This window comes from Punica granatum, chromosome 5 (assembly GCF_007655135.1).
Source record: "Punica granatum isolate Tunisia-2019 chromosome 5, ASM765513v2, whole genome shotgun sequence".
NCBI lineage: Eukaryota > Viridiplantae > Streptophyta > Magnoliopsida > Myrtales > Lythraceae > Punica > Punica granatum.
In genome coordinates this window covers 5,870,017-5,999,715 of record NC_045131.1, presented here as the reverse complement: position 1 = coordinate 5,999,715, position 129,699 = coordinate 5,870,017, and the positions used below count along the sequence as shown (strand labels likewise).

The following is a 129,699-nucleotide window of genomic DNA, read 5'->3' as shown; positions in this document are numbered from 1 at the left end:
CTAAAGAAATAAATATTCAGCAAAAAAAAATGAAATGAATATTAAATAAGACATACAATTTGATGCATGTGTATGAATCATTTCATGTATCTAATTATGCTATTGAATTTTAAGCATACAAAAATGGTTTCGAAAATAAGGACCAGAAAAAATTGGAAACATTTATAAAAGGAGCCTTCCATGTGTAAATTTGAGGCATGTGAATTGATCAATCTACGTATCTACTTGATAAATCTCGATATAAATAATTGTTTACTAGGCTTCAAAAGTTATTAGATTTGACGAACACTTTCGTTTTGTTTGTTAGTGATATTTTAAAATCAGATTTTGATTTTGAAAAAGTCACAATCAATTGACCGTTTGAAGTCACTGGTGGACTCCACACCCTCTCTCCTCGATTGACTGTTTGACTATTAGAAAACTCTACCCCCTTTTTCCCTACTTCCTTTAGAGCAGTATTCCTCTGCAACTTTCAAAAGTCGGCCCCCCTCCCTCCCCCGTCCCTTTTCCTTCTCTACTCGACATCGTTGTACGATTTTCTTGCAAATCAAGTTGTTGTTCGTCCGATTTGCCCAATCGTGAGCTACGCGTGTAGCACCCCCTACATCTCCTCCTCTGTCAGTTCGAGCACAGCTAAGGCAGGCGTCCGAATCCGGGCCCCTACCACTTCCTTATCTTCTTAAGATGCGAAGATTGCGCTTTCACTCTTCCATACCCAAGTCGAATGTAATTTCTCCGACTCATTTGACGTTACTCCTTTGAATTGTGTCTGCTTTTCGGTGAAAGGGTTAGTGTTGCATGTCAGTTCTGTGCATACAAGAGCTGCCCCTGTGTTGGTCGATTTGTTGAAGGATGATTTTTGTGTAGCATCCTCCTCCTTTTGCCTGTGAAATTGTTGGTACCCATGTCTGTTGGTTGCTGCTTTTCGATTGCAGCAACGTTACGCTGCACTTCTGTTGCTGTCTCTCTTTTACAGTCTGTTGTTGCTGTGATTGTTGAAGAATCTGTTTACTGTCCTTCCGAAAGACCCTATATATACAAAACGTTTTTGTGTGGCTGGCTAATCATACATGCCAGAGAAGAAATGAAGGATGATTTATGCTATGATAACGTTTAGCATCTTATCCTGTAACATGTTTGATGGAATGTCTATGAGAACATAGTATAATTCCTTGACTTAGTTGTGTGTGCGAAAGGAACATGAAATCGGATATTATCGTCGCAAAAAAGGTCCTGGGCTGTTACTATGGGTAGTTAGGCCTCAAGCTTGAATGTATGGCAATATTACGATAAATTTCGCAATTCGCCTCAACAAAATGGAATCCGAAATGATGTTGACATGAGCAGTAGCGAGATCGATGCAGTACAAAACCGTATTGCAAATCAAATATGGCACGCTAAAAGAGGAGAAACCTCTTAGCATGGAAATGAAGGCATGGTGTTGATAATTTATTATAATGGAGTTGTATTATAATGAAGTTGTATAAATGTTTATGTATGTGGCTCACCTTTTTGACTTTGAATGTGCTATTTTGTTTTGTTGTGGGTAGAATTAAGTTAAAGTTATGATTTTAAAATTTTACTACAAACCGAACGCATAGTTAATATTCGATCAAATTCCAAGAGACGTACACGTTAATCACTGTCCCAAAGACTTCCGAATCATTAGTACCTTAATTAGCATTAAATTTTTTTAGACAGGATGGTCGAAAAGATGGATGGAATCTAAACCTTAATTAGGAGGATGATTAGCTCCTATTAGACTGTTTACAACCTATTAGAAACTGTTATTATCAGTTTCCCTTTAATGTGATAGAATCATTATCTATACTAATTCCTACCCGAATGAGTTAAAGGTAGAAAAGTGCTATAAATTTACGGTCGGGAAAGGCATTTTTACTCTTAAATTAGTTTGGTTTGAAACCGCTTAGGATTCCCAATCTTGATATACATTTTGAGATGGAGAAATTTGCATTCATAACAGATAACCCTGAATTTGTACATTAAAATATTGAGTCAAGTTTCATGTAATGTTTGGATCAATGGAATGGAAACGCAACCGAATGACATCGTTAGATAAAGTTGGGTCGTTCTTTCATTTGGCAATTCGAGTGTACATCATTCTCGTTCTATCGCACAAAATTGGTCTACGTCGATCGTTCTTCAATTAATTCCTAGTACAATGTCTTGTCTCCTTTGAATTTTTGCCGAGGAGAGGCGAAGACCACGGACAGTCGATATTAAAAACTCCACGCACTGGTTGGCATGAGGCCTTACAATTTGACAGCCTGCCTCGATCGTGTTACACGATCCCCCAATGGCATATGTTCCTTGCTCTTTCAAAACCATTGGATCAGCATAGAATTCACCACTAGATATTGATTCAAAGGTTTAGAGGAGAACAAAATGGTCCGAATAATTTCAAGTGCCACGCTATTGGTTGAAGTCCCACATTGTACTTTGAAATGACCGGTACTTGACATTATAGGGCCCAACAACCTTTTCTATATTATTTTTCTTTTTCCAATAAATCCTCGATCCATAATTAAGTCGAGCTCAAAATTGAGGACTGATCGGGATTTGCCTTTGCCCCTTGACAGCAATACAATCATGGGGTGCATCCTGAAGTTGATGCGATATGACATTATATGCAATAAATTTTACCTAATAGAAGTTAATGAAAGCAATTGTTATGTTCCCATCGAAGCCATGCCTCCCCTCACGTTCCTTCCCCATCAGTCAACAATTCCGAAAGGGTCCACTTATTCAGATGTGTGGTAGATTTCGAGCTAGTCGATGCATGTGTATATAATACGCATACATTGCACATTGTAAAACGTAAATTTAATTAGCCTTAATAAGTCACAAAATTGAACGATAATTCAAATAGCTATTCGGACAAATAGAATACTATCAAATTAACTTAATTTCATTAGTATAGGAACTTGGAAATTCAAACCGAAACAAAGGCGAAACCGAAAGATACGAGAGAGAGCCGAGTCCTGTGTTAGACACAAACCCCTTGAAACAGAATTGTCCCCTCCTGGGTGCTTGAGGTTACGTGGACAATCGTTTCCCAGGATAAAACGGCAACAAGCGAAGCAGCAGCACAAACAGCAACGCTTCAGCGAACTCGAAGAGAAGCGTGAACACTTTTGAGGTCGAATTTTCTTCTTGTTTTTCAATCGGCTATAGGAAGCAATGGAAGGCAGGAGACTTTTTCTCTTGTCCTCTTTCCTTTTTGCCGTGTGCCCCCTTTTATAGACTATGGGTTCCATCCGTTATATGACTCTTCCTATTCTCCATTTATGGGGAATAATTCACATATATTCAATATACATGTTAATGACATTTGATTATTCATGAATGCAATCCATTCATTTCTTGTAACCGCCAAGAAAATCAAGAGTCATTAGCTCGTGAGCAATTTCCTCATTCACCCATTAGCCATAATTTCCAACAATCCCCCACATGAATGGAAATTATTTTGTTTCGACTCGTAAATAGTGTTCACCAGTTGAACCTGTATAGGATAGGTAGGTGTCACCACCCTTGAACCTTCCCTTGTGAAAATGCATGTACTTTACTAGCAGTCCAATAGACACGATGTCCTTGAATTGTTCTGCTGTTTTGTGTAAAGATATTACACACCTCACACAAGATTCAACTGACTTCCTTCGGTTCTCATAGTTGTGTCCTTTTTTTGCCATGGAACACCGTTCTGGTTCTGCGAGAGTTTCTGAAGAATTAAGTCCATAAAAATTCTCCTCTAAAGCGGCCTCACTTTTCTCTCACATAGGTGATTTCACATATCATTAAAGCAATTTAGATTGCTAGCCTTATCCGTTTATCACTGTTTCATCAAGGAATGGTCCAGGGATTTTCTCCCCTACAGTGATTTGATTCGGTTCTATAACTTGGTTGTCCCATTGAACCTAGATCTTGGGATCTCCAGTCAGCTAGGTTGGGTGTCCGCTATAAAACCTTTCCTCTAATGGACTTTAGACCCATTCCCTTTGACAACTTCTCAAACTGCTCTTTACTTAACCCTTTGGTTAGCGGATCCGATATATTATCCTTTGACCGCACGTAGTCAATAGATATAATTCCAGTTGAGATCAGTTGTCTAATGGTGTTGTGTCTACGACGTATATGTCTAGACTTACCATTATACATATTACTTTGTGCCCTTCCAATTGCTGTTTGACTGTCACAGTGGATACAAATTGGTGGCACAGGTTTTTCCCATTGAGGAATGCCCTCTAGAAAATGGCGTAGCCATTCAGCTTCTTCTCCACATTTATCCAGAGCAATAAACTCAGATTCCATTGTGGACCTAGCGATAATAGTTTGTTTCGAGGACTTCCATGAAACTGCTGCACCTGCTAGTGTGAACACATATCCACTAGTGGATTTTGAATCCGTTATATCAGATATCCAATTCGCATCACTGTATCCCTCTAGGACAGCTGGATATCTAGTATAGTGCAGCCCGTAATCTCGAGTGTATCTAAGGTATTTGAGTACCCTGACAATTGCCTTCCAATGGTCTCCACTCGGATTACTCGTATATCTACTGAGTCTACTAACCGAGTATGCAATATCAGGCCTAGTACAACTCATCAGATACATCAGACTTCCAATGACCTGCGAGTATTCTAACTGAGAAATACTCTCTTTTCTATTCTTTGATAGATGAAGATTATTGTCTATTGGAGTCTTTGAAATTCCAGAATCATTTTTGGTAAATTTTTCCAGAATTTTATCTATGTAGTGTGACTGACTCAAAATTAGTCCATCTGATGTTCTCATGATTTTAATTCCTAAAATCACATCAGCGAGTCCCATATCTTTCATATCAAATCTTGAATTCAACATATTCTTCGTAGATTTGATCATTCTGTCATCACTACCAACAATGAGTATGTCATCCACGTAGAGACATAAAATGACGTAACCATTTTCTGTTTCTTTAATGTATACACATTTATCACACTCATTGATTTTAAATCCTTTGGAAATCATTGCATTATCGAATTTTTCGTGCCACTGTTTTGGCGCTTGTTTTAACCCATACAATGATTTGACCAATTTACAGACTTTCCTTTCTTTTCCTGGAGCCACGAACCCCTCGGGTTGTTCCATATAGATTTCTTCATCTAAATCTCCATTTAGGAAAGCTGTTTTCACATCCATTTGATGAACTTCCAAATTACGCAATGCCGCAACTGCAAGTATCATCCTAATGGAATTTATTCTTGTCACAGGAGAATAAGTATCAAAATAGTCCAAGCCTTCCTTTTGCTTGTATCCCTTAATTACAAGCCTGGCCTTGTACTTATCAATGGATCCATCTGCTTTCATTTTCCTTTTAAAGATCCATTTGGATCCTAAGGGTTTACAACTAGTAGGGAGATCCACTAATTCCCAAGTGTGACTTCGCAGAATCGAATCAATTTCACTTTTGATTGCCTCCTTCCAAAGAGGTCCCTCAGAGGAATTTACTGCTTCAGCATAGCTTTGTGGTTCTTTCTGTAACAAATATGTCAGAAAATCATTCCCGAATGATTTTTCAATTCTAGCTCTTTTGCTGCGTCTAGGTTCAATCTCTTCATCCGAACCCTGCCTTTCATGATCTACGTCATGAAGTCCATCATTCATAGTGCACGAGGTTCGTTTTGATGAACTCGATACCTCATTCAATTTACATGGAAATACATCTTCAAAGAACGATGCATTCCTTGATTCCATTATCGTGTTCTTGTGTATATCGGGAATCTTAGATTCATGCACAAGAAATCGATAAGCACTACTGTTATGTGCATAGCCAATAAAGATGCAGTCCACCGTCTTAGGACCGATCTTTACTTTCTTTGGTGCCGGAACGACTACTTTTGCCAAACACCCCCACACTCGCAAGTGGTCGTAGGATGATCTCCTACCTCTGAATAATTCATAAGGTGTCTTTTCCCTTTTCTTTCGAGGCACCTTATTTAATAGGTAATTGCTTGACAATATTGCTTCACCCCACATATTTTGAGGTAATCCTGAACTTAATATCATCGCATTCATCATGTCTTTCAATGTGCGATTTTTGCGTTCAGCAACACCATTCGATTGAGGTGAATAGGGTGCAGTCACTTCGTGTATAATTCCGTATTGTGCACAGAATTCCCCGAAAGGCGTTACATATTCGCCTCCTCTGTCACTCCTCAATCTCTTGATTTTCTTGTTGAGTTGATTCTCAACTTCATTTTTATAGAGAACAAATTTCTCTATGGCCTCATCTTTGCTTTTCAACAAATATACGTAACAGTATTTTGTACTATCATCGATAAAGGTAATAAAATAATTATTACCACCTCTTGTTGTTGCGAACTTTAAATCGCATACATCACTATGAATTAGATCTAGTGGCTCGGTGTTCCTTTCAATCGTTTGAAAGGGTGATCTTGTCAATTTTGCCTCAACACAAATTTCACATTTGTGCCGTGAATCAATTTGGAATGTAGGTATGTGATTCAAGTTATTTAATCTACGCAAAGTATTATAATTAACATGACCTAGTCTTCCATGCCACAAATCAGGAGACTCAATCAAATACGCAGAAGAACCAGAATTCTTATTGATTATGGTCATTACATTGAGCTTAAAAAGCCCGTCACATACATATCCCTTTCCTACGTACATTCCAGACTTGGACAGAATAACTTTGTCCGACTCAAAAACCATCCTGAACCCATGTTTGTTCAACAATGACCCGGAGACTAAATTCTTCTGAATCTCAGGTACGTACAATACATTGTTCAGAGTCAACTCCTTTCCTGAAGTCATCTTTAAGACTACCTTTCCTTGACCTTCAACAGCAGAATGGGCAGAGTTTCCCATATAGATCCTTTCCCCAGTGACCGGTTCGAGCATAGAGAACAGGTCTCTATTTGAGCACACATGTCTGGTGGCACCGGTATCAAGCCACCATTCCTTTGGGTTGGACCCAATGAGGTTCACCTCTGAAACCACAGCAGATAGGTTGATGTCTGCCACATCTCGAGCCATTTCATTGACCACGTTTGCTTCATGATCCTTTTTCCTTTTTGGGAGCCTGCAGTCAGCAGATCTGTGACCTTTCTTGTCACAGTTGAAGCATTTCCCCTGAAACTTGGGCTTGAAGACTCCTCCATTCGTACCCAGCTTCTTCTTGCCTTTTTTGTTCTTAGAGCTTTGCCCTTGCTCCATGACATTTACCTTAGCAGCAGGGAGGATGAGATCCTTTCCAGAGTTTTTATTGTCTTCTTCAATTCGAAGCTTGACAACAAGATCTTCCATTGTCATCTCCTTTCGCTTATGCTTCAGATAATTCTTGAAATCCTTCCAACCAGAAGGCAGTTTCTCAATGACAACAGCCACTTGGAAGGATTCACTTAGAGCCATTCCCTCAGCCTGAATCTCATGTAAGAGCACTTGCAATTCCTGCACTTGACTCATTACGGTCCTTGAATCCACCATTTTAAAATCGAGGAATCGTCCGACGAGAAATTTCTTCGCACCGGCATCCTCTGATTTATATTTACGGTCCAAGGATTCCCATAGTTCCTTTGCCGTCTTAAACCCCTGATAGACACTATACAGGGAATCATGAAGACTATTCATGATATAATTCCGGCAGAGATAGTCGGAGTGCTTCCAAGCGTCAACCGCACTGAGAGCCTGCACATCTGACTCCCCCACAGATAGGGTTGGAGCATTTTCAGTCAAAAATCTTGCAAGGTTCAGAGTTGTGAGGTAGAATAGCATCTTTTGCTGCCACCTCTTGAAGTTCAACCCATTGAACTTCTCGGGCTTCTCGACATGGTTCACAGGGACCATCGAGGGAGCAGCCACGTTTTGGCTAACCAAATGGTTAGGCAAGATAGGAGCAGGGCCGGAGCCAGTAGTCTGGCTTCCGTTGGTCGTATCTCCATCGTTCCCCGACGCCATTCGAATCGTTCAAATAACAAAATTCTGTTTCAAGATTGTAAAACGTAAATTTAATTAGCCTTAATAAGTCACAAAATTGAACGATAATTCAAAATAGCTATTCGGACAAATAGAATACTATCAAATTAACTTAATTTCATTAGTATAGGAACTTGGAAATTCAAACCGAAACAAAGGCGAAACCGAAAGATACGAGAGAGAGCCGAGTCCTGTGTTAGACACAAACCCCTTGAAACAGAATTGTCCCCTCCTGGGTGCTTGAGGTTACGTGGACAATCGTTTCCCAGGATAAAACGGCAACAAGCGAAGCAGCAGCACAAACAGCAACGCTTCAGCGAACTCGAAGAGAAGCGTGAACACTTTTGAGGTCGAATTTTCTTCTTGTTTTTCAATCGGCTATAGGAAGCAATGGAAGGCAGGAGACTTTTTCTCTTGTCCTCTTTCCTTTTTGCCGTGTGCCCCCTTTTATAGACTATGGGTTCCATCCGTTATATGACTCTTCCTATTCTCCATTTATGGGGAATAATTCACATATATTCAATATACATGTTAATGACATTTGATTATTCATGAATGCAATCCATTCATTTCTTGTAACCGCCAAGAAAATCAAGAGTCATTAGCTCGTGAGCAATTTCCTCATTCACCCATTAGCCATAATTTCCAACACACATAACATCTATGCTCACCAAACAACTGCGCTATGAAAATCTCGGGGCCATGTTTGAAACTTTGCCTCCACAAGTTTTTGCGAGAAGTAGGACAGTTTATTATCAATGAAATGAATTAACTGTGAGGTTAATGACGTTCGTATGCAGACCGAGACTTCTTTTAGAATTGTGCAATAGTTTGAAAGTAGACTGTAGATTGTAAGCTTTATATATATGAATATATGTAAATGATATGTCTGCTAGTGGTTTGATATCTTCGACCCTATTTCCTGCTCATTGTTAGGTGACCTTCTTTTTCTCCATCGGGGTACGATTGCTGCTTGTTGGTCGCAGATTTTAGTACGACCAATTCAATTTGTGATTGGTTATAAGACACAAAATATCTTGTATGTAAGTATGGTTATCTCAGTGGATTCGATCTGCTAAAACTCATAATGCATACCTAAGTGCATCTGTGCACGTATGTCCCATATACAAGGACTCTCCACCATTGTACCTTCAATTTTTAGGACACATTTGGTTCGCTGAAATGAAATTCATACATAATAGAATGGACATGGATTAGAATGAACAGAAAAATAAAATAAAAAAATTTATCAAATTTTATTTTGTTTGGTTGGACAGAATAGATAAATGATGAAAATGGGGAATACACCGTAAACAAGATATAAAGACATAAATACCCATCATAACATATTAAATTATTATATTAAACATAATTAGAAAAAGAAAATGGTACTGTTCATATTCTTCAAGAGCAAGGTTGTCAGAATCGCGATTCTCCCTAGAATCAATCGAGGGTCGTGAAATCGTGAATCGTAGAATCGAATCGTGAATCGTAATATTTTACCTATAATTAAAAAAACAACATATATATATACACACACACACACCAAATCTCATGTCAGAAATAGTAGAAGTAAATATCAAATGATAAATCTTGTTACTTCTTACTTCGTTCGTCAAAATCAGATGGTGCTTAGTTTTCACAAAAGAGCGCTTACACTATAACAACCTCAAATGAAAATTTATATAGCACCGTGGTCACGGATCCTATAGGCGAAGTTACTTTTTCTCCCTAATTTCTTATTGGTATATCCTTTATTGGAATCATCTTTGCACCTAAAAAAGTCGAAAAAATTTCAGTCTAAATCATCTCAAACCATACGGCAATTAGGAATCGGTCGGAACCCAATTCGAAGCAGTTCCAAAAACTTTCTAAGTCCCTATCACTTACAGTCAGGAGACAAGTTTCAAACTTTTCATAAAATAAGAGAACCGATGAGCAATACTGTTACACAATGAGAGAGATGAGGGGGGGAGAGAGAGGGGGCATATGACTTTGGGTTGAAACTAGAATCGTAGAATCGGTCCGATTCTACGATTCTGCAATTCGAATCTTGATTCAGTCACGATTCTACCTTCCCGATCATGCCATGGAATCGAAATCGGTAGCTACTCCTTGAATCGTAGAATCGTAAGATTTTATGATTCGAATCGCGATTCTAACAACCATGTTCAAAAGGATGAACAGTACAGCTCCCCGTGCCAAACGCACAGCTCCACCTCCCCGCGACCCCCATGGCTAGTTTCGTGTAATCAACCCAATGGTCGGGAGCCCAGGTCTCGATGATCCCAGGCTCAAGAAGCGTGGGGTCAAGGTCGACCTCCTGCGTGGCTCAGGAGCTCGAATTTGACCTATTGACCCACCCTAGATCCAACCTCCTCAATTGATTCGACTGGAGGAGCTCACGACGTCGTCGGCCCTCGACGAGCCTCGCCGTGGAATCAGCAACCTCGCCTCGTCGTCTCCCCGGGCTCCCAAGCCCAGGGTTCGTGGTTGAACCATCCCACCCTGATCTCGCTTCTTCGAGGTCGGGTTGGTTGGGAATGATGCAAGCCACAGCCGAAGGTGGGGAGGCAGCAGAGACAGTGGCGATGGAGGACCAGAGGACAGAGCGGCGATGGCAGTGGGGAATGATTGTGGTGTATTCCTGATGGGAATACACATGGAGGAGTGGGGAGTGGGGAATGATTATTCCCCCTCTATGGAGCATGAGAGGCAGAATCCGGAATCATCATTCCTATTCCGGATGCAAACAAACGAAAGAAATATTATTCCTTGCGGAATAGATCCAGAAAGGAATGACATTTCCAGTCAACCAAACATAGCCTTAAGGTTTGTGGCTTCAATCAAATGCTCCAAAAGCCTTTGATTTCATGTACTATTCTGTGAGACTAAGGTGCCTAGACAACCTCATCTATATATGAGCAATTGTGGGAATTGACATCTTTACCGTATTTTTCTTTTTTTACATATTGCCGCATAAGTCCAAAGAACTGTGTCCTCCTTGTTGATTTTCGACAAGCATGTGCATTTGTTTCCTTGTGTTACGAGGAAAATCGTTATCCTAATTATGAAATAGATAAAGAAAAAAAAAGTCTTACTAATGAGAATTTAGAAGTGAGCCTTGAACTTTTATATTCACCTTAATAATAAAAACTTTAAGAAGTTTTTTTTATTCGGTTATAAGTGTGGTCAATGAGTCTTATACAATAGAATAGAATCACATCACAAAAATCGAATATAGATCATGTTGATTATCAAGCGAGAGCATGCACTAGTGCGCGCTACACCCTATTTCTCGAAACTTAAAAGGACTTTTATGATTTAGGTGAAGTGTGTACTAGACATCCTCTCCTCTTCCTCTTCATTGTTCACTACTTTTCTTCCCAATAAATGTCACCCGTTAATTAGGATCAGATTATATTATACAGCGAGGGAAAAAAAAAATCAATTGCTCATGCTATACGTGGCCAACAGTAATTTTCAACACCTCCATAGTCATGAGATAATTAACAAGACATAAATCACTGAGCTAATAATTCGAATTTTGAATGATAAGATAACGGAGCCTAATATTGTCTGTGCCCCAAGCCTGATTGATAAGATGGAGAGCTAGCTTGGGTTGTTGGGGGGTCAGGGTGGGGGGAGGGGGCGTGGCGTGGGGTGGGGTACGGACACCCGAGAAAGAAAGAAAAAGAGCAGACAGATGAGCAAAAGGATTGCTACAATTACAATTATTGGTATGAATCGTGAAGGATCAATCAGTCATGTCCAGAATTATAAGCTACAACAATATGCATTCAATTTCTAAATTAATAGGTAATCAGACTCGAAGCATAATTCACTTGTAGCATTGTTATATGAGTGAGAAGATTTAAAACGAAGTATGGGAACGTATATATACTCGGATTCTTCCATCCAAATCATTGTCTGTTAGTAGTGATTTTTACCATTTTGTGGTGACATTCTCCAAACTAAAAGCGATCAAGAATGCGCTAGAACTTTCATCAAAGTCATGAAATTTGGGCACTTTACACGTTCAAAATGTAAATTTAAACGATATATGCATATATTAATTCACTAGTTCTAGCAGTTGGATACAACTTCTGGTCACGTCCAAAATATAGTCAGGGAGGATAAGAAAACTTTTCTAGAAGATAAGACAGAGACCAACCTCATGCTAGCTTGAATAATTTGAATGGATAGTGGTTAGAGATGGTTCCCTATATGGGGCACTGGTGTGGGTGCATATATAGAACAAAGACATCTTACCACACACCCTAGGAGCATATAACATAATGAATTACCCATGACGAATCACACGAATCTAGAAAGTGGACGGGTGAATCGCTTAAATGTAGACTATAATGATGGCCAAAGGTTGGAATCAGATGAGTTTTTTCAGCAAGGAAAGTGGTTGGGCTTTAAAGCCTATGCCGGAATCTTATAAACTCTCATCTCGAAAATTAGTATTAGGAAGCTGCATTGACTGCGATATCCCAATTGAACCCTTTTAATGGTTAAGTTGGGAAATAAAAGATGATGAAAGTAAATGAAAAAAAAAGATCATATACTTGCGGACAGACACATATATGCTATAACTAAAACTATTTTTCATGATCAATCACTAAAAGTTTTTTCATTGCCTATAATTGGTCAGATCCTTTAATTGATTGACTAAACTATTATATTACTGCTCCGTATTTGGAGCAACCATCAATTTATATAGTTAGACTATCCATGTATATCGTGACAGATATCCAATTTGAGGGGAAAAAAAAAAGAGAAGAATGACCTAAAAATAATTTTGTTTCCTAGTGCCGGCTCACTTCCCTGAAGTAAGTGACCAACCGAGGGGCCCTATTGCAGGACAACCCCTCTCTCTCTTTGAAAAAAAGAGAATAACGGGTGGTTTGTGATTTGATCGACTCGATATTTGTCTCGGCTCCTCTTTCGTGATTGTTTCAACATATCTGGATGTGCTAGGGTTAGGGTTCACCTCAGCTCTCGACCATCGTTTCTCTTGGAGGTGATGTGCTTTGGAGGATTGGCTTTGTTTCTATTATGATGCATTTGGTGTCAGAGTTAAAGTAACTTTGAATTTAATTGTGAAAAATGACAAATGATTGTGTAGTGTGTCGAGTTAAAGTTAAAATTAAAATTTTTTATTTGAGAAATGTGTATTTTTATTGTATAGTGTATTGAGTTAAAATTAAAGTTAAAATTTTTGTGATTTTAACTGCGAAACCAAACAAAATTTTGATTTTTTTTTATTATGTCATCTATGGAGCTTCAGTTTTGGGATTTGTTGATGATTTAACGGCCAAAGGATTTTCACCTCGGAATTGGGATAAATGTAATGATGTTGGAATGGAAATTAGTTTGTCTGTTGACATTAAGAGAGAGGGCGGCTCAGTGGCGGGAGCTCCCACGCCGGCCACCGTGGATCTCCCCCATCCCAATTTTTTTTTTCTCATTTCTCATTTTTTTTAGTTAAACCTCTTTTTGAAATCCGTTAACAGAGTAGGCAGTTGGATTAATTTTATAGACGGAATTATCTTCAAGGCTGAATTCGATGGTTTTGAAATTTTAGAGATGAAGTTGAAGGCTGATCTATTAGGAACGAAAATTATAGTTTCATTATTATTATTTTTTGTGTCTACGCGAGTCGAGCCAAATAAAAGAGGAAAAAGAATAAAGGAACTTGTTTCTATTCTCTTATGCCAAATGGTATGGTCCAAAACCAAGTGAGTCCATAAGTTGCTTCTCAATAATGCTTTCCATATAGATAAAATATTCAGAAGAGCAAGCATGAGGATTCTCCAAATTCGGGGGTCCAAGAGATTTATAAAACGTTCTTGGTGGAAAAAAAATGTGAATGTATAAAGAACCTTCACAACATCTGCACTCAACTTTACCACTAAATTCATCCATCCAATGTTTTACTAAATTTGACGTGGCTAAAGTTTCCATTTGAAATTTCACTAAAAATGGTATATTGTGGCAATTTCTTATTTTAGATGCGATCATTTAATTTTGCATAAGTTAACAACATTCTTTCAGTCCAATAAATCTATAACATGGGATCTCAAAAGTTGGATCGAGGTCGAGCGCTCTCCGATTAAACTATTAAGCCATCTAACAACAACCAAAAACATCATAGAATATGCTACCTTGTCTATTTTTCCTTCTAGCTAATCAAACCTAGGATGTAAACATTTGGGAATGCTCTTGTAGTCTGATCGAATCTAAAACGCATCATGATATGGAATATGACAAATGTCATTATCAAACATGCACGTGAGAAAAAGGCAATAAAGCTAACATCAGTCGAGCACGGAAGAAATGGAAACAGCTAAGAATGACTTGCGAAGACAATCCTCAATGCTCATTAAGAATACATTTTTCAGTATTATTGTTTTTGGCAGAAAAGAGTTGTTTCGCTCCAAATGCTGAAAGAATAATTTGTTTTCTAAATTCCGATGAAGTAAACTAAAAAAGTTGTCGGCAATATCAACGCCAAATATATGAAAACCACTAAATCAGCACTGTGCAAGAAAATGCAGCTCGATTTATTTGGGCCACATATCTTCTTCAAGTATACAACGGACCTTGTTGATGAGCTTGGGCTTGGATTCTTTTTCTTTTTCTTTGGGTATAAATTCTAAGCCCAAACTGCTTGCATTTCATAAGTGACATCTTTTTTTTTTCCCTTTATTTATGTTTTGCTGGTTACTTAAAAGCCGATTATTGGAAGTCCATATCCTCGATTTTTCTTTTCCCTTAGAATTGTGATTTTAAGTACATTTATTCATGTCATTGGTTGTTTTTTTTTTCCTTAAATTACTCTGTATGAAAATTGATGTAAAACTGAAGTCTAAGATGTTCAGTTGACGACCACGAATGGTCGAGATCAACATAACAGTGTCACATATATCAGTTAAGATGAAGGCTGAAGCCATTCTAGAACAAGGCAAAGAAAACTTTGCATGGAAGCTTCGGAATTCATCAACTGTATCTTGTCGTCAAAGTCAAATTGACACATTAATAAGAGAATTAGTCTCAATTAATAAACTGTCATTTCTCGTATTTCACTCTGAAAAAAATAGTCCAATTTCCTGCGTAGAAGTCCAAATAAAAACGATCCGTTTCTTAAATTAAATTGTATGTGCTTAAATTAAATTGTGCAAGGAAACACCAAGATATGATGAAATATCTCTACTTTCTAGTGCCACGCTCCTTTCCCCTTATCCACCACTCCACAGCTCGGAAATGCTCCCTAAACCCCTGCAGCTCATCAATGGCGGCAAAACCCACTTCTCGGCGTTGAGTCCCATTCCTTCTTAGTGTATCACTCCACTGGAAATCCCGACCAATGGAGCTCTATTCTTCCTTCTTGCACCACCACGCATCCCCGCCTTCCGATTTGTCGTTCTCATCCTCGTTTTCGCCATTCCCGCTCCACGCCCACCTCCAGAGCCTCAAATTGAACCGACCCTTCTCGCCGAAATTCAATCTTTGCGCCGTCGCCGTCGACCCCCAGAAGGAGCTCCCCCGGAACAGCCCCCAGAGGCTGCTCAAGGAGCTCGCGGAGCGCAAGAGGGCGACCTCCCCAAAGAAGAAGGTTCCTCCTAAGAAGTTCATCCTCAAACCTCCCCTTGACGACAAGAGATTAGCCGAGAGGTTCCTCAACAGCCCTCAGCTGTCCCTCAAGTCATTCCCTCTGCTGAGCTCTTGCCTGCCGTCTTCGAGGCTGAACGCAGCCGACAGGGCTTGGATCGATGAGTACCTACTGGAGGCGAAGCAGGCTCTCGGGTACCCCATGGAGCCTTCGGAGAGTTACGGGGACGATAACCCGGCGAAGCAGTTTGATACGCTTCTGTATTTGGCGTTTCAGCACCCGTCCTGTGAGAGGACCAAAGCTAGGCACGTGAGGAATGGGCATTCGAGGCTCATGTTCCTAGGGCAATACGTGCTCGAGTTGGCGCTCGCAGAGTTCTTCTTGCAGAGGTATAGTTGGAATGCCGAGTTCGATATACCGTCAGTTATGGTGCTTCATTAGTGTGGTGATTTATTTCTCACTCACTGCTGCCTAGGATATGGTTGTGATCGATACTAGGATATAGCACTATGGTACGACATTGCTGATCCATCTATAAGGCTTCTTAAATAAGCTGGCACTCGAATCGAGAATGTCATTGCAGACAGCACTTTCAATTCATTCTGTCAGTCATTTTTGATTTACTGGTGATATTGTTGTATTGTTTTGTTATGATATGGTCAGCTGTTCTGAAACTGCTTAAATGTGTGTGGTTTTGGTGCTTATAGATACTATCAACCTTCTTGTTGACCGGTTATGAAAGTAAGTTACTCAATTGAGTCTGCAGGCCTTCCCTTTGTTTCCCTTTGCGGTCTATATTTCAGAGGATTTGGAAATTATAGGACAATAGCCATTCTTGTATTTGCTAGCTTAAGCTTTTGGATGCAACGGTAGTGCCCGAGAATATCAACTCATTGACTTGGTTTCTTTTATAGTTTTGTCTTTCCTATGTAGATGGTCCACCTTCTTACATGATTCATGTTAAAACTTTCGTCTGTTTCTCTTTCTCCTTTTGTAACCTTTACAGGTATCCGAGGGAGTCTCCGGCTCCAATGAGGGAGAGGGTGTTTGCCTTGATTGGGAAGAGGAATTTACCCAAGTGGATCAAGGCTGCTAGCTTACAGAATCTAGTGTTTCCTAATGATGACATGGATAAGCTGATGAGGAAGGACCGGGAACCTCCTGTTAAGTAAGTTTTTTCTTGCCCCTCAGGAATGCCTTTGATCTCAGTCAAGGGAATGCAAAATGTATGAACTCATGTAATCCGTGAAATTTCAAAAAGATGATGTTTGACTGTGTGTGATAACAAGAATTCTATACTGTCTATTGCAAATCAAGCTAAGATGTCTCTACTCAGCTTGCATTCCCAACTTATCACCTTCTTCTATTTTACCCTATCATGTTGTTTTCGTATTCTCTATTCATGTCAGTTCATCCAATGCTAATTTATCTTAAGTTTTCGCCTGCATAAATTAGAGTTGTGTTATTCAGGAACAAATTTAATTTTGTTATTGCTGAGTTAGCAGATTTATATTGTGTCATTTGTGGGGTTCTCACTTTCATTCTAAACTTTCACGTTCTCTCTTGTTTGCTTTTTGGAGTGGATTGATCCAGTTCTTGGCCCTATGGAAATATTGTGGAGTCTGTTGTCCTATGCAGCATATCTATGGTGCAGGTGTTGGACAAGTTCTTAGGTTTCCAAGTTTATGCAAGGACTTAAAATTCTTTGAATTCTCTAATTCGGTTGAAGTGCTTTCTCTGAAATGCATCTTATCAGTTGCTGCAATTACTGTCAAAGATTCAATTGGCCTAACATTTTGTCATGGGCAGGTCTGTCTTTTGGGCATTGTTTGGAGCAATATACTTGTGTTTCGGTATGCCTGAAGTGTATCGCGTCCTTTTCGAAGTTTTTGGGATGGACCCTGATGCGGAGGATTGCCAACCAAAAATCAGGAGACAACTCGAGGACGTGGATTATGTTTCCGTGGAATTTGAGAGCAGGAAGCTAAGCTGGCAAGACATTGCTACTTATAAGGCAAGTCTGATTTCCTCATCTATTTGTTCTTTAATCCCCAAAAATTCAGTATGCATTGCCTCAAATTTCTCTACTATGTGATTCCTTTATCTTCTTGTAGAAAATTTAATTCAGATGCTTGTAGTGATAACTTTTACTTCCATGTCTTTGCATATTGTTCACCTTCTTGTGAAGGACATTTTATGGCTGTACAAGCCTAAGGACTAGCATATTGCATGGAAGAAATATTTAATTTATTTTCTTCTCTCCATGGCAGCCTCCTGAAGATGCCTTGTTTGCACACTCGAGGCTTTTCAGGGCATGTGTTCCCCCAGGAATTCACAGATTCCGAGGAAACATTTGGGATTATGACAGTAGACCCAAAGTCATGCAAGCTCTTGGGTATCCCTTAAATATGCCTGATGGAATTCCCGAGATAACTGAAGCTAGGAACATTGAACTTGGACTTGGGTTACAGGTACCCTTCTTATGCACCTCAATCTGTCTAATATATTATGTCCTGTGCTGATGATTGATGCTTCACACTATCTTGATTTACTCGTACGGCATTCCTCCATGCTGAGATTTATTGGGCCTCATGATTGGTCTAGGTGAAAAAGCTACCAACAGTGAGAACCTTCACTGCATCATGTTATTTTTAGTTAATTTTGAGGGTCTTTTTCCCTTTCTCTATTCAGTACAAAATTTGTGAAAAGCATGCTTGTGCTGTTCATTTGAATGTTTGCCTATGTGCTATTGAATTTTCTTATGGAGATGAGTTCATCTGTAATTTACCTCAACCAGGGTTTTTCTTGTCCCTTTGTTGCAGCTATGTTTCTTGCATCCATCAAAATACAAGTTCGATCATCCTCGATTCTGCTATGAGCGGTTAGAATATGTCGGCCAAAAGATTCAGGTTAGTCTTCCTTGCATTGAACATGATTGAGATCTTGTTATTGCAAGCTCCTCATTTTTGTTTTCTTCGAATGATGTCTCTCTTTGCTATATCTTATTTAGCGAAAAGTATGCTCTTTGTGAATTAAATAGGTTACATACTCTCTTTGCTTCTGAAGAACTGTTAATTCTCCATCTTTTATTTTTCAATTTAGAAAATGCAGAATGATAGGAGAAACCACCCATTTCTGCCCTTAAAAATTGTTGGGAGGACAGAAAAGATGCGTCGCGATATGCTTTCTGACCTGCAGTAAAATCAAGTGCTTTTCGACTTGTCTTATAGGACTTGGTGATGGCCGAGAGGTTGTTAATGAAGCATCTCGATGCACCTGGAAAGTGGATCCAGGAGAGGCACCGGCGGCTCCTCATGAACAAATTCTGTGGTAGATACCTGAGGGAGAAGTACCTCCAGCACTACGTCATCTACTCCGAGCAGGTCCAGGACTCTTACGAGACCAACCGGAGGCTGAGGAACCCTGCTACCACAGCTGTTCAGCAAGCCATCCACGGCCTTGCTTACATGGTCTATGGGAAGCCTGACGTGAGGAGGCTGATGTTCGAGGTTTTCGATTTTGAGCAAATACAACCCAAAGCTGTCTGATGGAAACATTTCGTCAGATTTCAGATCATTTGATAAAGTATGTCGAATATAATCTCTCTTCAGCTTCCTTTCCATTTGTTTTTCCTCTTCTTTTCCTTTTTTTATACATTAGAGCTCAGTAATGTCGATTTTTTTGAGATAGTAAGTAACAAAAAGAAATTTACAATTTGAAGATAATATATAATCACCAAGGAAAAAAAATTAAGATGTCGAGTTTAAATGTAAAAGTTTTTTCAGCTTTGGTCCGTCTTCCACCAGTAAACAAAAAAAAAAACCGGAAAATCGGATTTTGTTGGATAAGACTGCAGATTTTGACAAAGGTTTTGAGAAATAGATATTTTAACAACATGAAGGTTTTGGAGAAAACTCTGCAAGAGTCTTTAGTTGGTGCCAACATAAGATTAATTAAACTCTGATTACTATAAATTAGTTGAGGATAAGTATGAGCTAATTGGGTCATGTCTCCTTGACTTGACGATCAAGCAATCAATTACCAAATGTATAAAGAAGGCAAAGGAAAGATGTGTCAATTCTATTCTTGACCAAGGCCGGCGTGAATTTTTGCAATGATACGTGAGGATGGCTTCATCAAGATCTACACGTTCTACCGGAGATTCAAATGTAGAGTCTCGTCAATGTTTTCTCAAGGAGTACACAAATGACAAGCCAAAAGGGCATTTTATGCACCAAGATTTCATGAAATTTTCAATATTGGACCATATCTATTCGATTGAGTGTCGATAGAAACCACATCTACGCTAAATTTTCCCCGCGTCGTCACGAGTGGGTCTCGAAGGTTTGGTTCATTGTAGCCGATTGCTCAACTGTTAGGCCCTCAAATCTCTCTCTCGCCCTTCAAAAAATATATCCCGATTAGCCGCAGGGTCCCTTTCAATAGCAACAGCTCTACTTCCCTTTACATGTATTCTCCTGCTCGCGTTCAAAAGCGGGACCCACCTCTTCTTCAATCATCACTGCCACTCCATCGCCTGAAGGGAAAGAGGGAAGAATATACTTTGCTCTGTTCCTCTAAGATCCTCCTCCCACAGTGTCTCTCTTTCACCAATCCCAAAATCTCGCAAGATGGTTCTTCAGTTGCAATTGGCCTACTTCGTACTCGTTGCCGCTCTGGTTGTGTTGTGCGTGATAGTCTCGAAACTCCGGGAATTGGCTGAGAAGGGGCGCTCCGTTGATCAAGTTTTGATCTTGATGAGGCGGTTGGAGGATGAAGCAGAGGTCGTTGCACCGTGCAGTCCGGATCATAGCATGTGCACAAGAAGAGTCGGGTTCGGTGCCGGATCGGGTAAAGTAACATTAAACAGAAAGTCTAATTTTTCCCTTGCCAATTTGCAATGCACTTTGATTGAAAATGAAGTCTAACTTAACAGAGATGACACTAGGGAGGTAGTTAAATGTCCAGTTTCGTAATGCATTTTTCCCATCGTCCTGCTCATAACTTTGGACAGGTTTATCGGGAGAATGTGCCCGAGAAAGTGCCGGAAGCAGGAAGGAAGGCCGCGAGATCGAGACTGAAATGCAGAGGAAAGAAACTCAACCAAGCAGTCGGACTGAGGAATCAAGAAGAAGCAGTGGACCAATCGATGAAAAGGAAGAACATGACAACGACGATGATTGGGAGGGAATAGAGAAAACAGAGCTCCAGAGGACCTTCGATCGGGCGGTTAGATTTGTTGGTTCCTTGAAGAGCTCCGGCTTAGTAGGTTCTAGGATTGGTAGGGATGAGAAGATGAAGCTATACGGACTCCACAAGATTGCCACCGAGGGTCCCTGCCTTCAATCCCTACTGTTGCCCTTCAAAGTCTCGTTTCGATGGTAAATGCGATCATTCTCTTCTCTTTTGTTCAGCGAACATGACCCTTCTTTGGTTTGAGAAAGTCTCCCAGTATGTTGGAATTTAGAAAGATTCTTTCTTGGCCGAGCTGATCATCCTCAAGCCCGAGCTAACCAATGGTTGATACCGAATAGAAAGTAATATCATCAGTTCAGTCTTGACTGGGAATGTAGCTGAACCTGAAGTTTGGGAGCCAAACCTGAACAAGCAGGAAAGAGAGGTGCATTTTTTATCTTATGGCGGGTGGGTTGCCTCTCTTGACTTAGATTCGGTTCGATCCGTTGGAATTCGTGTTGATACATGGGACTGAAAATCCAATAAACTGATCCGGTATCAGTCCAAGACTTTTTGCAGGACCAACTATGGACCGGCAATCTAAAGCTTTGTTATGAGAAAACTTTCGTCGTTGGGATAGTTGTTGATGCTAATGGACTGTTTAGTGTTATACTGGCATAGAAAATAGAATGAAATTTACAACATTGTAACTTTTTCTATCTGATCCTTGACTGTAACTTTTTGTAGGTTTTTTATGAATCCAAAGGCCTTTCAACAACTTGGGAACATGTCCCCTGAGGATGCAATGGAACAGTACATCGACTTTGTTTCTATCATCTGTCCTGATTGGATGCAGAATGATCTTGACTGCAAGCACCCGACTTTGAAACTACCCGTGAGTAACACTAGAGATGATCCTTGTTTTTATGCTTTATGAAAAGGGAAAAGTTTTGTTGTGTTTTGGATCCCGATTTAATCTGGAATGCCGATTGAATAATCAGTATTGCTGCCAATATGCAGAGAGGATCCACAGGCTCCATTAGCGACTTATTGCTTGTTCTGTAATTGCAGGATCAGTAGGCACAAGCTTCGGAGACTCAGTGCATTTTTTTCCCATCATCTGATGGTGAAGATATCTGCCGAGGTGGACATTACTTTTGCTGATAGATAGAATAGCTGTAGAAGCATATTTTAGCCTGTGCGAGGGCGAAGAATTTCCTCGAGGAAACTTGTTGTTGATGTTTCCCGGTCTAGTCAGTTGCTTACGTAGTTGGATCTTCCGATGGAATAGGTAGAAAAACGACACCTGATCAATAAAAAATTGCCTCAAAATCATCCGAACCAGCTCAGTTTAACTTTCTCTGATTTTTCATACCTGTGCTTAAACGCTTGATTTATTTTATTTAGCTATATAGATGCAAATATCTATCATAACTTCCATATTCAGCAATATATATATATATATATATATATATATATATATCATACCTTCCAGTTGGTAGAGGTGATAGAGAAATAGGAACCAACCCAGTCTCTCTATTCATGAGTTTGCAACTGCAATTCATTTTGATCGAGTTTGAGGGTCATCTGCTAAAGCTCATACAACAACATTTGTAGGGATTTATCTGATAACCGCGATATCTAGAGGAGATGGTCGTGCAAAATTGCCAGCCAGTGCTTAGCGATCTTATCGGAACGTGTGTGGATGGACATACCTTCTTCAAAACAAGCAAGTATCGATCCTTCATCTTGCGGACATAGCAAAATCTAGCTACTCTCAACAATCAAAACCGCCCCTAGCCTGAACCGACATTAAACCAGCTCAACTGAGACCGGTATCGAGACCTTTTTTGGCATCGGGCATTTACGCATAGGCTAGGGATGAGGCCTTCCAATGCCGGAGTCTATGGATGATGGGCCCACGAACATGCCCCCAATGGCTAGGTATATTAAGTATAGCAATGAAGAATGGATTTTTCGATAGAAGTAGTTCAGAAATTTAATTCAAATTTGGATTCTATATCGTAGGCTACCCAAGAACTTATCCCATACAAATTATCCACGAGGAGTACGGAATCTACCGATTTCCCCAAGAACCTGGTGGCCGGTGCAACAGGGAATCAAACTGGTAAAAGTGAAATACAGACTTTACTTTTGGGGTGCAAATTTGAAAGAATCTAACATTTAGGGCCATATATTGAACATACATAAAGCTCAGGGTGCCAAGTGGGGGAGTATATGAGGTGAAGTTTCCCGGTGCGCTAGACAATTGCGCCATTTCTCGCTCAGTTTTTGCTCTGTCCCTCAGCTCAGTGCTCCTCTCTCAGTCGAATGAACCGCAAAATCGGCGACTCCATGAACTTCGATTTGATTCCCGAACTTCTCAGATCTGCAGCGATTTCCTCCGATCAATAACCCTAAGCATTTCGCCGTTGGAACCTCCATTGGAACTTCGAAGCAGCTTCATCTTCATCTTTCGGCTCCACCTCCAGAACAATGGGAGTGGTGATCGAGAGCTCCGTCTGGGAGCCGAATGCTTCTCTGTTCGTCTTCATCTTCTTCTCATGCCTGCTCTCGGTATTCCTCCTCCCTTACGCCACCAAAAGCTCATCTCCTTCTCCGTTCCAGCTCGGAGTCTCGCCATCCTTTCTCCGTTTCAAGCGCAACTTCCTGCTGATCTATTCGCTCGCATCAGGTCAGCTCTCATATCTGTGTAGCTGAAAGTACGCGTAGACATGCACGGTTTGCAGTAGTTTCATTTGCAGTCTGTTGATCTGTGCCAGCACATTTTGGATTTACGTAGTGTGGTTTTGGTTGTGCATTTTGTTGGAATATCAAGCATAATTTGGCGTCCTTCCATGATGATCGGAAACATGTGTATGATTCACCATTTCGCTATGTTCTAACGGAATTCTATAGATGTTAGATGATCTGCTGCCGTTTGTTAATGTTTGGTGTAGATCTGTTTAGACGAACATATTCAGTATGAACATCTTCATGTGGAATGAGATACGAGATCCTCGATAGCTTCCACTTGGTTGCTGAGGAAATTTTGGCTCCTAAATTTTATTTTTAACTGCAATTGTTGACCGGACATTCAAAATTTGTGCGGAGGTGGTTACAGATTCTTATTACCTACCTCGATCAAGTTGGGACGAGAAATGATAATTACCTTAAACTTAACTTCACTATCTGGACAGCAAAATGATAGTGATGTAAATCAAGATGTTTGGAATGGGGAGCCATAGTGTCATTCGTCTCAACTTATAGCTACTATGTTAATTTTTTTATGGAAGAAACTTAAATTTATTGTGTCATGTGAATTAAGTGCATTATCTCTATTATTAGATGTGAAATGTTGGATTGTTTTGTCACTTATCATTTGCTCGGACAGTACTGGGAGGAATTTGGTCAGTGTTTGGAGAATTTGAGTGGAGCAACTATGGTGTGAGTAGAGAGCAAATGGTGTTAATCCTTGTTGTTGGATTTGGAGCTTCCCTTCTCGTGGGAACTTCTTTGGGAGTGCTTTCTGACATAGTGTACGTTTATTCTCTCCCACTTTCTGTTTGCTGGAAGTACTTATACTCATCAATTAATTCAATTGTATATTCTTCCTTGTTCCATACCTATGTATGGCAATAGAAACTGAAAATTGTTGATGGTGAATGTCAAGATATTGTCGTATGTAGTGACAAAACTGCAGATGCTGCATTACCCATCTACACAAGTAATTTTCGTATAAGGTGGATCCTATACATCTGAAATGGCATTTCCTGAATTTAGGAATTTACAGATTTAGCGATGCTTTTTACTTATATCAGGAATATGAAGGTCCTTGAAAGTCATATTTTCGGAAATTTTTAATTAGGTAGCAGGGATTTACTAATTTTCAGTAAGACGAATGATGGTATGTAGCTTAGGAGGAAAAAAGACAGAAAAAGAAACAGCTGTTGAATATGTAACATGCAGTATTCTTTAATCAATAAAATAATTTCCTGTTGCTAAAGCTCGCATTTGTTTGGATCTGAGTAAATTTGATAAACAGAGGGTTGACGTTGAGAAATCTGACTTGGCATTCTTTTCTGTAGAGGTCAGAGGAAAATGACTCTAATATTTTGCCTTTTGCACCTTTTTGTTGGTGTCTGGAAGAGGCTCACAGCACATCCAAGTGTATGGCTAGCTAGCATATGTCTATCCGTGGCTTCTTCAATATTTTCATATAGCTTTGAGACATGGATGGTTCTTGAACATGAAAAGGTTCGTTCTAGAGACTCCACTTTCCTTTTTTTTTTTTTTAACCCCCCCGGCAATTAAAGCTTAGAAGTATTGTGTTTGTGCCAATTGTAACTGGATTGCTGATGCATAGAATGCTTAAAAATTTTGTGCTGTTTTTTGTTTTAAATTTTTTTTTTTGGTGGGGTCTCAGAGAGGGTGAATAACATTGTCATCTTATGTTCTATCAGACATATGTTGGAGTTGATGCTGTTGTTAACTGGTACACTTCTGATAATTCTTTTGCAGCAAGGCCACAGACAAGATTTACTGAGTGACACATTTTGGCTAATGACTTTTTTTGAGTCTGCATCTTTAATTGGAAGCCAGGCGCTTGCAAATCGGTTGGTTCGTACTGGAGGAAAAACACACTTAGCATCTGCCTTTAGCGCTACCATCTTGTTGGCACTAATCAGCATTATTTGTATATCATGGTTAAGCAAGGAATCTTATCAAGCTGCAGAGGTTGAGAATCGTAAAATGTCATATGCATCTGTTCTTCCCGGTGAGAGACTGCCCATGTGAATCCATCCTTTTATTAGGTTGGAGTATCAGTATATGAGTCTATACTAATTTGGTGCAGGACTATTTTCATGGGTAAACATATTTGTTTTTCCAAAAGTGTTGAGTCGATACATTTGGAAGGATATATTTAATCTAATTTTCTTTGACAACTGGAGGTTATCTACTGCCCTGCTGTGCTATGACTTTTTTCTCGATACTCCCGTCATGATTATGGTCGTTCCCTTTCTACTATTTTCCTCCCCATTTCCTTATTTGTTAATAACTTCACGTAATGTTAAATTAGGAGAGCTCTTTTGTTCAGTTGAGATTTGCCTGCTGAAATGACACTTTTGAGATTTCTATCATTATTATATGATGATTCTTTTAACTGTTGATAAACCGTACTCACAGATAAGAGGATATGGCTGTTGGCATATGCGCAAGCTTCAGTTCACTTCTCTGTATCCATAGTTTGGATTCTTTGGGCCCCCACTTTGGTGGTATGATCTGATTAACATTGATTACTTTGCAATTAGTTTCTGGTCATTCACTTTCTCCTCTTTTATGAGGTTTTCCCTTGAAACCATTTGATATCCTACCTTGGTGTCTCGGACAACTTGAATATCAGTGAAGGGATACAATTTTTGTGCTTTTTGCTAACAGAACTAATTGGTAATTTCTAGCAGTCTTGGTAAAGACAATCTAATGCATATTCGGCATTGCAACTTTTGATTTAGGCTGATGGTCGGGAAGTGCATCTTGGATTAATATATCCATGCCTTTTGGGTGCAAGGATGCTTGGAACTGCTATATTTCCATGGGTCATCAGCGGATCATCTCTTCGAACAGAGGAATGTTTAGTTTATACTTTCATTATATCGGGGCTTGCAGTTTTTATCATAGCATATGATTATCAGGTACTTAATTTACTTCTGTTTGTACTTGCAATTGCAGATATTAAAATGTCTAGTGTGAACCACATAATACTTGCTTTGTCTGTGACATGCAGGAAATTGGGGTTCTAGTATCATTATTTTGCTTGTTTCATGCCTGTATTGGCATAATCTTACCTTCTCTTGCCAGATTGAGGACCATGTGAGTCACATACTTGTACTTCCGTTGATTATCATAGTGAAGATTCATAGTTCTGATACTTGGAACTGAAGCTGGTACTTATGCAAATTATATTTGCTAGGTATGTGCCGAATGAGTTACGTGGAGGGATGATAAGTCTCTCTCTTGCCCCTGCAAATGCTGCAGTTCTGCTATTTCTGTTACAAGTAAGAATTCAGAGTCTGCATTTTTCTATCTGAAGGCATTTTTTATTAAACCAGTGGATAGAGCAAAAGATAATTGGAAAGTTAAACTTGAGAACTGAAGTTTCCATCTAAGTTCAGTTTTGTATCCTACTAATGGGGGTGAGAAAGACAGATGATGGTTTCTCAGGACCCCGTTTCTCATTTCACAGCAAGAATTTTAGTAGAAATAGGGAGATACCGGTGTTTTCAAGTTTTAACATCAACCATTCAAGAAGTCATGAGATTTTGGAAAGAGTAAATATAGTTAACCTAATGAAGTGAGGACTGATCCATCTAGTTCTTATTTAGTCTTGGAACCATGACTATAGCGAAATTTTTTCTGTTTCTCATCAGCTAGCACAGCATTTACAGAACCTATTGGTTCAGGTTGATTAAATTCTGCATATGAAATCAATGCATTTAGTTTGGCTCACTACTGATGCATTAGATAAGGAACGATAATCAATACTGATTTACTATGTTTATGGTTTCCACTATGTATGATATTACTCGAACTTTCAGACTGTGACTTGACACTGTAAAAATTTGATGCAGGGAGGCTATTACAGGAATGTTGGTAATTCAGCAATAATGGGACTTAGTGCCATCGGCCTTTTTTCATCAGCTGCTTGCATGCATTTCTTGAAGAGGTTGGGAAAGCAACCATACTCGAACTGGCATAAGTTGTGATTTCACGTGAAGTCCTGAATTCCATTAAAGGCGACTGGTATTGGGAGAGAAATTATTGGAGAAAAGCCTTGCTCTCTATGAAGCAAAGCGACAAATGGGAAAGGTACGGAAATTCAAATCCCTCATCAATTGAGACTTGAGATTACAGGAAGGAGGTATTTGTTGATGCTGGAACTTTCAATTGCTTAATTCCATTCGAAACCTACAAAATGTGAAGCTAGGGAGGACCAAACCAGTGCCTGGACTTCCACGAGCAAAAGATAGTATGGCAGAATCGGCGACTCTTCAGGTACCCATCTTCGTAGTTTCTGATACACTGCTGAGAATTTCGTTGAACAGCTAGGCTGTACATTCTTAACAATTTTGTTCGCTTTTCCCTCGCTCTGAGTAAACATGTCATTACCGTATAGAATTTTGGCTTTATGTATTTAACTAATTTGAGGTTGAATCTGCTATTTGCATTGCATTTTTGGAGTTCTTGGGAGGTCACGCAGTTTGGTTTCTTACTCTATTTCAGAAAAATACGATGGGGCTCGAAAGACCTTCACTTTTAGCTATTATTCTTTTTAAGTTTCAGTAAGATCGGTTTTAAATGTGAAATAGTTCGTAGAGAACAATTGAACTAACATGTTGAAAATGACCCTTTCTTCAAGTGAACATGTAATTTGCTTATTGGTGAAAAGAAAGTTAAATACAATCTTACAAAAAATACTTCTATAAGATCCGGCGGGGAGTTACAGGTGGATGTGACTAAAGAGGCTAAGGACTTTTGATAGAACAAAACTTCTTGACGTTGAAAATGTCGAGAATTAGTCTTTTAACGTGACAAATCTTATTCATCTTCTTGCTCCTGGTCCCTAAGCCACTTCGTTGCCACCCACTTTTCCCCTCTGATTACGGGGCAGCTACCATGAAGTGATGTCTGCACATGAAAATAATCCAACTAAATAATGACAAAAACTACGTTTATTCATTTTTATACTAAAATCGAATTGCATTTTCCTTTATTATTATTATTATTTAGACTATGATTTCATAGTAATATTTTCTGGTGTTGGATGGGCTCGGTTTAGCCCTTTTGACCATCAGGCAGAGCCTGGATAGGGCCCTAAAAAATAAGTAAGGCCCAACCGTTTCATATTAAATGGACTTGCTCACGATCCGGCTGAGCATTAGTGGCTTGGTTAAACCTGACTAGATGTCGAATTTGAACTAGCCAAACTTCAAATTCATGATGTCTGAGATTCGACCCTGAATGTAAATGACCACCTTTTCAAAAATAAGGTGAAAATCATTTTTTATCAGCAGAAGTAAAAGGGGCCGGCTGTGAAGTCAGAGCTGAACTGTTCCGTGCTAGTCTCTCATTCACGTAATTGGTTCGCTTGAAAATCCGGTTGTCTTGGCCCAAAAAAAAAACAGTTTTGTCAACTTTAATATGGCCAGGTTGAACAGGCACTTTTAAAGCTACTTTAAACAGGTTCTATCCATCATCCAATTCATTGACTCTTGTAAACGTTTCCACATACACCGCAACAGCATCAGCGATAAAGAATGGAAGGCACTTACAGGATCTATTGTACCATTCGGTAACAAAGAGTAGAAGAGGAGTCCATCCCCTCGGCGTGGTTTAACTTTCAATCCGGTACACTTTCGGAAATCATAGCTCCCGTCCATGTTTTCCCCATCCTGCACAAGCTAAGAGACATTAAGAATCAGATGAACGCAGAGAGAGTGAGACCCTGAGAATAAAGCGAAAGCTCTTACCGCAAAGGGGAACATTGTTTCTCCACCTTCCTCGACATCGGATAAATACAACAAAAAAGAGGCTACCTGGAAGAAAATCAAGAGAGATCAAAGTTAATAATATAATGCATCTCACCGACCCACAAAAGGGGGAAAATTCTAAGTAATAGAACCTTCCAAACGTTAATGATAGGTAGGCATTTGTCAGTTGATCTAGTAAGGATCTTCTACAATATTCCTAATGAATGGCAGTTCAATAATGAAAAAATGAATGGCAGAAATCGAGAATCTTGAAGAAGAAAGTTACTGCTCCAACTCATTCTTAATTTGAGTAATATTTTTGTAAATGCACATGATCAGTGAATTCCACAACATAGTCGGGCCCTGGATTTGTATGCCCAAAGAAAGCTTGTGACAAATATGCTTTCAGACCGAATGTAAAGTGATCACATTCTTGAAACAAGTGGAATGTCTTAAGGTTCGTCTCAGCTTCGAAATTAGAAGGGGAGTGGAAAAGAGATCTTATTATTGCATGGCTTGAATGAAATCAGATGATAAGGATTTCAAATGGTTAAAAAACATAAAATGAATGATATGATTCAAGCAAGCACTTTTCAGTTATTTTATGGACACAAAGTTTATCTCTATGTAGAGCGAGATATCAGCAACGAATATATGAAAACATATGTTCTGCGTGAGTTATACCCTTTGGCTCTTTTGCGGGCCATATTCAGCAGGATGGAACGCATCATAGTGAGAATTATACCTCTGCCCCACCTCATAGCGCAACACATTGAATGCCTGAAACACGGTGATATCCTCAAACAATTTTAAAATTGCCCTGAAAATAGAAAGTTCACTAATTCAACTGAAACGACTAGAAAAATAAATGCAATCTAGGAAAGTAAACGAATCATTCTTATGGATGAACAAATGATGGCTAAACTTTAATGCAGAAGGATCATTATGAGCAAAACGAACTGATATTTACACACAGAATAATGAGGGCCATATTTCAACATGATTCAACAGCTTTATCATTCAACACGGGCCTCTTTTTTTTTTCCATAGATTTTCATTCATCATACAAGAAGAAATCTACAAAATACTTTGTAAGTCTATCTTTATCAGATCACGTTGTGTTGCAGATGGTTATTAGGAGCAGCATCCTTTGTAACTATAAGGGGGAACTAGATCATGAGTAGGAAAAACAAAAAGGATATCAAAACATTTACAAGATGCAGTGAAAAACTACACGGCAAGTTAAATGATCAAAGTTGTCCTCCAACTTCTACAAATTAAGGAGAAACAATACAGGAAGTTAAATAATCCAAGTTTGTCCTTCATCAGCACAGTGCAGCAGACAGCAAGGCTACAAAGGATGTCTGATCAACAATTTGTGTTTTTGACACAAATCCAGGGCTTGATTGAAGAAAGTACTAAAGTAGCTACAGTGGTGTAATAGATGATGCAAAGAACGGGGCAGACTTACTCATATTAGTATTATGAAGTCAATGCAACAATAATTAGACAAGGGCATAGTGTACCTCCCCATGGGTCCTCGGAAGCATAGTAGCTCTCGCAATTTTTTCCTCAATTATATCCAAGATCCCAGTTTTGTCTTCGGAAGCACTTATGAACATGCCAGAACTGCTTGAAAGGAAAATCTCCATTAAAACATTTCTGAGCACCGACTAGATAAATTGCATCTTACTCATATAATTTTTTTAATATCTTTAGCCAATACCGACTGCTGGATAATGCCTCTATCAAAAAGCCAACGCACTTGCTAAATAAAAGATTGCAGTTTTATTTGACTTTCCTACCCTACTGGAAACCGCAGGTAAGAGGTTGGAATTCACTATTCTAGATTCTACATTACAAAACATTTGATCTCATTAAGAGAAATTTGACATTGTAATTGATAAAGGCTCAAAATGGTTTAGGGAGGTTCTTGAGTAAAAGCATCTATAAGACGTTAGAAGAGATGGCTGAAGGAAGAGAAACAAAAATAACATCCATAGAGAAGTCCAAGAATAAATTGTTCTCATTCTTTTTAAAATGAGACCAAAATGGACAGAAGAATGTTTCCATCTTGAGTAGAAATATATTCATTTACAAATTTACGGAACCTCAGACTGTACAATCGAAATTTAGGCTCTACAACCATATCTACGAATATCGCTGCACCAGAGAGCAGAAAGGAAGTGTACCTTGTTCTGATACCCTTCGTGTTGTCCGCTGTCTCTCCTTTTCTCAAAGCAAGGGTTGACGGCTTAAGACCAATCTTAGCCATTTCAATTACGCTTTGGCAGTGCTCCGCTGGTGCAAAATTAGGAAAGTAGAGAGCACGTGGTACCCAGCTCAAAACCTGCCCAAGGTAAAAAGATGCTATGATGCTAAACAATAATCACCAAATCTAACTCTCGAAAATGAAAGAAAAGGGAAAGCAGAAGATGTTATAACTGGTAAGTGAGACACCGGAGATACCAACTAAGACTAAAAAAATACACCATTAAGCAGATCTCGGCAAAGTTCGCTAAATAGTATGTTCAACTGTTGACATTTTCTCTAAGTTTATTTTAAGTTTAATTTACTTCATGAATCGTCCAGATTAATCTGCCGTTTTTAACTTTAACTTACTTCATGGATGTGTATGGACTAAACCAAATACTGAAAACAAGAAGTATGAGAGGAGCTAACAATTAAATTTCTGCAAATAATTACAAATTATGTATCAGATCTCCCCTAGTCTGCTCCCAGGCATGTTCCGTTCGTATTATTTTTCCAAGTTACGCTAGATTCAATGTTCTTCAGGAATGCATACGCTTAGTTCACATATTAATAAGCAGACCATCCGGAGAACATGCAGCTAAATATCTGCAAACAACAAGAAAATATCAAGCGGATATCCAGCGAGCCTGCTCCCAATCCACTCGATCACTATTTTCCTCCAGATGCGAGGAGCTACTTTTCTTTTCAGTTGAGAAGGAAATACAGATATATATTATCAAGCATGGCTTTACTCGTATGCTGCCAAACAATTGCAATCCAATCCAAATCGTGGACAAAAAGTACAAAACAAAAACTGATCTCACCAAAAAAAAAGAAAGAAAGAAGGAAAAAGCAGATCGCTCAAACAATGAACGGCGCCACTTTTTCAAGATATTCAGTCAACTCCTCCATATTCTATAGGAGCAACGACATTTTGATATGTACATATATGAAACAGATACGGCTTAATTTACGCAAACAATCGAAAGCTGAATCAGAAGAGAATATGACTTATCGAACCTGAAAAGAAATTGTGGTGAAGGAATCATCTCCGGTCTCTCCGCGAGGCATAACAGCTCTCTCCTCGTTGACCGACTCGAGCATACGCGGTCCCTGCCGTAGACCGGACGCATCCTATAAATCAACGGCAGCAGAATCATCAAAAACCGATCTCGGCGCACGAAACCAGCGAAACCAGAGGAAGGATAAAGGATCGGACGGAGCGGAGGCCTAATTGCGAGGAGGAATAGCAGGTGGAACCTGAGAGAGGAAGGAGGAGAAGAAGAAGCCGGCGACGAAGAAGAAGGAGCAGGCGAAGAGGACCGCCGGCAGACCTAGCTTGGACTTGAGCGAGGAGCTGTGCTTGCTCGCTTTGAGCTTCATTCGTCTTCGTCTTCTCCGATTCTCTCCTCCTGAATATGACGATGAAGTCGCGGAGTCAGTCACTGAAGAGAGAGTGAAGTAAATGGGAGAGGAGATAGATTCAGCTGAAACTGGTGGGAGCGAGCGGTTTTATATATGAGCTGGCGAAAGCGCATTGCTGTCAACTGTACGAGCCGGCGGGAGTTTCTCTTCACTTGGATTTGGTAATCGCTAATTATGAATTTTTATTTTTGAACTTTTTTATTAATATTGATTTTTATTGAAAAATCTACTAATAATGAATTTACCGTGGTTGGTTCAATTGTTATAACGAATCAAATTTTTTTCTTTTTTTTTTTCCGGTAATGTAGTAAAATAATGTAATATTTTTAAAACTTCCTAGTCATGATATGATTCTCCTACTTTATGCATAAATATTCAAACGAAATATGTTGTTCTTTTAAGTAATAAATTTTATTATTTTGTATCGCAAGACATGAAATAGACGACCCATTGTTGCACGTATAGGATTTTATTTTTTTACGCGTACAATTCCAATGCGGCTCTGATTGCAACTCAAAAATCAAATGCGGTTCCACTTACAACTGAAACTCTTGAAGAGTAAATTTTATAACAAGTAGATATGATTCGGTAAAAGATAAAAACGTGTCAAGATCTTTTTGTCGACGTACAAAATAGTTGATACGATCGGCTGCGATCATATTCAAGGGGGACTCAGCTACTAAACTCCAATGAAAAGTCGTAGAGATCTTGTGTGGACGTTTTTTTTTTTTTTTTTAATAATTCTGAGAAGATAATTTTATGGGGACGCTTCATTGTATAAGGAACTTTTATAATGTTCGCGGGTTAAACGATAGGCTGGCATTGTCAGAGGCAACGCAGCGAAGCAGTCACTCCGGGTGCATGATTCCTATCCCACAGAGGTAAGGAGAAATAAGTAAATCTTATCTCATTTCGGAAAAAAAAAATACGAGACTTAAACTTAACCGTTTGAATAATTGTTATAATAATTCTCGATTACCTCATTGATTTTTTTTTCTCAATATATCATTATAGGACAATCATTTAAAATTTTCACCCGGATCTGCAGTCTTTGTGATAGCGAGAACCATACACCGGGATTATCGAATAAGGCAAGCGGAGCATGCATAAATAAATTTATAAATTTGTAGGCAGACAGACAAAGTCCCAGGTTTGGTCGGGTGACTGAGTAAGTGCCCTGACTGCGAGGGCACCTTCTCTTCATTTCTTTGGTTGGATAGGTGAGTGCGCCTGGCATCAGAAAGGAGAGGTGAAAAATATTGGAATTCAATGCTTTGCTCCCTGTATTTATGGTACTGTACCCAGCTGACACTCATACTTATTTTCTGTAACAATCAGATCAACCTTTTTTTTCATGTTGCGAGCATCTTTTTTAAAACAATATAGGTCGGGAAAATTAATACAATATCATTTTATACTGTACCACACGCACATAAGGGGAAAACGACAATGTCAATCGACAACAAGATTCAAAAAGGTCTTTGAATTATGTTCAATGCAACCCCTTTTTTCTAACAAGTGCGTACAAAAGTCATTATTAAGAGAGGAAAAGGAAAACGAGAGAAGTGGAGAACAAAGCATTCAAATAAAGACCTGAAACAAAATACCTTTTACCATTTTTATTTTCCTTTTGAGCTTTCAATAATGCCTCTTCCCACATGGAACTGCTGAGTTCTGTTGCTCAACAACGCACAACAGCAATCAGATCTTGGGTGGTACATTATTCCCTCAGATATTGTCTCCCAAACTCCACTCATTTCTCTTGTTCAAGATTCGAGAAATCCTCCGAAAGCTGCCCGGAATAAGTAGCAAATGACTTTCTCAACAGCAAAATCCGCATTTACATTTTGGTTGTTTACTAGATGTTCACCGGCCTAATAACATGGGCCTCACATGAAATGAAAGCGATTGATTAACATATGACCCCAGACACAGCAAAATATGAATTGCTCGGAAAAGTAATTAACATAGCTTCATAGACCAATGAATAGAAAAGGATCCCGGAGAAGAAAAAGACATGAAACAATGCCGACGCGCACTTCTTTTAATCCATGGTAAGGACGAGAAATGGGTGGCTAGTTTTAAAGCCTCTAAGTTACCAATATGACCAAAGTTCTGCTCGATTACCATTGGCCTTTTTAGTCGAGAAGCAATCTAAATTCACAAGCAACCTAACCAAAGATATTAATTAAAAGAAAGAAAAAGAAAGCTCGGTTGCATTTCACAAGCACTGCATGATACAGTCATGAACTTCGCATGTTTCCAGATGTGCACAATTACAGACTGTTTCCTTATTTTTTTTCCCCTCATTTAAAATTCGATACAAAATCAATTCTTAAGGAAAAACAGAATACTAGTAAAACCTTTTAGTAGCTTCCTCATTTTACCTTTTTCCCTTTTTCATATTAAGAAAACTTATTAAATGGGTCTTGCTTCTTTTAATTCAGAATACGGTTCACAAGAAAAGCTCTCAAGGTGTGAATGTTAAATAATTAACATATCAATATCCTTTCATACAATTTACTGCAACTGGCAACATTTTTTTCATAACTTAATACTGCCGGTTGACATAGTAATCGTTTTTATAACTTCTTTCAGTTGGTGGAAGTATGAGAAGCAGATACTATAGGTAGAAGCAAGATACTATAGGTGGCACTAAACCACATTATTTCCTATGAACCCAAATTTCCAGTGAAAGACATCTAAAACGAGAGAAACCTCAGAAGTTGCGAGAAGGGAAAAGCAAGACCTGAACCTTTCTCAGCATAATAAATAAAAGGGGTTAAAAAAACACAATTCAATTAAAAAACTGAAATGGAATTGTCAAGAAATATACAAATCAAATTACTTCCATTATTTAAAAATCGAAATAAATAGATGAGAAAAGAAGAGCTCACCAGCGGCGTATGCATCTCGAGTATAGCAATTCCACCAGCACCAAGATGAGAATGGGAACTCAAAATAGATCATCTGTTGGGATAAGCTTCATCTCCATTTTGCTCCGGACGAAAGGATCATGGCTCCTGATAAAAGCAAATTCACCACTTGCAATTCAAAGCTAGATATCCTTCTTCCTCACTCCTTGTTCTCTTGATGAGTAAACTACTCCAATAAAGTCAAAACACTCCTGCAACAGTTATGGGATTGCTCAGCATCACACAGAAAATCTCCCAATGGATATTCATTATAAGGGACTTATAAGATGATATTGCCTGGGCCATACCAGGGTATTTGAGGGTCTGTTAGTATGTCTCCCAACTTCTCTTAGAGGAAGTTCCTTGGGATAAGGAGCCGAGTTTGCAATGCCAACTGCATCCCTTAGACAGTAATTTCGCGGATTCTTTTTCTCCCATTGAAGAAGGTGAATCTGAAGACAAAGTGAAGAAAGTCCGAAGGTGTCCTTTCAAACAACTCTCTTGCACCAACTGAGGACTCTCAGGAGTCTTCCTTCCACAACATCCCTTAAAGTTGCTTTCTTTCTTCTGGCAGCTTCAATATCAAGAGTTCTATAAGCCAGAGCAAGCAGATATATAGCTGGATGGAGCCTCCTGCACATGATACAATTATAGAACTTAAATGGTTGCAATCAAGAGCTCAGAATTCGTCAGGGTGGCAATCGCAGCCACTAACGATCCAGAAGTTTACACCAGAAGTTTTTGTTCAATTTCGGTGAACACGGGAAAAATTAGAGAATGACAGGTACATTGCACACTTACTGGTCAAATTGCTCACTTTCATCAGATCCATCCCAAAACCTCCGGGATGGCACTGTCCTGTTCTTTTCATCTCTTCCAAATGTTTCAACGTACCAACCACCTATATCATGCATGCCACATCGAGGTTCAAACAACCAAAACCTGGTAAAAGTGGGTTCACATGAATTTCAAAGACCAAGTGAAGAAACTGAATAGATTCATATGAAGAAGGATGAACGGAGAAGATTAGAAGTAGAATATAGTAGTCATGCAAATGATAATTGGTTGTCCACTGACATGTGAAATCATATGCTTGTAACGGAATGACTCAATAGTGCAAAAATATGTGCAAAGAATATCCTAGGCAACGAATGCAGCTCGATTCATGTTAGAGGACGGTTTATTCCAACTCAAAACTCATTGCAGACAAAATTTATCCTCCATTGTCTTTTCTACCAAATTTATGCTGCCGATAAAAGGGCACCTTCTAAAGGTATCAGATATTTACCCTCAAAACCAGCATTTCCCAGTAACCAACTGGACTTTGACTTAGGAGGTGCCAGGTGCACAGATGCAGATGCAGATGCTACTGAAATTGCTCTTAAATAGTTTACAAAGTATTTGGGGGGGGGGGGGGGGGGGGGGGGGGGGGGTGGGGTGAAGAACGATACACAACACAAAGAAAAAGAGGATTCCACAGAAGTTTCTCGCGTATAATGGTTGCCAGGTAGTAGACGGGAATTTTTAATAGAAATTGCCATTTACATAAAAACGTGCCTCTGCTCTTGCTCCTTTTTTTTCCCATGTGTTATTCAATGCAATAAAGTAAATAAACTGAAACAAGTTTACATGGGCTATTTTGATTGTGGTGAGGGAGAACTCTTACAAATTCATGCACCTTAATTCGGGAAGATTCTGAAAGGGCGTCTTTTCAGCTCACATTAGAGCTTGAGCATAGCTTGTCTATTATAAGTATTCAAGAGTAATGTACTTACTTGCTAGGAGGTAGCCGGGCTCTAGTACTTCTACACTCACAAATAGAAACCTCACCCCCTAAGCGGTACCAATGCAGATGCTTTACCTGAAAAATATAGAAGGGACTACCATATGAAAGACTAATCGTTGATATATTTCAGTACCATATATAATCAATTTGAATAAAACAAATCGGTGATTGATTAGGCAGAGTGGAATATTAAGATGACCATGAAACATAGTAAACTTTGAAGAATATTCTGAAGAGTATTGGGATATGGCCCTCAAATTAAGTATCTAGGATGGAGGTCACAGTATGCCAGAAAATATCAAACTAATCAAGATTGGTTTCCAGTTATGATTATGAAAACTGTTGGAATCTTATGTAAAGATTATACTGGAGACATGGTTTTCATCAATCTACAATGCCAAATCGGACTTCCTCTGTAACAACTGTCTTTAATTCATTAGTGCATCTTTCAAATTGTGCAGAATTCACAATGGAGATGCAAACTCGATCACTGAGAACTAGATATCATGCTGAGTTCTCCTATGTAGAGATGAAAGCACAAAAAGTTAAACATATGCAACAACAAGCAGACATCAAAGCAAAACATGCGATTAGAGAATTAAATAATTGGTACAAACCAGAAAGGTGCGGTGCTTCATAACCACGTGAGTTTTTGCACCAGTTCTATCATACACAAAACAGGAACCTTCTTCTTGGCTGGTCCCTAGTCCACTTATAGTTCCCAGGAGAGTTCTTGACCCATTTGTGCTGCAAATGGAGGAAGACCACTCTCGGCCAACATGTGTGCAATCTTCAGATGAATTAAGAAAAACGTGGATCTGATCATCAGTGCTGTCATTCCGTATCCCATTACAACTGCTCTCTGGAGGCAGTCTGGTTGCTGTGGCCACTAATAATCCAGATATGTGCAACTCCAAATCTCTATATGCATCAGATGTGTAATCTGTGATGCTAGATCTCGGGAGAGTTGCAGTATTATCATTAGCTGATACATCGCAGCTCATGCAAATACTGGCATTTTCCCTGTGTTGACGCACCTTGAGACCATGTGAACGAGGAGCGGTCAATTTGTGATGGCATGTGAAGGACAGTTCAGGAATATCATTGACAAGACAGACCATCCCGAAAAGATCTCGACCAGAAACCAAGTGTAACACCTCCGTGTTATCATATACAGATCTCTCCTCAGCTTCAAAGCAGTCAGGAAGTAAGTCCATGGACTCGATTTCAGGACCATAGTATGCTGCATGTATTGCAGAATAAAAATCCCCCTCCAGCACGTCGAAATAGCCAGTTCCAGTGACCACCTTCTTCTCCGACACAATATCGTTTATAGAACATCTGTACCACTTTAGCCATTCCACAACTTCCATGGCTGTTGTAAATGATCTATAAGAGTACAAAACCGAACCCTCTCTCGAGATTTTCTGCACGAGCTTCTTTTGAGATAAGAGATACCTATCATAATGAGCCCTTCTGTTCACATCGGAGAGAATCTGCAATAGCGATTTTCCTTTGGCATTACAATATGTCTGAATCAAAGACGTACAGGACATCCAAACATTGCCAGAAAACCTTCGCGAAGTTTTACTACAATTGACAACTGAGCTTAGTGCTAAGACAATATGCTAGGGAATCGCAGCTGATCAGAGTTATGGCAGTTGACAGCATGTTATCATGTGTGGAGATTGAGGATCTCAATACCTCGTAAGCTGCGAGAATCTGAATAAACCGCTGAGAAGCGCCGGAATCTTTAGGCTCAGCGAGATCGGGGTGAGTCTCCTTGGCCAATTTACGGAACGAGGCCTTGATCTCCGCGAACGAGCTGGTCTGGGAGACTCCGAGGAGCTCGTACGCGCTGCCTCCGCCGAAATGGGCCCGGGACGCCTCAGTGCTGAAGCCGAGCCACTGAGCTCCAGAGCAGCTCGGGCGAAGAGAGAGGAGGCACGGGTGACTGAGAATCCTCGACTGATGATGGATTGACTGGACCAATCGGCGGGCGAAGAGAGCCGCGAGAGGAGCCATTACCGAAAGGTATCCCGGGAGAATCCGGCAGGCGAAGCCACTGACCAGCGATGGAGGAGTCAGAGCAGGGCGGGGCAGCGCACTGGCGGTTACATGCAATCAGAACGTGAGACTTGGGAGGTGCCGGTGATGTCAGAGCGCCCATCACACGTGTCCTCTCGCTTACCCCTCGGTGTCGGATCTCTAGTGTCGGGTCCTGAACCGGAATAGTCTGGATTCTATTCCGACCCGAAACGCAAGTTTTGAGAGGTGTATATATGCCTGAGGAGGAATTAGGAAAGTCTATTATGCTAATTGCTATCATTTTACTTATAAAAAATAATTGCTATCATTTTTTTTAGCGATTGGATGATCAATCCTTTATTTACTTTTCATTAATATTATATCCAAATTTATAACAAAGTTATTGCACCAAAAATGTTGTTTGAGCCAAAATTACACCATATATCAAGGTTTCTAAAATAATTTAACCACATATTGTATTTTCAAAAAATTTCACGACACATCACGAAATTTTTTTAAATTTTCACCATACGTCATATCCTTACTTTTTCCATCCAAAATTGGATTGAATGGTAACATTATGACATTTTTCTGGAACAATCAAAAGAAAAACTTGAAAGATTTAAACGGAATTAAATGAAAAATATAAAAAAGGAAAGGAAGGGACTGATTGGGAGGGAAGGTTGGGGGGACCCTGCCGACAGTCGACCCCTCAGTTGGGGTCACCGGGTGACTCAAACCAGGCCGGCGACCCCAATTGAGGGGTCGAATGCCGGCGGGGCATCCATTCCCATTTGGGGGATCCTACTACTGGGCCCCCACTAGCTCCCCAACCCCCGATTGGGGTTGCCAGCCAGCTATGAGTCTACCGGTAACCCCAATTGGGGGGTTGGGCAGCCGGAGGGGCCCCCCGACTCCCTCCTGATCATCCTCTTCCTCTTTTTTCTTTAAAGTTTAGATTTTTCATTTTATTCCGTTTTAAATCTATCAATTTTTTTTTGTGTAAAATTATCTCTAAAAATATCATAATGTTACCATTCAATCTAATTTTAGACGGGAAAGTAACGATATGATGTGCTGCGAAAATTTAAAAAAAAATTGTGATGTGCCGTGAATATTTTTGAAAATATGATGTGTGATTAAATTATTTCAAAAACTATGATATATGGTGTAATTTATCCTTTATCTTTTTTATCCGTCAATGGATGAACTAATTACGTTGTGCAGTAATACCGTAAAAGTATGTGGGTATTGGTTATTTGTCAACACCTAATTTCGGTCCATCGGCTCCGAGGGGGGCAAAATTATCATTTCCTAATTTATCACCTTTTCTTTTAAAAAAATTATTTTTAATTAAATTAGATTATGTATGTATAAAAAAAAAAAAAGATTCGGGCAGGCCGGGCAGCGTTGACCGGCTGCCCATGACCGCCGGCATTTTTTTTTAAAAAAAAAATGAAAAGGATTCGGGCAGGGCCAGGCAGCGCTCGTCGGTTGCCCGCGACCCCGTCGGCCCCGGAGATCCCCAAAATCGCGATTTCCACGATTTCTTCAAGATCGGCCGAAATCTCAACGGAAAAAGGGAAGGAATTGCAATTAAATGGAGAGAATACGATTCGGCTCGGGAGGAACAGGACCCAGGGAAAGAGATCGGAAAATTGACTCTTGTTTCGGGGAATTTGGAGATCAGATAACTCGGGGAACCGTCGCCGGAAAATCGCAAAAAACTCCCCGATTCCGACCGCTTAAACTCCGGTGAGGCCCAGATCGACCACGGCGGAGTGCTGGCGGTGTCCAGAGCCATCTCCCGCGCCCATTCCGGCCTTCATCGCGGCGTCTAGGGGCGAGAACCGCCACCCGCAGCGCCGTCGCCGCCGCTGCCCCCCGATCCCGGCCGCTCTTTGGCTAACGGGCCTCGGCCCAATTCGTTTTTTTTCGCAGGCCCAACCCAAGCCCAGCCAGGCCCAACTTCCCCAGTCCGGCCCAGCGCTCTTCCGGGCGGTTTCTCCTTCAGGCGGTCCGGTCCGATCCGATCCGGCCCGATTCATCTGGTGATTTTTTTATTTTTACAGAGAAGCCCCTCAACTTTCCGAACCAGGTAAATTCTCGATTTAGTGGCATGATTAGGGTTCCTTTCCTGAATATTATTGCTTGCTTGATTGATATAATGTGAAATGAGTGTTCTTGGGTCGCGTGGGTGATCGAATTTGTCCCGAACTCGATTTTACGAACTTTATGTTTTGTCACATTTCAGTCCAGATGACGTATTTTATTTTTTTAAGATCTGCCGCGAATTTAAAAATTATTTTCAATCAAGTCCCGGTCATTTCACTATTTTCCAATCAGTCCTTAGATTTTCCAGAATTTTTCCAAGAATCCCAAAGAACTTTTCAAATTGTTTCAGTTTAGTCCTGGGACCATTTTTCACCCTTTTTAGATCTGCCCCAAATTTCAAAAATTCTTTTCAATAAAGTCCCAGTCATTTTACTATTTTCCAATCCGCCCTGGAATTTCCAGAGTTTTTCAAGAGTCCCTAGGAACTTTTCAAGTTGTTTTCAGATCAGTCCCGATTTTCAAATTCATTTCAAATAAGTCCTAAGACATTTTCAGTAATTTTTTTACACAGTCCCCATTTTTTTAGAATTTTTAGATCAGTCCCCAATTTTTTAGAATTTTCAAATCAGTCCCCAATTTTTTTTCAAAATTTTCAAATCAGTCCCTGCTCTTTTAAAATCGTTCAATTCAGTCCCCTGGACATTTTCTAAAAATATCCGGCCCTTTTCTACTTGGATCACCCACCGACAATGTATGTGCCCCATTTAAATATTTCATTTTTGTAATTATATACAATGTGACCATGTCGGAAATTAGAGTTTATCGGGCGGTCAACTAATGGCTATCTCGACGGCTCGAAATCCATATACTAAAGCATTCAGCAAGTTTTTAATTAACCTAAACTTTTACATACGGGATAATCAGGACGTTAAATTTGAATAAATTAAATCACTTGATTTTCTTTAAATGGATTGCACGAATTGATTAATAATTTGTAATCGCGTCGACAATTCAAGAACTATTAGTCATGCCCTTTTCAAAATTCACAATTTCAAAAGCGCCGAGATACGTACAACGTAATCTTGATTTTCATGCACACACACATTTACCGATTCAAGGGCATGATTACCGGTTCTTGCCCTGCCGTAATCTTAGCGTAGGTTTGTGCATAGAATTGATCGAAACATGGGAAAACAAATTAATCACAAACTTGGCTTAAATCAAACATGGGCAATAGTCAATTAGAGGGTTAGGTTTTTGGGTTTTAGGTGAAAATACTTTTAATCTGTAAAAGCCATATTTGTCACGATACAGAATAATCTAAAAACAACCCACACATTCGAGACTTGACTATGGACATCACGTTTGTCGGGTCCATTAAAATGATGCCGAATGCTACATACCCTATCTATCACCCCCTTTGTTTGTTTTAAGGTAGGATTTGTATGTCAAGATAAATCGGTTAATAATCAGTTAATTCACATAAATTATGCGATAACAAAACCCCATTGACTGCTTATTTGAGCTTGCTTGTTACATCTTTTGCACTTGATTGTTATGCGGATCGAGCCCGATCTTTTAGAACTCAATTCACACTGGGTCCAATGCCCATAACCGTCGATCACGGGGTCCAATACCCCCATACACCGAGTGCGCATTTAATTTGATTTTCGGTCTTTTCCAAAACTGTACGGTGAGCATGAGTGAAATCATGGCCAAATGCGAACCGACCAGGATTTAGTCATTATAGCTTGTCTTTTATTTATTTGAGAGAACAATGTAAGGTTTTATATTATACATATATTCATGTAAAATCCCGGTCGGAGAGTAGATGGTCAGAGTGTTTCTTCGAATTTACGGTGTCAAAACGCATAAGATGAGCGGAACTTAATTAAGCGGTAATTAAATTAAAATGGCAAGCCTAGACAAGTTAGAGTACCGAAAGGGCGCGTGGGATATAGGCCCACACGTAATAGAACTCCCGAAATCGGAATTTTTGGTTCCGTACAGACCATTGTCTTAGCATTTTAGGTGTACCCTGTACCCCTAGACCCAGGTAACTTACCGGCCCTCGAACTTCGGGTCGTAAAATGGCAAGTGGCGACTCCTTCTCACGTGCGTCCGTCACGCGTCCCCTGGAAAAAGGACACTCTCAAGCCGCGTTGCATAGGCGCTCGCACGCGTGCCCCGACGAGACGAAATTCGGGTGCGCACATTATTTTTCGGTAATCCTGACTATGGATTTGTTTTTTATTGTATCCATTTTTTCAATTGTCATACAGAACTTCATGTCCTTGACATTGAAGGTTAAAACTCAAACGATCATATAATTTGTCAACCAGTATTAGAGTTAGATATAGTACTTGATAAATTAAGAGCTTGACGAAACTTAATTAGTTAAGGAATGAAATGTATAGAAAGATGGGAGGAATCATAATGACGAGTAGATATTTTGTGAATGATCAATAGCACCAATAATTGAAAAATGATTTATTTTATTAAATTAAAATTTTCCATTTATTCATTACATGATTTTTTATTTAATGATTATGTTGTTTAGACCATTATTTCTCATCTCTTCCTCCTTCTTGCATTCATTTTTCCTTACGTCTTATTTTTAACTAACTTTTTAGCATTTAGTTAATTAAGTCAAAATAAAAACATTGTTAGTAGTCCGTAAGAGGGATCCCTACAGCATTCTCAACTCCTATCGTTCACGACGATAAATGTTATACTATAAATTAGGCAAAAAATTTGATGCGAGCGGGTGTTATCAACTTTCACGAGACCGATAACATTAAATGATGCCTGATCTTTCTATATTCCCCCCAACATTATAGTTGCCATGCAGTGTACATCATTCCACAAATGATGACACGATAGCACAAAACCCCTTTTAATTAAGAATTGCATGCAAAGTTACCAACTCCATTCATTGCATTCACGACTTCACGCCGCCAGCAAGAAAGATCATCATCTTCAGTCTTTTTTGTCGAGTGCATCCAACTAGAGCCATCAATTCCTTACCTAGCTGATGAGCAAAGAAATACCATTCCTTTTTCTTCCTTTAATAAATTCTTTCTTTTTTCTCCCATTTTTTCCTCGTGGAAGAAAGTAAAAGAGACACACACACTTTATAAAGAAGCCGTCTAAAGATTCCAATTAACGTCAGATCCAATGACAAACCACCCATAAAATCTCTTTGGCTGTACATTAGAAAGGAGCAAATGGGCGAACTAACATCCACTGTCCAGCTTAATCTGGCTGTGATATTTACCGCGTGGAGCAAATCAAATCCTTGAGTTTTAAGTTTTGAAGAAGGAAGGAAACAATCAAAATAGCAGCTTCTCTCGCACTCAACTACGGCTGGTCGAAGATTTGGTTCGAATCAGATGCCTTAGTCCTAGTTAATGCTATTTTAAGTCCCAGATGCCTTAGTCGAAGAATGTTGTTTTAGACATCTTTCTCTCGTATTTTGCGGAATGGCGTTATACTTGGGTTCGTCGTTCATCTAATTCTCAGGCTCATGACCCATGTCAACTTGGCATTAGGTCAAATTTTTACTACCCTTTGTATGTTTGAGGGTAACCCTTGTATTGATGCTCGGCTATAATAATACATTATGTTTATTCAGCCAAAAATATATATATAGGACGTAGTGTAGTGGGGCACGCTCTCATATGGTGATTAAGAGGTTTCATGTTCAATTCCTAATGGGACTACTCTGACCATTTATTAGTTATTAGGATTTCTATTTTATTGTATTAAGTCTACATGCCTCCTTTATAACCGAGAAAAAAAAAGAGAAAGGAAACAAAAGGTTGGGACGGAAAAGGGCGATGCGGCTCAAAATGGATTAATCGAAATCCACTGGTCTTTCGAATATCAGGATACACCACCCAAAATGTGAGGGGGGAGGAAAGAGTTGCCTATTGAGATGCTCATATGTAACTTGTAGCAAAAAATGCATCCCATGGACAAAATTAAGTAGTTGAAATGAGCCGGTAGGCCTACACGGTTATTCACTGCCGCTAATAACATAACAAATACTCAAACGATTTGTAAGACCCGTGATAGTATATGCTGGAGTAGTTCCGTTGAATTACAGAAGAAATTGATATTAAACATACGTACTTACATTCTTTTGTTCTGTTCTTGTTCTCCAGGGACTAGATATATCTTGCGAATTTTTCGTTTCACGTCACTTTTATCAGGCCACAATATACGAGCATAAAGAGTTATAACTTAGGATTGACCTGCAGAGTTATCGGGCCACAGCCGACTAAGCAGAATCACATGAAAGCCGCGACAGAATGAATCTCCACATTATGTTCTGTAATATATGCAACCAAAAATGCTCACTCTCAGTGCTTTATGTACACACCTATATATGTAAATGTTATGTAAGTGCTTTGAGCACCATGGTTCTTGTTTTTCCTAGCAAAAATATCTGAAAGTAGGAAAGACCATATACTAGTTTTTCTTTTCTTTTCTTTTTCCGATGTGAATCATCAGATATCCAAAAATTCAGTGAATCTCGACTAATCAAATCTAGTTCACTAAATGACGAAACTCTCATGCATATTTATGTCCTAAATAAGTCAGCATTTGCCATTGCCGCCTCGGAAGCTGCCATTTGCCTTTTTTGACAGCACAAAACGGGAAGAGGGAGGGAGGGGACAATGTTTGTTTGGATCGCCTGCAACTGCAACTGACCTCTCACTCTCTATTCTATTTCTATTCCCCAACTTTCTTTATTGTTCCTCTGCTTTTTCTTGGCCTTTATGCTCTTCCACTTGTCTCAACCCAATTCAAATATCTCCCTCTTCCCTATATATATTCCACCCCCTCTCTATCTTCTCTTCTTCCAATTAACAACCCTATAAGAGAATCCAAGGCAAGCTAATTGCTCAGAGTAATGGCAAAGTATTGGAGTGGAAGAAACCAAGAAGAAGAGGAGGAGGAGGAAGAGGCATTGTCACTCTGTGATTTACCAATCAATCTGGTCAAGACGGAGGAGACTCATCAGTTAATAAGAGAATCGTCAGAAGATGGAGGAGGAGGGGAAGAGAAGGAAGGTTCGAGTAATAAGACATGCGAGAGAGAGGAGCCGGAATTTGACTTTGGGTGGTGGGGAAACAACAGGGCGAGTGTTTCATCCGAGTCGCACATGTGCGCGGCGGATGAGCTCTTCTTCAAGGGCCAACTCCTCCCTCTTCGCCTCTCCCTCAGCTCGGAAAATGGCTTGGTCTACCGGTAATTTGCTTGCCCCGACTCAGTTGGTTGAACTCGATATGAATTCTTGTTCCCTACGGAATTTTGCTGTATATAGTTTCGTCATGATCAGGGAGTTCAAATTTTTTGTTCTTGTGACATGTTAGGTCTATGTCGAGGTCGGAGTCAATGGACCACGGCTCGGTGAGCAGATTCATCGGGAGCAGGAGCAGTAGCATCGGAAGCTACCATTCCTCCTCATCATCATCGACTAATTCGAGCTTCGCCACCAATAGAGGAGATCATCAAAAGCCACCTTTTAGAAATCATAACTCACACACGCACCCGAGCCCTAAACCTCAGTCCCTTAACGCTCCTTTCGCGCCATACCGCCAGGCGAGCCTCCGATCTACCCAGAGCCACAACAATAGATTTTCCCTGTGGGACTTTTTCAGGACTGGCCTAGTTCGCACGCCTGCTACCGATATCGAACTGCGGGATCTCAAGTTTCGCAGAAAGCATTCCGTAATCAGTCGTAACAATAGCAACAGTAGCACTAACAGTAACAGTAACAGCAATGCCCAGAGCAACTCCCCATCCAAGAGGACGGGACAATCCAGATCACTATTCAATAGGAATGTTGGGGGGTTGCTGGGAGTGAATTGCAAGTGCTCAGTCGAGACAGTTCCCTTGAACGCTGCCACGACGAAGGCTGACCTCGTATTCCAAAAGAGGAGGACTAGCAGTAGCGTCGAAGAGAAACTACTGCATAACGATTCGAAGAAGACGAAGACGAATACGATGAAAAAGAAGAAGAAGAAGATGAAGCAAAAGCAGGCAATGTCACGGCAGAGGACGAGTGAGTGGTTGAAGGAGCTATCGCTTTCACATGCAACAAGCTAATGCTTTGATTGATTTGCCAGCACCCAAAGTGCTCTAAACGCCTCGCGTGCCTTGGTTAAATTATTGTCAATCTCTCCCTTTAGTGGGACCTTTTTCGTAGTGTTCAAATTAAAGGTAGCCCAAAAAGGAAAATTATAATATGGGCGTGAGAGGCTCACGGCATGGCCAATATTCATCAACTTCGAGATTTCGATCGTCTACCTCTTGTACTGTGTGTCGCAATTAATTGTAAAAAAGATGGTTGTGGGTCGATTTCCTCAAACGACATTGATTCTACTAGAGAATTGATCAATAATCTCTGATTAGGAAGAATGTGTATGGGTCCCTCTTTCGAGCTTATATTGGATTCAATGAATGTAGGTTGATCATAACGTTTGCTAGTCATGTCAATTGTCATTAGAAAGGACAACCACATGGATGAAAACTTAAGGATGTGATGATACTAATCAGCGTGTACTGAAGAATCATACAAAATTCCAGATGGATGAATAATCAAACAGGATTGTCCCTTTAAGCAGAAATTATGCGGCATCGGAACTAATTATAGTCTCGAAAAGGCTTCCATAATTATGCAATTATCCCATTCAAAAACCCGAACCTCACATTAATCGTAAGTGGATCAAATTCCTTGGAGCTCTATATGTTGTTGGAAAGATTAGCTTAAGATGGCATGATCATAAATAGAACATAAGAATATAATGTCTTATCTATGATTTCTAATTTTAGGAATTTCAATTAATTGATTGATATAGCCAATAACATGGTCCTGATAAAGTGCAAAGTGATTCCACCTGACACCATCATATGTCGCAGTGCAATTGATGTTATTTTGGGACCACAATTGCTCATGTCGAAATGTCCTGGTAGTCATGCGCAGAAACAAGAAAATGGATTGTCTGGTCCAAAGAAAGGAGCATAGTTTATTCTTTTGGAGCTGATCTATATGCTTATTAGCGATGAGAAACTGTGTAATCCATTACTTAATTATGGGACCTCGAAGTTTGGAGGGACATTTTACATTTTGTTCTATAAAAAATAATCACTTCCTTTAATCAAAAGATGGTGTAAGTGCAGTGGCGCACGCTCTTACTTATTAGTCGAATGTTCTATATTTATTAGGACTATCCGTGCTCTTTTATTAGTTATTTAAGATTTATCTTTCATTGTATCATTTAAAAACCAATTCTTGAAAAATTATGAATTTTTTTAAGAAACTTATATATATTACCTTCATTTATCTGTGTATCTTTTTAATCCAACCTTACAGGATTATAATTCCATGTGTTCATTTGCCAAATTCAGGTCGTCCCTGCTCTAGTCTCAAAACTCGAGATTAAATGGCTAGTCATAACTTAAACGATCAATTCAGTTCAAATTTGACACAATCAAACAATCTTTAATAATCATCTATGTGTGTTGTACCCCTTCTTTAATCAATCACCAGGTACGAGAAAGTACGTACTCCGGTCTATGAATTGATCCAAAGACCCCGAGGAGTTCATGAGCCAAGTAATTAGTGGATAATAGAATCTCTCTCAAATATAATCATCTCTCGGAAGCTGGAGGCTCTCTTATCCACAAGCCTATCAATCTAGAGGGAATCTAAAGGCTGCCACAACAATTACGTTACAGATCATTATGTGTTTTTTTTTTCTTTTAATGTTGGGAAGTATATATAAACTAATGATTGAAGGTTGCAGGCTGAGAGGCACAAACCACACGGTGGAAGGCTCTTTTAAGAGTGGGACGGTGTGTTTTGGAGGCTTTTTGATATGAAGGATCGACGTGATTGACGATTAAAGTGAGAGTTTTTCATGCTTTGTTTTTTTTTCCAGTGTAGTCAGGATAATTATATTGGCGTTTCCCGACAGGACATTCCATGCCTGTCACTACATAAAAGGAGCACGCGAGATGAGCCGAAAGGACGTTATATTATATATGCATGACGTGTGATTGATCATTTGGAAAAGAAGTATACTGCAAAAAGCTTGCGGCCATATTTAAAAATAAAATAAAATAAAAGCAAGATACCTGAGGCTTCATAAAGTGCATTCACATTTTACTTGTTTGATGAGTAAATTAATGAGTAATTCTATGTTCTATGAAGTATATAGGAAGTTAGGAACGACCAGTGATCCGTCGAGGGATTGACCTGCCATACCGCGTTATACTTGATAGCATTGTGTCATAAATCATTTTATGGCATTCTCAGTTGTAAGTATTACCAATGGGGCAAAATATGACAATTGATGTAAAAAATTTAGCAAACTCATGAGGAGATATATAAAAATTTCGTAGTTTTTCCCGAGTCCAAGGGGGGCAATTGTCCCTGACGCCCACCTTAGATTCGTCCCCGCTGTCGTCCAAATATAGAAGATAGTGGAGACTGACGGGAACGAGGAATATTAATGTCCGAATGATCCGGTCATGCAATTATAAATCGCTCCAAATGAACTCGCATACTTGGTGAGAGTTATATGGAGTAATCACCATATAATAGTTGACCACGTTGTGCCATAATTCATTTTATTCTTCCCGGCTAGTTTCTACCTGTGATGGCATAAAAGCGATTAAACATGCGATATAGCTAAATTTTCAGTTTGTAGTAGGATAATATATATTAACCTTGTGCAAGAAAAGAATAAATAGTGGCTTCATGATTCATGAATTGAGCATAAATGTCTTCTTGATCGGAGTTTAAGATCTCATGCATATATATGCTTCAATTCTTTGATTTGGAAGGGACACTTTGGATTCTGGCTCAGAATTCCTGAAGGACAAGACATTGTGTCATCGTCAATCGTAGATCGGTTCTGTCAACAAAATCCCTCCCCCCCCCCCCGGGGCAAAGCAGTCTGCACCATGAAGACCGAAACTTGAGACATTTTCTGCAACTCACCGTTTAAGGAAAAGACTAAGAGGCATTTTCTGCATGAATTTAATTTCCTTTTTTTTCTGTGTCATTTCTTGTTAATTATTATTTTTATTTGATAAGCTAAATTGTCTGTTATAAACATTAGCGGTTGTTTTTTTTCTAGTGAGCTTAGCAAGAGAATTTTTTGATTTATTTGTTTAATATTTTCGGATATATATATTTATTTATTTCACATCAGAAACACACTTTGATTTTATAGATTAAAAAGAAGTGTTTCAACGCTCATGAGTTTAAATCTAAGTTAATCACTTTACCCGTCGTCTTGCTTTTAAATTGCTAGGATGTGTATGCTTTTTATTTATTTTTCAGAACTGAGGGAAAATGTTCCTTTTTACTAATAACAACAAGAGACCAGGGAGACGGGGCAGTAGCAAGAGGGAGGGGAAGAGAGTTAATATAGGGGAAGAGATAGAACTGTGGAAAGAATGGAAAATTGGATTATAATATTTAAAGGTCACTGATATATCAAACAAAACTTATTTCAACCAGGTGAAAGCCCGAGCTTTGAGCAAATCATATATGACAGAATTTTTTTTAAAATTTTTCCAAGGAATTCTTTTGAGATTTACTCCCGATTTTCGATAGGAATTAAATTTTACTATCAGTCATAGAAAACGATTAATCACAAGTTGAGAATTTCAAAAAAAGTGATTTTCCGTGGATTCTCGTCTCGTTCCCTAAGTTTTATATAATGTAACTGATTTTGAGCCGTTGGTGGAAGCCATACCCAATCTCTTAAAAGAAAAATTTTACAATTTTCTCATACCAAAAATTAGTTTATAAAGTTTAGTTCTCACACACTAGAGGTCCCCGTTTCAAACCCGGGCTCAGACACGTCTTTAAATTTTGCACTTTTTTTTTCAATTTTATAAAGGGAAATGGGTTAAGATCATTTAAATCGTCGGTTCATGTGTTATTTTTACCAAAAAAAGAAAAAATAGTAGTCCTGACTCATGATCCCTCTAATGTATTATATTAATTTCCATCGATATGTTTAAAATTACATGTTCGGTAATCATGTCTACACTATGTATATACATACCCAATAGTATAGGTAGAGAGTTGGCCCCTGCATATTCGAGTCATATTTTTATCCTTATTTCACTAATTTACTAATAAAATAATTTTATTACAATGTTCATTCTAAAAGAATACTTGTTACTATTATAAAAATGTGTTTACTCCTTTATATCTTCGTCTTTTGCTATAGGATGTGATAGAGGAAAACTAATATTAAGAAAAGAAAATACGATGTTGATTGATAATATTAGTTGTAAAAGAAAATTTATGTTAAGATTGAAAAATAATACATATAAAGAATAATGATTATGATCTCATTGAATTGACTAAAGAGGAAAGAAATATATTCATCGGTTTTATGTGTTTATGTACTTTGAGAGGAAGGTAGCAAGACAGATCGTTTTGACGAGGAGATTACTGAGGGATTCTACCACAGAAAGAAAAAATTAATTGGACAAATCACTTCTTTCTATTTTTAAGGAATTAAATAATTTATCTTTTATAATTTTATATTACCTAATAATAAATCGTATGTGAACATAATTAAATTATTAAGATAATATATATATATATATATAAAGTGAGACGTGAGTGTCTGAAAAACTTTCGTACTGTTGTTCACAATGCTCAAAATGATAGATGTTTATATAGTCTATATAGATAGATAGATAGATATTAGTGTAAACTAGCAATTTGGTCCCTCAGATACTCAAATTGCATCAATCGGGTTCATTCGATGAAATCCGCATCAAGTTAGTTCCTAGTAATATTAAATTGGTTCCCTATAAGATCAAATTAGTCCCTGAGCATCAATTTGGTCCTTTCGCAACATCAATTCGGTCTTTTATAACATCAATTGGATCCCCTATTTTTTTTTCACTTTGGTCCCTCTGTTAGGCGTTGTTAGAGTTACGAGGGATTAGTCCCTGAGCATCAATTTGGTCCTTTCGCAACATCAATTCAGTCTTTTATAATATCAATTGGATCTCCTTCTTTTTTTTTTTCACTTTGGTCCCTTTGTTAGGCGTTGCTAGAGTTACGATGGACCATATTGATGTTATAAGGGACTAATTTGATTAAAATATATGATATAATAAATTATATTATTGAGACAACATAAAATTCATACCAAAAAAACATCAGGGTATGAAAAACTTCCATAATTTTGCTCGAAAAGATAGATGTTTATATAGTTAACATGGATTACATTACATATATAATAATGGATAATATACGTGATTGAATAAAGACTCTGAAAAAAATTTTGGCCTCTTATCGCCACCTTCTTTTGGTTCGATCCCAGTCTTGGATAAGAAGATAAGGTCTGGTGGGGTCCAATTTGAAGGGTTCCAAGGATATTGATACACGAAACACTGCCATATCAGACGCTCTTTCGTGTTTGATGGCTGCCGGTTTTTATGTTGAAGTTTTGGCTCTATCCGAGAATAAATTCAATGGAGCCTCGATCGTACAAAACCATATATACATGGTAACCAAAAAATAAAAATAAAAATACATACACGGGACTTGTTTCTCGGATTCATTTGCTAAAATAATTTTGAGGAATGACTGGCTTAACTATAATCTATAATCTTGAGTTGTTTGACGCGTATTATGTGATTTATTAGTTTGATAAATGCGGTGATATTGCTTCCTCATCGTTAATTCTCTATATGAGAATCTGATATTAGCTAGAGCAGATATATCAGCGGATTAGCAGAAGCGTCATCGCGCTAGCTTTAATTCATGCTTTTGTCTTCTTCTTCTTCTTTTTTTTGTTTTTTTAGGTGTGCACTATGGTATTTAAAAGAGTCTCAACTAATTCAGTTCGAATCGAATCAACTCATTAAAACTCTCATAGCGTGAATTTTTTCTATTCACAATATTCAAATATGAGATCTTACATTAGATTTATATCGACTATTATTTTATTTTTTTCTTTATATATATTTATTATTTATTATTTATTTCTGGTCTTCTACCATTAACTTTGACATAATAATTCCGAATCACTTGCTAGTTTAGGATATTGCATGCCTAGGTCCGTGTAGTAATCGCGGAGACACCAGAGGTTCCTAGGGAGACATATGCATGAAGATTAATATCTTCTCGTCTTTCCCTTTTTATAGGAACAAAGACCCTTTTAGCCGCTTATTTCATTTTGTAGTAACATTATTTGCTTCTGTTGGGGACTCGAAGACTTGAGAAACCTATTTACGAAGAGCATAATAGATTCCGCACCTCGCACAACAGTTAAAGTCCGCTAATAAAGGATATAGTTCGCGAACTTACCATCCTATATTGTAGTTTTTAAACGCATTTTACGTCTTAAAATAATCGATTTCTGACCAATCACAGAATAAATCAGGAATTTTTCTGTTTCCAAAACAGTCTCAACTAACAGTGGTTAACGTCTTATTGCATTGCATTATGTTCCTATTATACCCGATTAATTATTACAATCCTTCTACATAATGCATGACGTCGTACACGTATAATCTTAATTATTCTATATACATATATGTCATGTGAAAAAAGTTAGCTCAATCTAATGCATTTGGAACAAGCAGAGAGAGTGAAGACAAGGCGAGAATCTCTTGTGTTTTAGGCTCAAAGCTTTGGAGAATCTACTTGAACTTGCAATGCTTGATCGATGTTTCGACTGGTCGGACCCACCAATGGTGGTTTTGCATTGACTTTCACAAATAAAATGATCATTTTTTTTTTATTTCTTACATTTTTCTTTCTCGTATAAAAATAGAATACAAAACAAGTTCATCGTCATCAAGAAAAGGAAAGAAAATCAAAACAAATGCAATTAATATTGGGGCGGTGGAAGTTATCAGATTATAACCAACCGAGTCATCATCAAAGAAAGGAACCCCACGTATCTCACACAACTGGTATGATAGCCGGTGCTACCACTTTGAATTCCTATCCACCCGATGTGATGGAACCTCCTGAGAGCAACGAATTACCACTTTATGTTCATAAATTTTCCGTATGAATGAAGAAGATATAAATATCAATTAATACACGCATGTCATGATACAGTACTGTAATTGACGTTAACCAATGTAGATTGACAATGTAGATTGACAATAATTAAAAAAAAACCTAAAAAATAATATTGTTGAGACAAAAACATAAAAGATATATATATATATATATATATATATCAAGGAATAATTAGAAGCATACATTTAGAATAACGTCGTGTATATTATATATATATATATATGTGTGTGTGTGTTATCAACATAATATAACTACTCGATCTCTTGTAAGTGAACCGATATGTACGTGATTACGTGGTTATAGTATAAGAAAGCCATTGGTTTCGAAAGGAATGTATAAATTTCGCCCCGATTGTTAATCGTATCATCAATATGTCACTTGTGCGCAAGAAAAGTCGGCGATCCAGCATTTTTGAAATTTTGATAGAGTGGACATCAATTAATACGTGTGATGTAGGGCATTCTATCTATATGATCGAAGCCTTTTCATTGAAACCCAAAAGGGAATACACATACTGCCGTTTCATCACTTTTTAACTCTCCCCAGCCACCACGCAAACACTGATAGAGACATACAAACCAGAGTCAAGCCATCTTAATTGTCACCCCCTTCTCATATATCTTACTATAAATTAATACGACAAGAATTCGGTTGCTCATCTACTTCAGGTTTGTCGTTCGAATTAAATAATTAAGAAACCGGTAAATAGTGATTACCGTTAATATACGTTAAAAACGATATAAATGATCTACTTTAACTGGTCCACAAGAGATAAGACTATTTTCAAATATATGACGAAAAAATATAGACACGTTCTACCAATATATATTTGTCATTGATATGGAGAGGGGTGGCGAAGAGGAGACCAAACTATTCAAGTGAGAATCATAAGGAAGCTCCTCCTGGAGAAGAGGAGACCTATAATATATCAATGGGTATAGTTGAGGAAGCTCACAACGTGAAGGTCCTGGGCTCGACCCGTGAAGGCGCTCAGACCATAGTGCTTGCACACGGGTTCGGGACTGACCAGTCGGTGTGGAAGCACTTGGTGCCCCACCTCATCGACTCATACCGGGTCATCCTCTACGACAACATGGGCGCTGGAACCACCAACCCTGACTATTTTGACTTCGACCGGTAATTTATCGCATCAGATATTCAGATGCAGCTCCCTATAAAAACATAAGATTCTTTGATGAAGTAGCCATGAGATATTTATATACCCACATGGCTTAACTAGTAATAACCTAAGGCTCCGGCTGCTAGTTCATTTCAATCTGAGAGTTAATTCATGCTCGATTTCAGGTACTCGTCATTGGAAGGGTTCGGGTGGGATCTGCTGGCGATACTGGAGGAGCTCCGGATCGAGTCATGCATCTTCGTCGGCCACTCGCTATCCGCCATGATCGGAGTGATAGCTTCCATTTCCAGGCCTGAGCTCTTCGCCAAGATTGTCATGCTTGCTGGCTCTCCCAGGTAGAAGAAAATAATGTTCTGATTCCTTTTTCTTTTTTCCGCTTTTTTGCCGCTACTAGTCAATCCTGCGAAGTCCCTTCCCCACTTTCGTTTACATTAATTTCCAAACGACAATTAGGCTCTGAATACCTTGTGATCTTGCACAACTCGGCAAGTATAAAGTCTAACTACTCTCTCTCTCTCTATATATATATATATTCTCGATTGATAACACGCTATGTCAGACGACATGTGATTTACAGTTAATTTTGCCTGGAAAAAAGTTTTCGCCTTAGCTCGTAGTTTAAACCAAAAGAAGGATATAGGCTCATCTGGCTGGATGACTAACTATTGATGACCAGGTACATTAACGATCCCAACTACTATGGAGGCTTCGAGCAAGAGGATCTGGAGCAGTTGTTCGAGGCAATTAGAGAGAACTATAAAGCCTGGGTCGCGGGCTTCGCTCCTCTGGCAGTTGGTGGAGACATGGACTCGGTGGCTGTCCAGGAGTTTTGCCGGACGCTGTTCAACATGCGGCCCGACATAGCCCTGTGTATAGCGCAGACAATATTCCAGAGCGACATGAGGCCGTACTTGGGGCTGGTCACTGTCCCCTGCCACATAATCCAGAGCATGAAGGATCTGGCAGTCCCAGTGGGTGTCTCGGAGTACCTGCACGAGCACCTGGGAGGAGAGTCAATTGTCGAGGTCATGCCCTCGGATGGCCATCTCCCGCAACTGAGCTCCCCGGAGATTGTCATCCCAGTGCTGCTCCGACATATCCGGTTCAACATCGCAGCATGATCAACCAATGTGTGTATATGTAATGTATTAGTATCGTATCAACATACTCGTATGATTTTGTTTTCCATCTTCCGAAACCCGATGTGTGTTTGAAACTCTCGAGCTACAACTATGAGTAGCGACAAGTAACGCGCGGGATGTACTCCCGACAAATCTTTCGATTCCGAAGTTTGTTTGATCTCCTTGTATATAGTCTTGCATGGTCTTGGATGGAACTCTTGTTCAATTCCAATTCCTAATCCTGAAGAGGAAGTTCACAGAAGGTAACGAGCTGATGGAGAACTTTTATAACCAAGGTTCAGTGAACATCAAGAAGGACAAAATATATATGCTTGCCCATGTATTCGGGTCAAGGCGATGCCTAAATTAAATTAATATCAATCAATCCTTACACAAAAAAAAAAAATAATAATAATAATAATAATATCAATCAATAGGTTAAGATATGCTCAGTGATTTCGCCAATAAATTTATGCTCAGATAATTACAAAATTAATGTGGTCCTGAATTTGATCACAATAAATCTTAACAAATGATTTATTTGGAGGGTTTTTTTTATTTAATGCTTGAAAATTTAATTAAGTTCATATAGAAAAAAAAAAGAGTGATCAACGTGGATTGGTTTAAGCTGTTCAATGTTTGTTCTCCTTAAATAAGGTATCAAGTTCAAGTCTTATGAATGGATAAAATTCACGCCGAGAGAGCTTTACCCCTTAGTGAGCCGACCCAGCTCGACTGGATTAATCATGACCCAAATGGGTTTCCGGGTATTATGAATCGCACAAAAAAAAAAGAAAAAGAAAAAAAGAGTGAAATAGAGGAAGAAATTATTGATACATAGTGACCAAACAAGTAAAAGAATATTTTTTGCTGAATAAATAAGTAAAATAGTGCCGTAATTCGTTTTATATATTTTTGTATTCTTCATAACAAATATAGCATAAATCTTAAATATTCGTGAAATGTGAAAATTTTATTAGGAAAATGTTGAGGCTCATTTTTTTCAGCAATTAAATTGTGTTTTCTGATTTTTTTAGTTGGAAATAATATTTAACCTTTTGCACAAAATATATATATATATACATATCTATATATGTGATGAAATTCACATTATTTTTCCAGGTCATTTTTGCTTATTTTTTAAAACCACTGCAGTGAAAAGTTCGGGAACATGAATTTCCTTTTCCCTTTGGCTTTTATTCTTCACCATTTGCCCGGCATACTTCCAACTCATAAGTACATTTACATTTGGGCCACAAATTTTCTTCTTTTTTTTTCCACCTGATCTGTTAGCACCCTAAACTTTACAACTCATTTCATGCTGAAACTTTTTTTTTTTTGGCTAACCCGGGGTGTTCAGGTTTCGTCCGACTAATTCTCGGGGCTCTGTGAACCCCCGGCGACACACAGAGCAAGTAATCACGCCATAGGCGCTTCGATAGCCTCAAGAGGATTCGAACCCGGGATCGGGTGCGAACTTAGGCGCATCTTAATCGCTACTTCAAACCTCTTAGGGTTTTTTCACACTGAAACTTCACTTGATGAAACCTACACCCCTAACATCCATCTATAACTATGTCACCCCTTGAAATTGCAGTTCTCTTTCACTTTTCACCAAATCTTCCGCCTCACCCAAAGCCGCACAAATACCATCTTCTCTAACTTGTCGAAAGCTTCCATAACTGATCCTTTCCCCTCCTACTTACTTGAATGTTGAAATAAGAATCATATCATATGTACTGTTACTCACCTGAAAGGATTATATATTATGATGTCCATAAAAATTGATACGAAATGAAATTAAACTGTATAATTTGTGTTATGATTTAGTAGTATTTATATATGTTTTCTTTGTGCGAAAGGCATAAATGAATGCAACTTCTCAAAATTCAAAAAGCTTTGAGTGTTATACCGAATAAAGTGCCAAAATCGAGCATTTGTGTTGGAAATTACTCTCATTCTATATCAAAATTGTGCTTTTATAAAATACAAAAAAGTAAATCAGCAACAAACTTAGTTCATCATAGACAGATTTCATCTGTAGTGTAGGGATTTGAAACTCATTTAGAGACAACTCATGACCAAGGAGAAGCCCACGATGGGGCGATATTAGTTTTAGTCAATATGCTAATGATATCAATGGTCTAAAGAAAAAAAAAAGAATTTAAGTGGCGTCAATGGGTAATATATAAAATTTAGGACGTAAATTGATCAAACATGAGAATTTGAGGAGCTGAAAATAATTCACCAGACACGATGACCTTGCTTCCCTTTCTCCGTGTCTCTCACTCCACGACCAAGCCGTTGAAACGAAGAAAGGAACAAGAACTCTGTGTCTACTTTTCCTCGATCCCTCGCAGCTCAGCTCCGTCGGTCACCTCCTCCGGTTCCGATGGGTTCCCCCGCCGTGTCCGAGCGAGTGGAGCTTGCCAATTTCTGCCGCTTGCGCGATTGGTCAAAGGCCATCCGTGTCCTGGATGCGCTCCTTGCTCACTCCTCCTCCATTCAAGACATCTGGTACTTACCTGCTCAATGTTTATCCGCATGATCGATTTGTCGTCATTTCCGGGATCTTCAACGCCAAGCTCAAACGATTTGAGCTGGAATTAATCGATTTGACTTGGCCCAGTGACTTCGTTTTTTGTTCAATATCTCAGCAACAGAGCGTTCTGCTATAGTCAATTGGAGCTGCACAAGCATGTAGTTAAGGACTGTGATAGGGCGCTACAGCTCGACCCGACACTTCTTCAGGCCCACATCCTCAAAGGTTGAGTTTCGTAGTCAATTTTCATCTGAATATTGTTTTGGTCCAATTGTTCGTTGTCCATAAATTAGGGTGCTCGTGACTTAGACGGCCGAATTGGTTTAATCCCAATTTGGATGACTTTGTTGGTAATGTTAATTGATTGATCATCGGAATATTATAAATCTGCAAAAGATATTCAAGTCGATTGTACTCGGCAATGCAACTGATGAGAACATTCTGCCTTCTGATCAAAATGGATTTGTTCTGTTTATATGATATTCATGTTTCGCTCACTCTCTTGTCAATAACAAGAAAAGCTTGTCCTGTATCTGTGAAATTCTTAATTTTTGTGAAGACCAATCGAAATTTTGCTTTCTGTTTGCCACATTGAGAGAGTTTGTAAACTGTTTAAGGATATAAATGTTCATGTGGATTTCCTTCTTGATGCAGTCTAGCTTTCTTTGATACTGAAATGGTTGGGATTTTATTATTATGAAGTTTTATATTTACTATTAACAGCTTAATAGCTTCTGTTTGTTGGTGAGACACTTGCTTAATTGCTTTCTCACATATGAATTAGCATTTACTGCAAAGAGCATTTGTCATTGCTCTTACCATGTGTTGCAACTCTGGATTAACTATGCCACAGAAGAATGGAGATGAAAAGAAAAAATGACAGTTGAGATGGATTAGTTATTGATTAAAAGAAAAATCTGAGAAGCAAAATGATGTCAATATATCATGGAGAGAATAAGTGAAAACCAATAAATTGCCTTTGTTGTTGCCTACAAGAGTAATCTAGATGGTCATGAAGTAAGTAATCTATGCCTCGGAATGGTCACAAGAGAGGGAGAAATTGTCAAACTCCCACTGCGGATGTGACAGAATTCTTACTTGAAGGAAATTTGTTTCATGAAAAGAATGTATAAGAATAAGGGTTGCTGATTTTTTTTATAACAATGAGGTAGCAATTCGAAGTGTTTAGCTCGATCTTTTTGTGATAATAATAATGCTAGCATCGTCCGTATTTTCTTTAGTTTGTAATGGCCGGATCCCTCACAATAAAAAAAAAAAAACCGAAGTTGACAGAGCCCTGAATTTTATGCAAATGTCAGTGGAACTGCAGTTACAGGTATCACGGGGAGGGGCAGATTCCATGGATCATGTTTGAGCAAATAGTGTGCAGGCAGTTAGTTATGTTGTTAAAGGACTTAACTGTTTACCCTCGATTGCACGATTAGTTCTGTTTATGTTTAGTTCAAAAGCTAATTGAGAGCCTTCCTACTACTAAATAAAAGTGTAGACAGTGATGCATGCTCTTTATATGTTTGCCTTGACAGTAGGTCTGCATTTCTGTCCTTCTACCCAAATCTCTCTTTCCCTTGTTTAATAGGTCTTCTGTTATCCTCTTCAAGTTGTAAAGGGCAACAAAGGACTTCAAAAGTGGGATAATTAGGCTTCCTTTACATTTGTAGTGTAGTTTTAATTTTTCTATTTATATTTTAAATCTGTAGCGTGGTAACTTTTTTGTCTCCTTTTGTATGAAATAGTCTTAGTCAATTAACCTTTTTCTTTTAGTCTAGGTCGGGCATTATCTGCTTTGGGGAGGAAGGTGGATGCGGTATTGGCATGGAAGAAAGGATATGAACATGCTTTGAGTCAGTCTGCTGATCTGAAGCTATTATTGGAGCTGGAAGAGCTTCTGAGTTCAGCAAAGCAAGATCAGATTAACGGTTTTGAGAAAGATGTGGAATCCATGCCATCTCTTTCTCCTCCGGAGTTGATATCTCAAGTTGATGATGAATCGAGCAAAAGTCAGTCTAACGAGCATAATTTAAGTGACAAGCTGAAAAGTTACAGCAAGTCAAATGGTACATCGGATGAGAGCAATCATAATCTTGAGACGTGCAACGGATTTACTGATGAAGGCAGGGTTAGCGAAAAGCATAACTCCAGCAGAAATGGAAATCTTGGTGTTATTGATACAGTCAGTAATGACGCCATATCAGGGGAGTTATCCTTATCTTGCAGTGGATCATCAAGCAGCTCATCCGACGTGACTGATGTTAGTTCGAAGTCGGTGGAAAAATCCGTCACTCAAAGTGACATAGTTGATAAAGCCAAGAAAAATAAGAAGTTCTGTGTCACTAGGATATCAAAGAACAGATCAATAAGTGTAGATTTTCGGTTATCAAGAGGCATAGCGGAGGTACGATTTCATAATTATTGGATAGTATTTATTGTAGAATTTTCCAAGTTTGTTTAACAGTACGAACAAATAATTATGCAGGTTAATGAGGGAAAATATGCCCATGCTGTATCCATCTTTGATCAGGTAACTTAACATTACTGAGAACTGCTATCATATTCTTCCTGGATCTTGTGAGCTGCATACAGTGAATTACAAGATATGTTTGCCTTTCTTTGAAGCTGCTAGCATTTTTCTTTTATTACGCTCATGTTGATGTAATTATTTAGGCTTCTCATAAGATTCTTAGAGTCACTAAATTTTTTAAACTCACCTTGCTCTTGATAATGCCAAGCAGATATTGAGAGAGGATCCTACTTACCCTGAGGCTTTGATAGGAAGAGGGACTGCATATGCATTCCAGCGGGAACTTGATGCAGCCATTTCGGATTTTTCGAAGGTACTCTTCATCTATTTGGTAGGTGAAATATTTATCCCAAGGACTTCTCAATATCATTTCTTTTTATGGCTAGGCTATACAAGCAAACCCATCTGCTGGTGAGGCATGGAAGCGAAGAGGCCAAGCCAGAGCCGCTTTAGGGTCATCTGCCGAGGTGAGTATGGATACGTAATGCCTTGATTATAAGCAACTTTATGATGGCAGAAAGAGTTTGGGTTCTTTCTCTCTCGAGCAGTAACTATGGTAATCCGATGAATTTACACTTTTTTTTTTGTTCTTTTGCTTTTAAATACCTGGGAAGATCTCACTGCTGAATTGGTGATGATGAAATTTATGAAAAGTTATAGTGCTTGTCCTTGCATGGAGAGATCTGCGCTTGCCTTAACGTCGCTCTATTTTTTCGTGTTGACAGGCTATCACCGACTTGACAAGAGCATTAGAATTTGAGCCAAACTCGGGAGATATCTTACATGAAAGAGGTATAATACTCTAGACTTATAATTATTTGTTTAATACTGCTCTTGCTTTGATTCTGGCATAACTCAATGTGCATCAACAATCATTATTTGACTGTTGGATTGTATAGTTCTCAAATTCTGTTCTTAATTCTGCAAAATTGGTTCTTATGGAGAGTTACCAGAATAGAGACTGCTGAATATAAAAAGGAGATAAATGTGAATGTTTGCAATTAAAAGAACATAATGTTACTTATCATTTTTTGTAATTAGCAAAAGGATTTTTACCATTGCAGGAATTATAAATTTCAAGTTCAAAGATTTTGATGCTGCTGTTGAGGATTTATCAACCTGTATCCAGCTTGACAAGGACAACAAATCTGCATACACATACTTGGTTTGTCCCTTTTTCAGTAGTTCTTAGTCCACTTGGATAAGTATGTGTCTTTGAATACACATACTCAGTTTAGATTTCTAGTTTTGTGTTAGGATAAGTAAATATCTCCTTGTGGTTGATTGTGCAAATTTGACAGGGTTTGGCTTTGTCGTCAATTGGGGAATATAGAAGGGCTGAAGAAGCTCACATGAAAGCTATACAACTTGATCAAAACTTCCTTGAGGCATGGGCTCATCTAACCCAGGTACTGATAAGAAACTGTGCTGGTTGGAGCCATCATGTGACTAGGAAGACATATACTGAGATTGAAGGTTTTTTTTTTGTTAGTTTTATCATGAATTAGCAAAGCCTCTGAAATCTTTGGAGTGCATTCAACGAATTCTGCATGTTGATAAAATGTAAGTGCTCTACATTCAATTGTGTTATTTTTCGTAATTTAGTACCAATTTGTTAGACCCTCATTCCTTTGGCGGCAATACCCTCTCTCTGACAGCGTTATGAATTTACACTTAAATATAGGTTTGCGAAAGTTTATCATTTATATGGCCTACTTCTACATGGAATGGGAGAGCACAGGTATGTGACATTTCTATCTCTAGAGTATCACTTCGAGTGAGCTCCTTAACTTGCTGCTTCTGTCACATCTTATGTTGGAAATAAGGACGGGATTAATCAGGAACTAGTAGATTAAGACAAAGACTTATCATATCCCAGAAGCATTTTTACGAGTAGTCAGCAAAATATTTTGCACCATTTTATTGTCTTTCCACACATTGTCTTTTTAAATGTTATCTTTGCCCATGTTATCTTATCCTTTTGTTTATAATCTGTTGGCTTTTTTTTTTTTTTTTAGCTTTGAAATATTTTCCATTGAATTTGTTTATCGTTGCAGGAAGGCTATTAAGGAACTCTCAACAGGGTTGAGCATTGAGAGCTCAAACATCGAGTGCTTGTATTTAAGAGGTTCCTGCTACCATGCTGTTGGAGATTATGTGGCTGCGGTAATATGAATTTTGCAATATTAATGCTGGATAAAACAGATGCTTGTTGGCGTCTTCTCCTGTTAATTATTTGATTCCTTTATGACTCTGTCATTTTTTTTTTTTTGCCTCTATAGGTTAAGGACTATGATGCTGCACTTGACCTAGAACTAGATTCAATGGAGAAGTTTGTGCTTCAGTGTCTGGCCTTCTATCAGGTAATTTTGATGCATAGTTATATCAAATTCGTGAAGAGGTATGTGATTCACCAATTTTAGATGCATAGTTATATCACTGCATAGTTTTTTTATTTGTATTTATATCAGACAGTGCTCAGTGTTTACCCTCTTTTGCAGAAGGAGATAGCTTTATATACTGCTTCAAAAGGCAATACTGAATTCTGCTGGTTTGACCTTGATGGAGATATTGATCCTCTTTTCAAGGTAAAATTCGATATGCTTAATATTTCTTTCAGTTAATGCTCCAGTTTTGCTTGCATGCTATAGATCCTCGTACCTGGGTGATTCTTGAGTTGTTTGAGCCAATGTAATAGTTTTGGAGACATGTAGTATGATGGGTTCTCCAGAACAAATTTTGCAAATTTCCTCTGGTAGAGAGCATCACGTGCAATGAATTATAGATTTTCCTTTCAACAACCCTTGTAATACCGTTAGATTAATACCTGTCAGCAGCAATTTTTGGCAAGTGCTTTAATGCTCTTTCTGTGTCGTCAGTTCCTGCTCTGCAGAAAGGAGATATTATTGCTTTGTTAGATGTAAGTTTGAAGATGTGCTGAACCAGATCCGGTAATGCACATCTCTAGTAGGATTCCCTCGATAAATCTTTCACCAAGAAGAAGCTATCTCATAAAATTAAATGCCGTTCTGTTGCAGAACTTGGGTCTTTATTTTATTCTTTTGATCCACTGTTCAATGTTGGTTTATTCTGGGATTTTAGGAGTACTGGTGCAAGAGGTTGCACCCCAAGAACGTCTGTGAGAAGGTTTACCGTCAACCTCCATTACGTGACTCTATGAGAAAAGGGAAGCTCAAAAAGCAAGATTTTGTTGTCACGAAGCAAAAGGCAGCTCTTCTGCTGGCAGCTGATTCAATTGGGAAGAAAATTCAATATGACTGTCCTGGCTTCTTACCCAATAGACGTCAGGTGATTATATGATAATTATTATTCTGAGCTACTATTAATATCCTCTTTGATGCTTTATCACCATTCTGGCTTTGTTGAACTACCTACTTCCATTAACCTTATGAATACCGAGCATTGTTGTTCACCAGCTCATGTTGGGTGAAGCATTGTGGAAATTCAGTTCACTTTTAAAAATTTGTCTAAATGATGCTGAATGCGGTCTCTGGAGCTCATCTTAGTTTTGTCGCATTAATCATGGAACAGGGGAGCCCTTAAATCTGCATACAAACTGAAATTGTTTTACCAATTTACTTCCAGGACTTCATGAGCTTCACACAACAATCACATACCACTTCATAATATTAGGTGGATATAACAGATGTTTTCTCTTTAGAAACTGAATTCGAAATTGGGTCTCTCTTCAATTTATTTGTTATTTTTGGAAGGTTTTTACGGCATTGTGCATTTCCTTAAGTCTAGATTCTGTATTTAGTAATTTGCATGAAAGCTGACAGCCCTGTTCAAGATATGTATATTATCAGTTGCTGTCACTGGAAGAATCTATGGACCATTCTTTAGACATTACACACGAGCAAACTACTTGTGAACTGGCCAGTTAGAAATTTTCCCTAAAACTGATTGTGTCTGATATGTAGTCTTAAAGCAGGTTATAATTGTCATGTAAGTTGCGAGTTTTTTCTCAGGATAAATAAGCTCCAATTACAGCAGGCTTATTTCACTGTACATGTAGCATACTAGTTACCACTTTTATGAATTTTCTGAAGGAGGTTGCAATTTCAGTCATAGTAAACTGAGTTGTAGTAGAACTGATTATATGCACTTTCTGTGATGTGATAGCATCGCATGGCAGGATTAGCTGCTATAGAAATCGCCCAAAAGGTTTCAAAAGTTTGGCGCTCTCTGCAAGCGGAATGGAGAAATGCTAAGAAGGGCACTCTGAAATCTGGCAAGAGAGCAAGGAGAAGGGATAGAATCAATCTGCCCAGCCAGAACAGAGGCGGTGCCGGCTGCAGCACAAGTAGCTCTTCAGAAACTTCAGCTTCATATATAATTGCTGAAGATAGATTATCAGGCCGTGGTAGGATATCATGGCAAGATATTTATTCGGTGGCTGTTAAGTGGCGTCAGATCTCAGAACCTTGTGACCCTGTTGTTTGGGTTAACAAGTTAAGGTATCTCATTATTGAATTTATGCCCTCGTGATAGAAGACATATCAAAGGCTTTGCCTTCAGTTAGCATATTTTCTTCCGTCCACCATGCTCTTGAATGTAATGGTCCTTGGAATGCTTGCTGTACGGTTTCCGATTCCCGATTATCTGGCAAAATATTTAGGCTTCATGCTTTTCATGGAATATTTGCATGATTCTAATGGCCATGATTGGGCACTGTATGTTAATATGGGCTATAAATATTGGCAACATGTCAATTCCCAAATAGGATATGAATAGGCAATACTGAGATGAACTGTTAGTTTCTTTTAAACCGTGAAGATGAAAATGTCAACTCAACTGTAAATGAAAAAAACTTGATTAATTTTCAATTTTTTATTTCACACTTTTGGTGAGTCTGATAGAAGATTTTTTATTGGTCGAGTGATAGAAGATTTACATGATGATATTAGAATTAGTTATTTGCAGCACGGGCTAGGTATAGGGCTTTAGTTATAAGGGTACTCAGCTTAGTAGAGGTTTCTCTGCCACCTGCCCAGCATGTGCTCCTATCTTTATTGTCGTCCATAGGTTCTGCTTGCCAGCCCTAAAATTAGACAGTTTGATGTTATTCTTTTTCCTTGATCTCAACAATATGAGAATTTCTCCCTTGAACTTTCTTTATTTTCCGGTTCATTATTTTTGGCTGCGCTGCAATGCAGTGAGGAGTTCAATGCTGGCTTTGGGTCTCACACTCCGATGATCCTTGGACAAGCGAAAGTTGTTCGCTACTACCCTAATTATGAGAGGTAAAGAAAGGCCTGTCATTTTTTCCTTTTTTCCCCGAATCTCTGTATATTTAAAAGAAGCTCATAAAAATTCACTGCTGCAGAACATTAGATGTTGCAAAGACGATCATAAAGGAAAAGGCTTATGTGCGCAGCAAAACAGATGGCATTATTGACCTGTCCAAAGACGGCAAATTGGAGGAAGTAAGTTTTCTATGGCAAATGTTGTTCTTTACTTGCCATCAAATGATTCTGCATTCTGCACCATACAAAAGATGTTCCTGTAGTTGTTGGTTGATTTTGTCAGTGGGCCTTTTAAAGCTTCGATAATTAGATAGATTATTTATTTTCATCGGTTTTAAGATTTTAGAAAACAGTATGAAAAACAGTAAATTCCATTATGCCGGTTCCTGAGTAACCAGTAGTATGTGACTTTGAACATATCTGAAGCAGTAATAGTTTACTGATGTGAAATGATCTATAACATGTGCAGATAATGAATGCTAAATCCTGCTCGGATCTTTACAAAGCTGTTGGTGAGGACTTCTGGTTGGCTACAGGGTGCAACAGCACTGCACTCGAGGGGTGCGTCTCTTGATAGAAGAATTGAGTGTCCTCTCTCTAGACATCTGAAATTATCAAAAAATTAACCCCACTTCATTCTTCTCATCAGGAAACAACTTGAAGGGACGAGGATCACTGTAGTGAAAATGCAAGTCTATCTGATCAAAAGCTTTATTCACAACTCTTTCTTCAACATAAAGTACCTTAATGAATTTTTTCTTTAATGTATATAATTACTTTCAGGGAGCATGGATATGACTTTGCAATCCGAACCCCATGCACTCCTGCTAGGTGGGAGGACTTTGATGAAGAAATGCAAGCTGCATGGGAGGTATGTTATAGTTATCACAATCTCCTTTACTAACGGTCAGTTTATTTCCTATAATAATAATATAGTAACACGGGCAGTTTGCATCATATGAAGTATTTGTTAACCCTTTGGGTTAGTGCAAATGGATTGTATGTACTTACGCATATTGGATAGTCCATGAAATCGTTGGTTCGAAATACCTTCACCACCTGTAGCCCTTCATGAGGCCACTTACAAAAATAGGAAAGGAAGAAGTATCTCAGTGTGGATTTTGAATTGCTGGCTTCAACTAACATGCAAAATGAACATGTTATCTTTGTCCGACCTGAGTTCATTTAGTGATTTGTGGTCCCTCTAAATCCTTTTATCTCTTACAGAATCTCTGCAACACCTTCTGCGGTGAAAACTATGGCTCTACTGATTTCGGTGTGCTGGAGAAAATGAGAGATGCTATCTTGAGGATTACTTATTATTGGTAACGAAATCTGCTCAGTTCTCTGGATTGATCAATCTAAAGATTCTCAAGAGTTTTTCTAAACAAGAGATTTGAATTGGTTATGCAGGTATAACTTTATGCCGCTGTCGAGAGGAACAGCTGCTGTCGGGTTTGTTGTCCTGCTAGGCCTTCTTCTTGCTGCCAATATGGAGTTCACTGGCAGCATCCCCAAGGGCTTACAGGTGGACTGGGAGGCCATCCTCAATTTCCACCCGAACTCTTTCACAGATTCTGTTAAGAGCTGGTTATATCCTTCTCTCAACGTGTCCACTTCCTGGAAAGAGTATCCTGACGTTATGTCAACTCTCTCTACAACGGCATCGGTTGTTGCTGCTCTGAGCCATTGTGATGATCAAACGGCTTAAATTCTTTCTTCCTCTCAGGTAAGAGTTCATAAACTACATGAGTAATTCAAGAAAAATGATTGCTTTAACTTCATGATCTGTCCTTTCTCCTAGTGCCAGAGAAACCTCTACTATGATTCACCTTTCATATGAAGGAAATTGAAGAAAATGGAATTTGCAACCGTAAGACAAAGATAGAACATTCACAATCCAATTCTTCGAAGCAAAAACAATGTCTGTTAGGCTGAAAAGTTTATCACTTTTTAATGCCCGGCTTCTCATGTGTCAAGAGTATGAAGCTGAGAAGCAGAGAAGCCCTATATCGGGGCCGCTTAAATTGGTAGAAAACTCGAAGAGAGCAGCTCTGGGCCATGGACTTGCAGCGGCAGGGATTGTTGTACCGTGAATTTTCGTACAACCGACTTGTACCGATGTACTATGATGTAACATTTGAAAATGTGTTTTGTACTCAATAAGGAAAAATTGGTACAGTATTTATTTCCAGTTTTCTCAGGTGTGATGTAATTTCATCTTCTTTTATATAATGACGTATTAAATCCCAAATATATTTCATGTTTCGACATTTATGGTTTATATATTATAGATAGATAAATAAATGCGAAGGATGAAGCAAAATGAGAGAATATATTTCCTTGATTGTTGGGACTTTTATGTCCCTTTAATTAGCTTTCATTATTCTTGTATTAGGCTATAACCGTTTCGTGAGGGAAAAAAAAAAGATGAAGCAAAATACTTGTGAGTACAGGAAAAAGAAATTAATTGATTTTAATATCATTAAAGTTGTTAGAGGTTCTTTTTATCTTTACAATAGAAGATTGCAATTACGTGGTTTCAGTTTTAGTTAAGTATATTGTGAAATACACTATTGATATTAACGGCACGATGCCTTTCATGTCAATGTCCGTCGCGTCACGACGGAATGAGTGTGGGTTAGGTATAATGGACATTTTACGAAATCCAACTTTGTTCCATGATTAATATATTAATTTGGTAAGATTTGGGAAGACCTTTGGCATTGCACTGTATAGATCTCAAAAGGTCTCGATATTTGTTCGCATTTGATTTGGCACGAAATGGAACAGTTGAGAGACAATTCGAAGCAAAGGCCACTTAAGATTAAACAAACATTAATCTCTTGTCTTTCTCTGTCCAAGTTGGGAGAATAAGACAGTAATTTGACTAATTGTGGAGCTGTCTCTTCCATTAATCACTTTTTTTTCTCGTTAGTTTCCATATGCATAATAATTGGCCGCCTTTACCTTTTGAATTTGCTCTTTGCTGTAGTACCTCGATTTGAGCATCCGGGCCGTATCTCATGCACGCGATACTAATCTCGCCGATACTCGAACCGCGACCTCTAACGCCGGTGAAAAAGCAGTGCGAAATGATATATTCAATTTCTTTTCAATTGTACGTCTCTCACATGATGTGAACATGGTCGGCTCAAACATATCCAATGCAAGGTATCTGCACTAATTATGTATACTTCTAACAGAGTCATATCCACATTCGAAAGTTCGATTGGTCCTCACATTAATGTTCTTGCTCAACGATTTTTGAATTATTTGGCAACGTTGTTGGTAAAAGCTTGATGCTGATTCCATGTCTTGTCCTCCTTCGACCACCTCCCGCTTTCCTCTTTCTCCTATCTGTCGAGAAAATCCCTTCTTTTGGATTGTTTGGTGTACCTAAAGATAGAACATATAAGGTAAGAAACAAGCCTGTTAGTAACAAGTGTTTTTTTTTTCTTTTTCCTTTTTTTTGTTAAGCGACGAGACTTTCCCATCGATTAAAAAACTTGAATGTACATGTACACTTATTCAAGAATAATTATTAATAACCCTATACATCAGAGCTCAAAAAATTATACAGTAAAGAGCCCAAAATTAGTTTTTGCAGCAAGTTTTACGAACGCGGAAATTAAATTTTTGCACAAACTTCGATGTCTTGTTTGTTTTAAAGCATTTTTTCAAGGTTTTCATTTTCTTGAAAAAATATTAAAATTGTCGAATATAGTCGATTTATTGAGGAATAAATCTCTCCTAATTAAGGATAATCTTCATTTAAGAAACTTGAATCCGAAATCTTATTTGATGAGAATGAGTATCAAATTCAAATCGCTTCAAATAATCCTTGTGGGAAGTAAGATATGCTTTTAAGGAAAGTGAATGGAAAAAACTAAAAGGTCCAAGAATGTACCATTTCTAGCCTTATTTGCACCAAAGTCAACTTGACTTTCGCTGACTCCGGCCTTAGCTCTCGCCCGAGCGAACACCCACGTGGCGTTCATCTGCTTGTTCAGCATCCTAGCCGCGTAGTACGGAATCTTCTCCTCACCTCCCTCGCTCCTCACCCTCTGATTGATGAACATCAGGCAGTCCATCAAGCTCTGCCTCTCGAGGCCCACCATATCGTACGCCTGAGATCTCCTCCACAGGCTCCTCCCATGCATTCCCGCCGCACCGGATAACGCCACCGCCCTCGTGGCATCCCTGATTGCTGACTCAGCATGCCTCATCACCAAATGACACTGCGCCCTGTTGCTGTAGATCACGACCCTCTCCCTCGTCATCCTTAGCGTACAGTGATCTAACGCCTTGGTGTAATGTTCCGTCGCTTTTTCAATTTCTCCCGACCGAAAGTGACGGTTCGCCTCCTTTCTCAACGACCTCACGATGTATTTCCTCTTGGTAACCTCGTCCTCGGTCATGAGTCTCTCCTCCTTCCTCCTCTCGACCTTCACCTCCCACGCCTCAGCTAGCGCTCCGCGGGCCGCCTCGGTCCCGAGCTTCAGATTTCCGTACCTGACCATGTGGTAGTCCTGGAGCAGCACTTGAGTGATCACATCCCCCAAGCCCTCCATCTCGACCAAGTCAACTAGGTAGACCGTCGCTATATCTATGATTTTGTATCTGGTATCCAGATCTCTAAGGAGATTCAGGAGGGCATCGATTGCGATGACCTGGCAGTCATCCGATGACCTAGACAGGTTGCAGAGAAAGTATATGAATTCCTTTGAGTCTGCGATTCTCTTCCTCCCGAATTTGGTACGACAAAGCGTCCGGATTAATCTAGTCCCACATGACAATTGCGGACTATGGGCCAGTCCCCCCCACATTGCGCACAACTCCTTCAAGAAATAATTAGTGCACATCAAATCGAGGCAAATCTCTTTTTTGGCGAAGCAGTTGAGAAGGTAGAGGGACCATGACTGAAGCTGCATTGCCCATTCCTCCGCCTTTCTGTTCTCGACTTCTGCCCCGCCGAGGCCTCTTGTTAATAGGTTGCATTGGTACTTCAATCTCTTGGACTCATTAATGCAGATGAATTCACTATAGATCACTTCTAGGCATCTGGAGGCAATTCCCATGGCTAGTTGTACAATCTCACTGCAAGGCATATTCAACAATTACCGTCAGAAATAAAAATTATCTTTGGTCCAATCAAATTTCACCCGCACTAACAAGAATATACGTACATATATAATACATACATATATATATATATATATAGATCAATTCTAAATTCTATCACATGTCGATGTCATAAATTGTAATTGAGAATATAATTTCTATATTATTTTAGATTAAAAAGGATTGAATCATTGTTCATTTCAAACAAATAAACTTTCGTTTGGGAATTTCCAAAACATCAGTATTACTGACGGAAAAAGGAAAGAGAAAAGGTCGAGTAGAAATATTATAGTACATGTGCAGTTCAAGAGATGTGATGGCTTGGAAGCTGGCGTCGTGGCTGGCCAAGTGACCCAGCACGCGGACGGCGACTCGCTGCTCGACCCAGCTGAGCCGCCCCCTCATCATCTCCACTAGCGGCTGAACCGCACCAGACTTCATGACCTTCTCGGCCAGCTGGGCCTTGTTCATCGCGTACGACCCGAGTACGTGCGACGCGTAGTAGGGGATGTAGATGTTCTGGTCCTTGAGGAGCCACGAGCCGTCGGTCAGTCCTCGCCTGATGAGCTTCACGAGGCAGTCGAAAAGGCCGAGCGAGGGGAACTCCGGATCTGAAATTTGCAGTTTCAAAAAAAAAAATTGTTAGGCATGTACCCCAAAAACCGTACACTACCGGTAGCAAAGGAAAGTCAGACGGACATGATAAGTTACCGACAGAATGTATACGTCAATACTACTAATGGAATTCCGTCGAAGTAGAGTCGGTAAGTGTCCCGCAAAATTTATCGATGGAGGAGCAGCTAGTAAGCAAAATTAGAAGGGAATCAAACTACTATTGACAAAATCTAACCCTAGAGGAGGCTCGACCAAGGATGAGTGGCAAGGAAATGATGAGAAAAAAAGAAGTCTAGAGCACTCGACTGACCATCGGGGTGGGACATGGCAGCGCTCCAGAGGAAGCTGAGTACGAGGACATGGTCGGGGTCGTCAGAGAGAGGGATCTCTTTGAAGCACTTGGCAAGTCCGGCTCTCCGGAGGGACGGGTCGGGCTCGTCCATGGTGCAGAAGAAGCATGACGATGACGAAGAAGCAAACGAAAACGACGATATCGGGGATAGGTGGTTGCTCTTCTTGACCTTCTCGTTGTTGTTGTTTCTCTTCCTGTGACAGTACGGTGTGGGTGGGTCTTCGGGACTGTTGTGAGTGATCTTACAGTGATCTGAGAGCTCCATCATCATCGTGATTATCTCTACCTCAAACGACCCGGAGACCAGGAAATTATATCATCAATGGTGGTTTTTGATGGGGTAAAGGAGAATTTCGTAAACAACTGTACAAGTTCTCCATAATTTGTCTTTCTGCCGGACATAAATAATTTATTTATACATTTATGTAAGTTATATTTATTACCAATCTAGATTAGTTCATATGATGATTCGTGGCTTGTTCTTCATAATTAAGATTTCGGGTTCGAGCATGCTATGAGAGCTTTATCTCTTAGTGAGGCATCAATTAAGGCTCAAACTGAACTAGTCAGGTCATTTATGGTGCGTTTGGTTTCAGAGTTAAAGTAACTTTGATTTTGATAGTGAAAAATGACAAATGATTGTGTAGTGTGTTAAGTTAAAGTTAAAGTTAAAAATTTTTTACTGGGAAAATGTGTATTTTTGTTATGTAGTGTGTTGAGTTAAAGTTAAAGTAAAATTTTTTGTGATTTTAACTGCGAAACCAAACGGAGCATTAGACTTTTGGATACCTGAGTGCATATTAAGATAAATATATATTTGAAGTTTAAATTGGATTAAATTCATAATAAGTGCTTGCGGCGGTAGCTGCAGCTTTCCAAAGTGGATACTGGATGCTGATATTATATTTATATGTAGTAAAGATACGTAAGTTTTTTTTTTTTTTGCCACAAAAAAAAGATACATCATTTTTCTTTAAGATGAAAATTCGCATTGAATTTGTGTATTAATAGCTAAATTAATTGTATCAAACACTTATTCACAGACATGTGGAAGGAAAAAGGAACAGAGAATATTTATCGTGTTATATATGTACGAAGCATGTCCCTGATGTACACAACATGAAAGAACATATGGTGGTGGTGGTTGAGGGTTAGAAGCTACGTTTGACTTACAATGAACATTAGTCCTACGTCAAAAAAGATCTTTTGAATTTGAAAGTCACCATTTTAGCATGCTGCCGGCCAAGAAAAGAGACATTTGATAAGGTTAAATGTTTGAATTTGGCCACGTACGCCTTCACCTTTTGAGCCGTGTCCACATATTCAATGTACGTCATTTTCACACCTTACATGTAAATAACAATTTGCACTGTTTATATAACTAATAATTGCCTCACTAGCAGATCGAATAAAGTTATCGAATGACAAAGAGAGAATTGCCGAGTATGTATACCAGCTTTTAGTGCGGCAAGGTCGATGCATGCTGCCTAGGTTAAAAAAAGAGGTCGAAACGTGCATGTACCGCCTATAAATTAAATATCCAATAATAACATACACTTGGCTAATGATTTAGGTGAAGTGTTATACGATATACATCATTGCAATCTATGAATAAAGAGAACCAAAAAGACGCAGTGCGTATATGGTCCCAGGCCACTGTACTCAATTTTCCAGGTAATTTTATATATATATATATATATATATATATATATATATTCATGTGTTTTGGGCCAGTGGATTCTCAAACTTTTCTGTTCAGATACCCAAGAGGGCCTACACTAACCAATTGGGCATCATGAAGCCCAACTTTCATATTTAAATAAATTAAAAAATAATAATTTTACGAAAAGAGAAAAAAAAAATGTAGACATTCAAGGTAGAAAGTACAAGGTTGATGTTGGTCTCAAGGAGAATGCGGCTTCCATTAACAATTCCCAAGAGATTATCTTAAATTTAATCATGTGTTTAATTAACCATCTTTTGTTTAATTATAGCTTTGGTTTATTAAAGGCTGCAGCCCATAAAGTGCATTATTCTTCGTAGGGATATATGATTAAACTCGGAGTTTTTAGCGCAGTTTGCTTCTCAACATCTGTTGAGTCGACCCGATTATCGGTGCGTGCCGAGAGGAGTGCTTTTCAGCTTAGGTTGTCTTGTTTCATGGCGTGCCTATAATAGCTTTTGAATCACGTGATGTTAAGGCTGTTTGAGCATTGACCATAAGAGAAAAAGCTTGGAGGATAATAAGAACATTGCATTATAGCCTTGTGTTGCAACAGCTCATTTATGGGACATACAATCTTGATTTTTTTTTATTATTATTATAATTGTTATAATTCAGCATTATAATAGAGAAAGAAATTAAAGAAAAATGACGTGTGAACTCCGAATTAGATCCAATTTGAAATTACGATCTTCAACAACATAAGTAATGAGAACTACGATTGACCTAAAACAGCACGATTTACATTGATACAGTTACCAGTTAGACCGAACGAATGTTTATCGTTTTCCTAGGTCTCTTTCGATATGCACAACTTCTTCCAAACTAACCTAACTAATTATGGATCTAATCTTCCAATCAATAATACTCATTATTCCTCGGAATTTCAGGGAAGAACCTCATAAGGTAAAAGAATAAAATGTTATTTCTTTTTATTAGACCTGTAAATCTCTCTCGAAACTGAAAAATAACAAGAAAATAAAAACCAGGTTTATATATATATATATATATATATATGTTGTATTCTCTCTTCATAAATAATATATGGGCCCTTGGGGTGAAGGCAGGCCCAAAATCAAATAGTCTTCTTCACACTAAAGCCGCAGTGTCACATCGAAGTAAATGAAACCTTGTTGAGCCGGGCCCATCATATTCCATGAGCTGAAGTAGTTTGGGTTAATTGAGACAAGCGACTGCATTGGGCCAAAGTTTTACCCAATTTCGGACAAGGATCGTGAAACACTTGATAACACGCTTTACAGTTACCGTTGCCGTTACAGGCAGCCAGGGCAGAATCTTTGGCATAACACGATGACATGACTTTGTTAAACTGCTTTTGTAAACCCGACATCCTCACGCGGCTGGGGGATCAGTGTTAAGGTTGATACAGTTTCACTGGTTTTCGAAATCAAATCACATAATAATGATGAGTACGTTCAAAGCTGTAGTAGCATTGACTGAGAAGTGATACACAATTGATATTGAATAATGCGAACTACCATCAAGGAGCGAGGGTATCTTTGATAGCTTCAATGTATGAAATGACCAACTCGATAACATAGGCCAGTTTGGCAATCGATCCAGTATAGGATGATCTACGAATATATAAGTTAAGCATGCGTGGATTGTTTCTATACATACTTCATTCTAGTTACATTCTATTTATGGGGAATCTATATATATATATTTTCCATTAAGGTCGCGATCACTCTTTGGATCGAATGCCGTGGCAATGCAATTATAGCACCGTAATGTTCCTTTCAACATCGGAAAAGCGAAGTCTTGATTCGATAGAAGTCGAGTGAATCTTGTAACTCCTTTTCTTGTGGGGCCACGGAACTTTCCTTTACTTCACTAATTAGTCCTTCGAAGAGAATTGGAGACGAAGCATTAGGTGAATTATTCTCCCGGAAAGCATAAGAATTGCTTTTTTGTTCTTTGTAATAATTGAAAGCCTAGAAGCACATATTTATTTAGATAATTATGAGCATAGGCCCAATAATATTATTGCTTGATACAGGAGATAGCTAGATGATTTGTTATTTTTTAATTGCATTTTGTGGATTCTTTTTTTTTTTTTCTCTCTCTTTTCACTGACGAGATTAATTGGGGCCATGGGACATATCACATGCAGTATTCCAAGAGCATTTAATTCATCTAGACATGGAATTTTCCAGAAGAGACCGATAATTGAGAGTATCAGGGACAGACAAAAACACCTATAAAGTCATGTTCATCAATAGAAATAGACCATCCCTACATCTATATAGTGTCGGGGTCCCGGGCACTACTGCGATCACGTCAAGGAAGACACATAAAGAGTTGTTCCTTTAGCCATATCGACTACCATGAATTCTTCCACGTATTGCCGACGTGTAAATGCCATTTACTTATCGAATCTAAATGCATATAATTAATTATTTATAGAGAATATGAAATACTTACATCAATAAATTCTCTTAGCATCAATTCTTTACATTATATGGGGCTACTGCTTTTAGCAGACAAATACGACGTGAAATGATATAGTATGAATATAATACACTGTACCATTAAAAATAATGAAAATTATGAATTAATGCTTTAATTAGTAGGCTCCGTTTACACTGAATAAATGATCTAGAAAATCTCCATATACCTATACATATTATATCAGTTTAGGCCAGTTAAGCTAAGTGATATTGAATCTTTAGAACAATCATTTAAGAAACAACTACTGGAATCGCAGTTGCCAATTTATCTTCATAGATCCTAAGACAAATGTTTGCACCTCAAGAACATGCTCCAATAGGCTCGGCCGGTTAACTGCTCGGGATATCTTGTGACGGTTGATATTCCACCGACTCTCTTACATTACATCATTGTTCATGGTTTTGCCCAAATTTACAGGTACGTAATGCTACTCCTAGATTCAGTGCATTTAAGGCAAATCGGACGTTCTTCAATTCATGACTCGAACCGTTCATAAATTCCTCAAAATTGTTGTGTCAACAGACCGCTGGATCATCGCTCCTTGTTGGTCCAACGTCTTAGAAAGTAATCCGCGATAATGGAGAGTATATTTCCCTTGGGATAAAATACTTTTCTTAATCTATGGAGGAGAAAAAATTAGTCGAGTCATCGTGGTCCAATCAAAGAAGGCTCGAGCTTGAAAAAAAGTGGGCATATCACTACAATATAGGGAACCTTGGGCGACCCCAAAAAAAAAGAAAAAAAAAAGACCTTTTTGGTCGCCCTATGTCTCCCGACCCATAAGAAAGGGTCGCCTAAAGTCAAGTTGGGATAGCCCTGTCGACTGTTTCCGAAAAGAGTCGTCATAGATTTGACCAAGGGCGATTCAAAATGATGGGTCGGAAAGAACTAGTCGGCGAAAGCGGACTTCGGCGAAAGCGGACTTGGCCCCGACCCCAATTTGGGTCGGTGAAGCCATGGTTAGGGCTACCCCAAAATTTTGGATTGGCCAAAGTAAACTTGAGCTGACCCACTTTGGGTCGGCCTATGTAGGTCGTTCACTGTCAACAGGCTAATAGCTTGCTGTCAATTCACAATGACAAATAACGGTTGCTAATGTTAGCATATTACTTGCTTATTATCAGTTTATGATAATGCAAATTAGTTTTTAGATTAGTCAAATTACAGATGATCGAATTGATAACCCAAATAATTATGCCCAAAATAATTACATAATAATTTATGAATTTTATGGTTACAAGACTCGACAAATTCAAATACATATGAATCCAATTTACACTTGTCAGCAAGTTCCTCCAATTTAATTATACAAAAAATCAAATAAAACAAAACTAACAAGCAAATCATCGTTTTCTTCTTCTTCACAAGGCATCAGTTCACTTCATCAATAGTCAATAAAACACTAGACAAGATAATTAACTAAGAAGGTGTGTGAAATGGTGCAGCTTGGTTCACCTCGTGAGTGTACTTCTTTATTCAATTTTTGAGTCAAAATGACTCTAGGGGAATGTCTTCCCCAACGGAGCGATAGCTCCGGATGAATTTCTTCACGTCATTTTCCATGTACTCAAACACGAGGAAAGAGCACAATCTTCCCTTCTTTGTTCCGGCCTTGACTATCAGTCTGCGATTTGCAACAACAATAAGTGGGTACAGGGCAACGAAGATTCCAATCGAAAGAGATTGTAATTAAATCGATAGTCTTATTGCTCCTAAAATCTGATTGTCCGGCAAGCAATTGGAAATCTTAGAACCTTGAAACCCTAAATTGTCCAAAGTTGTCATTTATCTCTTGACCACCAAAATTCGAATAAGATAAGCCGAACAAGAAACCCCTATGTGAAACAAGAAGGGAGAGTTTGAACAATCATAAACTTTACCGGAGAAATCTTAGTTTGTGAAGAATCACAACGAGGAACACATGACAAGATCGAATTGACAAACCGATTTAGAGATCAAATCAACAAAGAGAGAGATATCGGGAGAGTGACCTAACGATCTAGGGATCTCAAGAGAGCATACGGAGGATGAAGATCTCACGGAAATGGAAGGGGAACCATCTGCATGGTTGTGTAACTGAGGAGCTCGAGAGAGCAATCAACTGTGAAGGGAATAACGCAATTTCGTCTCTAGAATGAAAGGATGCTTAGACAGTAGCGGCTAATTTCATGTTGTTGCTTGAACAAATTAGTAGTCTTAAGTCCTCTTTGTTGTAGGAGCAAGTCTTGTATGAAATGGTGGTACCATGTGACTATGCTACAAGTTAATAATGACTTACCATTTTGATTTTTAGAATGTAAATAAGAATTGAAAAAAAATTATTATTAACAAAAATAATTTATTGATGACGAAATTAATATTTTTTTATGTATCTTGTGGTATAATTCGATGTGATAGCATTATTGCACACAAGACCTTCTCATGTTATAATGCTAATACAATGATATATGATCTCGTCTAAAAATTAAGAATGTTTAATATATTTCATGATTCTCATAGGGGGAAAAAAACATTAAGCTCGGCTGGAAATGGCAAGGTAGAACAAAGGGATGCCCCGTAATCATTGGTGGTGTGATTTGGAGTCCTAAATGCTGAGAAGATATTAGGTGATCTTACCTCATCATGTTATGTGAGAAAACATTAATCAAAATGTATGAAATTAGAGTTTTGATACTAATCACTAAAATAATTATCATAATTGTTATTTATTAAAAAATTCTTATTTATTCTTCTTCATGACGTGATTTGAAGTATGATATAAAATTTTCTCCTAAAATGCTGGTTGGCTCTTTCACCCGTGGGCGGCCCCACCGGCCGCCGTACAGCTGTATGGAGCTCATATTACGCCAAAACGCACCCAATCAAATGCCAGCACACAGCCGGAGAGAATCATCCGATGCTAACGCGTTACGGTGGACCCACACTCCCACACCACCATAATCTGTGTTGTTCATGGATGTGCCTCCTTATCATCATATTATAATAACTCTTGTCCCAATCAATTACAATACATAGCATTCAGGAAAGCATCTTGTCCCTCCACCGACTCCCTCACACCGCGTGTTTGGTATGCGGGTTAAGAAGAGTTGTGAAGAGGTGGACCACGGAGAGTTATTATACAAATTCGTATTATAACCCTCAATGATTCATTCCTTTAATTTCCTCTCCGACTCGCGATCCAGGCAAAAAATTAGCGCTTTGGGATTGTTAGATCAGCATTTAGTACGCTAAGACGGTTCATGCATCGTGTCACTTACCCGATAAGATTACCGTGTGCAATTTTTCTATAGTAACGGGAGCCTTACTTCATTATTATTATTATTATTATTATTTTACAAGTGAACCTTACTTCATTTAGAAAGGATTATTTATTGTTCGGTATAATTTATTAGCCGATGTCACATGCACCGTTTGTGGCACGTGGGGCCCATCCCAGACCGGGTCGAGTTCAGTAGCACATTGCTGCTCCACTGGCTTTGATAAATTTAATAAAAAGCCTTTGAAAAAAAATTAAGAAAATGCCAATTTTGTTCACAGCCACGAAGAAAAACAGCAACTTTTTTTTTTCGCTGAATAAAAAAAAACAGCAACTTTTATCCTCTTCTTTCCTGCATGCTGCAACTTTTTTTTTTTTTTCTGGTGTGGATCTTAATGTTGAGAAAGTTCAATAGGTCATGATTAATTTAATTCAAACCAAATCGGTTCATTAAGAGATAAAACTCCCCCAATCAAATATTATCTCTATTTATAATACTTAAATCCAGAATATTACTTAAAGTTAATTCTTGCCGATTACAACACTTTTTTTCTTACTCAAACCCAAATCATTACTCAAAGGCAATTCTTACTGGTTGCAACATTTTTTCTCTTCTCTTTTTGTAACACGAGTTTTTTTAAGGTAAGTAAAGAGAGTGGGGATATCGACATAGCAATCCGTACAAGGTGTTAATTACATGAGCCCGACAATCCTAGTGAGGTTCGAGAGGAATTCTACCCGTCCATAAACCCACTTCCAGATTACTACTATAGCAAACGGATTTGACAATAAATAAGTGATGTTATCCTTATTTGCTTCCGAGGAAACTTGAACCTCTGAACCTGGAGCTTGAAGCCTTGGACCACCAGCGTCTTACCACCAAGCTACCATCTCAAATAACATGAGTTTACCTATAAAGCATGAACGCTTGAAAAGTTAAAAGGTCAAAATAACATATGTTTAGATTTTATACTCTTGTAAAATCAACGTGAAATGCAATTAGTTACAAGTTGATTATTATTATATATTCTTTAGATTACATCATTTATAGCTAGTTTTACTAGGAAGTTCTTACTACAATTTCGACTGTCCAAAAGTTGAAATATAAAACACATAGAATGTGACAACAGCACAAGTAGTTATAGGCTTCTAACATCAGTTCCATCCGACCCCTGGTATCGACATCGATTATCAGACGTGCTCCTAGGCATATAAGCAGGCAAAGTGGACGAAAAACTTTACTTTCTATTGAAAAAGCCCATAATCCTATATGATCTTCCTTGGAAATAAAGGTAAATCGAAAACGAGAAGTAAAGCTAAAGATCCACTAAACATAATAATCATCTTCTTAATCTGAGCTTCAAATTTTGACAGCAACTCACGCTCCCCAGGCAACAATTCCTATTGAACCGATGATCATCTCTCATACCATCGTGGGCCCTCACCAGACTATCTTCCACCTGGGTATACGTTGATCCAACGGCTATAACTGGCCCACCGTGTGGGTCCCGCTACCGCAAGCGGCAGATCTGGACAGCCACTGCAGCGTCCGTGGGACGGGCCTATATATAACACTCTCACACGCTACACCTTCTCCAGTAACTATTATTTTTCTTGCGCCCTCTCTCTCTCTCCTTTTCTCTGTGCTTCTCACTCTGTCTCGCTCAGCTAGCTCTTTCGTGAAGAAATGGATCGGAGTTGTGTGCTCTCACTCGCTCTCCTCTGCGTTGTCGTCGCTGGCGTCGGCGGCCAGTCTCCGTCGGCGGCACCGACGAAATCTCCGGCAACTCCTGCCCCTACTGCCACTCCAGTCACTCCAGTCACCGCACCGGCCAAGGCCCCGGCTAAACCTACCTCCCCTGCTCCTGTGACAACTCCTGCCGCAGCTCCCAAGGCCTCGACCCCAGCTCCGGCCGCCGCCCCTCCTAAGCCCGCGATTACAGCGCCCGCTGCCGCTCCTGCTTCCCCACCGACAGCAGAGACCCCTGCCAGGTCGCCTCCGCTCCCCGCTCCGGTGAGCTCCCCTCCCGTTCCAGCTCCGGTGAGCTCTCCTCCCACTCCCGCACCGAAGCCTGCTCCCGAGAGCTCGCCTCCGGCCCCGGTTGAAGTCCCGGCTCCTGCCCCGAGCAAGTCGAAGAAGCACAGTCCCAGTCCGTCTCCGTCACCGTCGGCATTGTTCAGCCCCCCTGCCCCCCCGGCGGAGGCTCCCGGGCCTGTCGCCTCAGATATGTCTCCTTCACCGTCATTGAACGACGACGTAAGCTCTTCTCCCCACCTTCCCTTGCTGCATTTTACATCACTAGATCCTTCTGCTATACAATGCAAGTCCAGATCTAGAACTTTTCCGTCGTGTTCGAGCTCGGATCCTCTCGATCCAGTAGCTTAGGCGTACTTGCTAGGCGTAGTCAGTCCAACCCCACTGAAAGCAGTGGACCACACGCGCCGCCCTGGTGTTGGTGGTGAGGTATGGGCCATACGCGTCCTTAGGTTGTCTCGTTTACTCACTCGCTGAGTTGAGCGCGCGCGCGGGGGGACGGTGTCCTCCACGCGCCAACGGGGGAAAGGGACTTGTAGGCTTAGCTAGCTAGAACCCCATTAAAGGGCTCGATGCTCGAGAGGAGTCAGTGTCAGAGCTTTCACGAATGGGCGCAGTGCGCGCTATCCACATGACAGAAATTATAGCTGTCTACTGGCTTTGTCTGATCTGATGTCAAGAAGAGAAATTATTATTACCGGAAAATATAGTAATTAATTTAACAAATTAAATGAAATTCCGTACATTAATCAACTTGGAAAAATAAAATACTTGTAAGGCTGCATCTCGATCTAATCTAGATCTGATGCATGTTATAGGACCTAACTCTGCTTGATCTGATCATCGATCACCGAGAGCCGTTGGGTCAATTCGATATACCACGGCTTAGTGAAAGGAACTGCGCGATGAACATAATTAAATCACGATGCTGGGTTTTCGTTTTTCGCATTACCCAAATTCATTTGCTGCTGTTAATCTTCGATTCTATTACAAACACCGACATGATCTTTGTTGCCATATATGTATGAAATATCTGTAGATGGAAATGTTTCTGTCGGTGCCGGTTGTTGAAGTTGACAAAACCTGCATGCCCATGAGCAACTTATATTATTAATTATGGGAATTTGACTTCATTGGTTGAAGAATGTTGACCCATGCGCGAACTGCTCTGTATCGACATGGATGTAACAATGATCTTTTTTATTTGAATTGCAGAGCGGAGCTGAGGGCATCAGAGGGATGGGGAAGATGGTGGCGGGATTGGCCTTCGGATGGGCTGTTTTTGGATTGATCCTCTAGAAAGGAAGAAGATGGAGAGATAGGGGTGGTGATGAGACCAGTGACACACGGGGATTATTACCGTTGGGTTTAATTTATTTTTCCATCTTTTTTTTTTCCTTTTTTAAATGTTTGTGTATGACGAGGATCTCCATTGAGATACTTTATTTATTGTCATTATCATTAATTTTTGGTTCCTCTTGGACGGTGTATCCGCGACTTCTTTGGTTGAGAGAGGCAGAGATGTTCTGTATCTGTTGTAGCTCCTGAAATTCTTTTCTATGTAAATGTTTGCACCTTCTATAATTAGCTATTTTACTTTATAAATGGAGAAATTCGTATATATGAGTTATGCAATTGCAATATATAATCAACGAACTGAATTCCGCAATGTAATGGCATTTAGTAATGCGCGTTAGGATGGGCAGATTTTGTCTGTAATGCAAAAGTAATTAGAAATTTATTAAAAGCATCTCATGATTAAAATCAAATCGAGCGTCGATTTTTATTAAAATCAAATATAAAAATCGATATTTGAGCGTGAATTAGATTGGTTCGAGGATCTCTTGCATGTTCACCAAAAAAAATGTAACCATCGATCGAGTATTAATGCAAAGTTTTTCTTAACAAGTGCCTCTTCTTGCGAATACTTCAATTAATATTTAGGGATTTTTATCCCAAATGGTTCATGATTTATCCGTTTTGTCAAATTTATCATATACTTTTTTTATCAGATATATTCCATGGTTTACTTTTTGCATCAGATCTATCCTGACGTTATCTTTTTCGTCGATATCTAATGGCCATGCTAACGTGGCACCCACGTAGCCAAACAAGTTTGGCCCACTATTTCTTCACGTGCCACGTCAGCATGGCAATTAGACGTCGATAGAAAAAATAATGCCGAGATAAATTTGATGCAAAAAGTAAACCGTGAGATATATTTGATAAAAAAAATATATGGTGGATTTGACAAAATGAATAAACTTTTGACCATTTGAGATAAAAATCAATAATATTTAAGATTATTCAGAAAAAAAAATTAATATATAAGAACATTATTTGTAGTGGGAGAGAATTGCATGCTCTTCCATTACTGTGGGTCATACATACGTGTATATCTATATATATACTAGTTGTCCGCACGCGTATATCTATATATGTACTGGTAGTAAGAAAGTCACGTGCAATTCACGTGGAGCACATTTTCGATTTTTTGGCTTCTATATAAATGCAAATGAAGGGAAATCCTACAAAAATGCACGCGTCCAACTTGAATACTGCATGAATTTAAGAACAGTATATATTGAGCCTTTGAATCATCAGCCCCATCAATGAGGCAGAGTGCATCCTTAACACAGCTTGATCTTACCAGCTACTCCATTCTGACGGAGGACACCATTTATCCGACCTCCATTAGAGAATGGAGACAGATTAGCGGGAACAAGCCGAATGGGGATTGACTAAAGTTGAATACAGGCTGGACTTCTCGAGGCAACCTGGGCATAGCTGGACTAATTCGTGATTCCAATGGCAATTGGCTATGTGAGATGGGAGATTCAGGTATTCCATACATATCGGGAAGGCAACTGTTACGCAGACTAGCTTGCGAGAAGAGTTTCGTCATTGCTACTTGAGTTTCATTTCCTTTGCTCGATTCCTAACGGCTTAGACCATCTCATGTTAAGAGATATCGATGGGGTCTTCATGCCCCATTTCTATTTGATTTAATTATGATTGTTTTAATTTCTGTAGGGGCTTTCGTTCCTCCATTTACCAAAAAACAAAAAACTTGAAACACTAAGTAGGTGATATTTTGACTATTTAAAAATAACATATCAAAATATCATGGTATACACAAAAAAAGAAGAAGAAGAAACATTTATCAGAAAAATACCATTGACCTAAATGGAGAAAGCTCAAAGTTGAGCATCAATGGTGATTTAGAATCTCAATCGGGTCCCGACTAATTCAGTCTAGTCGGATCAACCCATTAAGAGATAAAGTTCTCACAGTGTAGATTTTCTACATTCGTAAAGACTCGAACCCGAAACCTTACTTAAACGGAACAAGTGCCGAACCGTTTAAATCAATCCACGTTAGTTCTAATATGTTACTTTCGACCTTAAATTTTTATATGGTAAGGAAGTTATTAGGGGTGAAAATTGGTGAGTGGGTCGAATTTTTTGGGTTAACTTTTTCAGTCCTTGAATTTTTTTTTGGTGGTTTTTCAAGTCTAAAGACCTACCCGAGAACCTTTTCGGAAGAGGGAAGAACGATCACTATGCTCCGTTTGTTTTCAAAGTCGTGATTTAAGATTTTAACTTTAACTTTAACTCAAAACACTACACAACAAAACACACATTTCAAAAGTCAAATTGATGGGCCCCATATATTATTAAAATACAATCTCATTATAATTAATTATCTATACCTTCCATTCATTTCATATTTCAAAAGTCAAACTGGTGGGCCCCATATATTTTTGTCTTCTTCTACAATCACAATCACAATCACAATCACAAATTCGTGACTTTAACTCCAAAAACAAACGCATTGTAAGGTTTCGGTTTTTTCGAGTGATTTTTCGAGTCTCGAACTCGAAAAACAAATTATAAAATTCACTTTAACAAAATGAACTTCAACAAATTAGACTATCTCAATATATCTACTTAGTGTATATAAAATGAAATGACATTCAAGTTCAAACATATAAAGAAACGAAAAACAGTATTCCGCGAACTTCAACTTGGAGACAAATGCCGACGAGATGGAGGCTCCGCCTCGCACTGCCGATACGACTGAATGAAAGAATGGGGAGTATTTCGGATTTTGATTTCAATATTGGGTAAGTGAGAGAACAAAGTCAAAGTATGTTCTACTTTTATTCTTTAAAAATATTATTATAAATTACCAACGTTGGTTGATTCAAGCAGTTCGGCATTTATTCCGCTTAAGCAAATTCTCGTGTTCGAGTCCTTATGAATGCAGAACATTCACGCTATGAGAGTTTTACCCCCTAGTGAGTCAACTTGGCTCGACTGGATTAGTCGGGGTCCAATTGAATTTCTAAATACTATGGTTTATATCGAAAAAAATATTATTATAAATTATTATAGATATTAGATGTAATATATATTAATATTAATAATATAGATATAAATTTCTAATTTTCAGGTTGGTCGAGGTCTATCGAATTTTTTGGTTCTTTTGGCTCAAAAATTCAGTTTTTTGGGGGTCGGATAGAGGCGGGTTTTTTTTTCTATCTTTTTTTCGGGTTTTAGAATTTTTATTTAGACCCCTAGAAGTTACATATGTTTGTAGCAGTCAACCTCGTTGAGTGGCTTAAGAACTATTGCATAGTTAATTTTTCAATTTTGTGACAGAATTCGAATTTCAACCTCTTTTTTTATGTCATTTATTATTGTTTCAAGTTTCCAATTATTTCTAAACTATAATACTTCGCACAAGATTTCCAAAAACACCAAGAAACACCCCAATCAGAGGTCTAGAGCAAGAGAAAGACATTCTCAAAGTGGATTCTTTGAATAGGAATAAGAAATGTCTCTGATTCTAGTGAGAGATGGCGTCGTGCTTATTTTTCATTTAAGTCGAGGGTAGGGCATTGTGTAAAATTTGATGCGAGGGGCCAGTCTAAAAGCACATCATAGTTCAGGGGGCAATGCATTTATCTTTTATTATTAAATTTTGCTTTTTTTAATGAAATTTTTTGTTCCGTTGGCCGCTGTATCTGTGACTCCTTGGTTTGTTTGAGAGAGGCAGATGTTCCATATATATATATATATATTAATGACTCACCATATCCAGGTTTTTTTCGATTAATTCCCTAAGTTTTGGGCATCCCTGCAATACAAAGAATGAATAAACAAGACATTACGCCATGATAAATGACCTTAAGGGAATTCAAACCTGGAATCGAATTCATATTTACGCTCTTCCTTATGTCACGCCAACCCCTTGAGTTTGGCAGGTGTTCCATATCTATTGTAGCTTCTGAAGTTCTTTTTCCTTTAATTGTTGGACCGCTTACAACTAGATATCTACTTTAAGAAATTCATTTTCCATAAAAAAGAAAGAAGAAGAGAATTTCAGATATTTATATATATATATATATATATATAAAAGTTATGGATATAGTCAATGAGTGAAATGTACGCAATTTATATTTCATAAAGTGCATTATTACAGTTTATCAAAAAGAAAGAAAGTGCACTATTATGACTATTTTTTTTGCAACGCAAAAATTAGAAATCTATTTAAATCATTTCCTGACTAGGATCAAGTAAATTTTTTAACGTTATTTAGCTGAGGATGAGGACACACCTTGTGTGTTTTCCACAAAAAATATAGTTGATGATCCACTATTAACGCAAAGGTTTTTTTTTTTTTCGGTAGAGAAGGAAGGCAAACAGCCTTGAAGTACAAGAAATAGAAGCTAAGAGGAAGAAACAACGTAAAGTATTTTCTTAATGGGTCCATCGAGGACAAGTTTCAAAGAACGTTAATCACATATTTTAAACTTTGTGGTAAGAAAGAATTGCATGCTTTTCCATTACTGTGGTACGTTGAGGCTGAATTAATGAAGACTAGATATTAACTTTACGTGTTCTTCGCGGTAGAGGAAGTATGTTTTCCCTCGTAAATTATTACACGGGGACTAACCAGTCCAAGATCAACCGACGATAATTATAATAATTAGTCGCATATACTATTATTCACATACAGTTATTGAAATTCGCAGGAATCGCATGTCCATCATGTCTAATGAACATATTCTCACGGAGTTAAAAAAAGAAAAGGAAAAAGTGGAAAGGAGGTGATTTATTTAGCATTACGCTTGGAATAATATATTGGGGATTTTTTATTTTATTTTATGTGCCGTGATACTTTAACCCCCCGGCAGGCAGGCATAATTTTGTTTCTGTCACCATCGACAAATATTCCGCTTAATCTTGATTAAGACACGATTATTCCTGTCCAAATCATTAGCATTCAATTACAAATTAATGCTTCCGCTATAAGGGTTCTTTCCGAAATGAAACCTTCCGTGCTCGGTGCATAGGACATTCGTACAAGTTATTACTGCAGCTGAGGTAATGTGGCGGGCAAGGGCATGCTCGAAAGCTGTAGGCGTCGTGTGGAAAATTTAGGGCGAGTGATTATTTGCCTAGACGGGAGCCAGGAGGTGGGCACGGTCGGGATTTTTGTGGATTATGACCTAATTAATTACGGATTGATGCGAGTATTATATTGTGTTTGATTTTAGAGTTGAGTTGAGTTGAATTTTAATTTTAATTGGTTTGTAATGATTGTCATGTTGAATTATGAGAAAAAGTGTGAAAAAGTAATGAATAGTCGAAAAAAAAGTAATGATTGTATTGTTGAATTGTAGAAAAAGTAATGAATAGTTGAGAGAATTTATTATTAAAAATTGAATTGAACGGTTAAAAAATTTGAAGAAAAATGGAAAAGTAATAATTGTGTTGTTAACTTTTGTTCTGTAGTAAATAGAGTTAAAATTAGAGTTAAAATCTTAAAATCGGATTTAGAAATCAAACAGGCTTTTAATCGCGGAGAAGAATTCAATATTATGGGCCCATTGTGGCCCAAAAATAATACATCGGCCCATTGATGCTTCTTGGGCCGCTTTTGGTCCATAGGTTCGGCCCACGCAAAATTTTCTAGCCGGGTTGGGACCATTTGCCATTTCTTACTGGGAACATGTCATACTTTTTTAAAAGAAAAATCCGGCGAGTATATCATCTAGGAATCGTTGTTAAGTAAAAGCTACTTTTGTTTTGTGCTAGGTTAATGTATAATTCCAGCTGTTAGATCGCATTTAGATCGATGGATACGTATATCTATTAAACATAGATCCCGGGGAATCCAAAAGTTGAAACGCGGAACCGTACCACGTGTACTTGTCATGAGGAAGTATGAGTGACGTAGTGGTTGGAGTGGGATGTATTCCAAACGAAATTGCAAGGGCCATCAACAAAGCCAACAAGCGATTTAATGAACGTATGGTGCGCCTTTCAGCGTCATCGAACTTAGTATATTACACCGTATTGACAATCTGATGGACCTCATTAATGAAAATCGAGTCTTTATGTAAGCGAAACCAGAGAGTAGTAGACGTCACAGCATGGCAAAAATTTATTACCGGCTAAAGAGACGACTTACCGCGTTTTTTTTTTAAATGTAATAATTCACCGCGTTAATAGATATGCATTGGGAGTATAATAGTTATATTAAACTTCTTTATTGAAAATTAAAAAGAGAAAGGAAAAGAAAAGACAGATCCAGCTGGGATCTAGGGGCAAAATATTTTCCCCTTATGAAAAGACTTTTCTTTATTTACAAGGACAGGTTTGGTGGGCGGCCATTTACACATAAAAGGGCTAAGGACGCTGAACTGACTCATGTCCAAGAGACAGTTCCAATGCCATATAAATCAATGCAATAATTTAATTCGAGGGAAAATTTTCGATCCCGTGCCTGAATTCGCCGGCCAAATATAAAAATTAATAGCTTGTTTGGTTTTTTAATATTATTTTAAAATTTAACTTTAACTTAATTTTATTCATAACAAAACAAAATAACTTATACAAAATTAAAGAGTGAATCCCATTTTTACATTTTTTTTCACAACAAAACAAAATAACTTTTTATACTACTATTTTTAAAAATCAAAATCTGATTTTAAAATTTTACTTTGAATTCAAATGCAACATAAAACTCTAGTAAAAAGTTTTGAATTTTGTACAAAAAGTTAAGAGAAAACTCAAAATTCAATTACAAAAAGTGTAATGGCGTGTTTAATTTTAGAGTTAAGTATAATTGAATTTTGATTTTAATTGGATTGTAATGATTGTGTTGTTGAATTATGAGAAAAAGTAATAAATAGTTCAAAAAAGTAATGATTGTATTATTGAATTATAAAAAAGGAAATTGATAGTTAAGAAAATATAATATTAAAAATTGAATTAAATGATTAAAAAAATTGAAAAAAAGAGATAAAAGTAATAATTGTGTTATTGATTTTTATTGTGTGATGAATAGAGTTAAAGTTAGAGTTAAAATTTTAAAAATATGATTGCGAAACCAAACGAAGTATAATGTTTTATACTTAGATCGTGACTGAAAATTCAGTCATCAAATCCAAGTATTGTCCGTCCTCATAGCTCTTTTTTTTTTTTTTTTAAAGCTGAATGTCCATCATCATAGCTTGACTCGCTTTGATGTATGACTCGATCCAGCTAGTTTCATTAACCAAAATTTACTTTATTTATCACATCCCTCCGAGGGTTATAATCGAACTAAGTCGCGAGCCTAAGTATTGGCAAGTCTCGGTTTTATGTTATCAGACAGCAAGCTTGATTCTTACGATGCTTATTATTAAATTTTTATTAAACTTATACGGACCTGATTTATATCCACTTAAAAACTCAATTTGATTAGTATCGGTACTCAAATCTCATATAAACTCGTAATTTTTATTTTTTCTATATGGGATTATAATTCACAACATTCGCCCTCACATGCAATGTATTGTTTATTTCTGTCAACGCATTGTTACACATCCTTAAACAACCGCCCTCAACAAATGACTTCAAGTCATGCTCATCTTTCGCACTCGGGCGAGGAGGGATTAACACGGGACGCTCTTTTGATCCGGTGACTCAATTATGGTTTAGAGAAACATAATTTGTAGGGAGGATGAGTAGAATACCGGTGAGCTCGAGCTCGACTTTTACTTAATTGAGAGGTTCGTGTAAAACTGATGGGTTTCAAGTTTTTTATTGAGTTGGTTCACCTAGTAGAGCTTGTCGAGCAAGGTCGGCCGGTAGGTTACACAGCGGATAATTTTTATAATAACAATCTTTGAACTTCGACGAAGCTTCTCACGGGCTCATTTTTATATCCAAGTTTGGTAGCGATGATGAATAATATATGATATGACATCATATCATATCACATATGACTAAAAAAGGAGTCAACATAGGAAGACCGGGGCCTCCAACTCCAAGCATTGCATGTTCCCCTGCCCACTTCCTTACAGTCTGTATAGAGCTGTCCACAAGCATTCTGATTTTTAAATTAATTTTCTGTCATATATCCTTACCCTCATCGGATATTTTTTTTTTACAGAGGAAACCTCAAACTTAATATAGTGAAATGTAAATTTTAAATATCTAATAAAAAGATGAGTAATGTCACGTAAATATTCAATTTGAAATTTTTACGATGCGTTTGGTTTCATAGTTAAAGTAATTTTGATTTTGATTGTGGAAAATGACAAATGATTGTGTAGTGTGTTGAGTTAAAGTTAAAATTAAAATTTTTTACTTGAAAAATATATATTTTTATTGTGTAATGAATTGAGTTAAAGTTAATTTGCCTTTTTTCGAAGGTCCACTTGGGCTTTAATAAAGCAAACTTGATACTTAATCCCAATGTAGAAACTAGACAACTAGTCATCCCTGATCATATTCAATTTCTTTTGAACTTTAATAATGAAGATGTGTGGAAGTAAGAGCTGGGGGCAAGGAGATCTTTCAACCATTTTATGATTTCTAGTGTATTTGTTACGTAGGCAGATCTTCCTTGTCCTTAAATACATAGAAAACTGAACACATATTTTGTTGAAACATATATATCGAGATATTTATCTCTTATTCGACTTGAATCTGGATTAGTTTCATTGGCCAGGTTGGTACACGTCGAAAAAGAAAACCATTTAGAGTTATGATCATCTAACGAAATTGTACCTGATTCTGTGAGTGAACTATTAATACCAATGTGCCCGCTGGTGAGATCATATACAAGAAACTATATATGGAGAAGCATGTCTTTTGGATGGCAATTTGACTAGATCTATGATTAATCACCTTCATACCAAGTAAATTGGTTGAAATGATATGTCACTTGTTTTCCCCAATTAAGATAGTAATTTTAAATCTTGTAAATTGAGAAAATCATAATCATGAGATATTTATCTTTTAATGAACCAATCTGAATCGAAGTGGATTAGTCGGGAATCTCATTGGATTTCTAAATATTAATTTGCACATCGAAAAAATAAATAAATAAATAATCACCTTCCTAGTTGGGTCCCCATCTTCCCTCCCCCAGATATCTCACTCCGTCTGTTTGAAAGCTGCAATAGAGAGAGAGACCGTCACGTAGCTTCCAACACCTACTATAAATACACACACCATGCACTCTCCTTGAGCTTCATCACTCCCACTTCCACCTTTCTTTCACATCGTCCATATTCTTAAGAAAAATATGAAGCTTGTCGTTGCAACCCTGCTCCTTGTTTCTCTGATCCTCCTTGGCTCCTCCCCCCTCACCACTGCCGATTACGGCCGACCGACTGCCCCACCACCCGCTAGCCCTCCAAGTAAGAAAACCATCCATCTGTTTCTGTTTATGCTTCTTCTTATGTTGTTGTTTCCATGCATGTATCACATTAATAAATTGTGTGCTACATGGTGCTATATATAGCGTTCTGCGACTCGAAATGCAGTGCAAGGTGCGCGAAAGCGGGAGTGATGGACCGGTGCCTAAAGTACTGCGGGCTATGCTGCAAGCAGTGCGGGTGCGTGCCGTCGGGAACGTATGGTAACAAATCAGAGTGCCCCTGCTACGGGAACATGAAGAACAGCAAGGGCACGTCCAAGTGCCCTTAGAGACCCTTGATGGGACGTATTATATGAATCGTATTCATCTCCTCTTCATACTCTCTCTCTCCATAAATATTTGGTGTGTGTTATTATTAGAGCATATGTTCTCGTATGTAGTTCGAAGTACGTCTAAGTTATATATTCATGTGTTCCTCTCTCAAGAATTAGAGAATGTACACCCAAGATGTGGTAATAAAGGATGACTTTAAATTTTCATTTTCTTTGCCCATCCAAAAATGAAAAGGAAAATGAAATTTCATGATCTTTTTAATCCTGTAACACCAGAATTGACAATCAGTACACGAATATTTACATAGACATAATTACTAGCCTAAACTATTTTACCCAAAAAGAAAAGAAAAGAAAAAAAGAAAAAAAGAAAAAAAACCAAAAAAGTTGATTGCTGGAAGAATTTTTCCATGCAGAGTGGTCGGCTGTTTGCTGGGAAGATTCGATATGTTCGAGGCTGTCCAACTTAACTATGGTGCCAATGATCCAAACTGTTCAAGTGGGTTACTGAGCCGAGTGATACAACCAAATGCTAAGCATGTGCCCGTAGTCTGAATGAAATGCTTATATTAATTATAAATTTAAATTTAATAAATTATTCTAAATTAGACAAATGAAAGAGAAAGGTTACTCTAACCTGCTCCATACAGAAGGTTCTCCATGCCTCGTAATACCCAAACCTTTTATATATATATATATATATATATATCAATAAGAATTGGTTGAAATATTACGAATGTTTGTTTCTTTCAAATAAAGTACCTTTATATATATATATATATATATCAATAAGAATTGGTTGAAATATTACGAATGTTTGTTTCTTTCAAATAAAGTTTCAGGTTTAAGTTTTATAATCGGAGAAAATTCTTGATTTGATGAGCTTTACTCATTAGTGGATCGATCAACTCGAATTGGATTAGCATATGGCCCATTGGATCCGATTACCGGGGTACACACAAAAGGAAAAGAAAAAAAGGGGAAGGCTGTTTTACCCCTCATTGAGGCTTCGGTTCGCATTTTCTTTGCAGGCCGTGGAAAGTAAGTTCTATAAAAATTAGGCCCGGTATAGATGTCATGCTTAGACCAACCCGAAAAGGGATTAGGCTGAGGGTTTAAGCCCAAAAATTCTTAAACTAAGCAAACTGCAAGTGTTTGTTTGTTTGTATTACAATCTGATATGGTTTGATAAAGGATATGACTTGATAAAAGGATCATAAATCCTAGGGAAGCTTGTTCTAAAGCTCAACCGTGCGTGTTATTTGATCGTATGATATATTATGGTCAGCGGTCATTGTTCGTATTCTTTTGCTTAAGATCCGTGATCTATCCATACCAACTTGTGCAGTCACAGTAATATGCACTACGGTTCTAAATCATCTTACATCAGCATTATTTCACCAACAGAGTCCAGTTGGAACGTGCTGATACATTAATCATGCGTTTGGTCAGGACAATGTGAACCAAGGTATAGGCAAAAATGCCAATGCATGAAGAAACCCATTTATAGTTCTTGATGATAGTCATTATTCATATATATGTACCTGATCGCATGTCTAGTGCAACTGAATGGAGAAGCATAAATTGCTCATTCACATCTCTTCGTAATTCAAATGTACATCAAATGCGCCATGGGCCATTTTGAACTCCAGAGGAACTGAAGCTTGACCGGGGCAAACTGAGAATAAGAAACGGCTCAGTTTCGTGGAGATGAAATTGAGAAACATGAAACGATAAATAAGACCACTTTTTTGATGAATAACGATAAATAGACCACCACTTGATGCATTTCTCAAATGGACAACTCTAAATCATAACAGTAAACCAAGAAGAGTATAATGAAACAGTAATGTATCCAATCAGACATTGGGAAACCGGTGATTTATCGATCAGTTGTCTGGACCAAAGATCACTCAAATCCAAGGATTAGACTAATCTACAATAAGAAAATGTGTAATGTTAAACTTTCTTCATATAAACACACCACAATGCATTAACTGATGACGACTCAGCAAAAACTTCCATAAATAATTTCTGTACAAATCATAAAGTGGCACCGGTCTTCACAATTGCATTATTTGCAACCTCAAATGTACACACGCTGTATAGACTTGCCTCATTACTGGGGACAGCAAAGGAGGTACTCCGGAAAAAGAGAAATACAAAATCAGCCTCTCCCAGCATTCCCGTGTCTTTGGTTTCGGAAATAGCTGAGAAGTGCCTGCGCCTGCAATTCAACAGAAAGCTAGATTAGTTGGGAGGTCAAAACAAAAACCTCCTTTACCTTTCCGAGAAACGGAAACAGAAGGAACGAAAGGAGAAAGTATCACACAATGCCGAGAAACTCCTTACACACACAGATGGAAAATATTACCTTTTCTTTTGCCCTTGGGGTACCGGACTGAGAGAGGGCCACAAGAGGTGGGACTGCCCCTTCCTGGAGCACCATACTACAATACCTGCTACTATTGGTGCATAGGTGCAAAAGGGCAGCAGCAGCATTCTCTTTCCCTCTTGCAGAACCCAACTCAACAACCTCGACAAGAACCGGGATCCCACCCTCCTGGCCAATGGCAACCCTACCCTCAGGGATTGTTGCGAGGTTTGCTAGCACAGCGACCGCCTTATCAACCATCCCAGCAGCAGGGTCCATGAGGTCCACAAGGTATTTAACTGCCCCTTCCTTTACAATCTTCCCCTTGTTCTCATGGTATATAGATAGGTTAAACAATGCAGTGGCCGCGTCTTTCTTTCCTCTGGGAGTGCCATTCCCGAGGAGATTGACGAGAGGCCCAATCGCTCCAGATCGTCCAATCCTGATCTTGTTGTCCTCAATAACAGAAAGGCTGAAGAGGGTGGCAGCAGAGTTTTCCTTGGCCTCGGGGCTCCCAGTCTCAAGGACATGAATCAGAGGTTCGATGGCCTCAGCATTAGCAATGGCAACTTTGTTGTTGTCGTTGATTGATAAGTTGAGAAGGGAGGTGACTGCATTCTCCTGGATCACCGAATCCGTGGAGTGGAGTAGGCCAACCAACATGTTTATGGCCCCGCAGTTTGCGATCACAATTCGGTTGTCCATGTTGTGCTTTGCCAGAAGTCTGAGTTCGGAAGTAGCCTCTCTCTGAGTTCCTAAGCACTCACTCTGCAAGTCCTCAACGAGCTTTTTTACCTGGGTCTCAATGCCAGAGAGATCAGGTCTCGCTTCAGCAGCAGAAGGGATCATCCTTGGCCCAAATCTATCAGATTGCCGCCTCCAGATAGGATGGCTCCGAGATCTTGTCTCCGTCAATCGAGGAGGTAACTCCGCTTCTCTCTGCGGGGTGGACATATTAGAGGCGGCTTCAGGTTTCACCTCTCCAGAAGCATCGCTGCTGTAGCCTCTCAACTGATTCGAAGCTGGGCCACTCCCATTTGCGTCTCTCACATCTCCTTGAGAAATGTTCCCATTAGGATGTGCACTTGAAGCTGAAACAGCTCTCTTGTGACTCCTCAACATATGATCATCAGCATTTGAGGAATCTTTTCTTGGTGGTGATAAAGAAGGCTGGCCATCTAAGTCTGTGGTATCTTCCAAGTTCGTGGAACTTTCTTCAGAAGCGGCTCGTGAAAGCCTTCCTATGTCTAGCCCCTGTCCATTTCCAACTAGTCTAGGAAGGGAACCGTCTGAGGGGGAACGGGGATGTAATGGAGAACTTCTACCTCTTGGCATTGTTCCACCAAACCCAGTGGAATTCCTGATAGGTGAACCCGTGACCCGAACCGACTCTGGAGACATAGTATGGTTTCCCAGGAGTGCACCACAATCAGCATGAGCAAGAAGCGGTGAAGGGTGGTTTGAGCTCATTGACTTGAGTGGATCAGGCAACTTGACATTGTTCGATTCACACCAATTAGCAATCAGCGCTTTTACAGTGTAATTAGGTATCAAGTTTGTGTGCCCCAGAGTTTGACGAGTCTTGGGACAAACAGTGAGCCCAAGGTCCAGCCATTTCCTGATGAAAGCCCGCTCATAGGTTTGCCCTGATGCCACAATAACAGGATCAGTCATCAGCTCGAGAGACAGGGGACAGCAAAAATCAGCTGGTATTGGAACAGGGCTCGATGATTGAGACTGCTTTATCATTATAAGACGCTCATGCATGCAGGTAACGAGGGTGATCAGTTGATCGATGTAGTCCACCTCATCGGGCTTCTCAGCCTGCTCTGCATTTTCCTTCAACTTCTCAAGGGCTACAGCCTCAATCAGAATCTCCTGGTTCGATTTCAAGCTAAGGCTTGCTGCAACTTTTGCAAGAATCTCCGAGCTGGGCCCAACACCCTCCACTTGATCCCGTAGCGTTTCTTTAATTAAAGAAGATGCTTGCTCATGTTCAACATGCCTAATCTTCTCTGCACAGTGCTGCCGCCAATAAATGTGACTTTAATTTAGCAAATAATTTATGAATTTGGAATTTGGTGCCATTTGATAACTACTATTCAAACTATAGTAACATGACAGTTACTTTTTAAAAGGAAGACTTATTCAGTAAAAAGGCTCACGGAATGAGATACCTCAATCGATGCTGAACTCAGTTCATCAGGTAGAAGTTGATCTGAAGACATCAGAAGCTGGACTATATCAAGGCCAGAGCTCCGAATTTGTGATAATAGCAATTCATTATGAGTCACCTAAAAATCATGCCGAAACACAAATAATGAGAAAAAACCAAGGACAACTGAGGCTCCACCCATATGTACTGAATATTTGTACAGACTAGAGTTAAGAAAGAAAAACTAGATATTCAGTTTCTTTCACATTTATGCAGCAATAGATAAATCTTAAGCCAGGAAGAGAAACTACGGAGAGAGCCATCCATATCACATAAGCAAGCATTTAAGGGATTAGTGTCTTATGGCAACAAGACAAAGGTTGTCAGTAGGGGGCCAGACCATGTTGTCTTGAAAAGAGCTTTACCATAAATACAGGGAAGACCAATACCAATATTAAAACTAAATAAACAAAATAAAATCAAGTAAACAATAATTTTCTTACAAAGTAGACTTTGCTCAGCAATGGTTGCCAGCTCTCAAGGGAATCTCTCAAATCCTCAACAGAGTGACGAAGCTCTTCAAAAGCCTTGCTAAGAACTTCATGAGAAGCTACTTGAAAGCTAAAAATAGCATCAAGAATTGGCTTCACCAACTTCAGTATCTCCTCCCCTTGCTTGTAATATTTTAGTGCTGGTTCTGAGTTTAAGCTGTCATGTGATGATAACTGGAAGTATAAGGAGATACTCTCCACTAGTGCCTTCAATGATGAAATCTCCATCACACCTGAGCCACTGAAAATATTCATCAATTAACTAGAAAACCTACTGAGTGAAAACAACCAAATGTCACGAACTAATTAACTTCCAAAATTTGCAACTAATGATATTGGCAGCAAGCTTAATCAGATATAATTAAGGTATATAAATGAAATCAACTGACATGATTGACTGCTAAAGAGAATTTACATATAGTGCATCTCCAATTAGTTTGTATTATTTTTATGACACTAACTAGCTCCAACTGTGAGGCTGCAAACCAATTCTTAACATTGTAACTGATGGATCAATACACAAGGAAATCCCAAAGCTTCATGAAACCCCAGCTCCAACTCCTGATTAAAGAAAATTTTGGTGTCTGATCACCCTCCTTTGACTAAACATCCATGGGTCTGCACCCTCTTCATCCAGAAAATACTTCCATCTTAAGACCAAACACTAAGTCTCCTTATTTCCAAACTAAATTAGAAGCACTCCTCTCATGATTGCCAGGACAAATTACCAGGATTTCTTTTTCTCTTTCCAGCCCAAATGAGAAAAACTCGCAAGGACGGCAAAAGTATTCATTTGCGACACATACCCATACAGGGTTTGAAATGAATTAGTGCATACTATTGCAATCTCCTAAGACTCACTGAGGTTTCTAATTGTCTTACACGAATTGAAGCGTATATACCTAATTTGACAACATTGTCCATGCTTTAAGAAAATGTCACAGGTCATATGTAACATCCAAGGATCTCCACTAACAGAACAATCAGCCGTAATATATGACATATTTCTTGTGCGCATAGAGGCAATAGGATAGTCTGGACAGCTTACAATCTCCAAAGTTGGCATAAGTTCTTGAGCATATAGACTTATTTATTAAGGGGAAACCCAACCGATCTTATGAACTAATCCAATCTACCATGAATGAGAAATGATTGATATCAACAAAATATTACCTTTCGCTCAAGAGGCTCCAAGAAAGTAATCTTTCTCGCAAAACCGAGAAGGTAACAGCCCGTGAAATCAACAAATCAGTCCACCTATCAACATGATATGAAGATCTTCGACTATCAATATGCTGCAGAGAAGTATGTCTCCAAGTTAATTCTAATAATAGAAACAGCTGCCATGTATCAAGTACAAAGCTAGCTTAAACAGCCATCAATCAACTCTGAAAGAAGTTTCATTTAACGAGCATTTCACGACCAATCCGAGCTGGGCTAAAAAAAAAAAACTTCTTGTTCGAATTGAACAGGAGAGATCAGGAGAAACAAAAGAAGCAGAGACCCAACAGACAACGAGCTAAAAGGTTGCCCAAAAACATGACAAAAGCTAATTTTTTCGCGGATTGGAGGCCTTTCGAAGACAGTGACGAGGCCAGACCTTAAGATCTAGCCGGATACGGGTTGGGGCTGCAGACAAGGTCAGCGCACCAGAACATCGAGAAGGAAAACTAAACTGGTGGAGCTGAGAGGATGAATTACGGCTTACCGCTCCTATTGCGAAGCTCCGGTAACGCTCTACGGCAGCGCCGGCGGGAGGTTAGAGCGGAGATTTCCCGGGTGGGATGTCGCTGATAGGAGAAAGGGAGGGTTTGAACGGATACCTGCGTCAAATGATTGTTTCCAATTTTTCCTTTTATTATTAAATAAATAAATAGATAAATTATTATTAGTAGTTTATTAATTTAAGTTCACCGGCGATGGAATTTTTTTTTTTAAAAAAATATTATATTCTTATTCTGACTCTGTCGGAATTGCTATTTCCCCGGGAGAAGGTGAGTGGTAATTCCCCAACAATATACTAATATGGAAAAAATAGTAGTTATTTTTTTCAGGTATAAGTCAACTTAGAGGAAAACATAGGCCAAACATTGGACTGAATGAAAGACATTGGCTCGAACATGTTATAGCAAAAAAAAAAAAACAAAGTACTCAGATTTATTGAATCCAACGTCAATTTGTTCAACGATCATAGGTACTTGGCAGAACAACAGCTATAACATGACAAGAAGTATCCTTTTTTATGGTTCAGCAAAAAAAAAAAAAAAAAGGGGGTCCTTTTGTATGATGGTTAGTATAGTATGAATATAGCTTATCGAGGGTAACTACTTAAGAGATAATTGGCTAAGAAGTACGGGTGATGAAGTTGAGTTTCACGAGATTATGAAGACAAAGATAATTATTATTACTTATGGTAGAATAACTTTGTGAGTTTCATTTTCACTGCAAGTAATTATCCTATAATCCTGAGAGTGAGAGAACAATTTGGTCTTAGAAAACCGCCCTGACTAATTGTCTAATTCCATTATGTGAGAAAATTATCAAATTTTAGGGTGGGAAAGAGAAAAACAGGACCACAGGAGACTGTTAAATGCATGCCTTCAATGACCATAACGTTAGGGTCTTTATTCCGGCTAAAGGCGCTTTGACCCGAAAAGAAGATTATTTCCACGCTTCCAGATCTCGAAGAACGCCTTTTCCCTTGGAAGAAAAAGGAGAGTTTTACGGCCAGTGACCGGACAGTCGGGAGGGGTCCTCGTGCTGTTGGATAGAGGGACAATTCCCCACCGCAAGATGCGCTCATCCAACAGTCCCAGGACCCTTGGAACGGTTCGGCCCTAAGACCATACCTCTCCTCCAACAAAAGATTCTGAAAATGGTGGTTTGACCCCAAAAAAAAAAAAAAAAAAAAAAAAAAAAACAGAATCTTCAGTCACAATACTCTTGGAACCTAATTCTATGTAGCAAACTGGAAGAGGAGTAAGAGAGCAGCTAAGCAAATTTAATTTTGACTTGAAGGAAAACATGAGCATCTAATCAGAGTTCTCGACAATGAAAAGAATACTTGAGCTCAGGCAGTTTCTGGTTTAAGTTCTGACACCCCTATTCGTTCTTCCGAATCACATGTATGGGTACGAATTCTGCAAACTACTCGCATTATAACTCCCATAATTGGATGATCCAGCAGGATTGTACGGGGTGGATGAAATTATGTTCCCTTGGGGATGATAGTACGCTCTATGATCATACCCCTGTTGAGCATACCGAGACTGCGCTGAAATCGGATAATCATGGGGGATGGAGATTGGGTGCCTTCCCATGAAAGCCGTCCTCTGGGCAAAAGCTGGAGGTCCCTTCCTGTGGCCGGGCACACCAACCTGTGGACCTCGGAACTTATGGGGCCCACCTCCACCCTTGGACTTCGATTTCTTGGAGGGTTGGAAGTGGTTCTTACTAGGGTCTCCGACCCCGCCCCGTTTCTTGTCAGGTTTTGCCTTCTCCAGTTGCTCGAGCCTCTTTTGGAGGGGATCAAGCGTGTAGCTGGCCTCTAGATTGAACTCTCTCACGCAGCCGATCACAGCCCTAAGGGCAGCCAATTCCCGTGCATTTATGTCAATCTGTTCACAGAGTAATGACGGGTTAAATTGAAAATGCAGGACCTTATACTGATGGTCATGAGAATTTGCACTCTCATCACCTAGCTTCAGTTTGTAACAGTTTTGTAACTATTGATGCACTAAATTCAGAGTCTTTAATATTATGGTATAAAATTTCATTATGAGTTGATGGAAAGATGACTTGGCATGACTACTCAAGATTGAAGCTATAATCGTTGTTAATGTCTTTTTATCAGCCTAAAAAGCTCAAATTTGTTATTGGGTTTCACATGCTACGCAAGGTCAATTCAAATTATTAAGAAATCAATAACTGATGACTGGGAACTCAACTAAGCACAACTGGTCCACAGGATCATAATTCCATCCCCTTGATTTGACCGCCCAGCATGAAATCTATGAATATATCTCCATTGTTTTCAGCTAAATTATTAAGAAGTCAGTAACCGATGACCGGGAACCCAACTAAGCACGACTGGTCTACAGGATCATATTTCCATCCTCTTGATTTGACCACCCAGCATGAAATCTATGAACATATCTCCATTGTTTTCAGTTAGTAATGAAAATGAACATCAATAGTTGGGTTTTACACGCTCAGCAAAGTCAGTTAAAATTATCGGGGATATATCTCCGTTGTTTTCATTTAAAATAACTTCAGTAACCGATGACTGGCAACTCAACTAAGCACGAGTGGTCCGCAGGATCATATATCCATCCTCTTGATTTGACCACCAAGCATGAAATCTATGAATATATCTCCATTGTTTTCAGTTAGTGTGAACATGAACATCAACAGTTGTGCTTGGCATATTCTCAATCACCCCTGCTCATGCCTGGTCACTATCATACCCATAAAGAGAGTGTTATTGTACCTGAGGACTGGAAGCACCTTCTGCTGTTGATGAACCTTTTCCTTGAGAGTTTCTCCTCAGGTCCTTCAAGAAAGTCTTCAGGAGGGGCACTGGAGGAAAGCTTTCTGTAAGCTGGAATGCGTGAATAAAACGAACAGCATCCACTTGCCTCCCACTGCTAATAAGTTGCTGAATAATATCTGCAGAAAACAATTGATCGCAGTTAACCTCATAGAACCTGAAAAAAAGCTTCACACATTGAATTCCTACCCAACCTAGAGAGGAAGAAGCTCGTCAAACAAGAGCCCAGATTTAATTCCCATAATGTTATTGGGTCAGTCAATCGCGAGAAAGCAAACCTGGCATTTTCTCTGTTAACCCCAGGGAGCAGCAGAGCTCGGGAGTCTGCCTGTGGTGAGCTGCTGCAAGGACAAGCTTGCAGAGCTCATCTTCATCAAACTCAGAAGCAACCCTAAAGGTTGCGAGGAGCTGCAACAAGGCCTCAGCTCCCCAAGAGTTATTCCCATTGGCAGCTTCTTCAGCGCCTTTCAAACTAAGTATCCACTCACAGGCAATTTCCTTAGCTTCCTGCTTCGTTTCAGTGTTCAGAATGTGACCTGCATCGACCCTCACGAGAAAGGCGGCCAAAGCTTCAAGAATTATGATACGTGACCTAGACATGCCTTCAAGGGCACTGTCCCTCTGATCATTTTCAGGTTGGTCACTCTCATTAGGAAGGTGAAACCCCTCCAGTAATTCCAGCACCAAACGGGCCGGTTCAAGAGCACTTTCTAAGGCAACAGAAAGTTCCACCCTTATATCATCTAGAGTAGTCTCATTCTCCAGGGTAAATTGCAGGAGTCCTGCTGCATCCATCTGCTGGCAAAATTGCACCAACTCGGGACGTGGCTTAACAATGTTAGCCACGCCTTGTGGATTTTCCATAGTTCCATCTGGAAAACCCTCCGAGTTATTCATTGAATTCTTATCGTTAAGAGAGCTGCTTACCTTATTCTCCTTTTCCCTTTCTTGACCATCATTCATTGGTTCAGGATTTGCTTGCTGGTGACTGGCTGAAATGGAAGCGACAGCTGAGATTGCAGCAACAGCAACATCTTTCAGCTCTTGCACTCGATCCAACATCTCCTGCTCTTTAGCAGCAACAGCAGCCTTCCTCTCCGCAATCAACGAACGCGTTTCAGCTTCTTTCTGCTCGAGCTCCTTCTCCTTGGCCTCAAGCTCTGCAAATTTCCCCTTGAATGTGGAGTCGAGGTTGCAGAAATGCTCCTCAATCTCCTTCCACGGGACCTGGTCTCCAGAAGAAGCATCCCTCCGGGCTTGGAGTTCAAGAAATGCCTTGCTCAGCTGCTCCAACAATGACGCTGCAGCGCTGTCTGCCATGACCTGGCCCTACATGGCCATGGGAAAAAAATACGGGTAAGCTAACACCGACGAAGAAGTGCATTTTCGGGAAATTACAGGCACACAAAATCTCCTTCAGAGACTCAACTAAGCTCAGTGACATCCCAAAATGCGACCACACGAGCAGGCATCAAAATTTGCAAAATTGAAAAATTGAGACAAACAATTGCCCATGTAGATTCTTAATGCCTGGAATTCCAGTCGAAAAGAAATCGTCCCCCTTATCTCAAGGATTCTGCAAACAGAGGCCTGAGCAGAAAATTACTGAAGAACAGCGCATAGCAGACGAAATTCAAAGCCTTAGACACAGAGAAAACCAAGGAAGAGTTTGAGTGCTTGGTATTATAGGTTGAAGAGGATACCTAGCCGAACCGAGAAGATGTCCGATTGGGAGCCTCCGGAACGAAAACAACAACCTCAGTTCCTTGTTGGGAGTGAATGATTATATGTCGTAAGCGTCCCTGCAGGGACGGCCTCACTGGAGCTCCGGTGGCTATTCCGGGCAGAAGGATCTGTTCGAAAGAAGGGAGATATTCGTCCTCGGAGAGAGACGGCCGCTTCGGTCTAGTGATTCCCTCGTCCCTTGGGCTACCTTATTATTCTACGCCCCAATAGTTTCAGATACTTTATGTTACATCCTTAAAGTTTTCCCCCATCACAAATCACACTTCAACTTTCACGCTTGTTCCAATGTTAACCCTGAACGATTCATGCCAGTGCAACCAATTTCGTCATGATATTTCCATGTTGTTAACGTGGAATAACGATTATCTAGCGAGTTCAGGTGGGTGACGTTCGGGATATTTTTCGGTCCGTAAGCGTTGGACATTTGGGATATTGGTATAAAATAAAAAATTAGAACTTCAGGGAGTAAACTGAAGACTCGTAAACTTTAGGGTGACAATTGGATCAAACCGGTAACATATTATAGTGTGTTTAGATTGAGAGTTGAGTTAAGTTGAGTTTTGATTTTAATTGATTTGTAATGGTTGTATTGTTGAATTATGAGAAAAAGTGTGAAAAAGTAATAAATAATTGAGAGAAAATAATGATTAAGTAATGATTGTGTTGTTGAATTATGAAAAAGTAATGAATAGTTGAGAGAATTTAATATAAAAAATTGAATTGAATGGTTAAAAATATTTAAAAAATAAAAAAGTAATGATTGTGATGTTGAATTGAAGATAAGTGAAGTTGAGTTGAATTGAGTTAAACATTATTCCGAAAACAAATACACCATTAGTCTTTTTGCTTTTTCAGCTTTTTACGAGGATGTGGGGTGGGCTTCCAGGCCCAGTTTCTTATTGTCAATTGTAGGCTGAAACTGCAATTGAATGTTGTCATCCATGTTCGAGCATGTCCCGTTAAGTCCGATGGAAAAAAAGAGTTCAATTTTATCGAACCATCGAGGTGGAAACGTTACACAGCGAGAGAGGAGAATGGGAATTATGGGAGTGTGCTGCAAGACAAGAGTATACCACGTACGCAGATATTAACGACTAAAGCGCATTAGATATTGATTTTATAATGTTGCAATTTGAGATTGGTGACATTGAAATCTCATTCATTGCATAGTTACATTGATATTGCGGGATGTCACATTCACAGGTGTAAGCACAAGTGCAAGGTCCTCTGTTCGGGTTTCCAATGTCGGCTCAAGTTCTCAGATCCTACCATACCCCTTTCTGAGAAAAACTTCCTTTGCTATAATCCATCCTTTCAACTGAATAGTACTCCGAATGGCGTCTTTTCATATGAAATCTTCTTTGGCCATTCCTCTATCGATATTGCATCTACCTTTCTCTCGAGCAGATTCATTTGCAAGTCTTCCTTCAGGAAGGATCTTTCATTGTCTGATCCACCATAGCGCATCCGTTCGTACTTATGTGAGAAACAAAAACATACCTGAAACATCCCCAGAAGTCTTTCAATGAATGGCTGTAACTTTCACTATCTAATGGTGTTAACGCAGCATTGCAGGTACAGGACGAGGTTTCTGAAAAACCTCTGTATACAGCTGAAGAATATTACTGATGTTCATACAAAGTGAACAGCTAATCTCTAGTCGTTCACTTGGGTAGTATGAATACATAGCCAATCATTCGGCGATCAGGGTGTAGGCAATATGCTGATGACGAAAATTCCTGTGAAAGGCTAAGACGATCTTCTGCAGCGTATTTATATTGATGTTTCATATGTTCTGTTGCCTGATTGATCAGTTATCTCCAACTACAAGCTCTTTGGAAAGTTTGGAGGTTCGCCACGCGGTAAACCCATGGGAGACAAGGTACAGGATGAATGCAACATAGGCAACTGTGAATGCAGAGACTGCAGTTCCGTAGAGTGCTCCACTGACTTCGTTGGAGAAGAAGTCGAGCAGAAGGTATCCGTTGATGACAATCACGAGGGCTGCCACAAGCCAGGAGATCACCTATGATTACAGATTTTAAGAAACAGAAAAATCAGTTTAGTAAAATCAGCGCTATTAGTTTATATGGCAAGGCAAGAAAGAACACGAATTGCAAACTTCTATGGCATAGGAATAGATCCTTCCCGACTCCTGTACTAAGGCTGCTACGAAACCATCTTGAAGAAATCTATAAAATGATAAAATCAACTCAGTTTTTGGCAATTAAAAAACGAAATTCACTCGCCGATTTCACTAAACACAAACTAATCACACAACAATGAAATCACTCGATATTCAAATCATACCTTAAGAAGAGGACCAATTTTGAAGGAGCCCATGATCCTCTCCTGAGAGACGAGGTAGAGGAGTGGAATCAGAGCGAATGGGATCTGTACTGACTGCAGTACATTCAGCCACTCATTCAAAACGTCCAAGGTCTCTTCCGAGGTGTCAAATACAAGAGCGACGATCATGGTCGGCACAATTGCGCAGCTCCGGGTAATCAGCGCCCTGAGCCATTTCTTGAGCCGCAAGTCGAGGAACCCTCCCATTATGAACTGTCCTGCATAGGTCCCAGTAATCGTGCTGCTCTGCCCTGCCGCCAGTAGCCCAATGCCCCATATGTACAGAATTGGGAAGAAGCCGCCCCCATATTTCTCCTGGAGATATTGACCTGCATTCACAAGGCCAATAGAACCAGCTATTGGGGTATTGTAGAAGCCCTTTGCGAAGACGGTTGTGACAAAGAGGTTGATGATGAAGGAGATCGCAAGGGCAACCGTGGACTCAATGGAGTAGTACCTGGTTATTTGTACGAAATATATTACCATCATGACCTTACCTAACAAGCTTAAAGAATTTTAGATTAGTTGGCAAGTGAGCACTCAAAATACTTCAGGAATGTACCTCATGGCCTCCTGGACCCGGCCTTTCTTTGTGTGGTCGATATCTCTCGACTGCACAAGGGCAGAGTGAAGGAAAACGTTGTGCGGCATTATGATGCAGCCCACGACCCCGACTGCCTGCTTTATTGTCCTAGAGCTGAGTCTCGGGATCAAAATCCCTGGAAAGCAACCCATAAATTACATCTTCAGTATTTAACAAAGCGTATATGTAATGATATTATACAAAGGCAGCTCGTTATAACGTTTCAGATAATGAGGATATGGTTTTTGCCCTACTTAGAATCTCATAGCCGACATGAATGACGCAGTCATAATATTGGTGAACATCTTTTTTTTTTCGGGTTATAATACTGGTGTACATTGTATCATAGCCTATTTCCCTAAACTTCTGTCATTTCCCCTCCTGTGCATGCTGGGATCGCCATGTGCAGATGGAACCGCAAATAACCCAGAAAAGACGCAGACTAAAAAAAGCAACAATAGTATTGCTCGCTAAAATGCGATACCTGAAACTACATAAAGTAACTATGATCTTATACTTCATCAAGTAAGCGATCCTCCTAAGAGCTCAGACTTGTATAGGCGTAAAAGTTATGGTTTTACTTTTAGCAATTACATTATGATGAAGCTAGTATGAATAAGTCCAAATGTGACAAGTCCCAAGACGTTTGGCCATTACCCAGAAGTAGTTCTTTGCCGCTCGGTTTGGCATCGCCGAACATCCAGGCGAATGAGAGCGCCATCGTCGCAATGAGAACGGCAAAGACCGCTTCCAACTTCCTCACACCATAGTTCTCAAGCAACAAAAAGATAAAGCTGCAGCAGCGCAATGGCGTTAAAGTTACAGTGGCTGAGACAACCAAAATTAAATTCAAGCGATCCACTTTAAATAAAGAGGAACAGAACATGGAACCAAGAGACCAACTGTCTGTCCAGAATTGACTAAAAAAAGTAAAAACAGCTGATATTTTTTCTCCAATTGGCCATTGCTTAATCTTGTTTTTCTTTTTTCTTTTTTATAACTAGGGTGTCCGAACTTCGCCCGACTAATCTAGGATGATATAGTCTACTACAAAATAAACATAGTCCACTGGAGCTAAAGTGTATGACTATGTTATATTTCAAGTTGACTATGTTACCCTGGACCGGTTCCGACCCGGGACTGAGATAAATTTCCTGAGTTTTAATCTTGTTTTTCATTGCTTGGGTATTTAGTTTCTCAAGTAATTTAACAAAATCTCGACTGTTCTTCAGCCTCAGAGATTTCAACCATCGCCAGAGTCTTTGTGTTAAACTAATGTCAGATTATCAGTCAAATTGAAAATGAGGATAGAGACAGACTGTTCTTGAAGATGAAAAATAAATAAATACCAAGAAAGATTGACTGCAATTAAGATGATTTTCCGGCAGCTCTGAACATCTTCGGAGCAGGGAAGGAGCAAATTCCTTTTTCCTTTTTTTCCTTGGCCGGCAAATGGTTTCGGGAGATAAGAGACAGAGGTGTTACCAGTCAGCAGCTGTAATGACGACGCCGAACCAAAGCGGCAGCAACCCATTGCTCAGAATCTTAATGGCAATCGCGCTCCCGATGACCTCCTGAATGTCAGCTCCGATGAGCGCCAGCTCGGCCATGATCCACAGCGTGGTCCTGGCCCAGTTGGGGTACTCTTCCCTGCAGAGCTCGGCGAGGTGACGGCCGGTGACCACCCCCAGCCGGGCCGCCAGGAGCTGGACGAGGAGGCCTATGGCGGTGGCCCACATGAGAAGCCAGAGGAGGCTGTAACCGGCGATGGCTCCCGCCTGGAGGTCCCCCTCGAGGTTGCCCGGGTCCAGGAAGGCTATGCTCATGAGGAACCCCGGACCCGTGAACAGCCACAGCTTCCGCCATGAGAACGGCGGCGCGGCGGCCCCGTCTGACAGGTCGGAGTCGACCCGGACTACGTGGACCTTCTCCGATGGGTCATAGGCTGTCTCTTGCTCCGGGTCGTCGGGTAAGAGCGGGCTCTGGAGGTCTGCCGGGCCCGATGGTGGCATGATTGTGAATATCAATGTCGTGTCGTGTTCTTCGTTCTAAAGAGCTCTCTCTCTCACTTTCTCCCCCCTCTCTCTCCCTCTCCCTTCCCTTCAACTTCAAGGCTTCAACTTTATCGTTAGAAGAGAGAGGGAAAACTACCAGTCCACTAGTCCTCTTCGCCCCGCATCTCTTAGGAATCTATATATACTCGACCATAAACTCCGACTAATTCAGTTCGATTTGTATCCGAAAACTTATTTAAGAAAAATTAATATCGAATCGTTTGAAATAATTCGCATCAGTTATTTTTGTGGAATTACCGTCTAAAGTGGATTGCATTACCAAAAGAACGGAATAATTATTCAGCCATATAATATAAATTTACAACAACAAAGGAACGATGGAACAAAATCAATCTGAAATTAGCTAGCGAAAGAGACTTGCAAATGTGGGAGAGAACAGAGAATGGAGAAAAAGAATAAGAACGAGGATACAATGGATAGTTATTATTGATGATTTATTATTATAATATCAATCAATGGTTCTCATATATTAAAGCATAAATTAGCTTGGATAATTTCGAAAGGAAAAAGTGGTGATAAGAGGCCTTCAAGTTTTGTAATAGTAGAGAAAGAATATACTCGTTATCACAAAGAAAATAAGGACGAGAAAATCCATAATCCATAGTTATATCTTCACTTAAAAAAATTATATATATCTTTAGCTTCTCGAGGTTATGTTTCATTTTCCGCTTTTTCTTGCAATATTTTTTCCGGAATTAGTCTGTCAGTACTTGGCAAGGAAAATGCTTTACCAAAATATGATCTTAATAATTGGCTGAATAAACGGGATACGACTTGCTTATTAGACTTTCTTTTTTCTTTGATGATAGATATTACCGCTAATATGAAAACTGAAATGGTACTAATATTTTGTGAGAAAAAGAAGAAGGTTTTCATTGACAAATGTATTCTTGGCTGCACTAATCAAAATGGAGAGTTGAATACATATCTCATAATCAAGGAGACTTCTCATTATTTTGTCATGTTAGTCAATAATGTGCTAATGAGAAGTTTTTCCTTGATTTTGAGGACAAAGGGGTAACGTGTAAATTATCTGTTCTTGAGAGGAAAACAGTAACTAGAAATGACTTTAACCAACAGGTTGAGAAGCCGAAGGAGTAGGAACAACAATGAGTCATGTCAGAGTAGGTATTTAGGATTTGTTTGATTTCAATGTGTAATTTTAAAATCATACTTTAACTTAATTTTATCTACAATAAAATAAAATAGTTCATACAGAATCAAATGATGGAAATTATATATAATTATTTATATCATTCTTTTTTAAAATTAAAATATAATTTTAAAATCTTATTTTGAAATCAAACGTAACATTAAATATTCAAGTCTGGCCTGTGACTTGAACTTGCAGAGCGCTCTCACTTGCACTAAGTCTTCTTAAAAAAAAAAACTCACGTAGTAAAATTTGAGTAATTACAACAGCTATATATATATATATATATGATGTAATAAATATATAATAGACAATTTAAGAGGTGAAAACAATAGTCAAAGTAATTTACATATACAAAATATACAGGGTGGGGCGGAATAAGGCAGGCGATGTGGATCTTACACAACATGACCTAATCTTAACACGAGTTGTGTCCGACCTGCTCCAAACAGGTTGGGTCAGGACAAGTGCTGTAGGCCGGTTCGAAATTGTCATCCCTAGAAGAGAGAGGGGATCTACTTAAGAAGGGATAGTATGTTGTTAACCTTTTGATTCATATTATTTCCCAAAGTAATGAAATGCAACAGTTGCTTTCCTGCCTTTCGTTTTTCTGTATAAAAAAAAAACTATTTTTTTCTTTTTCAAATTGCAAATTAAGGACGTAATGCATGTTTGGAGACTTCTACCCCCTTTTTTCTATAATTAATTATATATACCATATAGCTACGTGTTGTTATTAAAGCTCAATCAGTTTGGCCGGTCTGGTTTAGTGTTCTAAATAGATGGATGAAATGAAACTGTTCTTGATCTGACTGGCTGGATTAAGTCCAGTCTCATGAGCAAATATAGACTGATTACTGGCCTTTACTTCATCAAATTAATTAAGTTTGTAATTTGATTTTCTTTTTTTGCATCATAAATATACCAAATTTAGGTGTGAATGATTTTATTGTAAAAATAGGGCTAGACATGTCTAACCCATAATCATAATGATCTTTCCAAGAAAATTATGTCTAAACTCATTATAAAATAATGAAAGCTAGCCCGAGTAGATTAATATCGTAGTTCAGATTAATCATCAGATTTAATGGTTCTTGATTCTTTGTAATCATCGTTAATGCATGGTCTATTCATCCCCCCCACCAAAGAGATCCACAGGATCCTGTATGCAAACCAATTAGTATTCATTCAATCGAGGGAATAAATACGTCGTAAAATAAATGTATGCAATCCAATAGTTATGATTATTAATTCGTCATATATAAATGTGAAGATTTGGATAGTAAATACGAAACGAAAATTATTCAAATAAAATTAGTCATCGATCATAATTAAATCAAACGCTCGAGAGACCCAGATGAAGAAATTCATGAACGTTTGGATAAAACACGTAATTGTACGTGGCATTCAAAAAAAAAACAGAAGGAAAATCGAAATAGCTCTTTTATCTCTTCATGTTCAGAAGCTTCAATAAATTCAGGAGATATATATGTCTCGCACAAGACCCAAAATAAGCCATTCGATCTTTTTGTAATTTTGCACATTATTGGCCATTAGAGGCCAAAAAAAGTCACCTTCCTCCTCCTTACCGGCTTATTTACGTGGGGGACCCCATTAGACTAGAGGACGACTCCTTAATTGAGTTTCAGCACCCAAAGCTTCAGGGGCAGCAATATAATTCTCGCGTCGTATAATGTGCGCATCTTCGAATAAGCAGACAACTGTGCATACACGATATATAGAATCTCAGATGGCATGTGAAAGTTAATCTCGATTCGCTTTCAAGAATGTTGTTTTCGTGCATCATAGCTAATGTGAGCCGAAGCCATACAAGAGTAGCGCGGTTGGCATTCTCGAGTTTAGATACATCTTGCCTGCTCTTTTAATCATGTTATGAGTGTAAATCCACGCGTTACATATAGTAACGGGTAGTTTCTGAAAGGCCTGATCTATACACGATTTTGATGAGCATTGTTATCGTTTCGCTTCTTACTCTGCTGACATATTTGAGTTCTGAATGCTCCGGTATTATAATTTGCTGACATATATCTGTTCATACTTTTTTTTAGTTAATTATTCTAATTTTCTCTTTGCATTTTTTTACCAATTATATCAATGCCGGGCAAGCGGTCTCATCCAAACTTGAACTTGAAGGAACTATATGTCATAACCCGAGCATATCCATAACATTGATTAAATAGTGAATTAATTCAAGATCTCCAATTGAATCGATTTTTATCACACAGATATATATACATACATATATATGTATATGGTTTTGGCCAATATAAATATTTTTTCCCTCGATAATTTCTTGACAACTGGGGAGATTATTACCTACGGCGGAATTTATATTCCACGCGGCAAAAATGATGAGTGCCCATCATCCGTAAACTTGCTGAGTGGGAAAAAAGCGGTTACGGGAAACAGGAGGATGGAACAAGGAGCGGACGAGTCCAAAAACTGCCACGTGTAGAGGTGTAAAGGGCAAGCCACCATTACGTTCGTGTCTGTCTGGTTGCACGAGCGTCTCTGTGCATCCAAACCGATGCACGCTTTTCGCCGAAATTTCCTCCCCTCTGGTGCAAAGATTCATCATCTGTACTATAATTATAAAATTAAAATAGCATAATTTATTTATAAGCTGCATATTACAAACCAAATCAGTAAGAAAATATTTTTTGAGGAAAAAATATTTTATTAAGAGACACATCTTGACATTTACTTGTGCGCAGAATATATTTATCGGGAGGCGCAATTTAAGTGCATTATGAATAAGTTTGAGAGCACACAGTGTGTTTGATTTTAGAGTTAAGTTGAGTTGAGTTTTGATTTTAATTGGGTTATAATGATTGTATTGTTGAATTATGAGAAAAAGTGTGAAAAAATAATGAATAATTGAGAGAATTTAGTATTAAAAATTGAATTGAGTATAATGGAATTGTATGTGGGTTTATAGGGCCCACTTTTTTTACTTTGAAGAGTTGATTTTTGTTGTGTAGTGAGTAGAGTTAAAGTTAGAGTTAAAATTTTAAAATTCGATTGCGAAATCAAACGGAGTATTAAGTTTTGAGATAATACATTATAGTTTGATAAAGAAATTATGAATAAAAAGGGCCTCGGATTTATAATGCATGACAGGGTCATCCAAATCTCTGATCAATAGTTTTTATCTAATCTTATATTTTATACTATTATTTAGATAAGAGTTTTATGCTGTAAGTCCTTTTTATTTTTCTATAATTTGATCTTAGGTAAAACTCCATTCTTAATTATTCTCCCATTTTTACCCAAAAAAAATCAAATTTCTAAAAAATTCCATCACTTTTTTTATTAAAAAACTATTCACGTTTTTTACCCAAGAAAAACTAATTCACATTTACTTAATTATTTATAATTATTAAATCTTCGCAAAAATAAATTATGATTCCCATAAATCTAACAATTTTTTCATAAAAATCTAAATTGAAATTGCATAAGAATATGAAAACGATCGCACATGTGCGAGCTAGTATTCTTTTAATGGAATAACTCTATTAATGCATACGTATTCTTTTTCACGTGTAACTTTCTCATGGTATAGATTCCTTTTTACATATTATTGACAGATTTTCAACACGCGTGAACATTTTCTTTGGATGGATTCATTATGTCATATTAGATACGCTGTGTCGACATAATTACAACATATGTAATTATAGACATGACATGGAAAGATTATACAATTGTTGTCCCGTTTCTCCCGATATACATACCTTGGGACGATTCAAATGCGAATAAACTTTCATGTTTGACAATTTTTCCCATGAAAGCTAATTTCAAGACGTTAGAATGTGGTCCTAATTGAGTAATAGTCCTCAGAACTCAGAAGTGACCTAAAGATTGTAAAAATCGATCATTCATGAGCTAAAAGACGGCGATTTTTGTTTTCCCAGTGTGCTTTTGTACGTGCTATTGTCTTGCAGCTATGGAGCAGAGAATATTTTGCTGACTATATGTGACAATTTCAGTACTTATTATATATATTTTTTTACTCTCTTTTTTTCTTTCTATAATCGACAATTAATAAGTTAATATTTTCTACTGACATGCTTCAGCCTTTAGCAGAAGCTTAATTTTACCACGATCAATCTATTTCATAAGAGCTTAGAATATAACTAGTTCTAATGCCACCTTTTCCTTTAATTTTTCTTTTTTCTCGAAAAGTAACAATTTTTGGAAAAGTAAAATCCAACATTTTGAAAGGGACGTATAATAAAAAGGTGCAATAATATTGAATGTTATTATCCATCTTAAATATACACCAAACCAAAGATATAAACCAGAAAAATATGATCGTGCATAAGTGGAGGTCCAACCCATAATTAACAGATAGCTTCATTTCCCATTATTCAGATTTTTCAAAATGACAATGTCTTTCCTCGTTTTTTTTTTGGACACATAATATTATCTCACACAATGAAAACATATACATCTCTCCGAGAGGGCGAATGGACCAATTTTCTTTTCTATACTCGGAATTTTTTTTTGTCTTTTCTCTATTAAAATATTATTATTTGCCTATTTATATTTTTTAATCATTTTCATTTGTATTGTGAGATCAAAAAGTCCAATGAGCTCCGATTAATTAAGTTTGAGTTGGTTGTCCCACTATGAGGTAAAACTCTTAAATCTGCCTTACTTATGGGAGACATGTGCCAAAATCACCTTAAATAACCTATGCTGGTTACACTTTTCCAAATTTGTTCCTTGCAATTTTGTATCATTTCAATGAAAAATTCGTGAAAGTACCTAACAATATATATATATATATATATATATATATATATATTTAAAATTGGTCACAATCTTTAATTTGTCAAATTTTCCTGGGTGAATATTTTCCATTCAGAATACTCGAATCTGAATTATTATTTAAAGGAACAAATGCCGAACCGCTTAAACCAATCAACGTTGCTTGAAAGTGCACTTTTTGATAACAAAAATCAATTAGATGGGATAATAAAAGACATAAAAACAGTAAATATGTATTCCACGTGATTTTCGGAGTTAATATAATCTTTGAGAAAATCAATTGAAGTATCAATGGACAAATTTTAAAATAAAAATTTGGGGGATTATGATATTATTATTGCAAAAAAAATTTGATGCAGTATCGCATGGATCCATAGTGATGTATGAATTTGCAGCGTGTGAGAAGGCATTCCATTATTCCAAATTCTTCAAAATCCGCAATAAGTTCCGTAAGTCTTAATATTATATACTATCTAATTATTTCTCAACAAGTTTTCATCTCCGGATATTCCTATACAGCGGCAAAAAGTATGAGAGGATCAAATGATGGAATTAAATTATAGAAAGGACAATTAGAAGATTTATAAGGAGAAACACTCGTAATGACTAAGTAGCACTCACACAATAATAATCATAAAAAATTAGTAGATAATTGGATTTCTGAATATTAGCTAGGTGGTGCACAATAAGAAAGAGAAAAAAAGGTATTATTTTAACATTGTGGAACATAACTTCCATCTGTGTTCATATTAGTTTATTTCATAATGAAGAAGATGTATTATGTATCTCAAATTTAAGTGCTATTGATTTGAAAAATATGCTGGAGCTCATTGTTCTTCCTTTGTTTACGTATTTGCATTTGATTTTTATTCTGTGTTTTTATTATTATTGCAACATATTCGAAGTGCGGTTTCTTTTTCTTTCAAATCAATAGCATTGAGACGATAAGATATTCCAGGGCATGCATGGATGGTCAGGGTCTTTATCTTTATTAGTGATGGAAAGCTTGAGTAACTGTCAAGATTGGAATCGACTCTTACATTCAAAGCTACGCTTTCAATTTCCAACACTCATAGTTGGATACATGAATTTTTCTTTTTTCTTCATTATCTTTCTTTTTCCATTTTTTTTATTTTCAATTGGATTAATTACCTAACAATACACAAGCTTTACACATCTTTTTCAAATTTAGCGCGAACTTTTTTTTGTTGATCTTAAAATGCACAAACTATCAATTGGTATAAATTCTAGCACGACATCAAATTTTCTGTTAATTTGCCAGGATCGAGGCCCCCACTGCCGGCTGCCGTCCCTCCCCATATTTTCCTTTTTTTTTAAAAAAAATTCTGAAAAAAATTTATTAAGAAATGTCCATGGGTCCCGCTCGACCTATCATATTCAACCACGTATCAATGGTAACATATGTCAACAATTTCCATTCAAATTAACGGTAAATTTGACTTCGTGCTAGAATTAACATCAAATAGATAGTTTGTACATATTTAGGTCAACGAAAAAATCCGTGCTAAAATTGAATAAATATAAAGTTTCTACATCTTTATGTAATTAACCCTTTTCAATTTGAAAAAAGAAGTTAGAAATCGGATTCTCGGAATCCATGTTCTTGTCGAGTGGCCTTCGGTCGGGAAAGAGATCTAACCAAGTAGGCCGCGTAAGCTTCACAAACATGAGAACTACCAAATTAAATTTAATTATTGCTGCCCACTTGAAAAAAAAATTATTGCTATATGAAAACATAAAGAGTGTGTCGTGGGATAGCTCCGAATGATTTTTATCTTGAACTAAAAAAAAAAGAAAAAAAAAACATTCATCGCAATTCACAGAGTAACACCCGAGTCAGTAAATTTCAAGTATTTTAGTTGTAAAAGTGCAAAACACCTATTTATAACTTATTTGGATTGCGTGCTATAACAGTTTATGAATCCTCCATAACCCATTCTTTTATAACCCGAAATCTAAACGAGCCATTGTCATATACTTTTAATACTCCCGAACCCTGACCACTAGACATTCATCTAGTTATAAGTGGACTTGGACCTCTTGAAGTATCCTTTATTTTTCACGATTGCGAGATTTTTACCTGTTGATGAATCAATTTTGCTCAAACTAATATTAATCGAGATCTATTGAGTTTTTAGATATTAGGTGGTCAACACGGAGAAAGAAAAAAAAAAGTAACATTTATTTCCTTTGAGGTTGGAGAGAAAACACAATGGATTCGAGGCCTTGCTAATATATGCAGGCTCACCAAGACAAAACCTTCCACAAACGTGAAATGGGCTGGGAATTCCTGATGGGCCTTCCTATCAAAGAGGTTGTGAGCTACCATTAACCATTTGATCCTGTCCTCTACGGTTATCCTACGAAAACTTCGTGGCCCCTAGTTTTAACAATTCCCGGATGATAATGTCCGAAGTCGAACATAGGTTTACTTCGTGAACCACACACTCTACATCGAAAAATAATTTCCCCTATCCGACAAGGAAAAGAAAACGTGAGTATAGTGACCAACTTCGTACTACGAGGTGAACCATTTTCTTACTTTTCGAATTGGCCTCCTGCATACGGGACATGTCCTGCTGTCCCCCTCAAAAATCCTGCGAAGGAGAAAAGCATTTCCTATCAGGTTCTCGTATTGAATTCGACACTGTAATCGGCTCTATATCTAACACATCAATGACATAGCATACTAATCCCTGGCGAACGTCATTGCTTTGATAGAGGATCCCATATTACCTCTCACCGCAGCTGTAGCATGTGGCGCAGTGGCCACATGGAACGAAGAAACAGTTCCGCTCCTCATCGTAACAGATCACACAGATCTTCCCATCATACAATTCCTCCGAGGAGGAGCTGCTGCAGCTCCCCGTTTCTATATCGTCGTCTTCTCCTTCTCCACATGTCCTGTATGTGGCCGGGACCCACTTTGAGCAGCATAGCGGGGTAGTTTCAGTTGTGGGTGGCGGTGGTAACTCAAAGTGTTCCGTGGTGGCCTGATCATCATCTGATTCAGCGAGGTACTTCAGGATCGTTACTATGACGAAAATGAGCAATGCTGCGAAAGTCAAAAAAACATTAGTAACTTCTTACCCGCCAGAAAATAAAGGACGCTTCGAAGTTCGTTTTCAAGAATCAGGGAGATTAGCGTACGAATTTGGTCCGAGGAAAAACATCTTGTTTTCCCGGGCTTGGCACGAAAAACGACCGAAGGGTCCATTTTCCCGGTAAATATGTCGAAATGAAACATATTACTGGCCGTGTCATAACAAAGACAAGGTATATTTGCCTTATACTTGCAAACTTCGCTAGATCCTTGATGTTTTGTCAATTAAAGATTCCTTCCTTTGGAGTTGGGAGTTTTCATTCGATGTCTATTCTATTCTATATTAACGCAAAATAAGATACAAACCACATGTAATTACTCACCTAAAACTGTGAGGTAAGCGATCAACCGAGCAATGAAAGTGAATGCCTCACACCATTCAGACAGATCCTGAAATTGCGGAGAAACTAGTTTGTCATCAAAGAATCTAATCCAAAAGAAAGAGCTATTCAAATTTACTGTTGTTCTAATAAGATGTAAATAGGGACGAGAAACCGAGATTTTAACTGGAACAATGTCAGCTCTATGTTCCGGCGAAAGCTTGTAAACTGGCAGGGTCGGAATCATTTTCAATCCAAAGTCCGATCCAGAAACCCTTGTATTGATGAGGACATGGAGATATTTACCTCGGAGGTGGTCATTAAATTTGACCGACGGATATCGAGTTGAAGATTCTGGTGGATCAGTCCATCAAATAATGAACACATGCTACCCTTTCTCTTTTCACCTTTCCCTCGCCTCGCCTCTGCAGGAAGTTTGAACTCTTTCTCCTGTAAGTTCGTTTCCAAGAGCTAACGAATTACGCGAAAGTCATGCTGCCAGAGAAAAATGCGTTAGAGTGACACTTTGCATTACCTCGAAAGAGTTCAGGCTCTCGAACTTTTATTAAAACCGTCCCCTGTGACCAGCTTCACGGACACCCTCCGAGGCACATTCGCGAGGAGACCTCCCCTGGGAACTCTCAGCAGCTGTTTTCGGGTACTTATCTTAGCATCCGGAGGACCCTAAAAATCTCTGCATTGCCACTGAATGAATGGTAACCCAGTACTTGGAAATGGCTCTGTTTCTGGTGAAAATGCTGAGATTGAGACAATGGCATGAAAATTTGGAGGGAGAGAAGACAAGACAAGACAAGACAAGACAGAGGAGAAGACGAGGTTACAAGGGAGGATTTGAAGAAGGGAGGAGGAGGACATGTTGATCGAAGAGAAGGGTAGTTGAAGCTGAATATCGGTAGAGAGACTTTCTCAGAGGTTTTGATTTGAGAAGTGGTGTGGGACATTTGGGTGTTTAACGGAATTGGTCAGTGCAGTTGGAAGTTGGAATGGTAGGTTTGGGTTCTCTTAGACAAGCCAGTGAGTGGTCCCCTTTTGTATATTTAATTTGTGTCTGCCTTGCGACAGAGCAATACATACACCCATACAGAATTTGGAGTTTTGGTCTGTCCCCACAGCTACAGCTCAGAAATCACCATTTAATTCAAAATCATTAAGAACATAGTATGTACCATGGAGGCAGCGAGGACCCGAGGATTTGAGTTGAGTCAGGGGCGAAGTCTATGGAGGGGCTAATAGGAAGGTAAAGTTTTTCGATCAAACTGGGGCATATATCAATAAACTTATCGAAAATTAAAGGAAAAAGAAATGTAAAATATTTGAAAGCGGGAGGCGACTTCTCATCTCAGTCCCACTTGATCCATCCTTGTATGTAGGCCAGATCGTGGATGAGAATTGAGATATATAACTTATATATAATTTAATTGTCCAGACCTAAACGAAGAAGAAGTTAAAAGTAATTAAGAAGGCAACGATGTGAAATTTAATGGCTCCAAAGTGGGCAAGTCATATTATTATTTTTATTTAATTAATTAATGTTCGGTGAGGGCGATGATTAATTTAATTACCAGAAAAGTATGGTCAGCTAAATTCATTATGGACCATTAGGTACATATATCAGCCAGTTTGACTTCGAAGCAGAGGGCATCCATCCACCTAAATGTATATATAACAAAGCTTGAATACACTTACATAAGCATCCCATCATAGCTTAAGAGCCTATAGGCGGAATCCATGAGCCGGATCCATCTTATATCGGTGTTAAGACAATAGCAGCATGTGGTACATTTATGTTTGACAGTCGATACCACGTAAATAGACGTCCCACGGCCACGCCGTATGTGACTTTGAGGCAATTTTGAGTTTTCTAAAAATCAAAGAGCTGAGGACGGTGGTATGGGCAGGCCCAGGAGCCCTCTCTGCCCAGCCCAATAATTATGAAGAAGCACATCCATATACATGATTGACTTTTGACTAATTATTAATTGTCAAAGAGGAGGAAGAACAAATACAACTCATTGAAATCCATCCGTACATCGACAGGTTAACTAACTGCACACACGACACCATAACACCATATCCATTAGTTTATTTAAGATGAACATTAAAAGAGAGCCACACTAGAGAGACAGGCTAGGGCAAGTAGGGTATTGGGGGCGAGCTTCAGGTGATGTCAACTGCGCCGTTCCGGGGACCACCGAGGTGGCCTGGGGCTAAAATGTGTAGAAACTACCCTCGAGTCCAGTAGTTCCACAATCGGTGTAAAGTTCACGCACCTCGGCGGCTTGTATTGATTGATTGACGCGCCCCGGGAGATAGCGTAGTCCATCACTTCCTCGAATGTGCCACTCCGGACGACCCTCAGCTCTAGCGGCCCAATTGAGTTGTCGGCGACTCGGCCCTGCCGATACACCGAGTTCAACGACTCTTCCATTTCAAGGCAGCACTGGGTAAGCACGTCATGGGGCGGTGCGTTCCCGGAGTCCTTGATCAGCAGTTCCCAGTATATGACGTAATGCCCCGGGATCGTCTTGGTGTCGGCAAAGCTAGTGTACTCCACCACGCTGGTGCCGTAACCACTCAACAGTTTGGACGCATTCTCAATCGCCTTCTGTAGCTCGGATTCATCGGTCTTGTCCGAGTCGATGCTCAAAAGGACGTTCTTTCGCCTTATGAAGCGGAACTGGGGGGCCGAGTTATAGAACCCAGTGACCCGGAGAATGTCCCCTACTCGGTACCGACAGAGCCCAGGGTAGGTTGTGACGACGAGCTCATATTCCTTTCCGACCTCCACTTCGGTAAGCTCTAGAAAGCGGGATGGGTCGCGGGCTGACGGGTCTTGGGGCATGAACTCAAAGTAGCCCATATTGGGCATGATGGTGTAGGAAACTTCCGCTGGCTTACACATCGGCTTTAGGTTTAGCCCGAAATAGCACTCGGAAGATGCGTACATCGTGCAAGTTAGTGGCAACCCACCGCTGTAGTAATCGAGAGTGGGAATATATTGAGCCATAGCACCAGTGACTATCACGTCCAAGTACTTCGTGTTGGGCCAAATTCTTGTGATAAATCCCTCCCAATTCTCCTGACAGCATTCCCTCCTAATGAATTCCGCGAGTTCGGGGTCGGCTTTTAAGATTTTAGCCATGCATTCGCGGATCGAAGGGTCTGTGATTTTAGGGTTCAGGGTCCCCGATGATATGTCCTGGGCCAGCTGTTCCCAGTGCAGCTGGAGGAAACGAATAGCCCGCACCAGGCCAGAGGCGAACACGGCCCCCATCCGGAGGACCTCTCCTCGCATGATCAAGCCACAGAGCATCTGGGTGTACATGCTCTGGAACGAGTCAGCACACAGGATGGCCTCGTCGGGGCTGGTGTAAACGTTGTGAGGGTCGTATGGCCTGTTCCTGAATTGGTCGCTCTTGTAGTAGCTAGTCAGCACAGGACGTGCCACGAGGCCGCCGGGGGTCTTCGCCTCTGCCTTCACAAATAGGAAGTAGAGGCCCTTTCCTTTGTCCAAGTCCGGCACATAACTGTGTTTCACGCAAATCATGAAAAAATTATCTTCAATTTACATTTTCTTTTCCTTTCTAGATATAATTACGGGCAAGATCATATGCACTCACAGGTTCATAACGGGCATGAGTAGGCTGTACAGTTTCTGGCGACGATCCCACTCTTCTTGGATCGTCGGCATTAGCTTTCTCTCTCCTGCCGACGTTCCCGAACTGCAAATATTTCAATCGATCATGCATTATTACATAATCATCATCTCACATATACACGGATCAAACATCTATTCAGTTTGTTACAACTAATTATACCTTAGTGCCTGCATAAAATACATATATTTCACCAAATTCTATGGAAATTGCATTGCATGTTCGCAGTTTCCTTATTTTTCAACTTAATTTCCATAAAATTGAAAAATAATGATTCGCGTGAAACTACAAATTCGGAAACTCCTAAGGAAAGAAAAACAAAGAGAACGGTTTCTTCATTTTCCAAATGAAATAGAAAAAGGAAGACAAAAAATGGAGACAACTTCTGCATACAAGAAACATGAAAGAACAAATCATTTCCTCGGAAAACATGAAGTATCTTATTACCTCGTGAGGAACTCGGAGATGGGATGAGAAGAGAAGATATTGGATTTGTCCCCGTTGGCGATCCGCTGTATGTACGGTTGAAGGTCCTCGTACGTGACCACCGGCACCTTGGCCTTGAAGGTCTCCCGGTCAGTGGCTGCATTGAGCTGGAACCGTTTGAGGTACTCAGTATCTGAGTTGCGAGTCAGTATCTCCTGAAGCACCGTCTCCTGGACCGAGTCGGCATTGCAGGTCATCTCCTCTATGAAGGAGAGTGCCTTCGCATCCTTCTCGCATGCCGGAGGCCCCAGCGGAGGTGATTGCGTTGATTCACTGCCCATTTTCTGGAAGGCTCTTGTCTTAGTACAAGATATAATATCAATAAGAGATCAGAGAAGTTATGCTGAGTGCAGTGAAGAGACTACACGGGCCATTGGTGGTATTTATAGGGAAATTACAGGAAAATTAATTTTATTTGTACTTAAAAACTAAAAATGACGTAAGCATCAGACTCTAAGGATATGCATGTGATCATCATAGAATTGATGCCAAGGTTTTCGGCTCCATTTCCTACCAAAAGAAAGAGCAGACAATAGATTCTTACTGTAGGTCAGTAAATAAAATCTCCACATGTTTTGGGTGAATCCCCGCATTAATATGTACAAATCGCATGAGGATTCATAATAAACTTATAACGTATTCGAGATTTCGGATAAGATTATAAGATATTCTCTCAACCTATTAGAACAATTTCCACGCTGTTGTCAATTTACCCTGACCATTCTCTTTGATATTACGTACATTTTAATTCTTATTATTGATCAGCTTTGTGCGTGTCGGATTTAGTCCATTGATGCTGACAAACAAATTAGAGTCCAGGAAGCAACATTATTCCACTGCATGTCATTGTTTTCCAGGTGTAATATATGGGAGATGCCGTCCTCATAGGTTGTTTGGGTTATAATAACATCACTTCAATATTGTGTACCCGACATGGCTTATTATCTTATTCCCTAATACATGGGAAAATTTTATTTATTTAATTAGCTGTAGCTTTCATGAAAACACCAAATTAATTATTGCTATTATATTGTTTATTGCCCTCGCTAAAGTCGAGTGTGGAAAGTGTCTTAGCAGTTAAAAACAAATGGAAAAAACGATTTAGATATGAGTAGAAGCATCTTTTTTATTTAATAATTAACACATATGCACGCAATTAAAAATATATTAATCTATAGTTGTTATTGATTTTATCTCGTTTCTTCTTCTATATTTTATCGTTAGTTCAAGAGGTCAATGAGTATAATAAAATAATAAAAAAAGAAAATAAAAGGATGTAAAATTTCATAATAAAAACCAAATATGAGTTGGTTCAAACAGTTCGACGCTTTGTTCTGCTAAAGTAAGATCTCGGGTTCGAATCTTTATGAATGCAAAAAATACACGTTGGGAGAAATTTATCCCTTAGCGGGCCGACCCAATTCGAATGGTTAGTTATGGCTCAATTGAGCTTTCATATATTGAAATTCACACCGAAAAAAAAACCAAACGTATGTGAGACTTCCGATGATGAGGAGAGAAAGCTATAAATGGAAACACAATTCATAGTTTGGTGTAAAATTCTATAATACAATTTGTTTGAAATAATGAAGATATGCTAACTTCGCTTACTTCACCAGTTAGGATTTAATCTTAAAACTTTAACAATGAAGATTTAAAAGTATACCACAATCGTTTCTCTCATGATTATATCGACCGTAAATTATCATCGTTGCTCATCGTGTTTTACCCCGCAACTGTGCATCGTCTATTACAAGAAAATCACCCATACACCACGTCCTACTTCATCGATCTTATCACTGGCAGGATCCACGTTGGGATCAGCCTAAACCCTACCCTGTGATATAAATGCCAAACATACTCAGGTTAGAAATTTCCATGATAGGGACAACTTGGGAAATAATTTTTTTTTACTTGAAATTTGTAGGAAGAAGTGGGGACAGGTGGGGCCACCCCCGAATGTAAGCGTTGGCATCTAGGGTGGCATGTGGGCCCAAGTTGTCTGCCAAGTCAGCAAGACCTCGTTTGGATCATGGCGTGATCATCCCCACGCGGCTCTCTTCCATGGAGGGCTTCGGCGGTTGCCGTCTGAGATAACGATACATATACATATAGATATATATTAGCTGCCGGCCGGCTGATGACTATGTAAAATTGTATGCATATATTGGATAGGGCTTCTTCAATTCCTTTGATATATACACATATGTTATTTAATTTCATATTTTATTTCACATATATATATATATATATATATATCATATGCGCGCGCGCGCACGCATCAAGATGCAACAAAGAAATTGGCTCGGAATGAGAAAGACATGGCCTAAGCTATAGCCTAGAAACTAGGCATAGAACATGCATGCCCCAGGGACAAAGAGTCCACCATGTATATAATTTTTTCGAGAATAATGCACCTGATGTTTAATTAAATGATACAATAGTAAAAGCGTGCAATTATTTGTTACATACACACAGGCTATATGTACTTCGCGAGTGCATGAATTACAAGTCGATCGAAGTACAGAAAGTACTATTATCTCTTTCATGAAAATTTATGTCCGGTTTGAATTCTCAATCAAAAAATTTTAACTTTAATTTTAACTTTAACTCAACACACTATAGGTTAAAAGTACACATTTTCTAAATAAAAAATTTTAACTTTAATTTTAACTCAACACACTACACAACAAAAATATACGTTTCTCGAGTCAAATTTATAATCACATCTCATTTATCTTTTTCCACATTAAAATCAAAGTTACTTTTAATTCTGAAACTAAACGCACCATTAAGATCGAACAAATACGCTTAGATGCTCATGAGACGCGAGTAACATTTTGCTTCCCTTTTTCGGGAAAACATTAAATATTTACTATGGTTATTTTCTCATTCACTGGGACAGAGATGTGCTATAGGCAATAGGCATGAATATTTATGAAGTTCCTTTTCTATTCAATCTTTGACGGTTGGAGATATCTCAGGTTTTAAATAATGCAACGTGTTTGGTTTATTTAAGCGGTTCGATATTTATTCTGTTTAAATAAGATCTCGTGCTCGAATTCTTATAAATATAAAAAATTCATGCTGTGAGAATTTTATCCTTAATCTGATTCGACTGAATTAATCGAGATTTAATTGAATTTTTAAAAATTATGATTCAAATCGAAAAAGAGCGCAATGTGTTATTATTTTTTTTTTACGGAAAATGCCAACAGATTGATGTCTCACTCAATTAGTCAATCTAGATGGGCCTAGGGGGGCACATGTAATGTTGACTAGGTAGGATTAATACACTAGACGTCGTACATGCCCTAGGCTAGCCACGTGCGACGCAGGTACAAGTGAATTGAACCGCAACAAACCAAACCGCTGACTTAAAGCCCCAAAATCATCGCCTCTGTGCTTTATCTGAAAATTTTCAAAAACTTCCCTCTACCCTTCGTTACAGATAAAAGGAGACTCGTACAAGATCATATACACACAGGTCTCCCCTTCCGTCACTCTTCAACCACCCGCATTTCAAAATTCAACATGGGGACCTATAGGAACCGAGTCGGTGAATGTTGCCGTCTGAGGAAGCTAGTTTCGATCTCTGCCTTCGAATCGAAAGCTCATGGCCGCACCATCTTCCGCTGTCCTCTGCGACCTTGCCATCACATTGAGCCGCCTCTATCGTGGACTGGGTTTACAGAATCTGTTCCCTCAAGGTCCTAATGGTTTAATTTTGGATTTCGATAATTTGAATTTTTAGACTTGACCAGTATGCTAGCAACTCAGTACTGTTCTTCCTTAGAAATAAAGAACCGCTCGTGAACTTGTGTCTGGATGACTGCTAGCGTGCAATTTGTGACCTGTTTCTGGTAATTTTCAGCTTTTGTTCTCAGAATTTTGTTGTTATTTGAATAATTGTTGCTTAGCTCCAGAAATTGCCCTTCCTTTGAGCCCATCGACTTCAATTTGAGTAGAAGCGTGTTGTGAAGATAAAAGCAGGAGGAAAGGGCAACAAAGTGTTTGCTGAAATGTCTACATGCTTGATTTGTTATTTCATACTTGAGCTCCAATTGGCATAAACAATATCCAATTGACAATGGAATATATCTTTATCAGGGTTAAAATATTTCCATCAACGAATATGCTCGTATACAGCTCGAGAAATGTAGATCTTCCGTTGTGGTCACGAGTATCTAAGGGTCATGGATTATGTTTCTACACGGTTGAAAAATGGTATGATATAGTACGGTTATGGTCACATAAATGGCTTTCAGTTTCAGGTACTCGGAAGTGGCCGCTATGAGGTCTATTTAGAAGAAAAGCCTTGTTAAATGTGTCTCAACTGAGTTGAACAAAGACAAGTAGTGAAATCAACGAGGTACGCCAAGTGCATTTTAGTTCTCTATTTCCTTTTAATTTAATTTAATATCTTCAAGTCCTAAGACTCTTTTGGCCTGTGGAATGATCATTGATAAGATTCTTCAATGCCTAATTATTGATAATTGTAGTTCTTCCAGCTCATTCATAATTATGTTATTAATTTTTGCATATACTTTTAATGTGACCATTGCCAATGGGGAAGACTACACGGTTTGCACCTGGCGTATTGTATAACTGTCAATTAAATCACATGTATAAGTTCCCGGTAAGATAGCAGCTTAGTTTAATAGAACGTTTTGTTTTCTGGCTACAGCAGCACATTGCTTCTGAAATGTACTTATGCTTCAACATAGGAATCTAATTTTCTCATTCTCGTATGGGAGCTTACACCAAGATCACGTCTTTATTACTCCAACTAGTATTTGAGGACAAGGTAAGGTGCTGCTTGAAGAATGGTATTTAGTGGACAACTTCTATGTACGGATTGCAAACATGTCTGATTTTAATATATCTTTGCATGGCAGAATGGAAAAAAAAAAAAAGATTGGATCATTCTTGATGTATCTTTTTTAATGGTTAGCATGATTGTGAATTTTTTCAATTGTACAAAGACTACATCTGCATTCTCTATTTGATACTTCTCTCTCTTTTAGTTTTTGGTTTTCAGGTCTAGTAATTAAGAGAATTTCTACCAAGGGTGGTGATGATCCTATTGAGGTAACTTCCATCCACTATCATACATTTTTCAACGTTTTAATTCATCAAAGGAAAAGCTGTTTTTGATGTTTTGTTATGCCCATACCTTAAACTTTGCAGGAATGGTTTTATGACAGTATATGCCGAATTCTGATTCTAATCTACCTAATTGCAGGGCATAAATAGACAATAGCTGTTAAGGGAGGATAATGAGGAGGAAACTTCTGCTGATTGGAAAATTCGTTAAAGTATTGGAATCATTCATATTTGATGGATGCAAACTTTGGTGGATGTTTTTATTAGATGTAGTTTGTAGTCAAACAGTTGATTTGATTTTGAAGGATATATGATCAGTCTTTTATCTGGCTCGTTTGGTTTCAAAGTAGGATTTTAAAATCCTACTTTAACTTAATTCTACTCACAACAAAACAAAATAACTTATACAAAGTTAAATGGTGGACCCTATTTATACCACTCTTTTTTTCACAAAAAAACAAAATAATTCATATAAAGTCAAAGGGTGGGTCTCATTTATACTACTCTTTTTCAAAATTAAAATCTGATTTTAAAATTATACTTTGAAACTAAACGCAGCAGCGATATATCATTGAGATGATATTGGATTCTATATATTT

The 129,699-nt window shown here is 38.8% G+C and overlaps 16 protein-coding genes and 2 long non-coding RNA genes across 38 annotated transcripts; 9 read left to right on the top strand and 9 right to left on the bottom strand.

The window, feature by feature from the left end:
- The first annotated feature begins 15,207 nt into the window (after positions 1-15,207).
- On the top strand, positions 15,208-19,330 carry LOC116208280 (ribonuclease III domain-containing protein RNC1, chloroplastic). Its single transcript, XM_031541624.1, has 6 exons — positions 15,208-16,005; positions 16,623-16,784; positions 17,426-17,630; positions 17,887-18,087; positions 18,439-18,525; positions 18,847-19,330. The coding sequence occupies exons 1-6, from the start codon at positions 15,371-15,373 to the stop codon at positions 19,162-19,164; spliced, it is 1,608 nt and encodes a 535-aa protein (XP_031397484.1). The 5' UTR covers positions 15,208-15,370; the 3' UTR covers positions 19,165-19,330.
- Positions 19,331-20,122: 792 nt separating this feature from the next.
- LOC116208281 (acyl-CoA-binding domain-containing protein 1-like) lies at positions 20,123-22,140 on the top strand. Its single transcript, XM_031541626.1, has 4 exons — positions 20,123-20,467; positions 20,631-20,997; positions 21,539-21,686; positions 21,863-22,140. Exons 1-4 carry the CDS (start codon positions 20,248-20,250, stop codon positions 21,869-21,871), a joined length of 744 nt encoding a protein of 247 aa, XP_031397486.1. The 5' UTR covers positions 20,123-20,247; the 3' UTR covers positions 21,872-22,140.
- Positions 22,141-22,450: 310 nt separating this feature from the next.
- LOC116207689 (molybdate-anion transporter) lies at positions 22,451-28,032 on the top strand. 4 transcript variants are annotated; one of them, XR_004156960.1, is made up of 12 exons: positions 22,451-22,735; positions 22,820-22,919; positions 23,005-23,486; positions 24,186-24,330; positions 24,880-25,048; positions 25,313-25,568; positions 25,979-26,067; positions 26,305-26,484; positions 26,577-26,662; positions 26,763-26,847; positions 27,421-27,658; positions 27,777-28,032. XR_004156960.1 is itself a non-coding variant. In XM_031540754.1 (11 exons), the coding sequence occupies exons 3-11, from the start codon at positions 23,288-23,290 to the stop codon at positions 27,553-27,555; spliced, it is 1,344 nt and encodes a 447-aa protein (XP_031396614.1). In that variant the 5' UTR covers positions 22,452-22,735; positions 22,820-22,919; positions 23,005-23,287; the 3' UTR covers positions 27,556-28,029. The 4 variants fall into 4 exon arrangements, 2 of the variants coding, with proteins under 2 accessions (XP_031396614.1, XP_031396615.1); XR_004156959.1 differs by having other exon boundaries at positions 22,452-22,735; positions 27,773-28,029; XM_031540754.1 differs by having other exon boundaries at positions 22,452-22,735; positions 27,421-28,029.
- Positions 28,033-28,202: 170 nt separating this feature from the next.
- LOC116207690 (probable prolyl 4-hydroxylase 9) lies at positions 28,203-33,073 on the bottom strand. 2 transcript variants are annotated; one of them, XM_031540756.1, is made up of 8 exons: positions 32,833-33,073; positions 32,593-32,706; positions 31,512-31,669; positions 30,846-30,948; positions 30,004-30,099; positions 29,320-29,385; positions 29,122-29,250; positions 28,203-28,477 (listed from the first exon to the last, which is right to left on the bottom strand). In XM_031540756.1, the coding sequence occupies exons 1-8, from the start codon at positions 32,953-32,955 to the stop codon at positions 28,388-28,390; spliced, it is 879 nt and encodes a 292-aa protein (XP_031396616.1). In that variant the 5' UTR covers positions 32,956-33,073; the 3' UTR covers positions 28,203-28,387. The 2 variants fall into 2 exon arrangements, with proteins under 2 accessions (XP_031396616.1, XP_031396618.1); XM_031540758.1 differs by having other exon boundaries at positions 29,122-29,241; positions 32,833-33,072.
- A 1,311-nt stretch (positions 33,074-34,384) lies between these two features.
- Positions 34,385-39,841, bottom strand: LOC116208283. 3 transcript variants are annotated; one of them, XM_031541630.1, is made up of 7 exons: positions 39,403-39,838; positions 38,316-39,194; positions 37,688-37,773; positions 36,714-36,854; positions 36,221-36,545; positions 35,895-36,124; positions 34,385-34,789 (listed from the first exon to the last, which is right to left on the bottom strand). In XM_031541630.1, exons 1-5 carry the CDS (start codon positions 39,721-39,723, stop codon positions 36,401-36,403), a joined length of 1,572 nt encoding a protein of 523 aa, XP_031397490.1. In that variant the 5' UTR covers positions 39,724-39,838; the 3' UTR covers positions 34,385-34,789; positions 35,895-36,124; positions 36,221-36,400. The 3 variants fall into 3 exon arrangements, with proteins under 3 accessions (XP_031397490.1, XP_031397491.1, XP_031397489.1); XM_031541631.1 differs by having other exon boundaries at positions 34,385-36,124; positions 36,714-36,813; positions 39,403-39,841; XM_031541629.1 differs by having other exon boundaries at positions 34,385-36,124.
- A 6,627-nt stretch (positions 39,842-46,468) lies between these two features.
- Positions 46,469-48,269, top strand: LOC116206825. Its single transcript, XM_031539637.1, has 2 exons — positions 46,469-47,037; positions 47,163-48,269. The coding sequence occupies exons 1-2, from the start codon at positions 46,700-46,702 to the stop codon at positions 47,896-47,898; spliced, it is 1,074 nt and encodes a 357-aa protein (XP_031395497.1). The 5' UTR covers positions 46,469-46,699; the 3' UTR covers positions 47,899-48,269.
- Positions 48,270-55,702: 7,433 nt separating this feature from the next.
- Positions 55,703-57,359, top strand: LOC116206769 (probable esterase KAI2). Its single transcript, XM_031539573.1, has 3 exons — positions 55,703-56,008; positions 56,177-56,347; positions 56,689-57,359. The coding sequence occupies exons 1-3, from the start codon at positions 55,803-55,805 to the stop codon at positions 57,131-57,133; spliced, it is 822 nt and encodes a 273-aa protein (XP_031395433.1). The 5' UTR covers positions 55,703-55,802; the 3' UTR covers positions 57,134-57,359.
- Positions 57,360-59,413: 2,054 nt separating this feature from the next.
- Positions 59,414-69,757, top strand: LOC116208069 (suppressor of RPS4-RLD 1). Of its 4 annotated transcripts, none has more exons than XM_031541286.1 (24): positions 59,414-59,650; positions 59,791-59,900; positions 61,463-62,088; positions 62,170-62,214; positions 62,426-62,527; positions 62,601-62,681; positions 62,940-63,006; positions 63,279-63,379; positions 63,516-63,623; positions 63,707-63,777; positions 63,899-63,955; positions 64,272-64,380; positions 64,497-64,577; positions 64,716-64,802; positions 65,317-65,523; positions 66,361-66,695; positions 67,395-67,481; positions 67,565-67,664; positions 67,954-68,045; positions 68,134-68,172; positions 68,268-68,355; positions 68,712-68,809; positions 68,898-69,213; positions 69,465-69,757. In XM_031541286.1, exons 1-23 carry the CDS (start codon positions 59,526-59,528, stop codon positions 69,193-69,195), a joined length of 3,114 nt encoding a protein of 1,037 aa, XP_031397146.1. In that variant the 5' UTR covers positions 59,414-59,525; the 3' UTR covers positions 69,196-69,213; positions 69,465-69,757. The 4 variants fall into 4 exon arrangements, with proteins under 4 accessions (XP_031397146.1, XP_031397148.1, XP_031397147.1 ...); XM_031541288.1 differs by having other exon boundaries at positions 69,330-69,757; XM_031541287.1 differs by having other exon boundaries at positions 69,295-69,757.
- Positions 69,758-70,573: 816 nt separating this feature from the next.
- Positions 70,574-73,961, bottom strand: LOC116206986. Its single transcript, XM_031539831.1, has 4 exons — positions 73,534-73,961; positions 72,904-73,219; positions 71,395-72,584; positions 70,574-70,883 (listed from the first exon to the last, which is right to left on the bottom strand). The coding sequence occupies exons 1-4, from the start codon at positions 73,844-73,846 to the stop codon at positions 70,729-70,731; spliced, it is 1,974 nt and encodes a 657-aa protein (XP_031395691.1). The 5' UTR covers positions 73,847-73,961; the 3' UTR covers positions 70,574-70,728.
- Positions 73,962-78,965: 5,004 nt separating this feature from the next.
- On the bottom strand, positions 78,966-79,945 carry LOC116208735. The gene is made up of 2 exons (XR_004157116.1): positions 79,762-79,945; positions 78,966-79,394 (listed from the first exon to the last, which is right to left on the bottom strand). It is a non-coding gene; the product is annotated as an uncharacterized LOC116208735 (long non-coding RNA).
- Positions 79,946-82,619: 2,674 nt separating this feature from the next.
- LOC116208686 (lysine-rich arabinogalactan protein 18-like) lies at positions 82,620-84,682 on the top strand. The gene is made up of 2 exons (XM_031542228.1): positions 82,620-83,283; positions 84,277-84,682. Exons 1-2 carry the CDS (start codon positions 82,714-82,716, stop codon positions 84,358-84,360), a joined length of 654 nt encoding a protein of 217 aa, XP_031398088.1. The 5' UTR covers positions 82,620-82,713; the 3' UTR covers positions 84,361-84,682.
- An 8,908-nt stretch (positions 84,683-93,590) lies between these two features.
- Positions 93,591-94,274, top strand: LOC116208611 (peamaclein-like). Its single transcript, XM_031542142.1, has 2 exons — positions 93,591-93,766; positions 93,871-94,274. The coding sequence occupies exons 1-2, from the start codon at positions 93,652-93,654 to the stop codon at positions 94,053-94,055; spliced, it is 300 nt and encodes a 99-aa protein (XP_031398002.1). The 5' UTR covers positions 93,591-93,651; the 3' UTR covers positions 94,056-94,274.
- A 1,572-nt stretch (positions 94,275-95,846) lies between these two features.
- On the bottom strand, positions 95,847-101,004 carry LOC116207057 (U-box domain-containing protein 4-like). 4 transcript variants are annotated; one of them, XM_031539915.1, is made up of 6 exons: positions 100,847-101,004; positions 100,312-100,433; positions 99,091-99,379; positions 98,610-98,726; positions 96,433-98,457; positions 95,847-96,285 (listed from the first exon to the last, which is right to left on the bottom strand). In XM_031539915.1, exons 3-6 carry the CDS (start codon positions 99,364-99,366, stop codon positions 96,226-96,228), a joined length of 2,478 nt encoding a protein of 825 aa, XP_031395775.1. In that variant the 5' UTR covers positions 99,367-99,379; positions 100,312-100,433; positions 100,847-101,004; the 3' UTR covers positions 95,847-96,225. The 4 variants fall into 4 exon arrangements, with proteins under 4 accessions (XP_031395775.1, XP_031395776.1, XP_031395777.1 ...); XM_031539916.1 differs by having other exon boundaries at positions 99,091-99,371; XM_031539917.1 differs by having other exon boundaries at positions 100,312-100,395; positions 100,847-100,999.
- A 1,114-nt stretch (positions 101,005-102,118) lies between these two features.
- Positions 102,119-105,603, bottom strand: LOC116207058 (FRIGIDA-like protein 3). Its single transcript, XM_031539920.1, has 4 exons — positions 105,391-105,603; positions 103,966-105,016; positions 103,628-103,806; positions 102,119-102,755 (listed from the first exon to the last, which is right to left on the bottom strand). The coding sequence occupies exons 2-4, from the start codon at positions 105,005-105,007 to the stop codon at positions 102,258-102,260; spliced, it is 1,719 nt and encodes a 572-aa protein (XP_031395780.1). The 5' UTR covers positions 105,008-105,016; positions 105,391-105,603; the 3' UTR covers positions 102,119-102,257.
- Positions 105,604-106,571: 968 nt separating this feature from the next.
- Positions 106,572-110,533, bottom strand: LOC116207988 (metal transporter Nramp3-like). 2 transcript variants are annotated; one of them, XM_031541144.1, is made up of 5 exons: positions 109,851-110,530; positions 109,023-109,159; positions 108,345-108,501; positions 107,744-108,239; positions 106,572-107,459 (listed from the first exon to the last, which is right to left on the bottom strand). In XM_031541144.1, the coding sequence occupies exons 1-5, from the start codon at positions 110,375-110,377 to the stop codon at positions 107,244-107,246; spliced, it is 1,533 nt and encodes a 510-aa protein (XP_031397004.1). In that variant the 5' UTR covers positions 110,378-110,530; the 3' UTR covers positions 106,572-107,243. The 2 variants fall into 2 exon arrangements, with proteins under 2 accessions (XP_031397004.1, XP_031397005.1); XM_031541145.1 differs by having other exon boundaries at positions 107,410-107,625; positions 109,851-110,533.
- An 8,038-nt stretch (positions 110,534-118,571) lies between these two features.
- On the bottom strand, positions 118,572-120,739 carry LOC116206968 (E3 ubiquitin-protein ligase APD2-like). Of its 2 annotated transcripts, none has more exons than XM_031539812.1 (5): positions 120,367-120,739; positions 120,138-120,256; positions 119,835-119,901; positions 119,145-119,463; positions 118,572-119,005 (listed from the first exon to the last, which is right to left on the bottom strand). In XM_031539812.1, exons 2-5 carry the CDS (start codon positions 120,216-120,218, stop codon positions 118,927-118,929), a joined length of 546 nt encoding a protein of 181 aa, XP_031395672.1. In that variant the 5' UTR covers positions 120,219-120,256; positions 120,367-120,739; the 3' UTR covers positions 118,572-118,926. The 2 variants fall into 2 exon arrangements, with proteins under 2 accessions (XP_031395672.1, XP_031395671.1); XM_031539811.1 differs by having other exon boundaries at positions 120,138-120,281; positions 120,367-120,738.
- A 1,063-nt stretch (positions 120,740-121,802) lies between these two features.
- On the bottom strand, positions 121,803-124,330 carry LOC116207095 (probable indole-3-acetic acid-amido synthetase GH3.1). The gene is made up of 3 exons (XM_031539955.1): positions 123,956-124,330; positions 123,473-123,574; positions 121,803-123,379 (listed from the first exon to the last, which is right to left on the bottom strand). Exons 1-3 carry the CDS (start codon positions 124,273-124,275, stop codon positions 122,020-122,022), a joined length of 1,782 nt encoding a protein of 593 aa, XP_031395815.1. The 5' UTR covers positions 124,276-124,330; the 3' UTR covers positions 121,803-122,019.
- Positions 124,331-127,366: 3,036 nt separating this feature from the next.
- LOC116206753 lies at positions 127,367-129,432 on the top strand. 7 transcript variants are annotated; one of them, XR_004156790.1, is made up of 3 exons: positions 127,367-127,857; positions 128,263-129,085; positions 129,240-129,432. It is a non-coding gene; the product is annotated as an uncharacterized LOC116206753 (long non-coding RNA). The 7 variants fall into 7 exon arrangements; XR_004156791.1 differs by having other exon boundaries at positions 127,367-128,943; positions 129,022-129,085; XR_004156786.1 differs by having other exon boundaries at positions 127,368-127,704.
- Positions 129,433-129,699: the final 267 nt, after the last annotated feature.

Bases quoted from the DNA above. Each gene is read 5' to 3' on its own strand.
- LOC116207058 (XM_031539920.1), bottom strand. From the start codon at position 105,007: ATGGCAGACAGCGCTGCAGCGTCATTGTTGGAGCAGCTGAGCAAGGCA. The intron at 103,807-103,965 runs GTTTGCTTTCTC...TGTTTTCTGCAG, and splicing joins GTTAACAGAGAAAATGCCAG to ATATTATTCAGCAACTTATT. The intron at 102,756-103,627 runs GTACAATAACAC...CTCTGTGAACAG, and splicing joins AAGGTGCTTCCAGTCCTCAG to ATTGACATAAATGCACGGGA.
- LOC116207095 (XM_031539955.1), bottom strand. From the start codon at position 124,275: ATGGGCAGTGAATCAACGCAATCACCTCCGCTGGGGCCTCCGGCATGC. The intron at 123,575-123,955 runs GTAATAAGATAC...AAATATTTGCAG, and splicing joins ATCTCCGAGTTCCTCACGAG to TTCGGGAACGTCGGCAGGAG. The intron at 123,380-123,472 runs GTGAGTGCATAT...CGTGAAACACAG, and splicing joins CTCATGCCCGTTATGAACCT to TTATGTGCCGGACTTGGACA.
- LOC116208611 (XM_031542142.1), top strand. From the start codon at position 93,652: ATGAAGCTTGTCGTTGCAACCCTGCTCCTTGTTTCTCTGATCCTCCTT. The intron at 93,767-93,870 runs GTAAGAAAACCA...TGCTATATATAG, and splicing joins ACCACCCGCTAGCCCTCCAA to CGTTCTGCGACTCGAAATGC.
- LOC116208069 (XM_031541286.1), top strand. From the start codon at position 59,526: ATGGGTTCCCCCGCCGTGTCCGAGCGAGTGGAGCTTGCCAATTTCTGC. The intron at 59,901-61,462 runs GTTGAGTTTCGT...CTTTTAGTCTAG, and splicing joins TCAGGCCCACATCCTCAAAG to GTCGGGCATTATCTGCTTTG. The intron at 68,173-68,267 runs GCAAGTCTATCT...AATTACTTTCAG, and splicing joins AGGATCACTGTAGTGAAAAT to GGAGCATGGATATGACTTTG.
- LOC116206986 (XM_031539831.1), bottom strand. From the start codon at position 73,846: ATGATGATGGAGCTCTCAGATCACTGTAAGATCACTCACAACAGTCCC. The intron at 72,585-72,903 runs GTACTATAATAT...TATGCCTTGCAG, and splicing joins ACATCTCTTGAACTGCACAT to TGAGATTGTACAACTAGCCA. The intron at 70,884-71,394 runs GTACATTCTTGG...TTCTATCTTTAG, and splicing joins TGCAAATAAGGCTAGAAATG to GTACACCAAACAATCCAAAA.
- LOC116208281 (XM_031541626.1), top strand. From the start codon at position 20,248: ATGGTTCTTCAGTTGCAATTGGCCTACTTCGTACTCGTTGCCGCTCTG. The intron at 20,468-20,630 runs GTAAAGTAACAT...AACTTTGGACAG, and splicing joins CGGGTTCGGTGCCGGATCGG to GTTTATCGGGAGAATGTGCC. The intron at 20,998-21,538 runs GTAAATGCGATC...AACTTTTTGTAG, and splicing joins TTCAAAGTCTCGTTTCGATG to GTTTTTTATGAATCCAAAGG.
- LOC116208280 (XM_031541624.1), top strand. From the start codon at position 15,371: ATGGAGCTCTATTCTTCCTTCTTGCACCACCACGCATCCCCGCCTTCC. The intron at 18,088-18,438 runs GTACCCTTCTTA...CCTTTGTTGCAG, and splicing joins AACTTGGACTTGGGTTACAG to CTATGTTTCTTGCATCCATC. The intron at 18,526-18,846 runs GTTAGTCTTCCT...CTTGTCTTATAG, and splicing joins ATGTCGGCCAAAAGATTCAG to GACTTGGTGATGGCCGAGAG.
- LOC116208686 (XM_031542228.1), top strand. From the start codon at position 82,714: ATGGATCGGAGTTGTGTGCTCTCACTCGCTCTCCTCTGCGTTGTCGTC. The intron at 83,284-84,276 runs GTAAGCTCTTCT...TTTGAATTGCAG, and splicing joins CACCGTCATTGAACGACGAC to AGCGGAGCTGAGGGCATCAG.
- LOC116207057 (XM_031539915.1), bottom strand. From the start codon at position 99,366: ATGGAGATTTCATCATTGAAGGCACTAGTGGAGAGTATCTCCTTATAC. The intron at 98,727-99,090 runs GTAAGAAAATTA...CATGATTTTTAG, and splicing joins TGCTGAGCAAAGTCTACTTT to GTGACTCATAATGAATTGCT. The intron at 96,286-96,432 runs GTAATATTTTCC...GTTGAATTGCAG, and splicing joins CCCCAAGGGCAAAAGAAAAG to GCGCAGGCACTTCTCAGCTA.
- LOC116206968 (XM_031539812.1), bottom strand. From the start codon at position 120,218: ATGTGTTCATTATTTGATGGACTGATCCACCAGAATCTTCAACTCGAT. The intron at 119,464-119,834 runs GTGAGTAATTAC...TGACTTTCGCAG, and splicing joins CGCTTACCTCACAGTTTTAG to CATTGCTCATTTTCGTCATA. The intron at 119,006-119,144 runs GTAATATGGGAT...TCTCCTTCGCAG, and splicing joins TGCTACAGCTGCGGTGAGAG to GATTTTTGAGGGGGACAGCA.
- LOC116207689 (XM_031540754.1), top strand. From the start codon at position 23,288: ATGGGAGTGGTGATCGAGAGCTCCGTCTGGGAGCCGAATGCTTCTCTG. The intron at 23,487-24,185 runs GTCAGCTCTCAT...TTGCTCGGACAG, and splicing joins GATCTATTCGCTCGCATCAG to TACTGGGAGGAATTTGGTCA. The intron at 24,331-24,879 runs GTACGTTTATTC...TCTTTTCTGTAG, and splicing joins GGAGTGCTTTCTGACATAGT to AGGTCAGAGGAAAATGACTC.
- LOC116206825 (XM_031539637.1), top strand. From the start codon at position 46,700: ATGGCAAAGTATTGGAGTGGAAGAAACCAAGAAGAAGAGGAGGAGGAG. The intron at 47,038-47,162 runs GTAATTTGCTTG...GTGACATGTTAG, and splicing joins GAAAATGGCTTGGTCTACCG to GTCTATGTCGAGGTCGGAGT.
- LOC116207690 (XM_031540756.1), bottom strand. From the start codon at position 32,955: ATGAAGCTCAAAGCGAGCAAGCACAGCTCCTCGCTCAAGTCCAAGCTA. The intron at 30,100-30,845 runs GTACACTATGCC...ACCGTGTTTCAG, and splicing joins TTCCGAGGACCCATGGGGAG to GCATTCAATGTGTTGCGCTA. The intron at 28,478-29,121 runs GTAAGTGCCTTC...TTTCATGTGCAG, and splicing joins CGAATGGTACAATAGATCCT to ACATCACTTCATGGTAGCTG.
- LOC116206769 (XM_031539573.1), top strand. From the start codon at position 55,803: ATGGGTATAGTTGAGGAAGCTCACAACGTGAAGGTCCTGGGCTCGACC. The intron at 56,009-56,176 runs GTAATTTATCGC...GCTCGATTTCAG, and splicing joins GACTATTTTGACTTCGACCG to GTACTCGTCATTGGAAGGGT. The intron at 56,348-56,688 runs GTAGAAGAAAAT...ATTGATGACCAG, and splicing joins ATGCTTGCTGGCTCTCCCAG to GTACATTAACGATCCCAACT.
- LOC116208283 (XM_031541629.1), bottom strand. From the start codon at position 39,723: ATGGCTCCTCTCGCGGCTCTCTTCGCCCGCCGATTGGTCCAGTCAATC. The intron at 39,195-39,402 runs GTATTGAGATCC...TCGCTATTGCAG, and splicing joins AGATTCTCGCAGCTTACGAG to ATTCTCTCCGATGTGAACAG. The intron at 36,855-37,687 runs GTAAGTACATTA...CACTTTTACCAG, and splicing joins GCCCGGCTACCTCCTAGCAA to GTTTTGGTTGTTTGAACCTC.
- LOC116207988 (XM_031541144.1), bottom strand. From the start codon at position 110,377: ATGCCACCATCGGGCCCGGCAGACCTCCAGAGCCCGCTCTTACCCGAC. The intron at 109,160-109,850 runs GTAACACCTCTG...GCGCTGCTGCAG, and splicing joins GTCATTACAGCTGCTGACTG to CTTTATCTTTTTGTTGCTTG. The intron at 108,502-109,022 runs GTAATGGCCAAA...GTTGCTTTCCAG, and splicing joins CGGCAAAGAACTACTTCTGG to GGATTTTGATCCCGAGACTC.